Here is a 115384-nt window from a genome sequence, read left to right as displayed (position 1 = left end):
CTCAGCCAGAAAGCCTTTTCAGCACCCTCTCCTCCCAACTCAGTTATTACTCTGGGTTCCACAGTATCCTGCTCTCCCCTGCCCCATTTGTAACCCTTTGTCTTCCCCACTGGACGATGATCCCTGTGAATACACTCTTAGTCACTGGGTTGTCCCCAGTGATGCCTGGCACATAGTAGGAACTCAAAAAGTATCTGTCAAATGATTGAGTAGTGGACATATAGGCAAAGAATCAGAAATGCAGAAAAATGCAGACAGAAATTGGGAACCAGAGGGGAACCCATTTATAAACTTAAAGTTCAGGGGACTTACCTGGTGGTCCAGCGGTTAAGACCCAGCACTTCCACTACATAGTTTGTGGATTTGACCCCTGGACAGGGAACTAGGATCCCCCATGCTGGAAAAAGAAGAAAAAGCAAAAGGTAAACTTGAGGCTCAAGCAACCCAAGGGGTCCCCAGCCCAGACTTTGACACTGATAAGGACCAACTACTGCCACACACTGCCACACACATTTTTTCATGGAGAGGAGCTGAAATGGGTGTGAATGGGAAATAGTGGCTTCAAGAGAGATAGCCTGGTAGAAAAACAGAGGAGATAGGGGTAGACCCAGATCTCTGATAAACTGATAAGAAGAGATCAGAGAACCACATTTCCTCCTGGCCAAGTTTGCTTCCTTTCAATTTCGGGGTTTTTTTTTTCTTCAACTTTTGGCCACCCTCTGAGGCATGTGGAATCTTGGTTCTCCAACAGGGATTGAACTCGAGCCCCCTGCATAGAAGCGGGAAGTCTGAACCACTGGACCACCAGGGAAGTCCCCAGAAGACGACTTTAACACTACCAGTGGACTTCTCTGGTGGTCCAATGGTTAAGACTCCAAAGACTTAATGGTCCCAAGACTCCATACTTCCACTGCTGGGGTGTGCTCAGTCGCTCAGTCACTCAGTCATTTTCCACTCTTTGTGACCCTGTGAACTGTAGGTTGCCAGGCTCCTCTGTCCATGGGATTTTTCAGGCAAGAATATTTGAGTGGGTTGCCATTTCCTCCTCCAGGGGATCTTCCCAACCCAGGGATTGAACCCAGGTTTCCTGAGTCTCCTGCATTGGCAGGCAGATTCTTTACCACTGAGCCACCTGAGAAGCCCCACTGCAGGGGGCATGCGTTCAATCCCTGGTTGCGGGAGTATCCCACATGCCGTGTAGCACTGCCAAACAAATAAATAAAATAAAAAATAAATACAACCCTATTAGCCTAAGCTTTTTATTTGCATTCCTCCTCTCTTTTCTTACCTCAGCACTTCACACCCAATTTACAGATGAGAAAACTGAAGCTCAGACAGAAATTCCTTGCCAGAGGGCAAGCAGCTGACAAGAGGTGGATTCAAGATTCCAACTGAATTCTCTGTGACTTCCAATATCTTTGAGTTAATTATTCACTTTCAGGAGAGGTCTCACCTGTGGGTAAAAGATGGTTGAGTTTTCCCTCTTTTATCAGCCTCCTATGTGGATCAGGAACCCAAGGCATCAACCTGGCAGCCCCTGGACACAGATCCAGCAGGGGGAGGAGGGACTGTTTGGTGGAAGTACCAACACATCTCTCATCTCTGGGTTTTCGGCCTATTGAAGCCAGCTAGTACTTCTTGGGACTTCCCTGGTGGCTCAGACAGTAAAGCGTCTGCCTACAATGAGGGAGACCCGGGTTCAATCCCTGGGTCAGGAAGATCTCCTGGAGAAGGGAATGGCAACCCACTCCAGTGTTCTTGCCTGGAGAATCCCAGGGGTGGCAGAGCCTGGTGGGCTGCCGTCTATGGGGTCACACAGAGTTGGACACAACTGAAGCGACTTAGCAGCAGCAGCAGAAGTACTTCTTGGCCCTGACTCTGGCAAGTGTCTGGCACTTGTGACCGCATGGACTGTAGCCCACCAGGCTCCTCTGTCCATGGGATTCTCCAGGCAAGAATACTGGAGTGGGTTGCCATGCCCTTCTCCAAGGGTTCTTCCCCACCCAGGGATCACACCCGGTTTCCTGCATTGCAAGCAGATTCTTTTCGGTCTGAGCCACCAGGGAAGTTGACTCTGTGGGGATGGCAGGAACAAGACTGATCCTGACACTGGGGGAGCCAGGGAGCTGTCCCAGAGTATTGTCATTCATTCATTCATGAACTCATTACTTAATGAATGAACTCATTCAACTCACTGGATCTGGTCTCAGCCTGAGCGATGCTGGAGCCCCAAAGATTCTGAAGCCCCAATTCTAAGTGAGGGCAGAGCCGCATCCTCCAAACCCCCCATAACCAGTGCTGGGACTGGAAGAATCAGACCAGGAAGGGTGACAGAATGTCAGAGGAGTTGGGACATTACCCTCAGGTCACTGAGCCACAGTAGAGTTTTGAAAAGGTGGGGAGAATCAGATTAAAAAGTCTATGGGGGGACTTCCCTGGTGGTCCAGTGGCTAAGAATCAGCCTGCCAACGCAGGGAACATGGGTTTGATCCCTGGTCTGGGAAGATCCCACATGTTATGGGGCAACTAAGCCAATGTGCCACAACTACTGAGTCCATATGCTCTAGAGCCCAGGAGCCACTGCAATGAGAAGGCCGTGCACAGCAACTAGAAAAAGTTCCCATGCAACAAAGAAGGCCTAGCACAGCCAAAAATAAATTAAAAAAAAAAAAAAAAGCCTGTGGGTGTGGGAATGGAGGTGAAGGTGGTTTATCCCAAATCAGGCCTCAGCTGCTTGGGTGGATACCAGCAGGGGGCATGTAGGCCCCCCTAATAAGGGGGATGGGGTCAGATTTGCTGGGAAGATCAGAGAAGGCCATGCCTAGGGGAAGGGATGTCAGGAAGGACAGATAAATGCTGAACCCTTGGGTAGGACAAAAGGAAGGACAGACAGGCTTGTGTTCAGGAGAGATCCAGACATGCTTTGATGCCCCCAGAGCGTCCACAGCCGCCTCAGACGCCAGACCCGCGGCTCTCCTCCTCCAGCTGCGTATCGGATGACCTGGCAGCCCCCATCCAGCATTGGGAAGGTGCTTGCTTTGATCTTCTCTCTGACCTTTGATCTTCTCAGATCAAAATGGGTGGGGGGTAGGCGGACACTCAGAGGGGGAAGGTTCTAACACTCAAAAAAAATTTCCTTACATCCCAGGGCCCACAGCCAAGATCAAACCAGGCAGTTTTGTGCAAGCTATGGGGTCATAGTTTCCCCTTTGTATAAAATGGAGGTGAGAGTGTGTATGATGCTCAGTTGTGTCCGACTCTTTGAGCCCGCCAGGCTCCTCTGTCCATGGGATTTTCCAGGCAAGAATACTGGAGTGGGTTGCCATGTCCTCCTCCAGGGGATCTTCTCAACCCAGGGATCGACCCCCATTTCCTGCAGCTCCTGCATTGTAGGCAGATTCTTTACCACTGAGCCACCAGGGAAGAGGAGCAACTCGGATTAGAGTTGTTGGAGACCTTAGGGGAATCAGGCAGATAGAGCACTTCCTGGACCCTTGAGAAGGGTTTCCCAATCCTGTTCACAGCTTACACTTGGCACTGGATTATTCTTTGTGGTGGGGGCTGTCCTGGGATGACAGCACTTCTGGCCTTCACCGGGTAGATGCTAGGAGCAGCCCCACTCGCCCTAGACATGACAACCAAAAGTGTCTCTAGACATCAGACCCCTGGGTGGGGGTGGGAGGGGCGCTGAATTACCCCTGGGTGGAAACCACAACACTAGAAAATTCTCTGTACCAGAGGCTTCAGTCTCCGTGGACAGGAACAACCAATGCTTTATGGAGCACTGACTAGCCAGGCCGGGTCGCGAGCACTGTGCTTGAATTAAACTCATTAAGTCCTTCTCACAACCTCATACAGGCAGACATGCTTATTAGCCCACTTTGCGGTGGGGCAAACTGAGGCACAGAGTGTTTGGTAAATTGCCCAAGTCACAGAGGTGGGCCTCAGCGCCACCTCCCTGAGCCCAGGAGGGTCCAGCAGCAGCGGTGTGTGTGTGTGGGGGGGGGGTGTCCCCTGCCCAAAAGAATGAGACCCCGTCCCCACACCCCTTCCTGCGGACAGCGGTTGCCTCTGCGTTTCGCTTTTGCCTTCTTGGCCCTTCATTGCTCACGACGGCAATCCCCTGAATTAAATTCACTCTGTAAAAGAGCCTAAGGAAGGCGGGGATATCACGAGAGCGCCGACCGCATCCTGATCCTTCCTGGGGATGGAGAGAAATGGAACGGCTCGGTGCTGGCAAATAAGTATTAAAAACAAACTTAAACGCGGAGGCGTGGGTTAGGGGGATGACGTCTCTGGTTCTCCAGTGGTTGACTCTGCTCCCAATGCAGGGAATACGGGTTCTATCCCTGGTCGAGGAACTAAGATCCCGCATGCTGCATAGCGCAGCCCTGCAAAACAAAAACAAAACAAAAAGCCCCCCAAACGGTAACCCCGCCCCAACGCCTGCCTTGTCGATCAAGCCAAAGAGGCGGGGCTTGGAGGGCGGCGGTGGGAGGCACCACGCGTAACTTCATGTTTTCCTAGCTACACTGGAAAAGGGGTCCAGACAGCTGGTTCGGAACGTTTGAAACAAAGGCGGCAATACAGTCGTATGAGGAAGAACCAGAAGTTGCCAGAGCTCGTTACACAGGCGGTGATGAGGTCCTGCTGTGGGAAATTACCCAGCCCCAGAGGCAGGGCTCTGGGCTTACATATAAAGCCACTGGGCCAAAGGCTGCGGACTCGAGTTTGCAGAGGATGTTCACGGCGTGATTGATCATATGATCACAGGAAGCAAGCTGTGGGACTCCGCTGGCGGTCCAGTGGGTAAGACTGCAGGCTTCCACTGCAGGGGGGCACAGGCTCACTCCCTGGTCAGGGAACTAAAATCCCACATGCTTCTTGGTGTGGCAAAAAAAAAAAAAAAAAAAAAAAAGCAAGACGTGAGCTTACATTCCTTATGGGAGTGCATTCACACCCGTGTGTGTGTACGTGTTGTGTTTTGCTTTGTGCCCCCCAACCTTCCCAGGTGAAAGTCCTAATCCCCAGGACCTCAAATGTGACCTTATTTGGAGATGGAGTCATTGCAGATGTAATGAGTTAAGATGAGTCACAATTGGAGCAGGGTGGTTCCTAGTACAATACAACCCATGACCTAATAAAAAAGGGGAAATTTGGAAATACACACACGCCTAGGAACGTCATGTAAATGTGAAGGTGGAGATGCCGTGATGCTTGTACAAGTCAAGGAAGGTTGCAGATGGCTAGGAGATGCCACAGAAGCTGGGAGAGCTCAGAGAGCATGGAACAGACTCACAGCCTCAGAAGGAACCAGTGCTGACCAAGCCCTTGATCTTGAACTTCTGGTCCCCCATAACTCTGTTTTGTTTTTTTTTCCCCCACACTGCAAGGGCATGCAGAGCTTCCCTGACCAGGGATCGAACCCATGCCTCCTGCAGTGGAAGCCCAGAATCTTAACCACTGGACTGCCAGGGAAGTCCTTTTTACTTATTATTATTAGTTAATATTTTAACCATTTAAAAATTCTCTATTTCTGGCAGAGCTAGGTCTTCATTGCTGCATGAGCTTTCCTCCCATTTCCTCTATTGGGGGCTGCCCTTTGTTGCTGTGCGGGGGCTTCTCATTGCAGTGGCCTCTCATGGGCTTTAGGGCATTCAGCTTCAGCAGTCGTGGCTCCCAGGCTCTAGAGCACAGGCTCAGGAGTTGTGTTGCACTAGCTTAGTTGTTCTGAGGCATGTGGGATCTTCCTGGACCAGGAATGGAATCCGTGTCTCCTGCATTGGTTGCGGATTCTTTACCACTAAGCCACTGGGGAAGCCCCTATTATTATTTTTTAAAATAAATTTCAGTTGTTCAAGTCACCCAGTTTGTGGTGCCTTATTCCTATAGACCTAGGAGACTCACAGAGTATGTGTGTGTATAGGTAGGTAGGAAAAGTTTTGGTAAGAAATGTGACAAGCTGATAAGGGGGAGTATGGTATGGGTCTGGTAGCCTTCACACACAACTTTAATTTGTACAAATGAAATGAATTTGCATATTGCTTGCATCATAAAATTAATTTCACAAAGACAGTTAAGTCATCCTTAATGGATCTTGTATTTCTCAGGCGACAAATTGGGGCCCTCTTCCTGGTTTCACACGATAAAAATTTCCAGGGACTTCTGTGGTGGTCCAGTGGTTAAGAACTCTTCTTCCAGTGGCAGGGGATGCTGGTTTGATCCCTGGTTGGGAAACTAAGATTCCACAATGTAGAGCAACTGGGCCTGGATGCCACAACTAAGATCCAATGCAGCCAAATAAATAAATAAATATATTTTTTACATTTCCAAATGGAGCATAGAAATGAATGCAAAGAAACTAACATGAAATTATACGAGGTTAGACAGCTAGAGTTCCTGGTTTTATTGAGAGCTAGGACTTGAGAGAAGTTTGTGGCTAAGGAAAAACCTATTTATACTTTGGGGGGCCAAAGTATCTGCTTTTAGGTCAAAGAATGAAAGATGTAAAGTCAAACAGTAGAAATGCTGCTTCTTACATGTTGCTTCTTGGGGATGGGTGGGTGTCTGGATCACATGCATTGGAGTGGATGCAATGCCATTTAGATTCAAGACACTTTTCTTTTTCCCAGAAAATACCCACACAGCAAGGAATTTGTCCTGATGCCAAGGAGCTGCAAACTGCTTTCAAAATCGACATCAATAAGTTGGGAGATTGGGATTGATATATACACTAGTATATATAAAATAGATAACAATTAAGGACCTACTGTACAGCACAGGAAACTCTACTCAATACTCTGTAACAGCCTATATGGGAAAAGAATCTAAAAAAGAGTGGATGTATGTATATGTATAACTGATTCAATTTGCTGTAAGCCTGAAACTAACACAACATTGTAAATCAACTATATGCCAATAAAAATTAAAAAAAAAATCAACCTCAAGACCTTTCATTTCTTTTCCATGCACAGGAAGACCCCTGAATTCCTTGTGTAGTACCTTGGGAGTGGACGGACACGTTTCTTTGGCAACATCAGCTTTGTCAATCAAGCCAAAGAGGCAGGATCTGGAGGGTGGGTCTTTCCTATTCTCCTGGCTGGAATTCTCACCTAGACATTTTCTAACCAAGCAGAGAGGCAAGCAGGTGTGGGAAGTCCCACATCTGATGAAGCAACAGAGCAGTGTGGAATTTGGGTCTGTCAAAATTCCAGGGCACAGCTTATCTTCCTCAGCTCTGGGATGCCTCTTAGAGAAACAGGTTCATTGGGATTTAATTCACATTCCAGATAATGCACCTGTGTAAAGTGTACAATTGTGTGAGCTTTAGTACATTAATGGAGTTATGCAGCCATCAAAGCAGCCTAATTTTAGAAGGTTTTGATCACCCCAAAAGAAGCCCCGTGACCTCCTTTGCTCCTGCCCACTGACTTTCTAGCCCCAGGCAACCACTAATCCACTTCCTATCTCTCTGGAGTTCTGGAAAATTCATATAAATGGAACCATACACTGTGTGGCCTTTTGTGACTGGCATCTTTGACTGAGCCTAATGTTTTCAAGGCATATCCCTGTCCTAGCATGACATAGCAATTTATTCCTTTTTATAGCCAAGAATATTCTATTGGATGGCTGGCCCACAGTATTTACCTATTCATCAACTGATAGACATTTGGGTTTGTTTCCACTTTTGCACTATTTGAATCATGCTGCCGTGAACATTCATGTACAAGTTTCTCTGTGGATGTATGTTTTTAATTCTGGATATGTCCCTAGGAGTGCAGTGGATGCATTGCACGGTAATTCCTGGATGCTGGTGGTTTAGTCTCTCAGTCCTGTCCAACTCTTTGTGACCCCATAGACTGTAGCTTGCCAGGCGCTTTTCTCTACTGGAGTGGGTTGCCATTTCCTTCTCCAGGGAATCTTCCTGACCCAGGGATTGAACTGGTCTCCTGCATTGCAAGCCCATTCTTTAACTCCTGGGTACATCGCATGGTAACTCTGTTTTTTTTTTAGCCTTTTGAAGAACTGCCAGACTGCTTTCCAAAGCTGCTGCACCTGCCTGTTAGAAATTTACATTATACATTTATTTGTTTATTTAATATATATGCATTGACAGCACCTGTGGGCACTGTTCTGGGCGCTGGCAATATAGCAATGAGCAAACAGGCAGCTTATAGGGAGGAAATGAACATATGGAGCAAAGATAAGATGGGGTGTTTGGGGTGGGGTACAAGCCTGGGAATGTCTCACTGGAAATGCCCTGGAGAAAGGGCATTAAGAGCAAGTGCAAGGGCCCAGAGGTGGGAATAAATGAAATGGACATATCTAAGGAACGTTGAGGTCGCCAGAGTAAGTGAGGAGGAAAATGAAGGGAGGCGAGAGCAGGAAGGTGCTGTGGGTAGATTGTTTGGGATCTAACGGGCCATCATGAGCATCCAGTGACCACAATTATTCTGGGGTCAGAGGAAACACAGTCCAGGCTGTAAGAGGACCAGGCTGCTGCCTGGGGGTCCCCAAGACCCCAGAGCAGGGTCTCCTGGCCCTTCATCTTCACGAGATCCTCGCAGCTTTCTTTTCCCCACCACATTCTTCCTAGTTGCTTCCAGCCCAGCTCCTGGTCTCAGCTTCGCTGCATCCGGCCTTCTGGACGTGGACTCTGTGCAAAGCTTCCATTGCATAGGAGAGAAAGCTGAGGCCCTTTCACAGGAGGGAGAGAAGCCCCTGCATGCAGGGCGGGGCACGGCCCTGTTGGGGGCTTTAAGTCCAGTCAGTAAACGGGAAACTTCTCCACCCGGTCTGCTAAGAACAGGTCCCACCTTGCAGTGGGGAAAAGGACTGCTCCAAAAGACCTTAACCCCTTCCCTAGCAACTTACTACCGTCCCCATGACAACTAGGGCGGGGCCGGACTCGGCCTCATAGGTCTCCGGATCCTGCAGGGGCGGGGAGTCTCGCCTTCAGCAGGGGAGGAGTCTGAGCCGCGCCTGCTGGCCCTTTAAGAGGCTCCACCCGGCGAAACCTGAAAACATCCTGATTGGTCCCGAGAGCGGCCGAGCACAGCCGAACTTGACGCGCCCGCCTGCAGCTTTCTCTACTTACCTCCCACGCGGCTCAGTGGCTACCGCAGCCAATCACCCACGGGCGCGCCGACCTGTATCTGCATGGTCACGCCCCAGGGGATGGGTATACCCAATCCGATCGCTCGCCGAGTCGTTATTAGCATGTCGGGGGCGGTGCAGGGCGGAGCGGGCAGCAGGGGCGGGCTCCCGGCGGTTGGTTGGAGCGTCGTAGCAGCCGAGAGGTCCGGGAAAGTTTCTTTGGAGGTGAAAACAGCCGGGGAACTCGGGGCCCTGCGAGGAGGCGGGGGCGCGGGGATCCCAGGGCCGGGGCGGGGACCCTCCTGGGCCGGGAGGGTGCGGACCCAGGCCTCCTGGGGGGCGATCGCCCAACAAAGGATCCCTGGGGCGCCCGCCCCCGAGGGCCTCCCCGCCCCCGGTTCCGGCCCCCCCAGGCGCCCCGGACCTGGCATTACAGGGCTTCCCAGCCCAGCCCCGCCATCGCTGGCTTGGGCGACCCTCACTTGGCCACGCGTCTACGTTCCAGGTGCGGCCGGGAGTGGCCATGTCCCACGGCCCCAAGCAGCCCGGCGCGGCCTCCGCGTGAGTGCGACATCCCCTCCCCCTCAGCCCACTCGGGGCTGCAGCCACCCCGTCCCGTTGGAGCTTCTTGAACCCAGGGCCCAGGGTCTTGACTCCTCCGACTTGGGACAGGAGCCCCCCCCCCCCATTTCGGAGTTCCCACGGGCTTCCCCCAAACCTCCGTGCTCTAGTCCTTTTCAGGAGTGGCCTGCTGACCTCCTCTAGTTCTCCTGCCCTAACCCCGGATCCTGACCTCCTCAGACCCCTGCTCTCAGAACTCAGGCCGCTAGCTGCCAGCGCTTTCGTCGTTGGGGAAGGGGTGGGTGACCCTGGCGTCCCGTAGCTCTAGTCTCTCCGAGGTCCCCTGTGGCTCCCCTAGTGCTCCAGTCTCAACCTCCGTATCCTGACCCTCTTCAGAGCCCTCTTCTGAGGACTCAGGCCTCTTGCTGCCAAATCCGTCGTCGGGGGTGGGGAGTGGGAGTGACCCTGGCTTCCCGTGGCTCCAGGCCGGCGAGCGGCAAGGCTCCAGGACAGCATGGGGGCTTCGTGGTGGCTGTCAAGCAAGAGCGCGGCGAGGGCCCGCGGGCCGGAGAGAAGGGGTCCCACGAAGAGGAGGTGAGAGTCCCTGCACTGCTGCGTCGGTGGGCCTTAGCCTTAAAGCTCCGCCCCGAGCTAAATTTGAATTTGCTGTGGCTCCGCCCACAGCCCAGATTTCCCTTCCCAAACTGAGGCCCGCCCCATGTCAGATACCACGCCCCCAAGAGCTCCACTGCCACTGCCTAGGCCCCGCCCACTACCCGGGGAATCTCTGCTAGTAAGGCACGCCCATACAGGGGACACGCCCACAACACAAGCCAACCCAATCCTTGGATTGATGTTCTGTCCCCAGTACCTCTCTGATCCCTTTACCCATGGCCAGGGGTTCCTTAACCCCACTCTCCCAATTCTGAACCCTGACCAGGCCATACTTCCATACCTCTGGGTCCCACCTCGTGGTTAGGCCCCACCCAAGTCTTCCAGGGCCCCGCCTCTTCCCCTCTGTGCCCAGCCCCAGCCCTCCAGACCCCTCCCAACAGCGCGACTGGGTTCTGCAGCCCGTGAAGAAGCGCGGCTGGCCCAAGGGCAAGAAGCGGAAGAAGATCCTGCCGAATGGGCCCAAGGCACCTGTCACCGGCTACGTGCGTTTCCTGAACGAGCGGCGCGAGCAGATCCGGACGCGCCACCCGGACCTGCCCTTTCCCGAGATCACCAAGATGCTGGGCGCCGAGTGGAGCAAGCTGCAGCCGGCGGAGAAACAGGTGGGGACGGCCCGGGACCACTGACTGACCTGCCCTCACTCACTCAGACATCTATTAGCATCACTTACCCCCAAGGAACAGGTGTGGCAGGCCCTTCGTTCTGCCGGGAGGACTGACGACCCGTTAGCTCTCTCCAGCTTGTTGAAGGGAGGGGAGGGTGGCAGTTGGCTGGAATAAACATAAAAGTTAATAAACACCGTTATAAAAGAAGTCGAGGGTGGATGCTGGATTTTTGTTAGAAACCTTGCGGTTTTAAAGTTCTGGTAATTAATTTAAAATTTGCAAAAACATCAAGGAAATGTAACAAAATCACCAGCAGCTTACACCCTCTACATGGTATTTCAACAGGCAAAATGGATTTAGAAGGGCAGGTCAGCCCAGAGGTGGGAGCCTGCAGACAGTCAGACACCGGGGAGTGGTTTAAAAAGGCTGGAATTGGGGTGAGGTAGTGAGGTCCGGGAGTTGGGAGGTGGCTTGAGCAGCAGAGTGAAGTGCGAAGTTTTGTCTGGAGGGCAGCAGGGAGCTGTGGAAAAGTGTAGCACAGCGGGCTGAGTGATGGAGCCTGCGAGGCCTCCGCTGCCACTGGGCTGAGCCTTCTCTCCCTGCCCCCACCAGCGGTACTTGGACGAGGCTGAACGGGAGAAGCAGCAGTACATGAAGGAGCTGAGGGCCTACCAGCAGTCGGAAGCCTACAAGATGTGTGCGGAGAAGATCCAGGAAAAGAAGATCAAGAAAGGTGCGAAGGGCCTCAGCCCCCAGGCAGCTGAGTGCTTACCCTGAGACAGGTGACCCAGGCCGACGCACCCCCCAATCCCACCCCCTGCCAAAGGGTCTCTCACGGTCACGTGGGAACGAGGCACATGTAACCAGACAGTTGTGAGTGAACGGGGCTGATCTGTACTGAGATAGGACACTCATGGATATGAGGGTGGGGGAAGGGGCCCAGGAGGGGCCTTTGATCCAGGATGAGCAGGTGCGGGGGGGGTGGGGGGAGGCGGGGTGGGGGGCCGGCGGTGTTGGTGGAAATAGTGACGTTCCAGGCAGAGGGGACAGCATGTGCAAAGCAGGGGCTCAGAGGAGACCTGGGAGACTGACCCTGCCCTCCTCCCTCCCCCACCAGAGGATTCCAGCTCTGGGCTCATGAATACCCTTTTGAATGGACACAAGGTAAGCGTCCCTCCTCCACGGAGAACACCGGGGCGAGAAAGGTCTGGCGTGTTTAAACCCCCGGGTGACCAAGGACCGTCGCTCATGGGGTGAAGTGAGCACCCCGTCCAGATGTGCACGAGTGGAGGCGGGGCACTCACACAAATTGAGAGGGGGGCAGTAAAATGGACTCTGACCCAGGTAGCCTCAGGAGACCCTCCCAAGCTTAGGGGATGTCCCATAGGGGGGTTGACTGACCCCCCTCAAAATTGCCACCTTGTCTTGTCGTCCCAGGGTGGGGACTGTGACGGCTTCTCGACTTTCGACGTCCCCATCTTCACTGAAGAGTTCTTGGACCAAAACAAAGGTGAGTGCTGACCAGCGGTTCTTGAAGCAAGCGTTGAATCAAGAGGGCATCGAGGCGGGAGGCAGTGGGTGCCTTCCTCTCTTGCCCTCGCAGCCCAGACTGCTGACATGTGGGGCTGGATACAGAGCAGTGACGGAAGGCTTGGCGTGGGGCACAGCTCGGGGCAAAGCCGGCAGAGGGAAGGCGGCAGGGGGATGGCGGGGAAGCCTCAGGCTCTGACCCGGCTCCCCGCCTGCAGCGCGGGAGGCGGAGCTGCGGCGCCTGCGGAAGATGAACGTGGCCTTCGAGGAGCAGAACGCTGTGCTGCAAAGGCACACGCAGAGCATGAGCAGCGCGCGCGAGCGTCTGGAGCAGGAGCTAGCGCTGGAGGAGCGGCGGACGCTGGCGCTGCAGCAGCAGCTCCAGGCGGTGCGCCAAGCGCTCACCGCCAGCTTCGCTTCGCTGCCAGTGCCTGGTGTGGAGGCCCCGCCCCCAACAACCTAGTCCCGCCCCGCCTACCCCGCGAGTCCCGCCCCCTCTGACCCCGCCCTCGATGACCTCGGGCTCTGCCCGGGCTTCCGCGAGTTCCGCCCCCTCTGACCCCGCCCAGCAAGTCCTCACTCTGGCATCCCTTCACCCCCAGTCGCTTCACAAACCGCTTCTCTGTCCGACCGACGCGCCCCTGCTGACCCTTACTCCCGGGTATCCTAAGCCCCCGCGGCCCCGTCCTCACTGAACGCTGCTCGTGCCAGCCCCGCCCACAGTAGCCCTCGTGCCCCGCCTCTCCCCGGGTCTAACTTCCGTGTTCATTCCTCGGCTGACCTAGGCCAACTTCTCCCCCACCAGTCCCCGAATCCCCCCATCACGACCCCGCCCTCTCCATCTTCCATCTTCTGACCTCTGCCACAGTTGACCTTGATTTCCCCGGGTCCAGACGCCCTGACCGCGCGCACCTGACCCCACTGACGCTCACCCATGGCCCCCTCCTCTTACCCCCACCTTCTGATCTTTGTTTCCGTGGTGATCCCCCACTGGGCTCGTCTGACGGGTCCCTGCCTCCCCAGGCACCGGCGAAACGCCCACGCTCAGCACCCTGGACTTCTACATGGCCCGGCTGCACGGCGCCATCGAGCGCGACCCCGCCCAGCACGAGAAGCTCATCGTCCGCATCAAGGAGATCCTGGCCCAGGTCGCCAGGTGTGTACCAGGGCAGGTCTGCACCCCGCCCGTTCAGCCCAGCTTGGGCTGCCTAGCGTGGGGACCACCTCAGGCTTGACTTGCCTTGGAGAAGCCTGACTACATAAACCGGCTTTAGGTCTCCAGCGGGCTTTCTGGGGTCTGGGGCCGCTGCCGCCAAGTGGGATCTAACTGCCAGATCTTATTCTGAGGCCACAGTGCTTGCAGGATCTACTAGGTGGGGCTGGTTTGATGTAGGTGGCTAATGGCCTAGCTACTGGGGAGCCCTAATTCAGCCTGGTACTGTGTTAAATGCTGCTTGGGGGATGTTGGGGCCAGCACACCCCTGGCTCAGGGGACCCAGAGCTTCACCACAGCTTCTCCATGGGTTTTTCTGGGTGGCTCCTAGCTGCCCAGGATAGGTGGGATCAACTCCAGGCCCCCCACCCTAGCATCCGAAGGAGCAGAGGGTGGTGGCCTCTGGGGTACCCCAGGATGGGGATGGGGGCTGAGACCTGATGTGGGTCCCCCATCAACTAATCTCTTCTTTTGTCACAGTGAACATCTATGAGGGTGTCGGCCGCCCCACAGATCCAGAGAAGACCAAGCTCTGGTCATGGCCCCTCCCCCAGTTGCACCCCCTGGAGGAGGGGTGGGGGGTTCCATCCTCTGGGGCCAGGCCTGATCCTGCACCTTGGGGGCTCTAGCCCCCCTAAAATTAAATTTCTACAGCATCCCTCTAGCTTTGAATCTCCCCAGGTCCCCATCCCAGAAAACCCACCCACCATGCACTGTGCACAGACTCCCAGGGCCCAGCCAGGCCTGTTGGCCTCACAGGTCACATCACACTACACAGACGTGGGAACACATGAGGGGCAATGTAACCCGGGACAGGAGGAAACCCACAGCCGCTCACAGCTGGTGTGGGGAGAGTTACACACCCTACACCCACTCCCCGGGACCAGCTCCCAGACCCAGGGCAGAGAAAACCCACATCCAATACACGGGGACTCCTGCCTGGCAGGTGTCACCCTAAATACCCACACGGGCAGGCACCTTGCAGGGACACACTCTCACACTCCTGGCGGAGCCATCTATCTGTCACCCTCGCATTCCTGCACCCCTGAATGGGGGGGCTGGCACCACCCCATGCTCGTTCAGCTGAGGAACCACCGTGGAGGCAGTTGTTTTGCCACCACTCGATCTGGACTTCTTAAATAATAATAAAAAAAAAGGTGGAATTGAATTTCAAACTTAAATGAGTATGTGTGTTTTTTTTAAAGGGGAATGGGCCAGGATCCTCTGTTGGGGTCCCAGGCCTACCCTCTCCAGCCCCTGGCAACCACTAGTCCACTTTCTGTCTCTGGATTTACCTGTCCTAGACGTTCCATACAAATGGAATCACACACTGGGTCTTTTGTGTCTGGCTTCTCTCACTGAGCGTCATGTCCTCAAAGTCCATGTTGTAGCATTTCTCGGTGCTTCATTCCTTTTTCTGGCAGAGTGATATTCCATAGTGTGGATGGCCCATGTTTTGTGTACCCATTATCGGTTGATAGACACTTGGGTTGTTGCCACCTTCTGGCTATTGCAAATCATGCTGCTGAGAACACACACGTACAGATTTTTGTTTGAACACCTGCTCTTATTTCTGGGTAGATCCCAAGAAGCAGACTTGCTGGGTCAGATGATAATTCTGTACTTAACTTACTGGGGAGTGCTTTCAGAGACTTAAGCCTTTTATGGAATATTTGAGACACCCTAAAAATTCCAGAGATTTAATTTGACAAACGCTGGTGTTATCAGTTGAATTTAGCCCCACCCAAAGAAAATCTTGAAGCCCTAACCCCCAGAACCTCAGAATGTGACCTTATTTGGCAATAGGGTCACCGAGGATATAATTAGTTAAGATGAGGTCATCTTGGAGTGTGTGTGTGTGTGTGGGGGTGCCTCTAATCCAATGGGACTGGTGATCCTTATAAGAAGATAAAGTGGAGAAGGAAATGGCAACCCACTCCAGTGTTCTTGCCTGGAGGATCCCAGGGACGGGGGAGCCTGGTGGGCTGCTGTCTATGGGGTCGCACAGTTGGACACAGCTGAAGCGACTTAGCAGCAGCAGCAGCAGCAGACTACTTCAAATTAAGTTCTGAGGGATCAAAAATTATACATGGATTTTCTACAGCAAGGGGCAGGGTGGTCAGCGCTGCTAGCCTCTGCACTGCTCTAGAACCAACTGCAATTTCACAGTCAATGTTAAACTTTTGGGCTAAATTTATACTTTGAATTATGTAACTTGTCTCATATTCAACAAAATGAGATTCTACTTTTTTTTTTTTACTGTGTGAACTGAATAAAATAAACAAATTGTTATTAACATTAAAAAAAAAAAAAGAAGATAAAGATTTGGACATGGAGAAAGGAGACAGCCATGTGACAACAGGCAGACACTGGAGCAGAGCACACCCCAAAGAAGGCCAAGGATGGTTAGCCACCAACAGAGGCTGGGAGTGGTGGTGGGGGGAGAGGATGCCACCCAAGGAGTCAGAGGAGCTTGGACTTGCTGACAAATTGATTTCTAGCCTTCAGAATTTTGAGAGAATAAATTTCTATTGTTTTTAAGCCATCCAACTGGCGGTACTGTGTTATGGCTGCCCCAGGAGACTGGAAAAGATGGATATTGTCACATACACACACACACGTGTGTGCTTCCTCACCTCACCCCCTCTCTGGCATCGTACCCTCATCGCAGGTTTGGAGTTTACCATTCCTGGTCAGGTCTTTACATAACCTTTAGCACAAAAGGATGTCTTTCCACAAGAATACCATTTTGATGGATTTTTTGTTTGTTTGTTTTAGTTTGTTTTCTAAAGATTTGAAAATGTACAATTCTGTGGTTTCTAGTATAGTCACAAAGTTGTGCAACCGCCAGCACCACTTAATTCCAGAATATTTCATCACCCCCCAAACAACAGCCCCTTCCATGTTAGCTATCATTCCCCATCTTCCCTTCCCCCAGCCCCTGGCAACCACAAATCCACTTTCTGTCTCCATGCATTGGCTGTTTTGGACACTTCATCTAAATGGTATCCCAGGCTATGTGGCCTTTGCAATCTGGCTTCCTTCAATGAGCATCAGGTTTTCAAGGCTCATCTGTGTTATGGTGTGTATGCCGTTCTGCACGTTTTCAAGCTTTACGTAAATTTTCTTACCTCGTCCAAAGCCTTATGTAACTTGCCTTTTCCAGCAATGCTTGGTTTCTGAGATTCTTCAGAGGCATAAGGCCTCCCTTTTGAGCTGCTATATGGCATTCCAGTGCTGTTTATTGAGCCAAAATCAACATTCCTTTTGGTGACAGTGGGTTCCCAGGGGATTCTAAGAGAAACCTCCTAGTACCCAGAGCCTCCTCATCTGTAACCCAATGGGCTCAGAGAACTCTTGCCTTCCTCTCCTCCAGTTGAGGAGACTGAGGAAACACAGGATGAATAAATAAAATATCTGCCCTGCCAGGTCATGATCAGTGCTAGGGAGGAAAAAAAGCAGGGAAGAGAAACTGGGACCTGGTGAGGAGGTGACGTCTGAGCCAAGAGCTGAGGAGGCGAAGGAGTGAACCACTTGGAGATGTGAGAGACGTTCCAGGTGTTGGAGGGGGCACAGCTTGTGCAAAGGCCCTGTGTGCTGAATGAGCAGGGAGGACGCCCATGTGTCTGGAGCAGAGTGAGCCAGAAGAAAAGAGGGAGGAGAAGGGGCCAGGGATGGGGATATGGCAGCTTGTGCAGGGCCTTGTGGGCAGAATAGAGGACTAGGGTTTACCCCAGGGGAGGTGGGAGCCCTGAAGGGCTGTAGGCAGGGGATGGACACCATGTAGCTCAGTTATGCCTGAGGGTAAGGGTAGGGTAAGGGTTCTCCCCACCTCCGACGGTTGTTGCAAGGATTAAATGAGTGCGCCCAGCAGAGACTGAGCACTCTGGCACTGGCAATTGCCCTATCCTTATTTGTGATCCTTATTTTTCCCCCTGCTCCCCGGGGAGAGCACAGCTGGCCCTGGCAGGGCCGGGACACCTGGGGCCCACCCTCGCATACACACTCCGCGGTGTCGCCTTCCCGGGAGGCTCGGGTTCCCGGATCCCCTTACCCCGGGCGGCTCGGCTGTCGCGCCCTGGGCCGGGGGAGGGGAGGCTGCAGGAAGCGGCGGATCCGGCGGCTGTGGCGGTGGCCCCGGTGACCGAGCTCTTCCTGCCATGGAGACCACAGAGGCCCGCGAGGCCCGGGGGGCCGAGGCTCAGCGCCTGCCCGCGCCCCCGCCCTCGCCCGCCGAGGCCCCGGCGGCGTCCCCGACCCCAGCCGAGCCCCGTGCCCGCCCGCGCCTCGTCTTCCGCACGCAGCTGGCGCACGGCAGCCCCACGGGCAAGATCGAGGGCTTCACCAACGTGCGCGAGCTCTACGCCAAGATCGCCGAGGCCTTCGGAATTGCGCCCACCGAGGTGAGGCCCGCGGACCCCAGCACCCGAGGCCCACTAGTCGACCGGGGACAGGGGTGAACCCTGGACTCTGGGACGGGGTCCCCAGATCCTCCATCTCCGGATGGAGGGGACCCTATCTCCAGATCTCAGAGACTCACCTCTCGGATCCTGCGGTGCCCATACCCCGTGGACCCCCTTTGCACTCCGTGTGCAAAAGGTGAGCAAGTCTTAAGGTTCGTGGATCCTTAGATCGTCCGGAAAACACTGGGCTACCCAGCTAGGAGTGGACCCCAGCCCTCAGGGAAGCGCCTCCGGTTCCTGGGCGCGGCTGGGGACTGGGGTTCCCGGCAGCCCCCTGCCAGGTGAGATGTCCGAGGTCATGGGAGTCAGGGGCTGGGCCGCAGGTGCGTCCCTCAGCCCCCAGGGGGCGCCAGGAGATTTGGAACTAACTGCCTTTAAAAGATGGTCTGGAGTTGTCAGGTCATCAAAGGGTTAAAAGTGGAAGTCTGAGGGAGGATGGAAGAAGGGCGTCCATCTGTCTGCAGCCTCCTTCTCATCCTACTCCTCAGTCTGGGGGTCCCAGTCTCCTCGCCTCCTACTCCATTCTGAGGATCCCATATTCTGCCCTTAAGCATGACTACGATCCTGGGGAAGGCGGGGGTTTCATGCTCTTGTGCTGCAGTATCCCTATCGGGCCCCTGAGCCCATCTCCTGGTTGTGCTGTGCAGATGGTGGGGGATGAGGGCTGTCGTTAATTTGGGGCTCCCTCTCCTCTTGGGGCAGATCTTATTCTGCACCCTAAACAGCCACAAGGTGGACATGCAGAAACTCCTGGGCGGCCAGATAGGGTTGGAGGACTTTATCTTTGCCCATGTGCGCGGCGAGACCAAGGAGGTGGAGGTCACTAAGACGGAGGACGCCCTGGGACTGACCATCACGGACAACGGGGCCGGCTATGCCTTCATCAAGGTGCCCACTTTGGGGTGGGGGGGAGGTGGCTTCCAGGGTGTCCAGCGATCTGGGGTGAGCCCCTGCTCCTCTGTGGTGTTAATGGGCTCTGGGGACCCGAGTGGGGTGGCTGGATGGTGGGGTCCTGTGAATGACTCTGGGTCCCCCGCAGAGGATCAAGGAAGGCAGCATCATCAACCGAATCGAGGCAGTGTGTGTGGGAGACAGCATTGAGGCCATAAACGACCACTCGATTGTCGGCTGCCGCCACTACGAGGTGGCCAAGATGCTGCGTGAGCTGCCGAAGTCTCAGCCCTTCACCCTGCGGCTGGTGCAGCCCAAGAGAGCCTTCGGTGAGGGCCACCTGGGGCCCTGGGGGACAGGCTGGGTGGGGTGAAGCTCTTTCAGAAATGGGTTCTCTGGATGTACGGAGCGGCAAAGGGTCAGGGGATGGGACAAGATGGAAGGGTCTAGATGCCCCTGGTAACAGGACAGAGACCTTCTGGCACTGTATGAGAAACAGGTGGGTTATTTCTACATTGTCATAGAGTCAGCCCAGACATGGGGCCGGGGGAGGCTTGGGAAGACGGAGAAAGGATAAGGAGCTGTCTGGATCTATTCTGTAACCTGACTGGCAGCTTTTAAAGTCCTGCTCTGAGTCTCTGGTGAGTTCTAGAGAGTGGCTTTCATAGGGAATTCTAGAATGGAGCTTTTCAAAGAGAAGTCTGTGACTGGTCCGTGGATGAGATAAGGAGGTCACCGTGCATGTGTGAGTGCTCTGTGGTTCAGTCAGGTCCTACTCTTTGTGACCCCATGGACTGCAGTCTGCCAGGCTCCTCTGTCCATGGGATTCCCTAGGCAAGAACACTGGAGTGGGTTGCCACTTCCTACTTCAGGGCAAATTCCTGACCCAGGGATCGAACCCGTATCTCTTACGTCTCCTGCATTGGCTGGCAGATGCTTTATCATTGAGCCACCTGGGAAGCCCTCACGACTAGGTTGTGAAAGTGTTAGTCTCTCGGTCGTGTTCCACTCTTTGTGACCCTATGGTCTGTAGCCTGCCAGGCTACTCTGTCCATGGATTCTCCAGGCAAGAATACTGGAGTGGGTAGCGGGGAAGCAATGACTAGATTAGGGAGAGCAAATGCTAGAGCAAGATACTTTCTAGACTGTCCCTAAGGAGAATCTGAAGTAGTTTCTTCTAGGGAGAGTCATTTTGAGAGGAGGAAGGAAATTTAAGGGAAGGAAGGATTTCAAACAGGGTCTCTGAGGATTCATCCATGGAAATAAGGAGGACTTTGGAGGGTAGGAATGTTCAAGGGCTCAGCTGGTGGCTTCTGAGTCTTTACGAAGATGTAGCTTCACCCAGAACACACGCACCTCCTCTACTCTGTCCCCTCCAGATATGATCGGCCAGAGGAGCCGGAGCAGCAAATACCCGATGGAAGCGAAAGTCAGCAGTGGGAGGGAGACCCTGCGGCTTCGGTCTGGGGGGGCTGCCACTGTGGAGGAAGTGGTGAGTGGAGGGGATGGGGGGCCTTCAGGGGCTCTTGCACACAGAGTTCTACCGCTGACGCTGACTCAGCATGACCTTGGGGAAGACCCTCTCCTTTACTCAGCCTCAGTTTCCCCATCTGCAGAATGGGTTCTTGTCAGGCAGGGCAGTAATGGCGGGACCAGAAGCATTGACTCATGGAAGATCCCAATCTGCTGTCACCAAAGGGGTAGTGGCTTGGGGAGGGGTCTGGGCCGGAGGATCCCAGGCTTCTGACTCTCTGCTTTGCCCCCCATGCCTCCAGCCCAGTGAATTCGAGGAGGAGGCATCTCGGAGGGTGGACGATCTGCTGGAAAGTTACATGGGCATCCGGGACCCAGAGCTGGGTAAGGGGCCAGGGTAAGCTGGGTGGACCCTGGGGGGAGGACAGCCCATGGGGAGGAGGCAGGGATCCCCCCCACCCCAGGGAGAACCCTCACCCACTTCCCCTCTGCTTGGTCTGCAGCATCCACCATGGTGGAGACGTCCAAGAAGACTGTGAGCGTCCAGGAGTTTGCACGCCATTTAGACTCCGTCTTGGGCGAGTTCGCTTTCCCGGACGAGTTTGTGGTGGAGGTGTGGGCCGCCATCGGCGAGGCCAGGGAAGCCTGTGGCTAGTCTGCTCCGGTGCCAAGCGCAGCCCCAGCTCGGAGCCCAGCCCCCCACCCCAGCCCTCCCGGTCAGTTTCCAAAGCCCAGCCCTGCTCCAGAGTCCAGAAGCCCAGACCTGAGATCCAGCTCTGCTCTAGAACACAGCCCAGTTCAGAGACCAAGCCTAGATCTGAGCCCGAGTCCTGCTCTAGAGTCCAGTCCAGTTCAGGGACCAAGCTCAGATCTGTGACACAATGCAGATCGGAGGCCCAGCCCTGCTTTAGAGCCCAGCCTAGCTCAGAGACCAAGCCCAGATCAGAGCCCCAGCCCTACTCTAGAGCCCAGCCCAGCTCAGAGACCAAACCCAGAACTGAGACTCAGCCCTGTTCAGAGACCAAGTCCCCCTTTAGAACCCAGGTCAGTTCTGAGACCCAGTTCATCACTAGAACCCCATCCGGTTCTGAGATGCAATCAAGCTTCAGAACCCAGCTCAGTTCTAGAGCCCAGGATGGCTCTAGAGCCCAGGACAGCTCTGAGGCTAAGTGGAGCTTTGATGTGAAGTCAAGCTTTGGAACCCAAATAAATTTGAAGACCCAGCCCAGTTCTGAAATCCAACCTGGTTCTGGAAGCCAGGCCAGCTTTATGACCAAGCCCTGCCATAAAACTCGATCCAACTCTGCAGTTCAAGATAGCTCCATGACTCAGCCGAACCTGGATACTCAATGTAGCTCAGGAACACCAGGTAGTTCTGGAGCCCACGTGAGACTCAAGAGGAAGTCCAGCCCTGGAAGCCCCTCCAGCTTAGCAGTCAAAGACGGTTCTGAAATGCAACCCTGTTCCCGAACCCAGGCCAGCTCAGGAACCCAGATACACACTTCAGTCCAGCCCAGGTCCAGACCCTATCTGCGTCCTAGGGCCCAGTCCAGCTCCAGTGATGAATCCAGCTCAGAGAACGAGCCCAGCTCTAGCCCCCAGCCTTGTGCAACAAGCAAACCCATCTCCAGGATTCAGACAAGCTCTGGACCCCCACCCATTGCTGGGGCAAGACCTGCCTCCAGAGCTCAGCCTGATGCTGAGCCCCATGCTCATTGCAGAGCACAGAGCAACTCTAGAATGCCATCCAGCTCTGGGACAAGGACTAATCTCCGGGCTTGGCCTCTTTCCAGAGTTCAGTCCACCTCCAGCACTCCACCCAGCTCCAGAACTCAGCTTGGTTCTAGAGCCCAGGCTGGCTCTGGAATCCCACCTGGCTTCAAAACACAGTCAACTGCTGAGACCCAGGTGCATTCCAGAATACAGCTAATATCTGGAACCCGGTCAAGTCCTGGGACCCAGAAGGATGCAGACACAGACTTCAGCTCCACAGCTGTGTCAAACTCCGAGAGTAGGCCCAGTTCAAGGACCCAGCCCTGCCCAGGAGCTCAAAACACCTCTGAGGCTCAGCTCAGCTCAGAAAGCCTGACAAGTTCTAGAAACCAAATCCAGGCCACAACCCAGGGCAGCTCTGGGACTGAGCCAGACTTTGGGAAACAGACCAGCTCTGGAACGCAGGTCATCTCTAGAACCCCTCCCAGCTCAGAGATGCAGATAAGTGCAGGAACTAAGCCCCGCTCTGGAGTCAAGCTCAACTCCAAAACCCAACTCAGCTCCACAGTTCAGTTCAGGTCTGAGATGCAAGCCAGCTCTGAAACCTGGAGCAATTCAAGAGTACAGTCCAGCTCTGGATCCGAAACCGGCTCCAGAACCCAGACCAGTTCTGGAACCCAGCTGAACCCTGAGATTCAGCCCAGCTCTAGGACCCAGACCAGTGAAAGAACTCAGTCCAGCTCTGGAGTCCAGCTCAGCTCCAGAACACAGCCTGCTTCTGGATGCCAACCTGGCTCTAGAACCCAGACAAGTTCTGGAACCCAGCTCAGTCCTGAGACCCAGCCCAGCTCTGGGACCCAGACCAGTGCAAGAACTCAACTCAGCTCTGGAGTGCAGTTCAGCTCCAGAACCCAGTGCAGCTCTAGAATTCAGCCCAGCTCTGAAACCCAGACCACTTCAAACACTCAGCCCAGCTCTGGAGTCCACCTTAGTTCCAGAACTGAATCTGATTCTAAAACTAGAAGCCAGACCAGTCCAAGAATCCAGCTCAGCTCTAGAAAGGGGCCCTGCCCACAGACCCCAGGCCTTGACCCCAGAACCCAGCCTGATCCCACCCCTTATGCCCGACCTCAACACCTAGGCCCACCACCCAGAGCCCCAACTCCAGATCCTAGCCAAATCTCTTGCGCCCAGCCCCAGCCCCATGATCTGGCACGAGGAACCCCGCCCAACCCTAGCCCTGGCCAAAGCCCCTCAACTTCTCCCCTGGCCCCACACCCACAGTCCCCCTTCATCCCCCAGAAACCAGCCCTTTCCCCCAAGCCCCAGCTGGGACCCCAGAAGTCTACCCTACCCACCAAATCCATCATCCCTAGTTTTGCCCCCAGGGTGGCCCTCCTTCGTTCTCAGCCCCTTGAACCCTCATTTGAGGGGCCTGACCCCTCCTCCATGCTCAGGGAGTCTGGGTTACCTCCACGGGAGTCAGAGCTCCTACCCCACCATGGAGGGCAGTAGCTTGGGCGTGACATAGTTGGGGCCCCCATCCTGCTCCTCCTGCTCCTCCCTGCCTGGGTTGCCCAGAAGTAGCAGGTGACCTCATTCCACACCCACCCCGCACATGGGGTGGGGCAGGTGAGGAAGGGAGGATGGAAACAGCTGATCCTAGGTCTATGGGAGGGCAGTGGGGTAGGGGCGGGCAGGGGAGGCAGGAGGCAGTTTCCTTTTCATGTACCTTGAGGGCTTGAGGGCTCGTGGGGAATAAAGGCATAAAGGCACCTCCCACCCCTGCAGCCTGATGTGTTATTTTGGTGGGTATTTGGGGGAGAGCAGAGGAAGGGGGCTGACACGAAAACACTAGATGCTTCTTAAGTGCCTACTATGTGCCAGGCACCTTATAAGTGCTAATTGTGCAGGTGTTGAGGGCCCTGCAGACACACATCAGTCTGTATAAGATCAGTCTACTTTTATTGAGCAGCTACTGTGGGCCAGGAGCTGCTTGCTCAAGGTGCAGAGTCTGAGGGGCTGAGTGGATAGATGGTGAAACCACAAGCTGATGAAGGCATGCGCTTCATCTGCAGTGGAGGAAGCAGGTGTGTACCCCATGGTCTCTGGGTATCTATTTCGTCCTCTCTTTTCCTCATCTGCAAAATGGGTTTAACCCAGAACCCTCTCCTGGGGTTTCAGGCAGGATTCCAGGAGATCTCAACCGTGAAATGTTCAGGGAAGACTCAATAAAGCGGGTGGGGAGAGGAGTGAGGACCCAGCCCCACCTCTAGGGGCTTCCCCCACTCCCGCCCTAGTCCTGCTCAGCTAGGGCTTCCCCAACCCCCACCCCAGTCCTGTTCAGCAGCTGTGGGCTGGATAGGAATCTTGACACCAGAAACTTCAATGATGGATGATTTCAGAGCCAAAGGAAAATAAAGCTGAGGTGGAGATTATATTTTGGCAAGAGAGGGGGTCTGTTGGCATTCAACCTTTCTAGACAGAGCCTTCTTGAATTGGGATGTCAAAGGGAATCAACCATACCCCAGTAAGCAGGTCAGATTCAGGGGTTGGAGCCCCTTATTTTTGGAGGATTTCTGCAAGGGGAAGCTTACAAGTCTGATTTCCTCCAGATACCTGCCTAGCACCGTCACATCCTTCCTAGGGTTGGGAGAGGACTCAAAGAAGGGGCTGAGAGAGGGGAAGGGCTTTGGAAAGGGGAGTCAGGGAAGACTTGGGGGCATCCCTGGGGCTGATGGAAGATAGCACACAATTTTGTTGTTGAAACCCTCTGTCTATGCTGCACTCTTGGCTCCTGGGCATCAGGACAGACAGAAGCGACCGACAGGGAGGATAAAGGTCTGGTGGGGGGCATTCTGGCAGGGTGCCCTGTCCTTCCGGAGCGTCCAGCTTAGTGTATCGTTGACCTGCGGGTGAGCTGGGGCTGCAGGGACAGTGACCGGGACCGGGTGCTCAGGCGAGGGTAGAAGCGCTGGATCACTGCCCGGCGAAACAGGATGTACACCCAAGGGTCGAGGATCTGGTTCCAGGTGGCCACTCGCAGGTAGATGAGCAGCTGCCGCTCTGTGAGGCGGGACAGCTGCCCCGTCGGGCTCATGGCGGGTGGGCTCTGCAGCACCGTCTGGGCGATGAAGACCTGCCGGGGGCCAGAGCAGTCAGCCAGGGGCCAGGCTGGCAGCCAGCCCTGCCCTCCACCAGCACCTGCCTGTGCCACCTGCTGTCCCCTGAGATCCAGTGCTGATTCTGTTCCTGCTGTGTGACCTTCAGGATATCTGTCTGACTTCTCTGAGCTTCAGCTGATGTGGCTGCAAAATAGCACACTTTTCCTGCTCCTTCCCTGGACATGATTAAACACGGTGGACAAAGAGGACTTGCAGGTGCGAACAGGTGGAATCACTGTGACTGCCAGTGTTATTATTCTATTAAACACATATTTTATATAAACTTTACATATATCAAATATACATACTATATATAATAATATATCAAATTATGGTATAAGATTTATATTAAATAATTAAATTTTATGTTATTTTGTCACTTTATATTACATTGAAATTTATAGTTTATAAAATTCTATGACAAAAATTTTATATTAAATAATTTTTATGTTAAACATAGTAATTTTAATATAGATTATTAAATATTGGATTTATGTTTAATATTACACAATATGTAATATAAGATACAAATTATTATATACACTAATTTACAAATAACTATAGATATAATAATATAGTTACCTAATAATATATTGTTAATTATAACCATATTATTATATGGTATTTAAAATTATATATGTAATTAATTATATAATATATAATTGTAATGTGACTATGTATTACATGAGTGATCTAATTACTAAGTATTCATTAATAACATAGTTATATGTTATATAGTATTCAACAATTATATAATATATATTATATACTATATAATGATCGATATATTAAATATTAATTAAAAATATGTATTATATGCTATATAGTATTTAACAGTTATATACTATATAATGATCGATATATTAAATATTAATTAATAATATGTAATTATAATAGTTTTGCTCAGTCATGTCCAACTGTTTGTGACCCCATGGACTATGGCCTACCAGGCTCCTCTGTCCATGGGCTTTTTTTCAGGCAAGAATATTAGTGTGGGTTGCCATTCCCTTCTTCAGAAGATCTTCCTGACCCAGGAACTGAACCAGCACCTCCTGCATTGTAGACAGATTCCTTACCTGCTCAGCCACTGGGGAAACCCCCTAATTATAGCTATATGTTATATAGTATTTAACAGTTATATAATATATAATCATTTATTATATAATAATTGATATAATTAATTATCAGATCAGATCAGTCGCTCAGTCGTGTCCGACTCTTTGCGACCCCATGAATCGCAGCACGCAAGGCCTCCCTGTCCATCACCAACTCCCAGAGTTCACTCAGACTCACATCCATCGAGTCAGTGATGCCATCCAGCCATCTCATCCTCTGTCGTCCCCTTCTCCTCCTGCCCCCAATCCCTCCCAGCATCAGTCTTTTCCAATGAGTCAACTCTTCCCATGAGGTGGCCAAAGTACTGGAGTTTCAGCTTTAGCATCATTCCTTCCAAAGAAATCCCAGGGCTGATCTCCTTCAGAATGGACTGGTTGGATCTCCTTGCAGTCCAAGGGACTCTCAACAGTCTTCTCCAATACCACAGTTCAAAAGCATCAATTCTTCGGTGCTCAGCCTTCTTCACAGTCCAACTCTCATATCCATACATGACCACAGGAAAAACCATAGCCTTGACTAGACGAAACTTTGTTGGCAAAGTAATGTCTCTGCTTTTGAATATGCTATCTAGGTTGGTCATCATTTTCCTTCCAAGGAGTAAGCGTCTTTTAATTTCATAGCTGCAGTCACCATCTGCAGTGATTTTGGAGCCCCCCAAAATAAAGTCTGACACTGTTTCCACTGTTTCCCCATCTATTTCCCATGAAGTGATGGGACCGGATGCCATGATCTTCGTTTTCTGAATGTTGAGCTTTAAGCCAACTTTTTCACTCTCCACTTTCACTTTCATCAAGAGGCTTTTGAGTTCCTCTTCACTTTCTGCCATAAGGGTGGTGTCATCTGCATATCTGAGGTTATTGATATTTCTCCCGGCAATCTTGATTCCAGCTTGTGCTTCTTCCAGTCCAGCATTTCTCATGATGTACTCTGCATATAAATTAAATAAACAGGGTGACAATATACAGCCTTGACATACTCCTTTTCCTATTTGGAACCAGTCTGTTGTTCCATGTCCAGTTCTAACTGTTGTTTCCTGACCTGCATACAAATTTCTCAAGAGGCAGATCAGGTGGTCTGGTATTCCCATCTCTTTCAGAATTTTCCACAGTTTATTGTGATCCACACAGTCAAAGGCTTTGGCATAGTCAATAAAGCAGAAATAGATGTTTTTCTGGAACTCTCTTGCTTTTTCCATGATCCAGCAGATGTTGGCAATTTGATCTCTGGTTCCTCTGCCTTTTCTAAAACCAGCTGAACATCAGGAAGTTCATGGTTCACATAGTGCTGAAGCCTGGCTTGGAGAATTTTGAGCATTACTTTACTAGCATGTGAGATGAGTGCAATTGTGCGGTAGTTTGAGCATTCTTTGGCATTGCCTTTCTTTGGGATTGGAATGAAAACCGACCTTTTCCAGTCCTGTGGCCACTGCTGAGTCTTCCAAATTTACTGGCATATTGAGTGCAGCACTTTCACAGCATCATCTTTCAGGATTTGAAAGAGCTCAACTGGAATTCCATCACCTCCACTAGCTTTGTTCGTAGTGATGCTTTCTAAGGCCCACTTGACTTCACATTCCAGGATGTCTGGCTCTAGGTCAGTGATCACACCATCGTGATTATCTGGGTCGTGAAGATCCTTTTTGTACAGTTCTTCTGTGTATTCTTGCCATCTCTTCTTAGTATCTTCTGCTTCTGTTAGGTCCATACCATTTCTGTCCTTTATCAAGCTCATCTTTGCATGAAATGTTCCTTTGATAGCTCTGATTTTCTTGAAGAGATCCCTAGTCTTTCCCATTTTATGAATATATATAATTATAGTTATATGTTGGGGCTTCCCTTGTGGCTCAGATGGTAAAACGTCTGCCTGTAATGTGGGAGACCCAGGTTCGATTCCTGGGTCAGGAAGATCCCCTGGAGAAGGAAATGGCAATCCACTCCAGCACTCTTGCCTGGAAAATCCCATGGACTGAGGAGACTGATGGTATTTAACAATTATATACTATATAAATATATATTATATGATTGATATAATTATTAAGTGTTAACTGGGGCTTCCTTATATATTATATGATTGATATAATTATTAAATATTAATTAATACTATATAATTATAGTTTTGGGCTTCCCTGGTGGCTCAGAGGTTAAAGCGTCTGCCTCCAATGCGGAAGACCCGGGTTCAATCCCTGGGTCAGGAAGATCCCCTGGAGAAGGAAATGGTAACCCACTCTAGTATTCTTGCCTGGAGAATCCCATGGACTGAGAAGCCTGGTAGGCTACAGTCCACGGGGTCGCAAAGAGTTGGACACGACTGAGTGACTTCACCCACTCACTCACTCAATTATAGTATATATTATATAGTATTTAACAATTATATCACAGTTGTTATAATATATATTAATTCTAATACAAATAATTATTATAGTGGGTATTATATTTCATAATTATAATTAAAATAATACTATGATTAATATTAATATTATATTGAATCACTATAGTACAGTTGTTTCCTGAGCACCTACTGTGTGCTGGGCAATTCTGGGGACAGTGCTGTGGCCACAATGGACCCAGGCTCTACTTACATGCCCAGGTGGTTTCAGCTCTGTGGTGGGGGTTGGTGTGACCAAGCAGACAAGGAGGCACTGTTGTAGCCTAGAGGAGGCGTTGGGCCAGGCTTGAGAGGTAATCAGATGGAGAACAGGAGTTTCCCCAGTGAGATGGAGGGAAGTGTCTATGGGCCTTTCCTCTGGGACAACAGGGAGCCATGGGAGGTTTCAGAGCATGAGTTGGCTCATGGGCCAACTGTGGCCTGCCACCTGTTTTTGTTGTGCTTTGTTTGCTTTATTTGTGCCGTTTTGGTTTGTTGTTTTGCTAAGAATGTTTTTACACGTGTCAATGGTGAGAAAAAAAATAGAAAGCATATTTTGTGACATGCGACAATTACATGAAATTCACATTTCCGAGTCCATAAATGAACTACTTTTGGCACTCAGGCGTGCCCAGTCATTTCCAGGTAGCTTTCACACCCCAATAGAAGAGCTGTGTGGTTGTCCCAGAGACAGTGTTTAAAAGGGATACTATATGGCCTTTTAGGAAAAACTTGGCTCCCAAAGGGGACTTGGGAATCATTTAATGACTCAGTGATTCTACCTAGAACGCCTTCCTGGTTTTTATCTGGCAGCTTATCTCCTATTAAGGAGATCAAACCAGTCAATCCTAAGGAAATCCACCCTGAACATTCATTGGAAGGACTGATGCTGAAGCTGAAGCTCCAATACTTTGGCCACCTGATGGGAAGAACTGGCTCATTGGAAAAGATGCTGATGCTGGGAAAGATTGAGGGCAGGAGGAGAAGGGGATGACAGAGGATGAGATGGTTGGCTGGCATCATCGACTCAATGGACATGAGTGAGCAAACTCTGGGAGATAGGACAGGGAAGCCTGGCATGCATGGGGTCACAAAGAGGTGGACACAACTGAGCGACTGAACAACAACAAATATCCTATTCAGGCTTCCCTGGTGGCTCAGATGGTAAAGAATTCAACTGCAATGCAGGAGACCCAGGTTCAATCCCTGAGAAGGAAATGGCAACACACTCCAGTATTCCTGCCTGGAAAATTCCATGGATGGGGACCCTGGTGAGCTACAATCCATGGGGTCACAAAGAATCGGACACAACTAAGTGACTAACACACACATCTCTCTAATCTCCTATCCATCCTTCAGAGTCTCAGCTCCAATGGTTCAGGGCAGGGCAGGGGTCATCTGGGGGTATTCTAAGACAGTCAAGCCTGGAAGGCAGGGATCAGGAAGATGCTGAGGAAGACCTTTGTCAGGGAACTCTTGCTGAAGGTGACATTTGAGCAAGGACATGGAGGAGTGAAGGAGTGATTCACATGGAGATCTGGGGTTGGGGGAGCATTCCAGGCAGATGGTACAGCACATACAAAGGCCCTGGGGCAGCATCATCCCTGGCATGTTGGAGGGACAGCAAGGAGGCTAGTGTGGCTGGAGCAGAGTGAGCAAGGGGGAGAGAGGGCGGACAGAAGGGCAGGGAGGGGATGGAGAAGGTCTCGCAGGGTCTTGTGGGCTGCAGGAGGACTTGGGGTTTTATCCTGAGGGAGATGGGAGCCCTGAGGTGCTGTAGGCAGAGAGGGGGAAACCCGAATCAGGTGCTCCTCTGGATGCTGCTCAATAAATAATAATGATAATAATTATAATAAACAAAAATAGAAATGGTCTCAGCTGTATGAAAACAGACCTGGGAGGGACACCCCAGGGACTGGGTTTCAGAAGCACATTGCTCAGCCAGAAGCATCATACTGTAACTTTTGCTCCCCCGGGGCCCATCATGCCTGCAGCTTCACGTATCACACACAAAAACTTATGGTCCCTTCTATTTCTTTTCCCACCACTGACACATGTAAAAACATTTAGCAAAACAGAGCACAACCAAATTTGCAATCTTCCTATCCCACAGATTTAGTTTTTGTTTTAGCCCTTATTACTTCCTAATATCTACCATGTCATTTATTTATGCACTGTTTATTTGCTGTCTTCCCCATGATCATGGGGTTGCAAGAGTCTGACACGACTTAGCGACTAAACCACCACCACCATGATCAAAGAGCTCCAGGAAGTCAAGCATTTCGTACTTTTTGTTCCCTGCTCAGTATCTAGACCAGAGCCTGCAACACGCTGGTTGTTCAGTCAACGTTTGTTGAAGAAACAAATGGATAAATGAGTTCATTTCCTCCTGAATCACTCTGAGAGGCAGGCACCTTTTAAATCATCCCCCATGGCTCAGACGGTAAAGAATCTGCCTGCAGTGCAGGAGACCCGGGTTGGATACCTGGGTCGAGAAGATCCCCTGGACATTCCGGTCTTCTTGCCTGGAGAATTCCATGGACAGAGGAACCTGGTAGGCTATACAGTCCATGGGGTCACAAAGGGTTGGAGATGACTGAGCAATGAACACTTTCTTCTTTCTTTTAAAATCTAAGGAACTGATTGAGGCTGGAAGAAGGAAGCCCATAGCCAGAGTCACATGGTAAGTCCTTGTTGGATATGGGCTGGAAACCAAGTATCTGATTCTGGTCTTCAGACTTGTCCAGATTGAATCAGAAATGGAAAAATAACAACTCCAAAAGGCCAATTATATTAATCAGTGGAAGGACTTCAGTAAACTCACCTGACTCAGGGAACATCTGTGCAAAGCTGGGGTCCAGCCCAGAACTAGGCACAAGGTAGAAATGATTCAGTGATTCCACCTGGAATATCCTCCCTGGTTTCATCTAGCAGGTAAACTCCTCTTCCTCCTTCAAAACCCCAGCTCCAACAACCCTCTTACGGAAAGTCTTCTCTGATACCCTCCCTGGGGTGGGGAGAGCCTGGGAGCCCCTCCCTGGGCATCTCAGTCCCAGGACACTGCTTCTGCCCCAGTCCTGCCCCCAGTTTGGGGTTATCTGTGTCTCACTCAAGGGAGTACCCCTGGACCCTGGGGTCACATTTTCTTGGGCTAATGAGAACCTGAGGGTTATGAATCTATTCAGGATGAACCCAGGCCCCAGGCAGTCCCCGCCCCCACCCCCGCCACTCACCAGCAGTGGCATCCAGCAAATGCTGGCCACCACCATAATGCCCATGAGCTGTACCATCATCTCCACCTCGCAGTCCCTCGGGCGCTGCTGGGCGGTCGCCTGCCCATGGTAGACGTGGCACAGGGTGGCCACACTGATGGTGTTGAGCAGGAAGGACATCCCCACCGAGACGCTGCCGAGGAGTGCGAAGAGCAGGCCGAAGGCCACGTCCCCCGGATCGGTGCCGAGTGTGAGGAAGCACCAGGAGCCGGGGTACTGCACGGTATAGTGGCCCACACCCAGAAGGGGCAGCAGGCCCAGTGCCAGCGCAGAGGCCCACACCAGCCCCACTGTGGTCCAGGCTCGGCGCTGCGAGGCAGTTGCGGGCCTTGAGAAGGGCCGGGTGATGCCCAGGAAGCGCTCTGAGGCCATGGCGGCCCCCAGCAGCAGCGGACACAGGCCGAAAAAGACCATGATGACGCCCATGAAGTGGCAGAGGCTGCAGCCAGGGTCCACGGCCTGCCATTCAAAGAGGACGAAGTGCTGGGTCACCACGATGGCGCCGGTGACCAGCAGCCCCATGAAGTCAGTGAGGACCAGGCCACAGAGGAAGGTCAGGAAGGAAGATCTAGACTGGGAGCTGCCCTGCCGTGCGCCCATCAGCACACTCAGCGCCAGCAGGTTGGAGGCCAGGCCCACCAGGCAGAAGGAGGCTGCAAACCACGGGGAGGCAATTAGGCGCCGCTCCTCCAGTGTGATGTTCATAGGCCGGAAACAGGGCCCCAGAGAACTGGCATTGGGCCACATGGTTCTGGAGCATAGCAGGGAGGGTCACCACTTCATCAGGCCAAGGCTGGTGGTGGTTCAGAGACACCTGTGGGGAGGCAGGCGGCAGAGAAGATTTTGGTGATTCATTCTGCATATTAGTCTGAGTGGCCCCAGTGAACTCCTACACAAACTTCAATGCCCAGCTCAAATATACCCTCCTTGAAGATGCCTTTCCTCACTTATCTCACTCCCAGCTCAGTAAGCATTACTATTACTACTCCTAGTAGTAGTCCTGCTATTACAGTTACTAGTATGACTAGCTCCAACTTTGTCCTGCCCCAGGCTCAGTGACCCTCAAGGGCAAGGATCAGTTTTCCGTCTTCTGGGAACCCTGGAAGACACCAGTTAGTGTCTGCCAGGCTGCAGAGAAGGGTTGAGAAGCTCTGGGTTTGAACTCTAGCCCTGACACCAACTATGCGACCTCAGGCAAATGATTTTTTCTTCTCTAAACTTCTGGTTCCCTGGGGGTCATCCATCTGAGTCCTTCATGGAAGGAAGGATCCAGGACAGATTTCAACTGCTGTAAAACAGGACACGTGCAGTGTGGGGAGGGCCACTGGCTGGCGGCCAGAGGTCGCTGACTCTCAGGCCAGCTCTGTGGTCAGCCTTGAGGTCACAATTCCTCATGAAGGCCTCGGGGAAGATCCGACCCCGTTGGTCTTTTAGGGACATTCTTCCTCCTGTGTTAGAATCATGTAGATTCCTCCCCCCTCCCCTTTTTGTTTAATAAAAAAGAAACCCTGAAATCCAGTTCCATTCTCGGGGGAAAAAAAACCCAGTTCACTGGAAGCAACTGGGTCCCCAGTGACGGGCTATAAACAGTAGCAGGAGGAAATGGGCTATAAACTCCTCAGTATGGGGCTGGGGGAGAAAACTGGAGAGATGTGTGGGTCTGACTGGGGTGTGGATGAATTGACCAGTGTTTGAGGAGAAAGAAAATGACACCATTTAAAAGTCAGCTCTCTAAAGTAATTATACTTGAATAATAATTTTTTTAAAAGTCTTCTCTCATGGGGAGGGAGGAGGGAGGAGGGAGGAGGGTTCAGGATGGGGAACACATGTATACCTGTGGCGGATTCATTTTGATATTTGGCAAAACTAATACAATTATGTAAAGTTTAAAAAAAAAAAGTCTTCTCTCAGTTCCCCAAAAGGATCCAGCTGGGAGGGCACAGGGCCACCGTGGGGCCAGCCTCCCATGTGGTGTGCGTGCCTATCACAAACCATGCTTGTGCCAGCAGTGAGGGGCCATTGGCTGCAGGATCAGAGTGGACAAAGGTGGGGAGGCAGGATGGTGGGAGGCATGGAGGTTCCAGGCAGCTGAAGCCCAGAAAGGTCCACTTTTTTTTTTAATTAAAAAAAAATTTAGTTATTATTATTTTATTGGGCTTCCTAGGTGGTTCAGTGGTAAAGAATCTGCCTGTAATGCAGGAGATTCAGGTTCGATCCCTAGGTTGGGAAGATCCCCTGGAGGAGGAAATGGTAACCCACTCCAGTATTCTTGCCTGGAGAATACCATGGACAGACTAGCCGGGTGGACTACATGTGGTCGCGAAAGAGTCGGACACAACAGAGCAACTAAACCACCACAACATTATTTTATTATTAATTAATTAATTAAACTGTACCAGGTCTTAGTTGCAGCATATGGGATCAAGTTACCGGACCAGGGATCAAACCTTTCAGGGTCCCTTGAAATGAGAGCTCAGAGTCTTATGATCCCCATTTTGCGGAGGCAGGGAATCTAAAGTACAGAGAGGTTAAGTAACTAATCCAAAGTCACACAGCCTAGCCAGAGTTGACTGGAGATCAAATGTGTGCAACTGTGTCAAAAGCCTTGCAGTTAGGCGGAGGCTGGTGAGAGGTGGGTGTGGAGGGTCATCATTTCTAGGGAATTCCCTGGCAGTCCAGTGAGTAAGACTACATACATGCTTTCGCTGCCAAGGTCCCATGAGGCACAGCCAAAAAGGGATAGAATTTTTCTAAAATGACTGCCATGAATTCCCTCACAAACCTTGGAGGAGTCTTTTCCCTACTCTGAGCCTCAGTCTCCCTTCTGATAAAATGGGGCCAATGATGAGCCCTGGGGCTGTGTCCCGTGACCAGCCTCAGCAGCGAGTGTGCTTAGCTGCACCCCACCTCACTCCCCATCTCTTTAATTCATCTCAGCAACTCCTTATCTAGCCTCATAAATTATCCAGCTCCTCTGAGCCTCCCTCCCAGGCTGACAGCCAAGGTCAGCACCACTTTGGTGGGGGTGGGGCCTCGAGTGAGAAACTAAATCCTGAGCAAGGGTGGGATGCGGCCTTTCCACGGCGCGTGCCCATCTGAGCGCTCCACTCCAGGGAAGGGGTGTGCTTGTTGTCAGCTCAGATTCGACCTGCACTTGAGTTCCCCCTGGCACAGGGCGCTCCCTCCCTCCCTCCCTCGGAGCTGGTATGTGTTGTTTCTAAACATTCTCGGGACTCAGGCTGTGTTTGTGGTCACTGCCCCTGCCTCACCCTGGAGTGACTGCCAGCCCCTCCCGCATCTCATGGCCCCAGGGTCCCCTACTCTTGTGCAGGAGCTCATGCACCCAGGGACATAGACCCCAAGTCTGTTTCACGCTTCCCATATTTGGAAACAAAAACTGCGACCCCAGGGCCCCTGGCCTGGGGGAGACTGGAAACTGGCACCACTTCCTCTGGCCCCAGCATGTGGTTTCCAGTCCCCCAACCAGGGGTTCAGGTGATAGCAGTCTGCTCAAGTTCCCCAGGAAAGCGGGCCAGGAGGGGCACCTGGCGGGGCCTCCCTTTCCCTCCCACATTGACCAGGAGGGCTCCAAGGTCCAGAAGCACCGCTGTGTGGCCCTTGGGAGAACTGTTCTCCTTCTCTGTGCCTCATGAGAAACATGGACCCCAGATTTCCTGGACAAACCCAAGGATCCTATAACCCGAGAGTGGGAGAGGTTTGGACTTGGAAAATCCAGGGTTCTGGAATTCTAACGAGTCCCCGGTTCTAGAATTCTAACAAGGTCCCACTTCAGGAACCCAGAGGCCTGAAGCACCTAGACTTTAAGGGGGCTGAGGTTCCAGAGCTCTCACTGGCTGGTCCTGAGTTCCAGAAATCTCTCTGTCTTGGGTCCTGGCTCCTTTCTGCAGGACTGCAGGACAGACATTCAGTGCTCCCTCAGCTCACCTCGGGGAGGCTGGGAGGGCTCCAGCCACCACTGTCCCAGAGGCCTGGGTGCTGGGCCAGGCATGGGCACCAGGCTGCCCCCCCACTACCATGGTGTCCCTCGCAGACTGTAGTCTTTGGATTCCAAGGGCTGGGCCCCTCCTCTGCCTGATGGTCCATCACTGCCTGCCCACTCTCCTCCTGCTGCTTCCACAAGCCATCCATTTTTTAACAAGTCCCTCTCCCTCTCAATACCCCACCCCCTGGCCTGTCTGCCTGTCACCTCGCCAGGGGCCTACCCACCCTCCCCCCAGAGGGGCGACAGTGACCTCAGACAAGCTTGGACTGGAGCCCCCGATCTGCCACTGTCAAGCGGGGGCTTGACCTTGCCAAGTCTCAGTTTCCCCCTTTCTGAAATGGGGACAACAAGGCCACTGACTTGCCTGCCAGCATTTGGGCTAGTCTTCCCAGGCCCGACCTGCTCTTGCCATTGAGACTTTGAGTCTTCACTTACACACACATACACCCACCCCAGCCTGGTGCCCGCACTCTTCCTGCTTCCTGGCTGTGCTCACAGCTTGTCTCCTGGCTGCACACACTGAGCAGCCAGGTGGGAGCCCTGATGCACTGTATGACCTCAGTCCATTTCCACATTTCCTAAGTCCTCTAATGCTGCCCAGTTGACCAAGGATTGTGCCCTCTGGCATGAACATGCAGGGAGCAGGCCCGTTACTGCATTGGTTCCAACTCATGCCCGGTATGCACCTGCACGCCCTAGGGTAGGGACCCTCTGCACGCCCTTGTGAAGCCACAGATGCCCACACAGACACAAATACTTACACGCAAGGCAGCTCCCAGACCCGCCCCTGCCTCCCCTCACCACAAGGCTCTATTTCCGGGAACTTTTCCTGTTTGTGACACCAACCAGGTCCCCACCCCAGTCAGCCTGACTGGGTTAGAGCTGAGCCTTGGCCCTGACTCATGCGGTCCCCCGAGCCTCAGTTTCCTCATCTGTCCAGCGGGCATCCTCTCAGCGCTCACCACTGGCGAGGGGAACAGATGGGTGACAGAGGGACAGGACCGATCCAGGCCAGGCAGCCAGTGATGGACACAACTCTGAGTGTGCGTGCAGACACGCAACCAACGAGGCGTGTGCTTTCACTTGCAGCCATACCCAGCGTCTCAGCACTGTCTCTGGCTGCAGCGCTACAGGACGCGGAGTGGCCGGGCCCAGACTCAGGGAATCCACACACAAGCACATTCTTGCTCACACCAGCCAGCAGGTGCCCAGGGCAGGCAGCACTCCAGACTGGGACCCAGGCTTAAGAGTGCCCCTGGATACCCAGCACCTAGTAGCTGTCACCGCCCACGGGAACACATCCACGGCAGCGCGGATCGGCCGGTAGGATGCACTCAAGCCACACCTGCCACTCTCATGCCCCGCCCCTTACCTCAGGGCCAACTGTCCTCAGCTGGAGGTGGTCGAGGGGGTGTGCAGGGGTAGGCGCGCCGTCCTGGGCCCTGGAGCACGCGTAAATGCCTGGCGGGAGGAAGGGCGTGCGGAGGCGGAAGCAGGGCAGCTCGGCCTCCCGGGCCCCTGGGGAAACCGAGTCACAGCGGGAGGACTCCCGCGCTGCCACGTCGCGCAGGGGCACCGACGGAGGGCCTGGCGGCTCGGGGTCCCTGGCCGAAGGAGGGGTGACTAGGTCCCCTCCCGGCCTGGAGAGGGGCCCAAGGGGTCTAAAAATAGCCCGGGGCGGGGGCTCTGCTCTACAGCTGGATCTAGTCTCTCTGCCCGAGTCTCTCAGTCTTTCCGTCTGTCTCGCATCAGTCCCTCCCGCCCCGCGCTGGCCACGCCCCTCCCGCCCAGGCCTGGCTGCTGAGGGTCAAGGGGCGCCCCCAACCCCCGGGGAGACAGCGCGGCCTCCTGGGGGAGGGGGAGTCCGTGGGATCCCGGGCCGCAGGGGCAGGGGCACGGCGGCCGGGGTGGCCGGCGTCCCCTCAGGAGCCTCCGCCCGCCCCCTCCCCCAAGCCGGCCCCAGCTAGGCCCCCTTCCGGCGCCGCTCCAGCCGCCAGGCCCCGCATTATTTACCGTCTGGGTAGCACCCCAGACCGAGAGGGGGCGGGGGCGGGGTCAGCTCCCCAGGGTGCCCAGACCCCGGTCCAGAGGCCCAGAGCTCAAAGCTGGTGAACGCGGGGTGCGTGGTGGTTGAGGAGTGGCTGGCCCCTCAGTAGAGGCTTCATCAGTGTAGGGTTTGTTTGAGGCCCCTGTCAGGGCTGGGGGTGGAGGTGCAGAGGTGTTCATAGGGGAGAAAGGACCGCACTCTGAAGCCGGAAGCCTCGTGGGCAGCCTGCTCAGACAGGTTTTCCCGGGAGCAGGTGAGCGGGAGGGCTGTGGGCGGCTGCATTCTAGGGGGAGCATCTGGGAGCACCTAGGCTGGCATTGGGCCCCTGAGGTGGATGTGGGGAGGTACGCTTTCTGCTCTGCTCCCCAGAGCCCGTCACTGCAGGAATGATCGCGCTTGAGGCAGGGAGCTGGAAGCTGGGAATGACTCTCCAGACAGGATGGACTTCCTTGAAAGCCCCATGACTCACTCAGGGCTGTGGGCCAGGGTCTCATGGGCCCAAAGCTGTGAAAGTAAAGGGTGAGCAGTCGGGGGCTGCTACAGCAAAGGCGTGGAGGCTGAACCCAGACCGTGGTGCAGGAAAGTGAGAAGCTTCTTAAAAGTCCTTCCTGACCACAGTCCTTGGGCCTTGGGTGAGTGAAGGAGGTCCACGGGTTTGGGACTGGCCATCGAGGATGCATGGAAGGCAGGGTTGGGGCATAGAGGGGTGAGTTTGGGCCTTATTGGCCCTGAGTTACAGCTTGGAGTGGGCTGGAACCCATTTGCCTTGGCCTTGATCTCACACCACCAAGTCCTCAGGGGCCTGGGAGGGGCACACCAGTACAGGCTCTGAGTGGGAAAGATGGACTCCTGCCCTGGCCCTGATCTCCCTTCCACTGGGTCCACCTATTATCCTTCTGGCCTCTCCATCCCTCCAGACGGCCTCTCCTCTCTTCCATACTATTGTCTGAGTCCCCAGCAGGTTAACCCTAACTCCTCTTCCTTGACAAGGAGTCTCCCTGACTCCTATGCATCTGGCAGAACCCTGGATCCGAGGCTCTCTCCTCTGTAAAGCCTTGATGTCCCTCACATCAAAGGAGGCAGTCTTGTTCCTCCCAGCCTTTCCTTTAGGGAAACTCTTTGCCCCAGCCCATATGGTAGGACAATTGTGAGCCCCAGGTAGACTGTAAACCACATCTGCCCTCAAAGATCCCCCAGGCTGGAGAAAAATAAAGCTGGATACAGACATTCCCAGCCTCCTGTGTTCAGGGCAGGGCCAAAGGAAGAGACGGGGTTAAGGGGGCCCAGGAGGTGAGTCTGAAAGGCATCCTGGAGTGGGGATGGGGCAGAAGTTGTGAGAACGGGGGCTTTGTGGAATGCATAGGAGTTCCATGTGTCCAAGAGACAGGGCAGAAATTATATGTGCAAAACTTTGGAAGCACGAGAGAGCATGAGGCTTCAGGGGACTGTAAGGAGGGCAGAGAATGTGGGGCTGGGACTCCAGATTGGGGGGGAGGGTGGGCTGAGATGGAGGAGGATTGTTCCGTTCCCACTTCCTCTGCCCTGAGATAAAAGGACAGTGCTCCTTCTGGTAAACAGCCAGGGCAGGGGTCAGATAAACACACTTGACTTGAGATTAGCAAGTGCCTGGGTCACAGCAGGACTCTGCAAGGCAGGGGGCGAAAATGCTCATTTTATAGACTGGGAAACTGAGGCCTGGAGGGCAGGAAGACTGGGTCCAAGGCCACATGCAGGTGGGATCTGACCGTGAGTTCTGCGCTTCCCCCACCTCCCAGGCTGTCCGCTGGAGGTCTCTTGGTCTCTGCCCCGGCCCTGGTCAAGGGCACATGGGAGTCGTGAGAAGCGTTGAGATGGTCTGTGGGGTGGGGGTGGGGGGCCGCAGATGGTGGGAACAGAGGTCAGGCTCAGGACTGGCTTCCTGGGGCTATGGTTTCCGCTGGGAGTCGGGGAGCATCTATTCTTAGTCTCACACTCAGCCAAGGGCAGGAAGAGGCTGAGGTGGGGGTTGGGGGCAATTGAAGGATGCTGGGTGGACACTGGGCAGGGGCTGGGTCCTGGGGCAGCTGGGTGCTGTGGTGCCTCCAGTCTGCCTAATGGGTCTTCCTGACACCCAGCTTGTGTCCCACCCAGCTCACTTACCCTCTATGCCTCCCCAGTGCCCTAGAGCCCAGCACCTGGACTTGCTTTCAGCCCTGCCCAGGAAGCCCTGCAGAAGGAAATGGCAACCCACTCCAGTATCCTGGCCTGGAGAATACCCACAGACAGAGGAGCCTGGTGGGCTCCTTTCCACGGGGTCACAAAGAGTAGGACACGACTGAGTGAATTTCACTTCACTTCACTGCCCTGGAAGCACTTGTTGCCTTTTCCTCTGCAAGGCAGGCCCAACTTCCTTCTCTGTCCGGCAGCCCTGTCCTCCCAGGCCTGGCAGGGCCCTCCCCAAGGGAACCTTCAGAGCCCCTTCTGGGACCCCTAGACCTTGTGCCTCTCCTGCCCCAGCCTGAACCCTTGCCTGGAGCAGCTCTCCTCCCTTTGGACTGGGGACTCCTGCTAAACATGTGCCCAGCTATTCGGGGACATGGCCGCCTTGTTCCCCTCCCCCAGAGCCACTGTCTCCCTTGGGGTCTACAGGCCACCTGGATTGCAGAAGTGAAGTGAGGAGGAACCGAGACACTGGGACTGGGAGGACTCCTCTTGGGGCAGGTAGGGAACCTGAGGCTGGAAATGGGAGGTTGGAGAAGGCTGGGTTCTAACTCTGACAACTGGTTTCTAGGCTTGAAAACGTGGGCCTCTGTGAGTCTGTTCCCCAAATGGATGTAAATGCTGTCAGGTACGGCTGGTGTGAGGTCTGCTTAACGCCTGCTAAAGGCCAGGTCATTGCAGCCACACACAGCCTGCATGCTGAGACCAGAACAGGGCCTCACCCATCTGGTGAGCAAGCTCTGCCCCAGACTTGACCTTGCTCCAGGGCCTGTCCTGCTCCCACGACGGTGGAGCAGGCCAGGGATCAACTGGAAGCGGCTGCCCAGAGGATGCTGATTGCTCTGGCAATCAGCCATTGATTAGTGGTGGCCACGGAGGGTCCCAAAGGGGATGGATGGTGTCTTCATGCTGCTGTAACAGATATTCTTCTTCCAGGGCCAGGCTGGCTGGGTGGGCCAGGGTCTGCAGTGGGGAGTGGGCGCCCCTTGACTACATGCACTTCGTCCCCGAGTCCCCAGGCCCTGCTATCTAGAACGGGTCGCTGACGTATGAGAACATGTGGGGCAGGGCACATCAGTGGAGACCAGAGCTGAACCAGAGGCTCCTGGACAGTTAAGTCAGGGTTGGGAGATGACTGGGGGACCTGGGGGTGTCAGTCTCAGTGCTGGGGACCTAGGAGCAGATCACTCCCTGAGGGTGGCCATCCTGGGCACGGTGGGGTGTGGAGCCCCCACCCCTGATGCCAGGAGTCCCCCAGGTCCTGACAACCACAGTTGTCCCTAGACACCGCTGAGCATCGAACCCTGGGTTAGGTGAACAGCTAAGCACCCCCTGGGGTGTTTAGGAATGCACCCTCCTTCTGGGGGGTGAGGGTAGAGGGCAAAGATGGAGGAAACCCTCAGATGACAAGGAGCTCCCTCGGGAACGGTTATCGACTATTTTTAGGGGTTGTACTTGTTTTCTAAAAGGTCTTGGTTGTTTGGTGTCTTAGTTCTGACAGATGTACTGTGGTTACACAAGATGTTAGCAATGTGGACAGCTGGGTGTGGATATGGGCATTGAGGGCGGGAACGCGAGATGACCTCTGCGGCATTTCTGACAATCTAAAATTATTCTAAAATAAAATGTTTATTAAAAAAAACATGCACTCTCACAAGTAGACCAATTAAAGGAAAATAAACAAGATTTTTCTCCCCCCACCTAAAAAAATCTTTGTAGAGAAACAACCTGAAATGTACATATTTCCAGATGAAATAAGGTGTCTGGACCACGCTGTCTGAGGAGTGGAGGCAGCCCTTCAGGCTTCTTCTCACTTGAGGCTGGAAATGTCTCCATAAGAAATTGTTAAAAAGCAGCCTGTTTCTGGGGCAGGGCAGGAGCGGGGGCCGGCCTGGGGCCCCACTGGCACTCTGTGACCTGGTGAGAGATCGTACCTGTCAGACTCTCCACTGTCCCCATCCAAGACTTGGGGACAAGGAGGGCGGCTCTGGGTGGCATCCTTAAGGGACAGGAGAATGCCCAGGCCAGATGGGGCCCCCGGAGCGGCAGCTATGGAAGGATATTGCTCCCAGACTTGATAGTGGGCAGTAACGGGACCTCCATGCCCATGGGGAGGAGACTGACCCCCAGCCAGCACAGGGGGTGAGCTGGGGGACCTGAGAGCTCAGACATCCCCAGATGGCCTCTTGGGGAGCATGCACTCAAGGCCCTGGAGCCTGGGTCCCACTGGTCCCACACCCACCCATCAGCGACCTGGGCCAGTGAGTTCCCTGCCGGCCCTGAGGCCCTGACTTGAGATGGCTGATGTGGGGCCTGTCTCGCTTGGGGCTCAGCGTCAGCCCAGGGACCGAGGTCTGGCGACACCTGCCGGGTCCCTGGGCTCTGAAAACCCCCAGCAGCCCCTCCAGTGCCACAGGCCCACCTGTCTGTGCGTCCCCTCAGCTTTCCCAGGTAGGCTCCGCAGGGAAGTGGGACCTGTTCATGCAGGGAAGGGGGGGGCGCCCTGCGAGGACCAGGCCCCGCCAGGGGAGGCTGCGGGCTCTGCACAAGCCCTCTCTGGGTCGTGGGGCTCCAGGAGGGGTCCCGGCCATCACCGCCGGTAGCGGTAGCGTTTGAAGTGGAACCAGAGCTGGAAGATGCCATTGGCAAACTGGCAGCGGAAGCCGTGGCGGTGCGAATACTCCCACTCGCGGTTGACGATCTTGAAGGCGATGTCCTCGTAGGGCGGCCCGGCATGGAAGCGGAGCGTGGCGAAGTCCTTGTTGTCGGCGCAGGCCTCCAGGAAGTACTCAGGCGTGGAGCGCTTGTCGATGAGATCGGGGTAGAAGATGTTGAACTTGTAGCCCTGCACAATCTTGGGTGGTGGGTTGTCGAAGTCGTAGTGCGTCTGGTTGTACTTGTTCCACTCGAAGCCGGTGTGCACGCGGTTGAAGAAGCGCGGCTTGCGCGGCCGGTACTTGTCCGCCCACAGGTAGGCCTTGCCGGTCAGCGGCATCTCCACGCTGAACTGGGCCTCGTCCTGGCCCATGCCCTCCTTGGCTCGCCGGAAGAAGATGTCCTCTGCACTCTCGCTGGCGTCGCCTGCAGGGAGTGAGGTGGGGGGCGCGTTACCTGGGACCCCGGACACCCCCGTCCGGCCTCCCTGCCTGTCACACTCCCCGCTCCCAGCCTGCCTGCCCTGCGCCCCCTGTCCTCCCAGGTGGGCACCAAACACCACGTGTGCCCTTGCTGAGTTGCCCGAAGGGCCTGGTAGTTAGAGGCCCACCTGGGGACCTTGGATCCGGTCTCCCTGAGGCGGTTTCTCCTCTGTACCAGGAATGATGGCTGCCCCGGGAGGCCCAGGCCCGGGCCCATGGGCCATGTAAGGAGCTCAGAGCGGAGCCGGGCACTGGAGATAACCACCACCATCCCCGTGTCCTTTAGACAAACAAGCAAGTGAACCAAGGGACACTCAGGAGAGCTGGAGGAGGATCCAAGTGGGTTCAAGGACAATGCCCCCTTCTCCGCTGGGAAGCCCCGCCCTTGCCCACCCCATAAACAGGGAAGCCCCACCTCTTGCCGCACCCCCACCGCGCACCTGTGACCTGAAGCTGCTGCCGCGACAGCTGCAGGCGCTGCAGGTCCTCGTCCGGCTCCAGCACGTGGGCATCCAGCGGCAGCTCATGAGCTGTGAGCAGCCGCGGGCTGTACTTGCCGGCGTCATAGTCGTCCAGGCTCTGCTGGATCAGGTCCTCCTCCATGAGCACCGCCTCCCCGTCTGCCTCGCCCTCCGCTGGTGTGGCCCCTTCGGCCTCCGGCTCTGCAGGGCCGCCCTCCGAGGGCCCAGGCGGGGTGGGGGCTGGGTCCTCAGGCTCCAGGCTGCAGAGAGGGCTGGGCTGAGCAGGGCCGGCAGCGGAAGAGGGTCCTGGGGAGCAGGGACAGACAGGCCAGGACTTACCTGTGGCCGGGAGATGGCGGCTCCTGCTTGAGGATGGGGAATAGCGGCTCGCTCTCCACACCCTGCTCCTGCTTCAGCTTGTACAGCTTCTGCCGCAGCACATCCTGGTGCCGCTCCCGGAGCCTGGGGGGCAGGCCAGGCGGTCATCCGGAAGCCCCATGGGGAAGGCCCCTACCCAAGATTTCTCATGACCCCCAATTTGCAGCAAGGACCAGGTTGAGGGCAGCAAGGGGCTGCAGCACAGACAGACACCAGGAGAGGGCAGGTCCCTGCCCTGGGCCGGAAAAGGACCGTGGACTGGTGATGCTATGCTAAGTCACTTCAGTCGTGTCCGACTCTGTGCGACCCCACAGACGGCAGCCCAACAGGCTCCCCCATCCCTAGGATTCTCCAGGCAAGAACACAGGAGTGGGTTGCCATTTCCTTCTCTGATGCATGAAAGTGAAAAGTGAAAGTGAAGTCACTCAGTCGTGTCCAACCCTCAGCAACCTCATTGACTGCAGCCCTCCAGGCTCCTCCATCCATGGGATTTTCCAGGCAAGAGTACTGGAGTGGGGTGCCATTGCCTTCTCCGAGGAAGAGGATAAATTTAGAAGTGACTGCATTCTGTGGCAGACAGGAACTGTGTTTACACGATGGTCCCAAGCACACAGAGAATTCAAACACTGGGAGAGTGGCGCCTGTGGATGGGACAGGCAGTGGCCTCTGGGGCTTCCTGTGATGTCTACTGACCCAGGAAAACAAAGGCTAAGTGCTCAGTGGAGGCTGGAAGGAAGGCGGCTGGGAGCTGGTGGGGGTGCCCCCAGTGAGGCCCCGCCTGCTTACCTGGCACGTGCCATGTGGGCCCGCAGCTGCTGGAGCAGGCTCTCCCAGTAGCCCATGTCCAGGTTGGGGCCCCCAGCCCGGATCTTGCCCTCGATGCCCTGGAAGATGACCTGCAGCTGGCTGTATGTCTTCCCCTTGAAGACTGACTGCACGTCGGAACTGACTGAGGCGTTGACCCCCTCTCGCCGCTCACCTGAAGTGGGGCAGGGGTGGCTCAGGTAAGGGCTGGGCCCAGGCCCTAACCCCTCACATTTGAGAGGCCCCAGATATCGAGGCACAGGCTGACTGACCCCTGTCCCTCACACTGGTTGGCTTCCTTGTTTGTGGCTCATCAGACAGCAAGCTGTGTACACTCCCACCCAGCCCCAGAGCCTCTGCACATGCCATGCGAGCTTTCCACCAGCAGTAAGTTCTTCCCCATGAAGCCGGCCTCCTAGATCCCAGCCATCCTCAGTCCTGAGACAATGTCCCGTCCACTGAGAGGCCTTCCACAGTCACCAGCCTACTCCCTTGGCCTAAGGGCCTAACTCTCAGTCTCCCAAGGGCGGGAACCTCCAGCTGCTGTTTGCTTAGCACTGTGCTGGGCTGGGTGAATGTAGGGCAGGCAACCAGCTCATGTTCCCTGCTCAAAAGCTGGCTTCTCCAACCCCTGCCAGTGGACAGAAGGTCAGTTAATCAGACAGGGTCAAGAAGAACCCGAGTCCCTTCAGCCAACCAGCGTGGGACCCTGCAACCAGCAGTTGGGCTCCCAAGCAGCACTGGCTTCAGCGGGACCTGTAGGACCAGCAGCTTGGCTGTGGTCTCTCGCAGGTGCAAATATATCATGGGACCAAAACCGAATCTGGCAGCAGCCTTCACACCCAGCCAGGCAGGACCGTGTCCTGCACTGACTCAAATATAAGCCAGGCCTCTGCTTGTTGACACAGATGGAGCCATCAGTGAAAACTTAACAATCCACAGAAGCCACAGACGCTAAGCCACTGTCTAAAGGACCTAAGGGGGCTTTAACAGGGTGGGGAACTGGGGAGGCCACACGGGTGTCTGAGGACCCACTTTCTCCTGCAACCCTACTGTATAGTGAGGATTCCCCATCTACAAAGGTGAGAAGGGGAGGTGATGGGAGGGGAAAAGAAAAAAAAAAGGAGGACTTTCCTGAAGGTCCAGTGATTAAGACTGCGCTTCCACTACAGTGGGTACAAGTTCAATCCCCAGGTGGGGAAGTTCCACATGCAGTGCGCCTGGGGGTGGGGCAACAGGAAAGAAAAAAGAAAAGAGAAGGAAGAGAAGGAAGGAAAGGAAAGGGCCAGTTTAACTGGAAAGGGGGAAGGCTGCCATCCTCAGGGCTCTGGGAACAGTGGGGCACACCTCTCAGCTCCCCTCCTCTCTCAGAAATCAGGCCCAAAGCAAACACACTTGCTCTTTGAGGACACCTGGAGCCACCTGGGGCCCCAACCACAACATGCAGGGGGAAAGGGGACAGAGGGGTCACTGATGCAGTGGGGATGGGGAGGGGCCAGGAGGGGCCATGGGCCAGGCACTCAGGGAGCTCTGGAAACAGGGCAGGGGTACGGGACCGGGTACAGACACTTGGCACAATGCCCCTTCACTTTCCTGCAGCCTTGGGGCGGGGCTGTGCTTCAGAAAGAAAACAGCCAGAGCCAAGCTCCAGCCCCAGCTCTGCAAACACCAGTGAGGGGAGAGGAAATGCTTCCTGACATTTGGGACACCAACAATTTCCTGCCTCACTCTAGAAGTTACTGGAGGGTGCGGGGCCAAGCTGCAGAAAAGAGCTGTGGGGTCCCAGAAAGCAGGGTTCCACTGCTGGTGTGAAGGCAGGAAGCCCCAGAAGGGTGGTGGCGGACAACCCCACCCTCAGGGGAACAGGGAGGAAGGGCCCAGGGAGGGGGGCAGGGGGCCGGATGGGAGCCTCCCAGGTGTCTGGCCCCCTGAGGAGTGAAGCGGAAGGTGGGGTCATTGGTGAAAAATCCCCCATGCCTTCCATGGTCCTGAGCTGAGGCGTCAACTCCATAAAGGTGGATGCTGTTTTGAATGTTTGATGACCGTGTGCTCACTTCTCTTCTGGAAACCCTCCGGGAGGTTGTCCCCTGTGCACAGGAAGAACACCCAGGCTCTGGGGACGCTGCTGACCACCCCTGGTGGCCAAGCTACTCACTCACTGGCCTGGGTGTGCCCCCAGAGTCATGCCCCAGGCTGTCATCCAGTCCAAGGGCCTTGCGGCACCTCTCAACCAGCACCTCTGCCAACCAAGCAGCTGTTTCTGGACATTTCTCTGTTGTTGTTTCGGGGTTTTTTTGGTCGTACTGTGAGGGTTGTGGGAGCTTAGTTTCCTGATCAGGGACAGAACCCGGGGCCTGCAGCAGTGGGAACGCTGGGCCCTAACTGCTGTGCAGCCGTGGAAGTCCTCTGGACGTGCACTGCTGATGGCAGAGCCCCTTCCTTTCTCTGGGACTCACTACAGGATGCGCCCCGAGAGGAGGGCTGACAGAAACACAACTCCACTTTTGAAGATAAAGGATGCTCCTCCTCTAAGAGGAAGGAAACAGCCCCGACCACCCCGTCTGAGCAGCATGTACACAGGCTCAGGGGACAGAGGGCGCCTGTCCCTCAGCTGCCGTGGGTGGGCAGTGAGAGTGGGCTTAGAGCTTAGCAACACAGGCTCAAGGCCCCCAGGAGCTGGATGCCGTTAAAGCCAGTGGCTTCAAGGGGCAGGGGCAGTGGGGCTCCTGTGGTTGCTGACAGGCTTTTATAACGGTGGCTCTCAACCAGAGTTGAACCTGCTTCCTCTCAGGGGCCACTGGGCCATATAGGGAACATCTGTGATTGTCACGACTGGGAGCTCTTGGCACTGAGTGGGTGGGGGCAGGGAGGCTGTCCACACCCCACAGGGCCCAGGACAGGCCCACAGAAAATGGTCTGGGCCCAGATGTCAGCAGTGCTGTGGGGGGAGACACTGCTTTAGAGCTTGTCCTCTTTGCAATTATATGCATGTAATCATTTTGAAGAAAAGAAAAGCAATTAAAAAGGAACACAGATTTCCTTAGTGGTCCAGTGGTTAAGACTTGGAGCTTCCACTGCAGGGGGCATGAGTTTGATCCCTGGTCAGGGAACTAAGACCCCACAAAACACATGGTGTGGCCAGAAAAACCCCCCAAACAAGAAAAAAGCCCTCCATACAGCACAGGTTCCTACCAAGTGGAGTTGGGTCCTGTTCTCACTGAAACAGACTGAGCCTCCAGTGAAAACTTAACACCCAAACGGAAGAGTCCTACTGGTGCTGATACCACAGAACCCAAGTGCTAGGCAATTGTTTAAAGGAAGCCCTTGACACTGCTGGGTGAGACTCCCCCACCAGCAGAAGAGCCCCTCGCTTAGCACCAGCTGTTCCTGATGGCTTGCAGAGGCCTGATGAGGCTGTGGCTACCCCAGGGGGGAGGCAGAGACTTGCAGAGAATCGGGTCTTCTGTGGAGCCACCTGACCTGCTCCTACCAGACCCAGAGGTGCGACACTGCTGGCCTGGCCCACATTACCTGGCCCCTTGCCCGAGGCCTCCAGCTTTCGGAGCTTGGAGATCTCGTCCTCTGTAATGATTGTCATGTCCCTCCAGAAGTCTGCGTTCTTGCCCTGCTCGAGTTCCATGTAGACCTGGAGGAGGGGGCATGGCTGGCGTGAGGGCATGCCTGGGGCCTGGAGGTGGTGGTGGGGGGGCACACCGCAGGGCGCACCTGGATGTCCTCTAGCAAGTCCTCCATGTCAGCCACCGTGAGGCCGTTGAGGAAGGTATAGGGCTCATGCATCTCCACGGCCAGGTCGTCGTCCTCGGCACTGATGTACTTGGCCAGCAGGTCGATGGGCTTGGCCCGTCCGTCCCGGATGCGGATCTTGGACCTGCCAGGGAGCAGAGGGCAGAGTCAGAGCCAGGGCTGCGTCCTCACTCCCAGACTGGGAGCCAGGAGAGGAGCCCAGCCTGCTGTGGGCGGCAGTCAGGGAAGGCTTTGTGCAAAACGAGGCATCAGGCCGAGAAGCAAGAAAAGTTGGAAGGCACAGGCCCTGAAAGAGGCAGAGACAGGACAAGGTGGGGTCTGAAGAACAGTGGGTGGGCCACAAGAGAGGAGCAGAGAGGACAGCCTGGGCGAAAGATCTAAAGCCTCAGTGCTGTGCATGGGGAAGGGCATCAGAGGCTAACCCTGTTCCAACCCCAGAGAGCCCTGTGACCAGGCGGGTCTGAGCCCCTGGGGACTGTGGGTAGCCAGGTGAGTAGGGGCCAGGCCTGAGGCTCGCACAGCCCACATGACCTCAGACAACTCTTGACACCTCAGGAGCCTCGCTTTCCTTGTTTGTAGATGAAGCTGATGAGCAAAACGCCTCAAAGGCTGGGGACAGCCAGGGCCTAGCCAGTCAGGGCTGGTTGGTACCCTCTACTCAGCTGTATGTTTGTACCACCCACAGCACCTGGCATCACGGGGTGAGAGTGCAATGATGAGGGAAGCAGACAGAAAGTGAGTCAGGAGGGGCCCTGAGGAGGCGCGAGGTGCAAGCTTGAGGGCCAAGGGGGCAGGGTGGGGAGCAAGGGTGGGTCCCACCCGCTCAGGTCCAGGAGGAGGGGGCATCTAGGAGGAGGAGGGGCATGTCCAGGAGCAGGAGGAGGGGCGAGCCCAGGAGCAGAAGGAGGAAGAGGAAGGGCAGGTTTAGTAGGAGGAGGGGCAGGCCCAGGAGCAGGAGGAGGAAGAAGAGGAAGGACAGGTTTAGTAGGACGAGGGGCGGGCCCAGGAGGAGGAGGGGTTGGGGAGCCCAAGCACCGAAGCTTGGCCTGCTGCAGGTGAAAGTTGTCTTCCTGCTCCTCCCAGGTCTTGAAGTGCTCCGCCTCCTTCTCTCGCTGCAGCATCTCCAGCTCCTGCTCCCGCATGGCCTTCTCTCGCTCCCGCTCCAGCCGCAGCTGCTTCACCTGAGGGTGCATGCAGAGAATGACGGGGGACAGCAGACGACAGGGTCTCGTGAGGTCTGCCCTTATCCTCTGAGCCTGTGGGGTTCCCCAAGGTTTGGGGGGGGGGTACTGTTCCCGGCGCCTGGCCCCAGTGGGCTGGCCCTGGACACAGGAATCCATCCAGGGATGCCTGAAGCTCTGGACAGACCCTGGGGGAGAAGGGAACCCTCTTTCTACTAGAGACACAGTAGCTTTAGTGGCCAGGGCTGCTCTGGCCACCCAGCAGGGAGGGCCTTAGAATAAATCCTGGAGGCCAGCAAAGCTGAGGTACTGTCACTGCCTGAGCCTCTGGATCCAGCCATGCCTGAGGCCAATCTCCCCTGAACTTTCCACGAAAGCCAATCAGGTCCCTCTGGACTTAAGCCAGGGTGAGCCAGACTCATTTTCTGTCTGCTTCCCTTGAATCCCTCAGGAGGGAAGCAGGGAACCCCAGGGCACCCCCACCTTTTGCAGCTCCAGACGGTTGTCTTCCTGGATCCTCTTGTTCCGCTCCTTCAGCTCCTTCTCCTCCAGGTGGCTGATCCCCTTCTTCTCCAGGGCCTGGAAGGGCCAACCACACTCCCGCTGAGACAGATGCCTCCTCCCACCACCCTCCCTGGGAACACCCAGCACAGCCTCCCACACTTCATAACTGCTCTACCAGGTGGGGACCCACCAGGCTGAAGCACCTGCTCTGCTGATGTGGGGTGTGAGGCTGAGGGATTCGGCTGCCTGCAGAACTGTGGCCTGCAGAATCGGCTCAGTCCACTCCAGCATCATGGAGCTCTGCCCAGACCATGGAATCCCACCCTGCAGGTGATGCTGAGACCCTGTTCTCCCATTCTGCCTGAGGTTAGGCTGGTTCTGTGGGTGGAGGGCCTGAAATTTTACACCACAGGAGAGTGTCATCAGAGGAGAAGCTGGCGGAAGCTGGTGTGTGTGCTCGTGCCGGCACACAATGTCAGTGGCAGGTACAATCTGGGCACATGCACTGGGAATGCTAAACAATGTCTTTGGAAATAAGCTGTAACCAGTGTATGAAGCAAAAGGCAGAAAGGACTGGCAAGCAACATGAGCAGGACTAAGGGCCCAGCCTGGCTGCCCGAGGCTCACCTTGTTCCAGATGAAGGTGCCCAGCAGGTTGTTGTCACCAAAGGGGTTGTCAGTGTTGGTATAACCCATGTACTCCTCGCCCCAGCCCATCTTCTCCCGTTTCTTCCGCTCCTTGGCCTCCTTCTTGGCCAGCCGGCGTGCCCGCTTCTCCTCAGGAGTCTCGAAGGCCTTCATCAGCTCCTCCTGCTGCTTCCGTTCTTCGCGCAGCCTCAGGCGTTCCTGCAGGCTCTGTTGCTGGCTCAGGGCTGCTGCCGCTGCCTCCCGGGGGCTCTGTGAGTGGTCCCTGGATGCGGAGCTGGACACTGAGGAGCCTGGGGACCAGGAACGTGTCCGTTGCCGCCGCTGCCGGTGAGCCCACTGGCCCCGCTGCTGCTGCTGCTGCTCATCGCTCGAGTCAGACTGAGAGGAGTGGTCCTGGGCGTGCCGGTGGGCAGGAGGGGGGCTCCGGGTCTGCCTTCCTCGCCGTGGTTGCTCCTCTTCTGAATCCGACCTGTGGCGGGAACCCGCGAAGCTCTGCTTGCCACCAGCTGGCCAGTCACCTGTCCCACTGCCACTGACTGGGCAGGCACCTGCTGGGGGCCAGGAGCTGGTCTAGGTTCTGGGAACATAGCAGTGACCCAAACACTGATGGTCCCTGCTTCTGTGGGGCTCACATCAACAAGTGTGACACTAGATGGGACCATGAGCCACTAGGATAGTGACAGTGCATTAGGGCATGTAGAGGTCAGAGAGGAGCTCGCTACGAAGGTGACACTGGAGGAAGTGTGGGCGAGCTACGGGGAGATCTGGAGAGAGTGATGGGGCAAAGGGCACAGAAGGAGCAAAGGCCCTTGGGCAGGAATTCATTTGGCATATTTAAACAACAGCAGGCAGGCCTGTGTAACTGGAGCAGAGTGAGTGAGGGGGAGAATGGGAGGGAGGACAGGAGGGCAGGTGGCCTGGGCCAGATGGTGAGGGAACTATAAGCTCTGTCCAAGGTGTCCAGGGGGGCTTCCCTGGCAGCTCAGTCGTAAAGAATTTGCCTGCAATGCAGGAGACATGGGTTTGATCCCTGGGTTGGGAAGATCCCCTGGAGAAGGAAATGACAACCTACTCCAGTATTCTTGCCTAGAGAATTCAATGGACAGAGGAGCGTGGTGGGCGACAGTCCATGGGATTGCAAAAAGAGTCAGACGCAAATTAGCAACTAAACAACAACAAGGTGTCCAGGGAGGGCTTACAGAAAGAAGGTGGTGTTTGCCGGCTCTATAGGACAGGCAGGAGCAAGACTGGCGGCGATACAGAGCCTTGACAGGGCAGGTGAGGCGGGCAGGCAAAGTACGAACCCTGGGGATAGATTCTTTAATGTTGGGGGCCTTTGAGCAACTAAATCTGTCTTTATTTTGTCCAGTGCTCCACCCATTAAGCTCACGAGAAAAAACTTACGCCTTGAAAACCAATTATTTGGCATTACTTAAACAAAAACTACAAACTTGGTCAAATCTTCATAAATGACATTGATTTTCATGACCTATCTAGAGTGGCTGATTCTTGTGAATAGCTAAAATCTTAGAAACCAATAGGTGACAATAACAATTTATAGCTACCCACAAACCACTGCTAAAACATCAACATTAAATGTTAAACCAGAGTCAGCAAACTTTTTCTGTGAAGAGTCAGATGGTGGATGGCACAGTAAGTCAACTCTGCTATCACAGGGCAGAAGTGGCCCATGAACAGCACATGAACTAACTGGCCTAAGTTTGTTCAATAAAATTTTATTTCTAGATGCCAAAACTTGAATATCATGTAATTTTAATGTGTCATGAAGTACTACTCTTTTGTCTTTCCCATCCCACCCCCTCCCCTCGACATTTAAACATGTAAAAGCTATTCTTGGTCCATAGGCTGTAGTTTACCAAATCCTGGTTTAAACCATCTCTTTACTATTTTCACTCCTTTTGTCTTCCTGGAATTCCTGGGTGACAGTGATCTTATGAGACTCAAAAGGAAAAGCCACCTTCTCAAACCTAGAGGGTGATCAGTGGATGACAGCCACCCTGGCTATCGTGTGGAGAACAGGCTGGAGGGATGGGAGACAGTGCATGCTTCCAGAGCCCCCGTGGAGATCCTGAGGGCACAGATGACAGAACTTGGATGAAAGTGGGGCAGGGACTGCCATTTACAGGCTGAGCCAGCAGTAGAACCTAGCTCTGAGAGTCAGTCCCTATCTCCATGCTGATTCCCTTGTGTTGGAACAGACTCAAGCAGACTCAAGCCAAGTCTGGTCAGGTCCCCCATCTCCAGAAGAAAAGGGCTGTGGGCAGATGGAAAGCCGAGCAACAAGTCCGAGGACTCAATCGAGTCCTGCCACCTGTCATCAACGGTTCTCTCTCACACCCCAGGAACAGGTGTTGTCACTTTTACTTCGGAAATCCCTTTCAAATCTACCCACTTTCTCACTGTACCTTCCCAAGGCCTCCCCTCGAGAAAGCCATCATCATCTGTTGCCTGGACAACTGTTACTACGTTCCTGCTCCTTGGTGTCACTCCTGCAGTCCCGCTGAGTCCCTTCTTCAGGCGAAAACCAGTGGGAATTGTGCAAGGTAATCCAGACATCACTTCTTGGTTCGAAATCCTCCATAGCTCCCTGCTCCCCTCTAAATAACCCTCAAATGCTTCAACGGTACACAAGCCTGCACGATCTGGTCTCCCGCTTCCTCTCCGACCTCATCGATTCCCCAACTCCTCGCTTCTGGAGCCTCTCGCTTTCCTATCGCTGCCTGGTCAATTCCGACGTCCTCAGACGTCCCCCTTTTGAGGAAGCTCTCCCTGACTAGCTCGAGGGGATCTCAGCTCCCCAAAGCCTGGAGCTGGACCTCCAGCGCGGCTCACACAACTACCCTACCTGCGATCCCGACTCCTCCGCCTCCGTCTGCGTCGTTCCTCGTCGTCTCGGCGACGCCGGTTTCGCCGCCCATGGCTTCCGCTCCGACTTCGGCTCCGATTCCCGCTCCGGCTCCGTTGCCTTCGACCCCTGCGACCAGCCGACCGCGAGCGCGAGCGTGTATCCCGACCCATCGGCTGGGACCGTGGCGACGGGGCTGACACAAATACCCGGGGCCTGTGCCGGGGGCCTTCCTCTCTTGTGGCGCGTGCCTGGTTGCCCCGCCCACGCCTGAGCAGGGAGATTGGAACCCATCCTGTCGCCCCATGCCGCGGGGACTTCGATCCTCCTTAACCTCTCCACTGTCCTCAATGTGGCCTAAGTGATGGACTCCGGCCGGACTGTCGCCGCCAGAATTTGGGATTCGCTCTTCAGGCAAAACTAGGGGCAGGCCCAGGTGGGTCCTAGCGCCTTAGCGAATCAGAGGGGTAGTGGGCGGAGCAAATGCGAAAGAGGACCTGTAAAGGGCGGGGCATGGGGAGGCGGGACCAAGAAACCGGCCTAGAGAGGAAGAGGAGCCGGCATGGGAGGGGCCTAGGAGGCGCGGTCAAGAGAAGGCGGGGTCTCTGGGGCGTGGCCTAGGAGACGTCTTGGGGGCGAACTCTCGCTGGTCTTGAGGCGGGGAAGCCTCCAGACTGTAGGTTTAAATCCAGGCTGCTCCAGGAGACCAGGGGTGGGTGCTGGTATGGAGACCGAAAAGTCTTAGATGATGGGCTGACCCTCTGTGAGAGTCCTCATCATGCTACACCACTGCCAATACCTGTGTTTCTTGGATTAAGCTTTGAAAAAACACTTCCATAACGTCTTAAGTTCCTCATTAACTCATTTTATAGATTGGGAAATTGAGGCCAAGAGAGAGTCACGCCAAAATCCCGCCCCCAAAGAGCCAGTGTGGAGCTCATTGGTGGCCCATCCGGCTTTGTCCTGTGGGTGCTGGCAAACCGTGGGAGGGCTTTGAGCGGGGAGGGATATAAGGGGCCTTTAGGTGGAGTCCCTGCAGGGCCGTTAGGCAGGGGCAAGAGCACAAAGGGGTGAGAGTGGAAGCCCGAGATCTGGAGGAGCCCAAAGTCCTGCTCTGGGTTCCCCAAACCCCACCCCCAGGGGATGGTGCTTAATTCTTTAAGCCAACTCTTTAAATGTGTAGAACACAACTTCCAGACACCATCCTAGATGCTAGCTTTGCATATTCTGCTTGGTGCTGCACCGCGGGTTGGAGGGTGGTGGCATGGAGGCAACCCTTGTTAACTGCCTGTCTTGGGATATGGGTTGTCCTGGTGACAGGCTGGCCCAAAACGTTATTTTCCCCATCCGGAGGCATCCTTGAGCATGGTCACATAAGGGGAACATAGTCGTGATCGCCTAGTCTTGTGTACCAACGAGCTGTGCCATCTGTGTCTGGGATCAAAACTGGGTTGTCAAGGGCTTGCTCAGAGACAGAATCTTGTTTTCAATGCAGTGTTTCTCAAATTGGGAGTCAGGGAGAAATATTTTCCCCTTAAAAGGGGTCCATGCATTACTCAGTTTGACGGACTGGCAGAACAATCTCTGGGGAGTGTTTGTTCCTGAGGTCAGCTTTTATTTATTTAAAAAGATCTTTTTGGCCAGGCAGCATGTGGGATCTTAGTTTTCTGCTGCTGCTACTGCTGCTGCTAAGTCGCTTCAGTCGTGTCCGACTCTGCGCGACCCCATAGAGGGCAGCCCACCAGGCTCCCGTCCCTGGGATTCTCCAGGCAAGAACACTGGAGTGGGTTGCCATTTCCTTCTCCAATAGATGAAAATGAAAAGTGAAAGTGAAGTCACTCAGTCGTGTCTGACCCTCAGCGACCCCATGGACTGCAGCCCACCAAGTTCCTCCATCCATGGGATTTTCCAGGCAAGAGTACTGGAGTGGGGTGCCATTGCCTTCTCCCTTAGTTTTCTGACCAGTAATCAAATCTGCGTCTCCTGGGGTGGAGTCTTAACCACTGGCTTGTCAGGGGAGTCCCCTGTGGTCAGCTTTTAAAAAAAATTTTTGAGCTGAAGTGTAAGCCAATGGTACTAAAGCATTTGGGTCCGTTGTTGATTTTATTTATCGTCATTCTTACTAAGGTTTCTTTGTGTTCTCCTTCAAAGTCAGTCTTTAAACTCACACCCAGACCACCAGAGAGAGAGAGAGAGGCGGCTGATGCTTATTACCCGATTTATTAGAGAACTCTTCAAAGTAAAAAGGGGGGGTGGGGTGGCGGGGCTGGGGTGGGGAGGATCTGGGGCTGCATACGAGTGTTATGGGGCCAGCAGTGGCTGCGGTCACAGAGGCGCCCACGGCTCTGGGTTTGAGCGGGCTGGCGTCCTGCGCCCGAGGAGGCTGAGCCCCGGATTGTCACACACCAGACCACGGGGGCTGAGCACACGGGACCCCCAGTGAGATTAAGACACACAAGGTTTGCAGTTCTGTTGTGTTTGGAAATCAGTTGGGCCATAAAAATGGGGTTGGGGTGGGGACAGGCGATGCAACTGAATTACCAGAGAAGGCGACCGAGGGTGCTTGCTCTGGGGTGGGAACTGAGGGGCTGCGGCGACAGTACCATGGCAGGGGACCCCATGGGGATGGGAGTATTGCACTGAGCCAGGTGATGGGAGGAAGGGGGTGAGAGGAGGCAGAGGATGGAGGCTGGGAGGGGACACGTGGGAGGTCCCACCTTGTCAGTCTCAGGACACACCTTTCCCGTGTCCAGTATGGCACGGCAGACAGTGCCCATGTTCTCAGTGACAGCAGCTGTCAAGGACAAGCTGGGATGGAACTAGGGCATCACCACCAAGGAGTTGGCAGATTGCTATCCTGGGGGTGGGATGACAGCTGGGTGGGTCCAGGGCCCTTCCTGTTGGGGGTCTGGGGAAGGCCATGAGTTCGCTGCATGTTACAAATAAGGTCTTGCCTTCCCACCCTCTCACCCTGACCATAAGCACACGCTTCCCGGCAGCCTAATCCGAGGCCCACCTTGCATCCATGTGACAGTTCTCTGAAAAAGGGACAAAAAAAATACAACCAACACAAAGGGGACTCTGAAGGGGTATTCATGACTTAGCACAGGAATGCAAACATCATGATGTCCAGGAGGTTTGCAAACTTCTCCAAGTGAGCATCTGTCTGTGATTCACTCAGGAAAGCCCCAGGGCCCCACTCCCCGGCTCCAGGTGGCTGAGGGCGCCCTGGACATGGGGCCTGCTGCTCTGGTCGTCCCCAAGGGATGCACCACATCTCTGCAGCTGGCCTTGGGGGCCTGGGCAGGGGCTCTGATGTCAGCCTTGGGGCAACGTAACAGTGGAGGTTAAGTCATCTTCAGACCTCTGCCCATTCAGCCCACCTCCTCCAGGCGGGACAGGGCAGGCACCAACTGGGGACTTGTGCGCATGGGGCACTGTGGACAGTGCCTTGGTGGAAGTCCAGGTGAGGATGCTCCAGGGTCTGGACACCCCCTTGCGGGTAGGAAGGGAGCAGAACACCTGTAGGATTTTTCTGATGGATCCTCTTCCCCAAGCCTCGTGCTGCGGCATTCTTGGTGGCCCTGTGAGCGGAGAGCCCCCAGAGCACAGCCTGAGGAGGGGAGCAGCCAGCCAAGAGGCTCCGTCCAGGTGCACAAAGCAGGCTGTGCCAGGGGAGGTGACGAGGGGCCCTTGTAGGAAAAGACAGCAGTGTACACAGCTTGCAACGAACTTGAAAATCAGGTCCTGGCTTGGCGGGTTCTCCAGCCATCTCAGGCTCCACCAGGGAGGCAAAGGTGGGAGTTCTTCCACAAAGTGCAACTTCCACTCCACACTGGCTCCCAGCTCCTCCCACGCAGGGCCGGGTGGGCCAGGTGAACAATCCCTGATGCGTCCCTCTCCGGAGGCAGGCAGGAGAGACCCTGCAAAGCTGTCAGCTCCAGCAGCTGCCTATGGACGCAGCGGGGCCCCTGGCAGTCGCCCTGTGGGGCTCGGGACCCAGAACTGGGACCATCCAAAAAAAATTGTTTTTTCACCCAGAATTTCTTCTCCTATCCTTCAATCAGCACAGGGGTCTCCATCATTTAAAAGAGAGAGGATGCCTACCTCCATCTTTTTACAGGAGGGGGGTCTGGTCTTCTAGCCCTGGCGGCCTGCCCGTGGGGGCTCCCCTTCAGGACACAGACCTTGGGAAGTCCCAGGGCCTCAGTGCCTGGCTGCCTCCTCCTGCCTTGGCCCGTCTTCCAGAGAAGAGAGAAGCCCACAGCCCTGAGCTCCACTGAGTCAGGGCAGCTATGTGTCCACATGGAGGTTCTCATTACGCCTGGGGATTCCTGCTCACGGTCACAGGGGAGGCAAGTGGTGGGAGACAGATGCTGAGAGATAGCAGGGCCACTGGTGAAAAGCCATCCCCAGCCACCACTGTGCTGCCCTCAAGGATGGTGTCCAGCTCTCTCGGCCCAAAAACCTGAGCCAACAGTGCTTGGCAGGTGCAGTGTGCAGCCTCCAGAGGCACCCTGGGGAACGCGGTGGCCCTTCTGTCCTAGGGGCCTGTCCACCCTGGCCCAGACCTAGAGTGGATTCCGCTGGGGCGCAGGTTCCCTCAGCAAAACATGCAAGCACAGCAATGAACCAAAAGTGCAGTGAAATAGTTTCTTCTTTTCCATTGTGGGTTTTTTTTTGCCTTTTCCTTTTTCTAAAAAAACACACCCATGTGTGCTACCATGTCTGTGCAAAGAATAAGGACCCAAAATAAATACATGATCGGAAATGCAGGAGGGTTCACAGTATCAGGCGTAGGTAGTTGTCGGGGAGCCAGGGCGGGGCAGGCCGTCCGGATGGGGGTCGCTCAGCAGCCAGGAGTGTCGGTGTCGTCAGGGGAGGACGAGGGCGAGGGCTGGCTGCCAGGCGGGCATCTCCCGAGCTCTGGGCTGAGCGAGGCGGGCAGTGCCTCCAGGAAGCGGCCGGGGCAGCAGCGGGCACTCGGCTCCGGGTCAGTGTCTGCATAGGAATTACTGCCGAGGCAAGGGGGCGGGTGAGCTCATGGTGGGCTAGGGCCATTCCCCACCCACCCGGCCTCCCGTGGCTAATGACACAAGCCAGGGACCCCGGGAGCCTTGAGGGCTGGACACAGGCCATGGCACGGCAGAGCCTGGCTGCCCCTCCCACTGGAGACCTCAGTTTCCCCATCGGTCCCAGGGGTGTCTGGGGGTCAGGCCCTCAGGCCCTCCTGGGCCGAGGCCATGGTCTGAGCCCCGAGTGGGCCCGGCTGGCCAGCCATGGGCTCACTTACTGTGTCGCTCTCGCCGTCGGAGGCAGGCTGGGCCTGCGTGCTATAGTGAAGCGGGGAGTACACCCAGCTCCTCTCATCGGTGGGCTGCAGGGCGGGTGGGCGGGCGGGCGGCACGTGCAGGAGGGGCGCAGAAGAAGAGCAGGGTGCGAGGAGGCGCGAGAGGTGACAGGGAGGAAGGAAGGAAGAAACAGAAATAAAAGAGGGGGACCCCCAACGTGGGACGAGTGGGCGGCTCAGCCCCCGTGCCCTCTCCCTGACAGGACCTGCCCCAACCTGGATGGCCCTTGGGCCTGGTGGGGTGGGGGCCGGGCCTCCGGGGCTGAGTGGCCAGAGCGTGGCAGGGGGCGGGGTGGGCAGCGGGAAGCGGCACGTGGGTCAAGGCAGAGCCGGCACAGCGGGAGGGGGTGGCGGGCGGGGCTCCGTTTGCTCTGCTGTCCGCCCACCCTGGCCCCCTAACCTCTGCCCTAGCCTGGCAGCACCCCAGCTTCAGGCCTGCCTACCACTGGGGACTGCCAGCTGGAGCACCGCCCTGGGGACCCACGGCAGGGGGTCCTGGGTGGTAGGGGCACAAGGTGGAGCCCACTTCCTGCCCCAGTACACACAGACCTGCTCTGGGACCGAGGCAGGTGCCCCCCAGAGAGCAAGCAGCAGAGGCCTCTCTGCCCCATGCCTGGAGCACAGGGATGCCTTCCTGGGGAGGGGCACAGGCAGAGTGGGGACTGGCCACCAAGGGGCTCCTGGGCCTGGCAGGGGCAGGCTGATCTTTCTCCAGCCATGTCTGGGCAGGGGTCCCAGGCGGAGCTCAACTAGGGGAGGACGTATACTTCCCCAGCCCCCCTTGCTCTTCCTGGGTCTGCTCTTAGCACCAGAACCCTCTTGGGCCTGGCAGCTCCCTTGGGGCTCCCCCAGCCACCTTCTTGTCTTTCCTCTTTCCCCCCACTGCATGCCGGCCTTCAACACCCCACAGCCTGTTACTTCCACCCCAGCCAGAGCACACACCTGTCCTAGCCACGCCCCCCTGGCTGTCCTATGGCCCCTGAACCCACCATGGCCCCCCAGACCCAACCCTCCTTGGGCTGCTTGGTAGGATCATCAGCAACCAGCCTCTGCCCTCCTGCCCCTCGGAGTCCACCTGTTCCAGGTACCCACACAGCCCCTGCCTCTACACCTGCTGCACCCGACTTTCTCCACAGCTCACAGGCCACGATGGTACCCACGTGGACCCAGAGGCCCAAGAAGCCTGTGTCCTCATGTGGGCGGGTTCCCACAAAGGTACCCAGAGCCACGGCAGCAGGGTGAGGCCCCAGTGCAGGCCTTGCTCGTGCTTCAGGGGGTTACAGAGCCATAAAACCCATGTCTGGCCACTTGGGAGCCCAAGGCGCAGGTCCAGGCCTGTCTGTGGCCACAGCAGGTGCTGATGCTGGCGTGGTGGCCGTGCTGGGCTCAGAATGTGGGTGACACAGGGGTTCCCAGGAACCCTGTGATGAGCTGGCCCTGGGTGACCCACAGAAGTTGAGTCCAGGGCATGCCTGCGCCGCACAGCAGGCCCTGGGGTCCAGCCTTCCTCCTGCTGCTCCTTTGCCTCCCTCTCCACCCATCGGCCCCAAGTATCTGATTCTGTGGTGCCCCCAGTGAAGACAGCCCTTCCTCTTCCACCTCCCCACACCCCAGGCACATCTCAGAGCCCGCTTGACCCCTTCCAGATGGCCTTTGCCACTGGCTCCTATCCCCATGGCCCTTGGGCACCACGTGTCCCCAGCTCTGGGACCATCTCTGGGACCATCTCTGGGGCGCAGTGTCCCCGGTTGGACCGAGCGTGGAGGGGATCTCCCCTTTCAAGGCTTGCTCGGCAGTGCATGACAGCCAGCGACACTCAGAAGGGACCACTGACAGGGCTGGAGTGTGGCCTCTGAGGAGCCTCACCTTGAGAACACAAAGTCTCGCTTGAGATCTTTGCCCTGTTCTGCCCGTTGAGTGCTGTGTGCCTCTGGGAGGTCAGCTGGCCTCTCTGGGACTCCATTTACTGCTCACGATGACAATAACGAGCACTAACAATGCCACTGCCACACAACATCCCCACAGCATCCCAGATACGCCGGGTGGATAAGTGTTTATTAGACATACGCCTGAAGTTTGGGACCTAGATTTCGTCTACACTATGTGCTCGTGGGCTACCTGGGGAGCCAAGGTCTGTTTCTCCATCTGTGAAATAGGTACAGAGACACCAACTCCTCTCTCCTGTAATTAAGAGCTTGGCTTTGTGGTCCTTCCGCTGACCTGGGAGAAGGTCACCCCCTTCAGGGGACAGACGCTCTGGGAGTGCTGTTGGCAGCAAAATCTGAACAAGTGGGAGCTGTCCACGTGACACGTCCCTGACCCAGGAGTGCTGGGACGAGGGGCAGGGGCGTCTGGGGGCTGGGGGTCAGATGCCGACCCTGCCATGGCCAGGCTGTCCCTGGGAGCCCCAGCGGTGTGCCCGCAGGTGCCATGACGCTCAATTCAGTGGGGAGTACACGTCCCGACAGGACGCCCACAGCCCAGCGTCCCAGGCGGGCCAGTGTGGCTGACCTCAGCCACAGCGATGTTTTCCCCACGTCCCTTCTTGAAGGAAGAGGGACCAGGACTTGTGGCTCCCTGCTGCCCAGGGCGCGGGGTGGGGCCTGGCTCCCTGGAGGCCTGCCGTGGTCACTTACAGTCCCTGAGGAGCTCAGCGTCACGGCCCGCAGTCGGCGATGCCGGGGAGAGTAAATCCAGTACCTCCCATCGGTGAACTGGGCGGGCCGGGCGGGCGGGGGAGGAAGCAAACAGAGGACAGGATGAAGTGACAGGACGAGGCCACGGGAGTCTGGCGGGCGGGCAGGCAGGGAGGGCAGCGGGTGGGACAGGTGGGCTGATGGCCAAGCGGGAACAGGGGGTGGGCGTCCCACTGGCTGTCTTCTCCGCTGCGTGCTGGGCCTGGCTGCAAATCTGGGTTTCACGCCCCTGACTCCTGACAGGACATGGCCCCTGGGGCCGCCTCACACACAGATCCAGAGAACGGGAAAGATCAGCCCGGTGGGGTGGGTCGGGGGACACAGGGGGCGCTCGCTCGGTGCCCTGCAGGCCAGGCAGCGTTGGCGTGGGGACTGAGAGCAGGGGTCTGTTACAAAGCAGCGATGTCAGCAGGGCGGCCAGGCTCACCCAAACAGCCCCGAGGCCCAGCACCGGGCAAGGGCAGGGTTGCGGGTCAGAGGTGAGAGTGAAAGTCTGAGAAGAGGACAGCAGGCAGGGCTGGGGTTTGGCCCTCTCTGCTGTAATTAGGACCATCTGATCTCAGAGCGGGGCATCCTGGGGAGACAGCTCAGGACCCGCCGTTAGGGGTTGGGCGGTCACTGGACTGGGCTTTGCGGGCTCCCAGGCCCCCCAGGACCCACTTCATCCAGGTTCCTGCCTGCCTGTGGGAGGTGTGAGGGGGAGGAGATGGCCAGCTCTGGAGGGAGGTCCCAGGTACCCAGGGGAGGGCACCCTCCTGCTCTGACAGATCCCACCTTGTCCAGGAGCAGCTGTGTGTCCTCGTCCCATGAGGTTGGCATCGTGGAGCCCACCTGCCCCTCGCCTCGGTGCCCTGGCCTCCCTAAGCATGGAGTCTGCCCGCCGTACCCACCACCCGGTCAGAGAGAAGGTGTGTGTCATGCAGCCCCACGGTCAGCCTGGGCCTCCCCTCGGGCCAGGGGGCTGAGCACTCCGGGACTCCAGACACCTCCCCAGGCCCCGCTGGGCTCAGGGCCAGATGTGGTCACGAGGCTGGGGAGGATGGGGGGGGGGCGCGGGGTGCTGCCACATCACCTGAGAGTGAGCGAGCCAGGAACATGGATCTGCGTGTGAAAAGGTGAGCACACACTCGTGCCTGTGCCTGAGTGAGTGCACCTGCAGGTGTGCACGAGCGCCTTGAGTGTGCGACGAGTCAGTGGGAGCGTGTGAGGGAGTGGTGTGCCCGTGTGTGAATGCAGGTGGACATGAGCATACGTGGGTTTGTACGGGCACGTCTACACACATGTAAGCACAGATGAGCGCGGATGCTCGAGGGTCCGGCGACGGGAGGGAGCCCTGGGGCACTTACAAAGTAGATGTCCGTGGCAGGCGCGTCCTCCTCGTCCGAGGCCTGGCTGGCGGGCTCGGAGGCCTGGCTGGCGGTTTCCGCTTCGACAGCGGCAGAGGCACAGGCTGGGGACGCCCCCTCCCTGGGGACACGGGCAGGACATGGGAGTCCTGGGGGAGCTCTGGAAAGCATGCATCTCCCCCGCCCCGCAGCCTGGCCCTCCCCACTCCCTCCATCCCTCATCATGGAGACCACAGATGCAGGAAGTTCAATGGCAGGGATGGGTTCTGCCTGACACATTCTGGTTCCCCCACATAACAAAACACCCCCAAGCACTGTTGCTGCCAAGGGAACCAAGAACCCGGCTCCAAGCAGGTGGCCTGGCCCCTCCACTCAGGGGCATGCCTGTGGGCAAATCCCTGCCTCACCACTCACTCGCTGGGCAACCATTAGGACTACATTCTTTCTCAGGGCCTCAGTTTCCTCACCTGTAAAGTGGGGACACACACCCACCCCTGAGGGGCCAGAACCTTTTGCTCCTCTTTCCGGAGCACTTCCTAGGTGCCAGGCCTGTTTGAGGGCCTGCTGTCCTGTGTTGCTGCTGTTTATTTGCTCAGTTGTGTCTGACTCTCTTGGGACCCCATGGACTGTAGCCCACAGGCTCCTCTGTACATGGGATTTCCCAGGCAAGAATACTGGAGTGGGGTCCATTTCCTTCTCCAGGGCATCTTTCAGACCCAAGTATCGAACTCATGTCTCCTACATTGGCAGATGGGTTCTTTACCACTGAGCCACCAGAGAAGCCCCTGTCCCGTGTTACAGATGAGGAAACTAAGGCACAGAGTGAAGGTGGGGAATGTGCCGGAGGCCATGGCTGGCGGCCACGCAATTAGTGAGAAATTTCACTTCTCAGATGAGGAGCTCAAAACCTAATAAAGTTAGAAATAAGTACCAAAAAGGTAAACAGAAAGTCTTAAACACGAGAGACACCCCTGAAATGCCTCAGTCCAGGGTCTCGCCCTCAGCGCTGCTGACAGTGGGCAGGTCATTCTCTGTGGGGGGCAGTCCTGGGCACAGTGGGTTGTAGAGCAGCCTCCCTGGCCCCCACTATGATGCCAGCAAACCCCCGAGTCATGACCACCGGAGATGTCCCCAGACATCGCCCACTGTCCCCTGAGGGCAGAATCACCCTCAGGTTGTTGAAAGCCACTATCTTAATTCAAAGAGGAAATTTAAAAAAAAAGAAAATTACTACCCATTTGTACCTGAGCCAATATAAAAGAACTGGTTCGTATCAAACCCATGGCACATGGCAATAGCAGCACTCAGAGGAAAACACACAGCCTTAAGGGCCTCATTGTTAAAGACAAGAAGGGACTTACTCAACCTACACTGGAAAAAAGAAACAAGTGAAAAACAAGCCAGAAGCAGCTAGAAAGAACACATTACTGGTGAGTTACAGTGAATGAGATAAAAACAGAACACAACAGGGGACCAAACGTGGCTTTGGTCCCCCATGAAAACCCATGAAAACCTCGTAGGTTACTGTCGTGCAAGCCCCGGCAAAACTAAGAGGAAGCAGAGAGGAAATGTGGCAGGAAAAGTCACCTCAGATGTCAGGGCAGCTCTGAGTCCTGGAGGAGGAAACCCTTCCCAGAGTGAAGGACCTACACTATTCCCGGCTTTCCTCGCTCCCTTCCCAAGCTGGAAGCCCCAGCCCTACCCCTAGCTTGTGTACTACTTTTCCCAGTCCGCCTTCGGCCAGCAGGCTACCTGGCCACGCTTGGCCAATGGGACCAGAGCAGAACCTGAGACCAAGAACTAGTCAGTTGACCGTGGGGCCCACTCACCCTGCATCCTCCTCCTTGGGGACCACAATCTCCACGCTGCACGCGGGCTCCACCTGCACTGTGATCTGTTGCAGGTCCTCCTCCGCGTGCGTCTCCTCCTGGGGCCTGGAAGCAAAGGGAAGCCACGCCTCAGTTTCCTTCCTCACCCCCTTCCGCCCTGGAAGTGCTTGCTGAGCTCCAAGCCGGTGTCAGTTTCCAGTCCCAGTAAGAAGCTTGGAGCTCCAGGAGGTGCTATCTCTAGGCGCCATCTGACCAGGGCCCTGAGCTGGCCCAGCTCACATCTGATCCCTGGCCGTTCTGCCCACCTGGGGCTGCAAGGGGCCAGTGACTGACCATCCACCTGGGGCTAGCCTGTGACTCTGGCACCAGCTGGGGCATAATGAGTGCATGGGATCTGGATCCTTCCCACCCCCTGGGGCAGCTAAGCACCTGCCTGGGGCCTGCACTAGGGGGCTGGGGTGGTTCTGGAGTTCCAGGCTTAGATCCCTGATGTAGGTGGGTCAGAACATGCCAGCAACCGGGTGTGCAGATGGCACACCTCCCTGGATGGCAATACCGGAGAGCAAACGGGTGGCTGACGTCAGAGCAGGTAGCTGGACGGAGGGTGACGCACATGATTTTTTTTCCAACTGGCAGAAATTACTGCCCCCCAAAAACCAATTACAGAGAACAACCCCTCTCCACTCCAGTCCTGTTACAAGATCAGACACCTGGGAACAACCCACATGCGCAGGAGGGCAAGCCACAGCCTGTCAGAGGAAGGGGACCAGCACCTACTCCACCTGCTCACAGAGGTGACCTGCCGCCAGCAGGTGACAGAGCAAAGGGCAGGGCGGCGCCCAGAGGCACGCTGGTTGAAAGGAGAGGGCGAGACAGGCCCAAATGTGTGTCTCTTTGTATATTCATAAATGTCTCTGGCATGAGACAAAAAAATCCGTCCGCGGGTTACTCCCAGAGAGGGGAGCAGGCATGGGGCAGGCATTTCTGTTTTTCCTTTTGTATTTCTACAAATATTACTAAGAAAGGGAGAAAGAAGAACCAACAGGCAAGTGCGGGAGATGAGTCCTCTGGGTACCGAGGTGGAAGACAGATTCCAAGTGACCCGAAATTCTCTCTGCTTCTAGAGCCTAACTTGAATCTGCTCAGAATGGTGTGGTCAGAGAGAAAGGGCTCTCTCTGGTGGGGAAGGCAGAGGAGGGATGGGGGCAGGGAGTGTGGGGGAGAGGGGAGAAGAGACAAGACAGAAGGGAGAGGGCTGGGGTTTCATCTCACCGGCCATCCTGTCCCGAGGACTGTGTGCGCCGCCTGCAGAGAGACCGCAAACACGTGGAAAAAGCGGGGTAAGGGCCCTCCCAATCAACGTCCTGCCCACCCCACGACCCCACCCATCCCGCGGCCCAGGGACATGGTCAGGTCCACTTACCGGTACCGCGGCTGCTCCGATGACTCGGAGGGGGACCGCTCTGGGATGGAGAGGGACGTGGAGGACAGGGTCGTGGCGATGGAGGCGGTGGTGGCCTCCTCAAAAGACGGCGGTGTGCAGGGCAAGAGGTCCGGCCGGCCTAGGGGGAGGAACAAGTGGCCACCTGTGCAAGCCAGGCACCCAGGGCTGCTCCTGGCAGGCCTCTGAGCTCTACCTGCAACTTGGCTGACCCCCAGCTACCCATGTCTTCTCTCTCACCCACCATCTCACACTGTTGTCCCCGCCAGCTTCAGGAGGAGAAATATGCTCCAATTTCCCCCTGGCCTCGGCCTTCCAGTACCTATCCCCTGCTCTCAATTAAAAACTCCCCTCAGGGTGCTGCTCCACTGGCCTCTGCCCCGCTCTGCTCCAGCCACACACACTTCTTGCTGTTCCCCAGACACCCACAGGCTAGGCCCCGTCCTGCCCCCTGGGCCTTTGCACAGGCAGTGTCTCCCTTCCTTGATGCTCCCCCCACCATGCCCGCCCCTCCCTGCCTGGAATCTCTGACTCAGGAGATGGAAGGGACCTTGCTGAACACCAGGCTGACTCCATTAAGCACTTCATCCCCCCAGGTCTCCATGTGTCTCTGACATAATGGGAGCCTGTCACCTGAGGGTAGGGAGTGGGGGGTGAATTCTGTGCTCAGCTCTCATTGTGGCTCTTCCAGGGGCCCAGTCCCAGCTGCTCCCCACTTCTCAGCTGCAGATCCTGGGCTGAGGGGGGTGACTGTGACCCAGCCCCTCCCATCCAGGCTGGGGCCAGCACAGGGCCCTCCCCTTCTCAGCACAGAGGGCCCTCCCTTCTCAGGCCCCTCGTCTCCCAGCCGCCTGCTCACCCTCGTCCTCCAGTGTGGGGTAGCTGCGGGCCCCCCGCAGGTCGTACTGTGCATCCTCCCGCTCGCTGGGGATCTGGCTGGCCGAGAAGGCGGCCGTGGGCCCCAGGGGTTTGACGGCCAGCAAGGCACCACGGCCCTTCTTGGATGGTGAGGACTTCAGGGCTGTGGAGGGAGGGCGGCTGGTGCTGGGGAGCCGAGCACCGCAGCAGCACCCAGACAGGGCCCCACAGACCCCAGAGCTTCCTCTGTACCAAAGCCTGGCTGCCCCACTGCCCCACCTCCAGCCTGTCCGCCAACACCCTTCGCTCTTGCTCTCGGTAGGGGAAGCCTGCCCTACATTCCAGCTGGCTTGCCTGCAGGGGCAGGGTCGGAGTGCAGGAGCCCAGGTGCCCTGTCCTTCCCACTAGCAGAGATGGGATCCCAGGGACCCAGAACTCCCACTCTAGCCCCCTGGAAACAGCAGTAGGATCAGCAGCTGCCAATGTTTACTTAGCATTTTGGGGCCTCAGCCCACCCGACTCTCAGACACAGAAGTCAAGGGCCTGGTTCCCATCCAGGCTGCATGGCTTTGGGGCCCCCGCGTCCTGATTTGCACCAATGGGTCAAAGGAGGCAGGAAAACCCTGACACACCTTCCACACCACCCTGGCTCCACCAAGGCCTGTCACCAGCCTCTCCCGCGCCTCCGGTGACCACTGCCTCACATACGGTGGCGGCTCAGTTTGCGTCACACAGCCATCCAGTCCCAGAGGCCGGGGGCTCCCTGGGTTCCCTGCCCTATGCCACGTCCCTGAGGGGCCACCCAGCTGCCCTGTTCCCTGGACCAAGTCCCTGACTGCGTCCTAGGGCTGGTGAGCGGAGGACCAGGACCCTGGGTTTACCCTGCTATTGACCTCCCACCCTTCTCCCCCTGCACCCCCACCCAGAGGGCCCGGACACTCACAGGAGTTCTTCCGGAAAACCGTGTTGCTCATGAACTTGAAGAAGCGCTCGGCATAGAAGCTGGGCCGGTGGACGGAGACTGTGTCCTGGGAAGGGAAGGGGGGCCTGAGGGCAGGCAGGGGATGAGGCCTGGGGGGGCCCGTGGGAGTCCCTGTGTCAGGGCTGCTGTGTCACCTTGGTGGGGATGGGACCCCAGGAAATGGTAGTGGTGGCAGAGACAGGGAGGCAGAGAGATGGTTTTGTGGTAATGGTGTCCATATTTTTAGTTGTTGACCTTCATAAATAAAATGGCTATTCAAAGAGGTAACTGAATGAACATCAAAATCAAGAAACTGGAAAGAACCTCTAGAGCTGGGGGGTAGAAGGTGCAGCTGACCCTGCTACAAAGGAAGGCTTTGTCCTGGGGGCAGGCAGACCCGGCTCCTGCACTCATGGTGGGGCGGCCCTGGCCACGCACTGCTCATCAGTGCCCCGGGGTGGACCCGAGGCTGCTGGGCAGGCCAGGATGCAGGGCTGGGATGCCCGTGAGGCAGGGAGCCCGGCACACAGTTGGGGCACCATCCTGCAGGGCCCCTGGGCGCACACCCTGGCTGTCCCTAGATCCAGTCTGCTCACTTGCTACGGCACTGTCTCCCAGCACTGCTGATCGAAGGCCGGTCGTTCTCTGGGGGTCCCTCCTATGCCCTAGGGTGGGGCCAACATCCCTGGTCCCCGCCCACTAGATCCAGTGTGACCACCAGAGACGTCCTCAGACACTGCCTCGCGGCCTCCCCGGCTATAACGTAACAGAACGCATCTGGACACAGGGCCTCCCGTCCCGGCCTGCCCTGAGGCAGTCACATGGCCTCGGGGACTCGTGCTGGTTGATGGTGAGTGAGCAAAGACAGCAGAAGAGTCTCTCTGCCCCGGGAGGAAGAGCCCCTCTCTCTGGTTGGAGCCAAAATGGGGGCTGCCATCTGGGCCAGGTGCCAAGGGCAACGCCTGGGGTGTACAGGGACATGCAGGAAGAAGCTGGCCCCCAGTACTGTGGCGCCACCATACCAGTCTCAGGGTTCACACACCTGGATGGTTACTTTTTCTGGCCATGGTGCATGCATGGCAAGTGGGATCTTAGTTCCCCAACCAGGGACCAAACTTGCACCCCCCATGATGGGAGCTCGGAGTCTTAACCACTGGACTGCTGGGGAAGCCCCTGGATGGTTACTTTGATGTTTGGGCCCCTCTGGAGCTGACCTCGATCTTCTGACAGGGTCGCGACCCCTCCATCTGCTTTGCCCTCTGCTGTGGGTTCACCGCACAGAAGGGTTTCCCGCCGGCCCCACCCAGGGGGGAACATTCTCAAAGCTCCCCCGGACGTTCGAAACACTCTGAGGCATAGTGGGGGAGGTTGTTGGGACCTTGGGTTTTGCAGACTGCTCACACACAGACAGCCCTTAGCACTCAAGTAAGAACTGGCCTGTGGGGGCACTGGGGGAGAGGCCTCTGCCTGAGGGTCCACAGCCGGACTAGGGCCACAGGTGGACAGTTTAACCCCAGCAATTGGTCCTCACAGTATTTTACACTTTGAAGTAATTCACTGCAAGGGTTTACGGGTGAGCTGTGCTCACAGGAAGACACAAATTTCCAACTTTTTTTGAACAACTGAGCCCATTTGTGTAAGCAGGCCAATCTGCAGGGTCAGCGGGCTCAGAGCTGTGCAGTGCTGCCCCTGGGGTGCAGCTGGGGCCCAAGACCCCCTCCATATCACACACTTCCAGAATGTTCTCTGCCTGACTGGCCCCTGACTTTCCCAGCCTGTCCTCACTTCTAACTCACTTGGGGCCCCTAGTCCCCTCCCTCGGGAAGCCTGTATGCTAAGCCTGTACCCTCACAGATGGCTCAGGCCCCTGGTTGGGGGGTCCCATGGCTGCCTCACTGCCTTGTCTTGGCCCTGATCCCCTGGCCTGTGACCGTGGCTCCAAAAAAGTGGACGTGTCCCTCGGCTCTTTAGCACCCAGGTCTGGCCCAGGATGATAGTCAGGATGTTTGTGGATGGACAGACAGAATGAACAAGTGGAGGATGCTCACCCCATCATGGACGAGAGCCTTCCAGGTGTGTTCCAGCTTCTTGATGAACCTGCAGAGGAGAAAACGCCCAGGACATCAGCCACACCTCCACGTCCGGGGGAGGTCTCTTCTAGGTGAGCTCATCCCAGGGGACACAGGTGGTCTCCAGGGACCTTTGTGATCATCATGACTGGGAATGTTCTTGGCATCAAGAGGGCATAGGAGCCCTGGTCGAGAGGAACCAGGCCACCTGCTGTATCAGTCAGAGACCACCCCGCTCTTTCCAGCCCCCTTGACCCCTCCCCACTGGCTGGCTGCTCCTATCGCTGGTGCTCTGCAGGAGGAAGTGGAAAGGCTGCGGTGCGTGGCCCTCCATGGGGGACGGAGCCCGCCCTTCCTCTCTCCCATGGCCCAGGCTGAGCCAGTCTCCTCCCTGCTGGAGGGAGCACCCAGTACCCCAGCCAGGCCCCCATACCACACCTGGGCTGGGGAGCACGTTGCTGCCTCCAGGCAGCTCCCCCAGACGCCTCTGGGCTGCAGGGGGAAGGATATCCTCCTCGACACACACTCCTGCCCTAGGATGGGCTCTGGCCGCACCCCCTGGGCTGTGCCCACCTTACCCTACCCGGGTCTCCACAGAAACCCACTGCTCGGAAAGCTGCCTGCTCTGCTCCACACTGGGAGGGAGACCCCAGCAGGAGATGGGGCAGCCTAGTCTTGGCACACAGCAGGGCCCACAGTCAGCCAGTGACACTCCACCCTCTACCCTGCCCTGTGCCAGCCCTGACCTGTCCCTGACCAGGCTCTCACTGGGGAGTGGGGAAGTCGGGCCAGGGGCATGCACCCACCCTGGCAGGATAGGGGGCGAGGACCCACCTGTAGGACTGCAGGATGTCGATGATTCCAATGTGCAGAAGCAAACGCTCTCCTCGACCATTCACAGCAGGGATCCCCCCCATCCTGAGGAGACGGGTCAAGACTGTCAGCACCCATGGAGCCAGCCCAGGGATGAGCCCTGTCTGTCAGGAGCACAGGCTGGAGGTAGCCTAGAGCCCCAAGCCAGGGGCACCTGCTCTGGGACTTAGGGGCACTGAGATAGAGGGATGAGTGGGCAGGAGTGATGGAACCCAGGGCTTGAGGATCCACACGCTCCCTGTAGGTGGCCACCTGGCTGGACCCTCAGAGAGGGACCTGACACCTGGGAAGCCCACCACAAAGAAGGATCGAGTGGCCTTCTTGGCCCACTCACTGAGTCAACGCTGCAGGCCAGAGGCTGCCAAAGGGTCCAGGTTATGAGACTCAAGTGCACGCATACCCACACATGCACACGCGGAGCTTGCACACACACACAGGTGCATGCACACCCACACGTGCACACGCGGAGCTTGCACACTCACACACACACATAGGTGCATGCATGAGCACATCCACACCCAGGCAAGGCTGGGCTTTGGGCGCAGGCTGGGGAGTTAAAGCTGCTGCAGCCCCAGGCCAAGCCCGCCCATGCAGTTAGTGGGGCCCACGAGGCAGCAGCTTCCTGCACGCCCAGGCCCCCCACAGGCTCTGCCAGCTGCACTCCACACTGCGCTCACCTTCACACCTGCCGTCTCGCCTGGCCTGGCACCAACCCTACAAATGCCAGATGGCTGAGCTCTGGGCCCACTCAGGTCCCCCCCACTCATCCCAGGCAGGCCCTTCAGCTGATGGCCCAGTTTGGTGGCCAAGCTTTAGCCTGTCCCCCAGCTGCCTGTGCACCCTGATGGCTACCACCCCCTGTAAGGACTGGACAAGGTCTGGACATGGTGGGTCGAGCCAGCTCCCACATGGTTTGTGCATGGTGATACAGGGTCAATTGTGACACCTGTCTACAGCAGTGGTTCCCGTGGCGGGTGACTGTCCCCGGGGACACTGGTGCTCTGGGGGGACAGCTGTGGTTGTCATAACCAGGGTCAGGAATGTCGATCCACCCCTCACAGTGCCCAGGACACCCAAAGAGTGACCGGGGCCTGCATGGGGTGGGAGTAGGGATGCCCCGTGAGTCTGTGCCTGAGCCCCAAGGGCAGGACCAGGTCGGCTGTTTGGCGGGCGGGGGGGCGGGGGGTCAGGGGCACACTGTCCTCTGGACCCTCTGACCTGGCTGCTCCCACAGCCACCTGGCATCACTAGGCAAGGAACGTTCTCAGCCCCTGCACCCCCCTCCCCAGGGTCCCGGGCAGGGATCTTGCTGTGTAAAGGGTCCCTCGTCGCCAGCCCTTTCCACCTTCTCTTGGCTGCCTTCCAACACCTTTCCAGCTTTGCTGCCTGTGGTGAGGCTTTAACTCTCCTAGGTCCAGGGCGGGGGTACCTGTGTTTCCCACAGGGTTGGCCAGTGACCTCCGACTACTGACTGACTGAGTCAGATGTCAGGGTCAGAACACCCGGCCATAGCTGTGCGCTCAATATCTAACTCTCAGGGCCCAGGGATGGGGACGGGTGGGCACTGCTGGCTTACAAACCAGAAACCAGGAACCCGCCAGGTTCTGGACCTGGCCTTGTCCCTGTCACCTTCCTCAAGGCTCCCCCTCTTCCTGCCCCCTGCCTGCTTCTCGCCTGGCAAGGGGGCTGAGGCAGAGATGAGAGCTGAAAGCTCCCCCGGCCCCGCCAGCCCCGGCACCTACGTGTCATCCGTCTCGATGGCCTCCCCGCGTGCGGCGCCACCCTGGATGGACTCCATGGCTGTGGAGTACAGCGCCTTCTGGCCCAGGGGCCGCTTCTCATCGGCTGTGCTCTGGGCGCCCTCAGCCTGCCGCTCACGCTCCTGCTGGTCGATGTTGTGGACGCCCAGGAGCAGGCTATAGTCCATGATCTTGAAGCTCTCCAGCACCTGCGGGAATAGGGGTCAGGGGTCGGCTGGCTGTGACCCCACCCCTGCCCTGGTTCAGAGGCCCGGTTCACTGGCTTCCCACCCTGCTCCAGACCACGAGGTGCAGCTCACGATGTGGACACACGGGCAATGGGGATGGGGCCTGGAAGCCCTGGGGCATGGAGACGGCTGGTGGTTTCTGGGGTGTTTGGGAGCTAGGGTGAAGGGAGCACCCTGGAGGACCCAGGCCTGGCTTGAACCCCCTCCAGACCTCCGTATCCTCGCCTCCGAGGCCAATAGGGGACGGGGTGGACCGCAATAGCAAGACCTGGGATGAGCCTGGCAAACCTTCCTTCTCCCTAAGAAATACTTGCCTGTGGAGGAGGGCAGCTGCACAGACCTAGGTCTGAGGAGAGCCTTAAGTTTTTTTGATTTTGCTTTTGTTTTGGCTATGCCACAGGCATGCAGGATATTAGTTCCCTGACCAGGAATCGAAACTGTGCCTCCTGCAGTAGAAGCTCAGAGTCTTAAACACTTAAACACTCAGGCCAGGCAAGCCCTGAGGTGCACCGAGTTGAGCCCTGAAAACCTCAGGCTGCCCCAAGGCTCTGTTTGGCAGCAGGAACACAGCCTGTGAGGGCGGCGGGGGTGGGGTGTGGGGGGCGGGGCATCTCTCCGGCTCACTGCGCTAACTTCTCCCAGCATCCCCACGTCACAGCTGGGAAGACGGGGCTCAGACATGGGACCCTGTCAGACCAGCCGGCCGCTCCTCACCAGGCAGTCGCGTTGCAGCGTCTTGACGAGTGCAGAGAAGGTGTCGGCGTCAAGCATTAGCCCCTCAGGCATGTCCTGAATGAAGTCCAGGTCCTTGTAGGTGGGGATGCTCTTCTCCTTCTCCTTCTTGCTGGCCCGCCGCTTGTATGTGGAGCCTTTGAGGTCGAACTTGAGGTGCATCTTGACCACGCGTGGCAGCACGTTGTTCATCACCACCACGCGGATGTTCTTGCCTCCCGACTGCACGCAGTATAGCCCATAGAACTTGGGCAGCAGTGTCCGGGGATTCTGGTTGAGGTTCTGGTGGAGGGGAGAGGGTGGGTGGAGAGGACGCCAGGAGCCTTGCTGGGACCCCACACAGCACCCTGCGGCCTGCTCCTCAGAGCTCAGGTCAGAGGCCACCTCCTCAGGAAGCCCGCCCTGACCACCTCCCTGAGGCCTGCCCTCCCTCCTTGCCCCTAGCACCCAGCCAACTGAATTCCCCATCGCCCCACCTGACCGAAAGCATCAGGAGGGTCTGTTTCTATGCGGCCAGGCCCAGGGAGAGGTGGCCTTTCCATAAAGGCCCCCAGGGGACTTCCCAAGGTATTGGGCCTGATTTCCTGGGAGGTCAGACCCAGGTCTCTCACCACCCCAGTCTGCCCTGAGGGGATGGGGGCTGGTCGGCCTCTAGGCATCAGGCCATTTGTCTTTTTTAAAAAAAATTTTTTTGGCTGTGCCTCGCAGCATATAGGATCCTAGTTCCCTGACCAGGGATTGAACCTGTGCCCCCTGCATTAGAAGCATGGAGTCTTAACCACTGTACCATCAGGGAAGTCCCAGGCCACTTGTCTTTGTACAGCTGGGAACTAACAATGGTTTTACATTGTCAGGAAGTTGATAAAACTAAACAAAAAATAGTGTCCTGTGGCATGTGAAGATTACGTGAAATGCACATGGCAGCCTCGGCAAATAGTTCTATTGGCGCTCAGCCGGGGTCACTTGCTCTCACCCTGTCTGTGGCAGCTTTCTCACTAGAGCGGAGCCGTGGAGACAGAGGCTGTGCTCACAAAGCTGAAGACGTTTGTTTTCTCATGTTTTACAAAAAACGTTTGCTGACCCCTGACCTAGGGGAGCTGAGGATCCCACCCAGGATCATACATAGGGGAGGCGGGTTACAGGGTCGGGGACAGGTCACAATCTGCACAAAGTTGCCCAGGGCCTGACCACACCTGCCAGGCAGCAGGGAGGGCTGGCCCTCAGGCAAGGATCCTCACTTCCCATCTGGGTGTGTATCAGGACCCTCACCCCTGGGGGCCAGGAAGTCTGAGGCGCCTGCTTCCACACCTCTAGGGGCCTGAGTGCCAACTGATAGCCCAGTTCCTCCCCAGTGCCTGTCTGAGTCACTGGTTGTTGAGACTTGAGGCCCAAAGCCATGACTTCTGGGAGGTGGGTGGTAGGGGATGGCCACCAAGACCCAGATGGCTATTCCTGCTCACCACGTGGGTGGTAGGGGATGGCCACCAGGGCCCAGATGGCTATTCCTGCTCGCCACGTTGAGGGGGTCCTGCGGGTGAGGCTCGGTGACCCAGGACGGCCTGTCAAGGTCTGCCCAGAGGGGACAGTTCCTGGAGGGGGTGGTTCCCAGGAGGGGTAGTTCCCAAGGTGGGGCTGCCCGGAGCTCCTCAGCAGAGGGAGGAAGGTCTAAGTACAGGGGCGGCCGGGCTCCTCACCATGTAGTAGCCGGGCAGCAGCTTCTGCAGGAACTCGGCCTCCTTGTGCATCACGGTCTTGATGATGAACTCGTCGTCGCTGGTGACGTAGAACAGGGAGCCACTGGCACCAGGGTTAGACAGCTCAATGAGCGGCTCGTTGCACAGCGAGTACTGAAAAGGGGATGGTGAATGGGTGGGGGTGGTCACCGACACCTCACAGGCCCAGGGGCTGGTGGGTGGTCCCGGAAGTGGTCACGGTCGGCTCCATGTGATAATCACACAGGAGACCGCAGTGTCTGGAAGGAATGGAAGTCCTGGCCAGCAAGGACGGAGCCTGGCTGATGACGCCAGGGGTCTGGAAGGGACCCGATGCAGTAGAGTCCACTTGAGGCCACAGCCCAGCCCCAGACGACAACCTGAGCAAGGAGCCCAGCAACACTGCAGCCACGTCCCTGCCCCATGGAGGCCGAGGACGACAAGCAGGTGGCAATCTAAGCCCCCGAGCGAGGGCTCGAGCGGGTGACCTGTGTGACACAGCGGCCGCCGAGGACACACTCACCAAGTAGTCATCTGGCCGAATCCCAAAGAGCTCCCGGAAGTAGCGGAAGGCAACAGGCGCATAGGTCTTGAATCTGAAGTCCTGGAAGTGATGGGCGGGAGTGAGGTTGCTGCCTTCACTGCAGAGGAAGCAGGGCGGAGACTGTGAGGGACCCAGGCCCGTGTATGTTCCCTTCCCCCACCAACAGCCTGCCTGCCCACCCAGGCCCAGCCCCAAGACACCCGAATAGCCAACCCAAAAAGTGACATGGGGCTCCCATGCTGGACACGGGACAAAGGGCTGTGGCCAGCCTCGGGTTGTCCTCCAATGAGCACCCTCCCCTTTCTTCATTAGCCCACAGTGTGGGGTGTACATGTGGCCACCCAGAATAAGACCACTGCCAGCCTCTCCCACAGCCAGGCACGATCAGGGTGCTGCGCTTGGCCAATCCCATGAGAGGAGGAGAATGACTTGGGTCTTTTCCTAATCACGCCCTTAAAGGGCAGGGGCATGTGCTCTCTTCTTTACTGTGGTTGGAATGCAGCTGTGATGGCAGGAGCCTGGGCAGCTCTTGCAGCCACTGGTTTGTAAAGCAGCATAGAAGATGGTGGAGAAACCAGAAGGAATCTGGGCCCAGCAACATCATGGAGCCACCTTACCGATCTTCCAGTCTTGGACTCTGTGTGTGTGTGTGTGTGTGTGTAGGTATACACGTGCACACACATATTAGAAAGAGAGAAACAACAAACTTTTGTCTTCCTCTCTTTCTAAGAGTCCCCATTCTATTGCATCTCTCTGATTCAGCAGCAAACATCCTGACTAACACAGGGCTGGACCTCAAAGGCAAGGGGAGCCCAGGAGGGGCCCGAGCCATTTCCAGCAGAGAAAAAGGCAGAAAGAAGAGCAGGGGTGTGTGTGCATGCAGGGAGAGTACAGAGGGCTTGGGGCGGCCCGGGCAGGGTACCTGGGGAAGAAGATGCTCTCCACCACGTAGAAGTCCTGCATGAGCACATCGCGCTCCGGCTTGGAGCTCAGGTTGCCCACAGTGTAGCCGATGCCCAGCTGGATGGCCCCCTTCAGGGTAGAGGACGTGGTCTGCGGGAAACCCAGCTGCATCAAGACCCCTGGGGCCCACCCCTTGGCTGCCAGGGTCCGAGACAGGATGGGAAGCCCCCTTAGGATGGAGGGGGCAGCATCCAGCCTGCGGCTCAGCCCTCAACAACCATTACCTCCAAGGGGCCCCCAGGCAGCACCCGCCGAGCCCGTCACAGACGTGCTGGCCTCAGGCCCGCCACTCAGCCTGCATAACCATACGGCCAGGAAGTGGCCTGGCTGAGGCTCCAACGCCACCATGCGGCCCCGTGGCCTGTTTCTATCCACATTCTAGAAGGTTCCTACAGCTCAGAACTGCCCCGCCTTGGCGGGGGGTCTACCACTGCCAGGGTTCTCTTTTGGGAAGCAGGAGTACAGTATCCAGCAATGCCCAGGCTTCCCTTCTGAATGCCCAGGCTCCTTCCGTCTACTCTCAAAGGGATCTGCCTCTCTGCATCCCAGTCCTCCACCCTGGCACTGGCCCTCGGGGCCTCATGCCGCCCTCCCTAGAGAAGTGCCAGCTGCCCATCCATCTGCCAGCACTGCCATTCACGCTACCGTCGCCATGAGCCCTGAGCAACACGCCCACCGTCGAGGAAAGACACCTCGGTCCTCAAGTTACCGATCGGGTCGCCAGCACCCTTGTCGCAGGGACAAGCCCTTCCCAAGTGCCCACCCCTCCTCCTGAAGCCCCACCTCGATCCATTCCCTCAAGATGACATCGACTGAACACAGTCTTCCAGAGGAGATACGCAGACGACCAGTGAGCACAGAAGGTGCTGGGTACCACCAGGCGCTGGGAAGGTGCCCATCTAGACAGTGAGACCTGCTGCCCACGCACCAGGAGAGACAGATCACACAGACAAGCACCACACAGGATGGGGAGTGGAGTCCCCATGCTCAGCTGGCAAGAATGGAGAACGGGACGGCCACTGTGGACAGCGTGGCAGCTCCTCCAAGGGTTACCTGTGACCCCCTCGGGGGGCCCCAGCGGTTCCACTGCTAGGACTGCGGCCCAGGGAGGGCAGTGCAGTCCCGAAAATCACCTGGACACAAGCCCTCACAACAGCACTGCTCACAACAGCCAGAGAGGGTCCATCAGCGGAGGGAGGATACACAGAACACGGTCCCCCCGTCCATGGGAGCATCGCTCAGCCACAAAAAGGGGAGAAGCCCCGACACTTGTACCACGTGGATGGACCCTGAGAACACGACACACAGTGAAAGAAGCAGACACAGAAGGACACACAGGGTGTGACTCCACTGATGGGAAACGTGCAGAGCAGGCCGATCCACAGACACAGAGAGTGGGTTCCTGGCTGTCAGGGGCTGGGGGAGGCAAATGGGGACAGGGCCTTTGAGGTGAGGGAAACGCTTTAAAATTGACTCTGGCGATGGCTGCACAGCTCTGAATACTCTAGAAACTGTCTAATTGAACACTTCAGAAGGGTGACTCACTCACACACTCGCTCTTAGCGAGGTGGGTGTTTTTAGGAGGTGCGACCAGGCGGAGAGGACCAGCAGCAGCAGGGCCAGCTCACCACGCACAGCCCTGGCCCAACCTCGCCTCCGCCCCGCTCCCAAGGGATGGGAGGAAGCTGCAATTTCCTCTCGCCCAAGGTCACAGTCAAGGCCACAGTGACTTGAGGAGCCAGGCAGGTGGTGCAGCCTCCAGCCACAAACGGCCCACACCTGACCTTCCGTGGGCCCCATGCACATGTGGGGGCCCCCCTTGTCCCACCCCCGTTGACTGAGGGCAGAGCAGGAACCTTCTTGTAGGTGGTTTCGCCAGATGCGTCCACGCCCCGATGACCCAGCTTCTTCCCATGGCCAGGGCCAGGCTGTCCAGTCATCAGTGGGACCTGGGGAAGAGGAAGCAGGAAGTTCAGAAATGGCAAGAAACCAGAATGCTCTGGAAATCTGGCCAGAAAAGGCCTCTGTCACTGGACCCAGCTGGAGTCTGGGGCGGGGGCTGGGTGGGTAGGCTGCGGGCACAGGGGCTCCTCTCTCTGGGGGCCCACATCCCACATATGGGGGCCAGACCAGGACCACCAGCTCCTCCAGAAAAGCAGGAGGTCAGCAGCCTGGGCCCTCTGCAGGGAGAAGAGCCCCAACTTCAGGGTCACCGCCACCCCCAGCACTGCTGACTTGGGGCTAGTCACTCTCTGTGGGGGAATCCTGGGTGCTGTGGGGTGCACAGCAACATCACTGCCCCACCTCTTCACTGCCAGAAGCCCCCCAGTTGTGACAACCACAGATGTTCCCAGACGTGGCTGGGTGAAACCCTTTGAACTGAAATGAGATTATCTCCTCCTGGATGAGGGAGAGGTCCCACTGGTCTGGGAGCAGGCTAGTTCCTGCCAGCTCCATGGCACAGGTGTGACATCCTGGCAAAGTTATGTGGAAGCCACTGGTCCCCATGTGTGACATGACAGGGGAAAGATGGTGCATAGGGCCATGGGGCCTGAAGGACACACACCAGCTCTAGAGCCGGGCCGAGGCTGGCCGGCAGATGGTACGTACTTGCCATCATTCACAGCGCTCAGACCAGCCTGTTCTGCACACTGGCCACCAGGGGGCGGGCTTCCCTCAGACAACATTAGTTGCCAGCCCTGCTCTGCACCCCTCGCCGGCTCCCCACTGCCTGTCAGCTGGACACCCCCCAGAGCCCCAGCAGATGGGCAAAGCCCTCCTAAGAAGGACCCTGGGTGCCCAGCAGTGTCCTGGGAGAGGAGCCTGGCTGGGAGGGAATATGGATGTCAGGCTGGCTCCTGCTGTACCTGGGGTCCTCTAACCTGCTGTCCATGGCTCCTCAGACAACAGGGCTCACAGAGGCCCCTCGCAGGTGGCTTCCAGGAGTAACCGGAAACTAACAAACTAGAGACAGGGTGCCAAGGGCTCACGCAAGTGGCCACCACCAGGAAAAGTTGCCTGAGGACAGGACCGGTGGGACCCTGGGTGGGCAGGTATGGGACAGCAGGGGGTAGGGGGGAAGGCTGGCTTGAAGGCACTGCTGACAGGTGGGAGGCCATCCTCTCCAGGCCCCTCGGGGCTCTCCCCACCCACCCCATCCCTCCCAGAAACTCAAGATGCTGGTGGGACAGACGGTTTCCACTGTCTGACGACACGTGCTTATTTGCTATGGCAGCATCTGAGGCCCAGAGAAGTGCAGTGAGATGCCCAAGGCCTCAGAGCAGGATGCGGGCAGGGCAGGGTGCTGCCCCATCCACCTTCAGGAAGCAGGGAGGGTGGGCCCCCGAGGATACTCACCTCTGCTGGGGTTGTCTTTTTCTGGGCCGAACCTGAGGAACAGAAGGGACACTTTAGTCTGGACCCCTGGCCTCTGCCATCAGCACTGCCCCACACACGCACCCTGCGCCCCTGGGGAGGTGGTAGGGACCCTGCGTGGTAAATAGGCCTGGAGACGCAATGTGGGGGTGGACGCAGAGCGACCATGCTGACGCGGCTCTGCAGGCAGGAGTAGTGGGAGGGTGGGTGGAGACAAGACACAGCCCATCGCTGAGAGGGCCCCAAGTACGGGGGGCGGCAGTGATCAGCAGCTGCAGCCCAGGCTAGAGTGGGCACCAGCCCCCGAGGCAGCCGGGTGATGGAGAGCCAGCCAGCCAGGACACCCCTGGTTCCCATCCACAGGGCCCGTCTGCACAGCCCTCATCCACACGGACCCTGTGGAAGGCCAGCGACGTTCACCTCTTGGGACCACTACCACCCCCTCCAGCCCAGCTCCTCAGGGGCCTCAGGCCAAGCACGGGCTCCGCTGCGCTGGTGTCCTCACCCAGAAAGCTGGCTTCTGCTGAGGGTTATCTGTTCAGTGTGAGTGCTCAGCACATATCTGCCCCAACCCCTGGGATGTTCATATTCTGGTCCCAGAATGGGCTGTGCTGGTGGGGTTAAAATTCTTGAGATGGGGATGATCCTGGATTCCCGGGGGCCCAGTGCCATTGCAGGGTCATCATAAGAGGGAGGGGGTCAGAGGCAGAGAGACGGGAGATGCTGCTCTGCTGGCTGTGAGGATGGAGGGAGGGGCTGTGAGCCAGGGACGCAGTGCCTCTAGAAGCTGGAAAATGCCGGAAAACGGGGGAGCCAGTGCTTCCCTGGAGCCTCCGGAGGGACGGGCCCTGCCCACGCCTGGATTTAGCTCCATGAGGACTGAGCTGGACTCCTGACCTCCAGGACTGTGAGATAATCAATCTGTGTAGTTAGCAGGTCAAGTCTGTCGTGATCTGTTACAGCTGCAAGGGGGAACTCACACACTGGTGTCTGCCAGGTGTCAGCGTGGAGGGAACGCAAGTGGTGACTAGGACAGTCCTGGTCCCCCCTTCCAGGGCACACAGTCAAGGGGGGGCAGAGAAGGGTCTGGACAGCACAGCAAGTGCCAGGAGGACCACATGAAGAGACAGGTGGGGGGTCAAATCAGCAAGGGAAGGCTTGGGCTCTTACCTCAGGTAGATGGGAGCCCTGGAGGGCTGGGGTAAGGTGGGGACACCTGACTCAGGTGCTCACAGGCGCCCCCTGGTGGCCGTAGGGGGACAGATGGGGGGCAGCGCACGCGGGTCCAGGTGGGAGATAATGGGGAGATAATGGGGTGGACCATGGGTGGCCACCACAAAGCAGGTGAGAGAGAAGTGGGCAGATCGGGGAAGATCTAGAGTCAGGACGGACAGGCCGTGCTCACTGGAGGCAGACTGAAGAAAAGCGAGGCGTCAGGAATGACTAAGGATTTTGGAGCAACTCACAGAAGGATGGAGCTGCCTCAGCCAGGATGGGGGCTGGGCAGGAGAGGTGTGGGGCATGGTCGGGGGCAGGGTGGCCATATTGAGTGTGAGACCCCTGCGTGAAGATGAGAGGGACAGCTGGACCCCACGTCAGGAGCTCAGGGAGGCCCCGGCTGGAGGCAGTTGTCTGGGGCATAGATGGGGTTGGAGCCCCAAGAGTGGACAAGACCACCCAGGAGATGTGGGGGTGGGGGAGGGGAGAGGCCTGAGGACCCAGCTCTGGGCCCATGAGCTGGGGGGCGGGCAAGGGCCACCAGAGAGCAGCAGGCCCAGGTGACGGGTCAGGGGTCAGAACGTGCTCTCTGTCCACTGGGCTTGGGGCAGGGCTGGGTTGGGGATGGCTAATGGGGACTCGGCCTCCTCCAGGAGGATGAGAATGGTCTGCAATCGGTGGTCATGGCCGCACAACATTGTAAAGATACAGGAAAAACTGAATTACACACTTACAAATGAGTTTTTTGGTACTTATGAATTATCTGTCAATAAAGAACACAAAACCAAGATGGCACGGCCGTGGTGCAGCCAGGCTGGCTGGGGTGGGGCCTCTCCTGAGCACCCTTCTGCCTGCAGTGCACCCCCCACCCACCCGCCATCAGGAGACAGGAAAACCGAGGCCAGGGAGCAGCCAGCTCGGCGCTTCATGATACCAGGGCCCACAGAAGGGACTCTCCTGGAGGACACAGCCCACGGATCCTCGGAAGGCCGTAACAGCGCCAGGACGGGACACAGCAGCCCACATGCCCACCTGCGACGTGGGGCTCCCGGGCCACAGGACGAACCTGGGCTCAGCCCACCCTGAGGTCTGGGGGTGGGGGGGTGGCGGAAGGTGCTGGAAAGCTGACATAATATTTTCGTTGGCTGCGCAACAGCAGAACAATTCACGGTTTTGCATCTGGGGTGTGGGGGAAGGAAGGGGGGATGAGGCAGGAAGTGCCAGTGGACTGAATGGAACATTCCAGACCTCGTCTGGGGGCCCCAGGCATCTCCTTCTCAGTCTGCCTGGAGCACCTGAGCCTGGAGCCCAACCCCTGGGCCCACCCACGTCCTCTGCAGCTCCTGACCCCTCATCCCGGGGTTGAGATTGTCCGACACCATGGTCCCTGCCCTCTCCACCACCAAGGCCTCCGCAGTCTCAGGCCTGTGAGGGAGGGGCCCAGCCAACACCAGTGCCGGACGTGAGGTCCAGCCAGGTCTGCCCTGCTCAGGGACACTGACTGGCTGATAAAGGGGCAGCCCTACCCCACCTGGAATCCCCCCAGGCATGAGGCAGGAGGGCAGCAGGCAGGCTCTGAGCCAGCCCAGGTCACAGGCAGGGGTGCCCAGAGCAGGAGCAGAGTGGGGGGAGAAGCAAGGGCAAGAAGTAGCCAGCACACCTGAGACAGGGTTCTGCCTAGACATGCACCGGACATCCCCTCTAGGGGCCTCCTTTCCCCCTCCCCCAGAGTCCCGCCATCCTCACGTCCACCCGCTCTCTGAAATACCCTTCTGGAGCCTTGCCCATCAGCTCTGGGGTCAGGCAGCCAGGTGGCTCCTGCACCCACTCCTGCCATCCAGGCTGGGGGTGGCAGGGACCAAGATCTTGCGCTCCTCCTAGCCCAAGACGTGACCAATTATCTTTTGAATGAGCCACCCCGTTTTCGAGGAAATTAGGTTTTAAAAATAGCCAGGGGAGGGGGAGAACGTGAGGCGCTGCAGGCGGGAGGCAGGGCTGAGACCTGTGGGGGAACTGGGGACACAGCTGTGCCTGGGGCTGGCCCCCCCACAGATGCCCACGAAGGCTGCTGGTGAGGGACCCCTCCCCCAGCATACACAGGACCACTTCTCTTACGTTGGATGAGGAAACTGAGGCAGAGAAAACACACCCCAAAGACCGGGGACAGGGGGGACTTACCATCTATCCCTCAGCAGAAACACTAGGTTATTTTTACTTCGAAGTCCATTCATAGTGCACCTCTGCCTGGCTCCTCTCAGCCCCCATCCTGTACCACGTGGAAAACTGACCCCCCCCCCCCACCGCCCCCCGCCAAGTCTGTCCTCCCCAGAGCAGCCACCAGAGGGTACCTGTGAGTACCAGAGTCAGGCCCCGCCCCGGCCTGGCCCTCTCCTCTGCCCACAGCCCTCCTGGGTCCCACCTCCCTGGAGATATGAGCCCAGGTCATCTACAGGGCCCACAGGGCCCTGCACAACCTTCCCTGTGCTCCCTCCCTCTCTCTCTCCCCCTCATTCACTCTGCTCCACACGGGCTTCCTTGCTGCTTGCTTCCAGCAGGCCAGGTACAGTCCTGCCCCAGGGCCTTTGCATGGGCTGTTCTCCCCACATGAAATGACCTTCCCAAGACCTCTGCAGGGTTTGCTCCCTTGCTTCAGCCAATACCTGGCTCAGACATCAACCCTTCGGATAAGCTGCTCCCCTGATCACCTCACCCCAGACTGCCCCCCTAACTCCAGGCCACTCTCCCCACCTTCTGGCTTTGTCTTCCAGCACTGGGCCCTACCTGGTACCTGTGTATCATCTCTCCATATCCCCAGTCACGGGGCATCAGGTCTGCCCTGTCACCTGCAGAGCTGTCTGGAGTGCACAGGGGAGCATTCCTCAGAGAGGGGCGGGGGGGCCTGAGGCGGTCATTGTGGGATCACTGCCCGCCTGGTGCCCAGGGGAGGGCTGCTCCCCATGACTCAAGAGCAAATGAGACAGTATGAGGCAGTTGAGCCAGGAAGCAGCACTGGGGCCAGGGCTCTCATTTCCCATCAACTGGAATGGTCTGGCTGCAGGAGCAAAGTCCCCCTAGGCCAGCCCCCCCCCTCCTCTGCCGAGTCTTGGTCCACCATGACCAGAGTGGACAGGCCACCCACAAGCCACCAAGGGAAATCTGCTTGTAACCCACAAGGAGGGCTCTGTGGCTGATGCCAGGAGGCTGCAGCCCCTGCAGCCAGGTAACCCACCCTGAGCCACCGAACCCAGCAGAAGGGACCCTGCAGCGTGAGGAAGGTGGGTGGCTTTGAGCCACAAGGTCCCTGCTGAGGCCCTGCAGGAGACCCCATGGGGGCAGGACCAGGCAGCCCCCACCCCCCAGGCCTGTGAGTGCAGGAGCCTCCTCGACGGTGTGCCGCCTGCTGAACCCAACCCAGATGACAAAATTGCAGGTGTGTGCAGTTTGCAGCCCTGCGGCTCTAGGTGGCTGCTACACAGCAGCAGCTAACTGATCCAGGGACCACTCCTCCAGGCCGAGAGCATCTCCAAGAGGAATATAAGGACCCAGTCTCAGCCTTTGGGAGATGAAGACAGAAGTGAGCACTTCACGCCCTCCATCCAACTTGCGTTCCTCACATTCACAAAAGCATTAAAGGTACCCACACGACAGATCACTCAGCCACGAAGAGAAGCCCCGACACTCGCAACCACATGGATGGACCCTGAGAACACGATGCTCAGTGAGAGCAGCAGACACAGAAGGACGCACAACATGTGATTCCACTGACGGGAAACGTCCAGAACAGGCTGATCCACAGACACAGAGTGGGTGAGTGGTTGTCAGGGGCTGAGTGGGAGGAGGTGGGGGGTGACTGCTAAGGGCTTTCTGGGACTGATGGAGTATTCTGGAATTAGATTTTGGTGGTGGTGGCACAACAAAGCAAATATAATAATGACTGAATTGCACATTTTAAAAGAGTTAATTTTATACTATGTGAACTATGGCTCAAAAAAAATTTTTTTAAAGGAAGAAGCTTGTTAGTTGCAAAACCACCACCCAGTGACATGTGGCTCCAGGACCTCCTCCAGACCCCGCTCCTCCAGCAGTGATACTGCGAAGCAGGAGGACGCAGGACCTTCGTCCCCTGCCCCACCCTGAGATGAGGTCGTGCAGCCAGATGGAGGTGTCTGAGCTCCTCTGAGGGCAGCCAAGCCTCCAGGCTGGCGCTCCCTCACCTCCTGTGGGGAAGGGCCAACTTGTCCTATTTCTGACCCATCTTGGATGGAGATGTCCACATAACACGGTAAACAACAGCCACTGGAGAGGGGAAGACACACAAGATCAAGCTCAAGGTTTTGCTGCTGCTCTTGCAGCCTCTGTACACTGCAATCAGTCCCGACAGAAGCACGGGGACCCCACCGCAGCTCTCAGGCTGTCAGCTGAGCTGCGACACTCTGCGAGCCCAGCCTCTCCTCAGCGTGCTGCACAGGGCGCGAACAGTGCGGGGCTCCGGGCGCCCCAAAGGCCCATTCGCTGACCCAGGCCCCCAGCACTGCAGACATGAGGGGAGGGCCTCTCTGTGGGGCATCTGGGGTGTTGTGGATGTGGAGCCACATTGGCTGCCCAACTGGATGCTAGGGGCTCCCTCCCAGTATACATAATCCCAGTCGTGATGACTACAGACGTCCCAGGAGACAGGCAGTGAGACTGTCTACACACGGTGGAAACCCCCACACAAGGCGTTTATGATGGCAGCGACAGGGTAACAGCCAGCACCACACTCCCCACTGTGCGGGCCCTGTCCAACAGCGCCCCCAACTCGTCCCCTCACTCCACGCCAACTGGGTGACACAGGGACTGGCCTCCCCGGTCTGCATGGGGACCTGGAAGCTGGTGGTCCCCATAGGAAAGCGACAGGCAGAGGTGTGAACTCAGGCCCCCCACCCGCCCACTCCACAGCCCCAAGCTCGGTGACTATATCCTCCAGTTATGCCACCGGGAACCCCTCCCTGGGCTTTCTTTCTGGCGGTAAAGGGTCAGTGCGAGTTGAGTCAACTTTCAAAGTCACAATGTTTTGGAGATAAACCTGGGTTTCTTGGAAAATGAGCAAATCTACACAGACAAGGCCAGCATGCTCACTCGCCTGGATCCATATTCTTGCCCTTCACGGTCTGCTCCTCCCACAGCAGCCAGAGGGCGCCCGTGAGCACCTGAGCCAGACACCATCTGACTTAAGTGATCTCATTTCTTTACCACCATTTTACAGAAGGAAGCAAGGGTTTGGAGAAATTTAGGAAGTGATCCCAAGTCAGAGGTAAAAACTTTATGATCATATCTCAGAATCCAGAACAGCATTCCATAAAATTCAACAGAAAAGTCATGTTGAAAAAGCTATTAAGAAACTAGAGGAAACTGGGGGTGGGGGAAGTAGGGGTGGGGGTTTCCACCGTGTGTAGACAGTCTCACTGCCTGTCTCCTGGGATGTCTGTAGTCGTCACGACTGGGATTATATATACTGGGAGGCAGCCTGTAGCATCCAGCTGGGGGACAGGAACAACCTTTATTTAAAAACAAGCAGGTGATTTCCCTGGTGGTCCCGTGGTTAGGATTCCACACTTCCACTGCAGGGGCATGGGTGCAATCCCCGGCCAAGGAACTAAGATCCCACAAGCCATGTAATGTAGCCAAAAAAGAAGAAAAAAGTACAAACAGTAAGCACATTAACATCAACCACAAGACAGAGTGCAGCTGTGAGGGCTACCACTTCAGTGGGAGAACCTGCCAATGCAATAAAATAAGAAAAAAGAAAAGGAATGAAACTTGAAAAGATAAAAAATTTTTTTTTTTACAAAATCTAAATCTAACAGAACCATCATAATGAAGCACTGAATTAAGTGGAGCAGAGCAATGTGGCCAGACAGATACCAGTAACTCACCTGCGGTCATATTGCAAGCAGATGCGGAGTTTCTGCCCTTTGGACCACCACCTGCTCTTATTCTTATACGCATGCCTGTCCCTGGTTTCACACTTGAGTTAATTTTTATCTGTTGGCTCCGACCTCTCTGATTAACAGACATTATCAGGGAGCTGCTAATCTTTCCTTCCCCAGGGTCACACCTGGTGTGACACTGAATAGGTATGAATCTGGGGTAAATATCACACAGTGACGGAATAAAGAACGTTCATATTTTTGTTGTTATCTCATACTTTTACCACCAGAACTAACGACAGGGAAGGCTAAAGTTAATGGGTGATCAGAGTAGTTAACATCACCAAGAACATGAACACCCAGAACATGCTGGAAAATATCAAAGTCTAGTTAATGAAACACATGTTGAAGTGTTTCCAGGGGAGTGTGCTGATGTCTGCAGCTCTGAAATGCATTCAAAAGGTTAGATGGAGAGAGTAATGGATGAGTGATGGCAGGTGCTCGACAGATAAACACAGCAAAACGTCCATTGTAGGATCTGAGTGGTAATGAGTGACTGTCCACTCTCCAATTCTTTCAACTTCTCCATACAACTGAAAATGTTCTTAATAAAATATTTTTCCTCCACATTAAAGGTGAATTTTGACCTTTCATGTCAGGTGTTTTCAAACTCTGGAAAGAAATATTTTTTGAGGTTCTGCCCACAAATGTGAGTGATCCCAGTGAGCAGTGAGCAGCAGCGGACATACATGAGCACACCTAACAAACTCAGTGGGCATCCCCTATGTCCAGGGTCCTGCTTTAGGGATAAAATACTCCAGAGGGAACTGGCTCCTTGCCTGATGTTTAGTAAGAAAAGAGTTTAAGTGCCCAGGAAAATTCAGAATAATATAAAAGACACCAATGTGTTACTATACAGGTTAAACAAATCTTTGTTTCTCCCTTAAGTCAGGAGTCAGCAAACATTTTCTGTGACAGGTTAGAGGAGACCCAGCAAAGGCCACCCAGGGGTCTGGGTGAGGGGAGTGCCCTAAAGGCGGTTCTCACCCTGGTGATCCTGCCCCCAGGGGACACTGCGCAATGTCTGGGGACGTCTGTGATCGTCATGACTGGGGGCTCCTGGCATCCAGTGGATGGGGCCGAGGTGTGCCCAGCATCCTGCAGCGCCCAGGATGGCACCCAGGGGATGACCTACTTGACACAGGCAGTGCTGGGGGGAGACTGGAGCACATATAAAGATGTGTGGGACAGGAGGCAGAACCTGGATGTGGCTGCTTATGATATTACTCTCTGGTATTTAAAATATTTCGTGATAAAAATGCACTTACTTGTACTATCCAGTCTGTTTTGTCTTCTGTTTGAAGTGCATTGTAATGAAAGGCTACAGCATGTGCGCGCACACACACACACACACACACACACACACAGCCTCCCCAGGTTAGGGTCTATCCAGCCAAGTCTCCAACCCTCTCACCACCTCCAGGAGATAACTGCCATTCAACCCACTTTACAGCTGGAGAGGCTGAGGCCCATTGGCGCGGTGACTTCAAAGGCTGCAAAGTCACTACAGGCTGCATTGAGAGCTACCCCGAGGCTGGAGCAGGGGAGAGAGGGGGTGCGGCGGGTGGAGGAGGTTCTGGTGTCCAGTTTCCAGATAACGGGGTCAGAGCCACATAGCCCGACTGAGGTTGCGCAGCCAGCAAGCCCCAGGGCCTGGGGGGTTTGATGAGCGACTTGCTCTGCGCTGGGCAGATGTGCCTGGTTGTGCGAGGTCTTCCACTGGGCCCACACCATCACTAGGTAGGGCACGGCTCCACCCCTGTGATGCAGCGCTAAGAAGAGGGAAGCTGTGTCTGGTTCACACCTGGGCAGAGCTAACCTTCCCCACGCCTGTCCTGGGGCCGCAGCAGCCCCAGCTCTATCCTCCCCTGGTGGCCTGGATCACTCCCTCTGCATAACACACCACAATCCTGCCCCCACTGTCCTCCCAACTCCACCAAAAGCTCCACTTCCTGTCCTGGATGCCTCGGCACCCGCCCAGGGCTGGGCATGGTGTGGACCTCAGTGAGTATCGGCTGAGTGAGAAACCCAGAAGGGCTGCATGGAGGAGGCTGAGAGTACGCCCTGTCAGGAGCCTCGGGGAAGAGCGGTGGGAATGCAGCCCCCAAGTGTCTCCAACATGTTCCCTCAAGCTGGACATCAGATGAAGGGCTGGAAGCCAGTACGGCCACGGACTGTGGTGCTTCCAGCCCAGCCTGTCCAAGCAACATCCTGGTAGTTTCTCCTATTAGAGGAAGAAACTGGGCTCAGAGAAGGGGTATTCGGATGTGAGTCGAGACAGAAACACGATGGATGCTCCTTGAAGAAACAAGGTGAGTGTGGGGGGAAGAATATTTGTTGATGTAAATCAAGAGCCAGCAACCTGCCCCATGGACCAAACTCATCGCAGTTGTTACAAGGTTTTACTGGCGCATGGCCCCTCCCGCTCATTCACAATCACAGCTGCGTCGGCTCCCACACAGACCACCCAGCTCCTCACAAAAAAGGTCTGCAACCCAGCAAGACCAAAGAGGTCGTGGTGATGGGCTTCAAGCCTCCCTGGGCTCTGTCTCCCCAGTGCAGCACTGCTGTCCTTGGTGCTGACCCCCCAACAGACGCCTGGGCCCAGGGGTGGGCCAGCTGCCCCTTCCTCTTGTCCCCTGCAAAGTTCCAGGGCAGGGAGGCTCTGACCCAGTGGGGCCTGGTCCTGCTCACCTAGGGCTGCAGCACCCTGCCTGGGGTGGTGGGCAGGGGCTCCCCAGGGGAAACCAAGGCACAGGGCCCAGTGCTCAGGAGGCGGACAGCAGACAGGGGCCAGACTGGAGGACAGTTGCCAGAGTGCCCAGGGATAGCGCTCCACTCACCCTGCAGGCGCCCAGTGGAGGGCCACGTGCTGTCTCAGGGCTGGTGTACAAGGCTTCCTGGCCCAGTTTTCCTCCCAGATGTATTTTTACTTTCCGGCAGCCCGCGCTGGGCGACACACACTGCACCAGACGACACATGCCATACTGGTTTCCAGCAGACAAGGCCTTCAGGGTGAGGTGGGGGCCACGGCTGGAAACCCCTGGTCACTGGCGGGGTGGTGCTGCCAGCCAGGTGGGGCTGTTTTCACATTCAGTCCCAGGCTCCACTTCCCAGGGGGCTTCCAGAATCCAAGGGCCTCAACCCGCCCAAAGTCCTTGGCAAGTCGGCAGCTGAGCCAGGTCCCCAATGCCTGGCTGGGCTCCAGGGGTGTCAAAGGGACTCCTGCACTTTGAGGTCCCTTGAGCCAAGGTGACCACACAGCCCCATTTGATGAGACAGGGGTTCAGTTCAGTTCATTTGCTCAGTCGTGTCCGACTCTTTGCGACCCCATGAATCACAGCACGCCAGGCCTCCCTGTCCATCACCAATTCCCGGAGTTCACTCACACTCACATCCATCAGTTGGTATGCCATCCAGCCATCTCATCCTCTGTCGTCCCCTTCTCCTCCTGCCCTCAATCCCTCCCAGCATCAGAGTCTTTTCCAATGAGTCAACTCTTCGCATGAGGTGGCCAAAGTACTGGAGTTTCAGCTTTAGCATCATTCCTTCCAAAGAAATCCCAGGGCTGATCTCCTTTAGAATGGACTGGTTGGATCTCCTTGCAGTCCAAGGGACTCTCAAGAGTCTTCTCCAACACCACAGTTCAAAAGCATCAATTCTTCGGCACTCAGCTTTCTTCACAGTCCAACTCTCACATCCATACATGACCACTGGAAAAACCATAGCCTTGATTGCCTTTTTTGGCAAAGTAATGTCTCTGCTTTTGAATATGCTATCTAGGTTGGTTATAACTTTTCTTCTAAGGAGTAAGCGTCTTTTAATTTCATGGCTGCAGTCACCATCTGCAGTGATTTTGGAGCCCAAAAAAATAAAGTCTGACACTGTTTCCACTGTTTCCCCATCTATTTCCCATGAAGTGATGGGACCGGATGCCATGATCTTCGTTTTCTGAATGCTGAGCTTTAAGCCAATTTTTTCACTCTCCTCTTTCACTTTCATCAAGAGGCTTTTTAGTTCCTCTTCATTTTTTGCCATAAAGGTGGTGTCATCTGTATATCTGAGGTTATTGATATTTCTCCTCCCAACCTTGATTCCAGCTTGTGCTTCTTTCAGCCCAGCGTTTCTCATGATATACTTTGCATAGAAGTTAAATAAGCGGGGTGACAATATACAGCCTTGTCGTACTCCTTTTCCTATTTGGAACCAGTCTGTTGTTCCATGTCCAGTTCTAACTCTTGCTTCCTGACCTGCATACAGGTTTCTCAAGAGGCAGGTCAGGTGGTCTGGTATTCCCATCTCTTTCAGAATTTTCCACAGTTTATTGTGATCCACACAGTCAAAGGCTTTGGCATAGTCAATAAAGCAGAAATAGATGTTTTTCTGGGACTCTCTTGCTTTTTCCATGATCCAGCAGATGTTGGCAATTTGATCTCTGGTTCCTCTGCCTTTTCTAAAATCAGCATGAACATCAGGAAGTTCACGGTTCACGTATTGCTGAAGCCTGGCTTGGAGAATTTTGAGCATTACTTTACTAGCGTGTGAGATGAGTGCAATTGTGCGGTAGTTTGAGCATTCTTTGGCATTGCCTTTCTTTGGGATTGGAATGAAAACCAACCTTTTCCAGTCCTGTGGCCACTGCTGAGTTTTCCAACTTTGCTGGCATATTGAGTGCAGCACTTTCACAGCATCATCTTTTAGGATTTGGAATAGCTCAACTGGAATTCCATCACCTCTACTAGCTTTGTTCGTAGTGATGCTTTCTAAGGCCCACTTGACTTCACATTCCAGGATGTCTGGCTCTAGGTGAGTGATCACACCATCGAGGTTATCTTGGTCGTGAAGATCTTTTTTGTACAGTTCTTCTGTGTATTCTTGCCACCTCTTAATATCTTCTGCTTCTGTTAGGTCCATACCATTTCTGTCCTTTATCGAGCCCATCTTTGCACAAAATGTTCCCTTGGTATCTCTAATTTTCTTGAAGAGATCTCTAGTCTTTCCCATTCTGTTTTCCTCTATTTCTTTGCATTGATCGCTGAGGAAAGCTTTCTTATCTCTCCTTGCTATTCTTTGGAACTCTGCATTCAGATGCTTATATCTTTCCCTTTCTCCTTTGCTTTTCCCTTCTCTTCTTTTCACAGCTATTTGTAAGGCCTCCACAGACAGCTATTTTGCTTTTTTGCATTTCTTTTCCATGGGGATGGTCTTGATCCCTGTCTCCTGTACAATATCACGAACCTCTGTCCATACTTCATCAGGCACTCTACCAGATCTAGTCCCTTAAATCTATTTCTCACTTCCACTGTATAATCATAAAGGATTTGATTTACGTCATACCTGAATGGTCTAGTGGTTTTCCCTACTTTCTTCAATTTAAGTCTGAATTTGGCAATAAGGAGTTCATGATCTGAGCCACAGTCAGCTCCCGGCCTTGTTTTTGCTGACTGTATAGAACAGAACTTCTCCATCTTTGGCTGCAAAGAATATAATCAATCTGATTTCAGTGTTGACCATCTGGTGTTAGGAGCGTCCCATTTTACACATGAGGGAATGGAGGCTCCATCCTGGGGGCAGCTCCTCCCGCCTGGCCCACAGCCTCACTGCGACCTCATAAGAGATGGAGCCACGAGGTGTGGTGCTAAGCCACCCTCGGATTCCCGACCCACAGAAAGCATGAGATGACAGGTGTTTCTCGCTGTTTTAAGCCATGACGCTCTGGGATAATGTTACACGGCAGTAACTAATGGGTGCTGCCTGGTCTCCACATGGCCCCTGGAGGACAAAGGGGAAGAGCAGACGGAGAGCAGTCCACATGGTGGGTCCTCCGGCCCTCACCCCCCTCCTCCTCCTGCCCTTATTCCCTGTGTTCCCACCACACAGCCCCCTCACTGTTCCCCACACGTGCCAGGCACAGTCCTGCCCCAGGGTCTTTGCACATGCTTCTCCTCTGTGTGGAACACTCTGCCCCAGCTCACGGATCAGGCCTGGATCAAATGGCACCTCCTCAGAGAGGCCTTCCCTGACCACTGGCTGGAGTTGGCCCCTGACACCACTCCCTGCCGCTGATCATAAGTCACACCCTGCCTGGTTTAGACCTTCTCCTGTACCACTGCTCCTCCAGCAGCTGCTCCCTTAGTGGGTAGCAGTCACATCTCCTGCAGCCCACGAGCAGGTACCTGGCACCACCATAGACACCAGCACCCACCCTCTCTCCCTGGTGGTGACCCCAGGAATCATGTCAAGGTCTTGGGCCAGGGCAGGCAGGCTTGGCGCAGAGAGGGGCAGGAGCCTCGGGGTACAGCCTGCCGTGTGGGCCTCCAGCTCTGGCCTGCTGGTCACCGCGGGGAGCAGCCGGAGCAACAGGACGAGGGCCCAGGAACAGTTACTGCTGAGCGTGGCCGTGCGATGAAGCCAGCGCTGCTGATTCACTGAAACTGCCCATCAGCCCACAGGACTGGCGCTATCATCACGTCCACGCAGCAGATGTGGAGGTCGAGGCCCGGAGAGGCCAGGTCACTCACCAGAGGCCACTCAGGACCAAGAGAGGAGGACGCATTTGACATCAGACAGCAGACTCCAGCCTGAGCCACAACTGCATCCACAGAAGAACTGGGAAGGAACCAGCCATCTGAGAGCAGCACAGCCTCCCAGCAGCAGGAGAAGCCAGCACCAAGGTCCTGAGGCAGGACTGGGACTGCGGAGCCGGGGGTCAGCCAGAGGCTGTTGAGGCCGGAACAGAGTGAGCGACAAGAGGTGAGGGCAGGGAGGGGGCAGGCCCTGCCACATCTGTCACTGCCGGACCCATGAGTGGTTGGTGATTAGCGTCCACTTGCAGCTCTTCCCAGACTGGGATCTGTCCTGGCCCCCCAGTGACCGGAGACCAGGAGATAAGGGCACCAAGACAACTGGACAAGAGGAGACACTGGGGTCCCGCTCACAGCAACACAAAATTAACTCAAACGCATCACAAGCCTAAATGAATGCGAGGGCTAAGGCCATAAAACCCTCAGAGGAAAACAAGGTCAATCCTCATGACCCCAGGTCAGGCAGAGATTTCTCGGCTACACCACCAGCAGCCAAGGAAAAGAGAGAAATGGGGCCTGGTCACAATGAAATACATCTGTGCTTCCATAGGCACCACTGCGGAGGTGAGAGGACCACCTACAGAACAGGAGGGAGCACTGTGGATCATCTGCCCAAGGAGGCGCTCCTGTCGAGACCATAGAAAGAAGGTCTAAATTCAGCGATGAAATGAAAACCAACCCAACTGGAAGACAAGCAGGGACTTTCCTGGTGGCGCCTGGTGGTTAAGACTTCGCCTTCCAATGCAGGGGGTGTGGGTTTGATCCCTGGCCGGGGAACTAAGATTCTACATACCATATGGCCAAGGCACCAAACCATAAAACAGAAACCACGTTGCAACAAATTCAAGGAAGACTTTAAAATAGTCCACATCAAAAAAAAAAAAAAAAAAAAAAACACTTAAAAGAAAAAAAGAAGGAAAGAAAAAAGAAAAGAAGCAAAGGATTTGAACAGACATTTCTCCAAAAAGGAAACATAAATGGCCAACAGGCAAGAGATGTTCACCGACCGTCAGGGAAACACACTTGGAGACCATGGTGCGCGCCAGCCCCACCCCACGATGAGGATGGGGTGGGGACAGGTGCAGCTGAGTGGGGACAGGGCGCTGTCTCCTCAGAAGGGTAACCGGAGTTTCCATCGGACCCAGCAGCCCCAAGGCTGGGTGTCCGCCCAAGAGACACGAGGACCCGTGTCCACATAAGGGCTGTACATGGAGCCACACGGGCCGAGAGGTGCAAACAGCCCGAATGCCCACGGACGGGTGGATGAACACAGGTTGTCCCTCCACACCTGGGAGCGTCACTTGGCCTCGAGAAGGAGAGAAGCCCTGACACTTGCTACCACATGGGCAGATCCTGAGAACACGGTGCTCAGTGAGAGAAGCAGACACGGAAGGACACACAGGGTGTGACTCCACTGACGGGAAAAGTGCAGAGCAGGCCGATCCGCAGACACAGAGAGTGGGTTCCTGGTGGTCAGGGGCTGGGGAGGGGATGGAGGGTGACTGCTCATGGGGATGGGTTTCCTTTTGGGGTGATGAAAGTGCTCTAAAATCGACTGTGGTGATGGCCGCACAACTCTGTGAATATAGTGAAACCACTGAATTACACACTTTGAATAGGTAAACCCAGTGGCATGTGAATTCTATCTCAACAAAGCTGTTACCCAAAAAAAAGTGTTTAGGAAAACGCCTAGGTGCAGACAGGTCTGCAGCCCAATCTTGCCTCACTGCGCGGGGCAAACACCGCGTGCTTCTCACACTGCACGTCTGCGGGCGCCCTGCATTGGGCAGGTGTGCCAACGTCGTTCACCCAACAGCATTTGCTCCCTTCAAGTCTCTGAGTCACATTCTGTTAATTCTCACGTGTCAAACCTCATCACTACTATGCTTGGTACAGTGATCTGTCGTAAGTGATCTTTGACAGTACCACTGCAAAATGATTACTACTTTCTAAAGGCTCAAGTAGCCAGTAGAGTTTTTAAGCAATGAAGTATTTTTACAATATTTATTTATTCAGTTGTGCCAGATCTTAGCTGCGGCATGTGGGATCTAGTTCCCTGACCAGGGATTGAACCCAGGGTCCCTGCATTGTGGGCGGGGGCGGAGGGCATGGGAGATGGGGGTTGCTGGTGAGAGAGGTGCCTGGGGTGGGCCTGAGGGTGGAGCCAGATCTGTGTTTTGTGCCAGAAACACACGGTAGCTTCACAGAAGAGAAAAATCATGAGTGCTGACTTCTAAGGGAGGCTGGGGAGGATGCAGTGGGCAGCACATGCAAAGGCCCTGTGGCGAGGGGATGGGACGCTCTCCAGGAACAGCAGACAGGGTTTGGTGGCTGGAGGGGAGCATGCAGGTGGGGGCCAAGTCCTGACCAGCAGCCCACACTGCAACCCCCCCGTCTCAGTGCACGGAGCGAGCATCTCCAGAGTGGTAAACAGGAAGCCTTGCACAGGACAGGGCCGGGGATGGCAAAGGGGGCAGGGGCAGGGGTGTTCGTCCAGGACTCTGCGGGCCCTGAGAGAAAGAAGGTTCCAGAACCTTCACTCCTGGTGCCACAGACAGCAGAACAGCCATCGGGACCAAGCACAGGTCTGCTGCCAGAGTTCAGGGCCTGCAGCTCAGGCAGAGATGACCCACAGGGTAGTGGATGGTCACCACATGGCCAGCACGTGAAAGGCCTAAGGGCAGTGGGAGCGGCCTTGGCCAGGGAAATCAAGTGGGCCTCCTGGAGGAGCAGGCGGAGGACAGGTTCCCTTCCCTGAAGGAGGGCAGGGTCACCAGGCACATGCCCGGTGGCTCCACAGGTGGCAGGGTATGGGCGGTCATCTGAGGTTAGGGTCACAGAGGGGCCCTCAGAGGGTCCCACTGACCCCAAATGCTGAGTGTGACCCTGGATGGAGTCCCAGGGAGGAAGCAGATGTTACCACGCAGGACGGCCTGAGTTAATTCATGGAACTGAATCCTGTCCCATGTTCCATTTCCTCCACGTGACCCTGCGCTGGGCTCAGGGAGCCTTTGTTCATGGGACACACAGCCCGGCCTCCTCCGTCCTCCTTACTCACAGATTCCCCATGTGCAGGTCTACCTAGTGGTTGGAATGTACCTGTAACTCACACGTTCACTCCCAGGTACATGCGGATCAGCGAGCTCCTAGGATGCTCCCCACGTGCCCAGTGAGGTGATGCCCTGCCTGCTGGGCTCAGCCCTCAGACCACAGACAAGGGTAAGGCGTGGGGTCTCTTTAGCGCCGGGCTTTCTGCATTTCTGACTGAATCAACAGCTGGCGTCAGACCAGGCCGCGTGGGGATCAGTCGTGACCCTGGGTGACAGAGCCCTAGGGAGCCCAGCCCTGCGTGTCCTCCTTCCCCTGGACTTCATGGCAGAGGGAATGTGGGTGTCGCCAGAATGTCCCCAGAACCCTGTGAAGGTTTCAAAGTTTTCAAAGTAAAATGCTGAAAGGATAATAATATACCCAGAAAGACAGTCATTGCCTCTGCAGAGATGCAGGGTTGAGACAGAAACAAATGCTCACTTTCCACCAACTGCAGGTCTCACTGCAGCTTTTCTCCTGGTAAACGTGTTATTACTTGTAGCTGAAGGCATGACTTCTGCATGAAGGCAGAGGCAGATGAGGGGAATCGAATAAAAGTCCAGAAATAGACCAGCCACTCGCCGGAGTCTGGCCTGTGATCGAGGTGACATTTGCCAGCGTGAGGAAAGCAGATTATCCAGAAGAGGGGCTGGGATGACCCAGAACTGCCCGGGAGCACTCTGCTCAATTAAACCCTTGCACATCTCATGCCGGGATAAACTCCAAATCTAACAGGAATTTAAACATCAAGGGGAAAAAGTAAAATTATAGAAGCACTAGAGGAATTTAACGGTAACCTCAGCACAAATGACACACTCACCAACCTGAGAAACCATAGAAAGAGAGACAATGATAAATGTGACCACATGAAAACAAAATATCTGCCCGGCATCAATAATCACTGTAAGAGAAGATGGGGAGACGCTTCTTGCACTTACTTGTATCATTGATTTAAAAAATAAATAAACCTTCCATAATATATAAAAAGCTCCTACAGATCAATAAATAAAAGACTGATATGTACTTTGAAAATGGGAAACACATGATGCAATTGATACGCAGTTCCCAGAAAGTGAGTTAAGAGTCCTGAGATGTGCAGGATGGAATGCAGGAGTGGAGTGAGTGGGGAAAAAGGGTCTGTGAGTATGGAATCAAGACAGGATGCAGAGAGGCCCGAGAACTCTCTTTATGGTCAGAGGTATCAAGAACTCTCTTATCTTTGACCTCGGTGGGTAGGCCCCTTTATCTCAGGTTTTTTTGCTCCTTTTGCAGGGAAACATTTTTTTTTTTTCCTATTTTATGGCCATGCCACTTGGCATATGGGATCTTAGTTCCCTGACCAAGGATCGAACCTGCACTCCTTGCAATGGAAGTGCAGCATCGTAACCATTGGACCACAAGAGAAGTCCCAGGATACATTTTCAACAAAATGAAGATGAAACATTAAGATGAAACAATACGTGAAAACCTTTCTCTCTGATTCATGTTTTCTCTGACTCAATTTTGATATGTATTAGTATGAGAGAGATATATATACAAGTTGCAACTACATCAAAACATCCCCTTGTGTGTAAGTTCAGCACAGACGGAAGAAATGGACGAGGTGCAGCGCTCTCACCCTTGCTGGAGGGAGCTCAGAACAGTTCACCTGGGGTTAACCACATGCATCTTAACGATGCTCCAACATCTTGGGGGTCCTGCAGACCTGGGGACCGTCCCTCCTTGAGTCAGCCAACTCCCAGATCACAAACAACTTGCCCATGAGCACATGTGTGCTGTGCAAACCAAGCCACCATGGTTCACACCCTCCCCCTCCTCATCCTGCTCACACACAAGCCCAGGGGCCCCACCCTAACCACCCCCGGCCAGGCCAGGCCTGGCCCAGTCAGGGCCCACCCCACATCCCAGAGCCACCGCCATCAAACCAGTCAACCCTAAGTTGGCTCAGGGTGCTGACCCTGATCGTCCCTCCTATCCTGAGGACACCCCGATAAAGGCCCCTGCTCTTTCCACATCCATCCCAGCCCCTGGCTGGTGGCAGAAGGACCCAAGAGACAGCCCACTCAGATTTCTGCCCTGGTAGGTGCCCCCTGGGCCACCAACCTCCAGGGCTGGGCCCTGTCCTGGACAGTTCCTGTGGGCTGGCTCATCTAATCCTCACGGGACCCCGAGAGGAAGGCAAGCCTGAATCCTGCTTCCCCCATGAGCCTCCCGGGGCTGCTGGGACCCCAAATCCTCTGCGCCCACTCCCTGGTCACCTTCCCTCCAGTGGTCAGAGGTTGGAAAGGCCATGTCCTACCAGAGGCGCTAAGACGTGTCTCCAAACAGGGACTTCAGCTGCCTGGTCATCACTCTACACAGGGAGGCCCTGGCCCTGTCTCGCCCCCACCTCCCCACCCCAAAGCCACCTGCCCACCACCCCCGGGCTCCAGACTGGGTCTTCTGCCCTCAAGCACTTCTCTGTGTCTCACACTAACACTGTACCCGACCATCCCCCACACCTGCTCTCACCCCGTCTGCCACCTTAGACGAGGCAGCTTGTCTTTCTGGGGTGCAGGTCACAACATGGGAGTCACCCCCTACTCCCCTCTGTCTCTTGCTCCTCCATGCTCAACCCTTCAATCAGTCCTGTCAACCTGGCTTCTAAAATCTACTCTGAATCACTCCTGCCTCCACCTGAGCCCCAGCCCCACACACCATGACCTGCACAGTCCCCTCTGCCCTGGTACCCCACCCCCTCCTCCCTCCCCACATTCTGTCTCCCACTGTGGCTTAGTCTGTGAGCAAAGTCAGGGCCCGCCCCTCCTCTGCCCACAGCCCTCCAGGGCTCCCAACTCCCTGGGGTAAAAGCCCATGTCCTCCCCCAGGTCCTGCACAACCTGCCCCATCCCCTCCCTGACCTCCCCTCCCCATTCTGCTCCAGACACACAAGCCTCCTCTATGTTCCTCCAACATGGTCTGCCCCAGGGCCTTTGCACGTGCTGGAAGCCCCTCTCCACACTCCATAGTACACACCCCTGTCCTTTCTCTCCCCTTCTCTGCTCTTCTCTTCCCCTTGGCAGCATTATACCTCTTTTCCTCCTTTACTTACTGTCTGCATGCACCCCACTGGCAACCCCCCACCCCCACCCCCCCACACAGGGACCACACTGTCTCATTTGGGCTGGCTCCAGTGCCTGGCCCAGCCACTCTTCAGCACCCACGTGTACACGAACACCTGCCCTGCATCCCACAGCCTCAAACTTTCAAGGACATCCCTGGCCCCCAGGATCAAGGCCCACATATGGACACGATGAGTGTGTGATTGAGTGAGGCGCGACTATGACTAATGCTGGGATCCCTTTCCTGGGTCAGAGCCAGACGCCAGGTCCCCAGATGCCCTCCTGCTGGCTCTGGCATCTGGTTCCTCAGGTTGGACCCTAACCTGTCCAGGCGGCCTGGTGGTGCCTAATTAGTGCAGGGGCCCCTCAACTAATCCCCAAGTCAGTAATCCCCAATGTGGGCGGTCCCACCTCAAGCCCCGCAGCCAACTGGCAGCAGCCTGGAAATTCCCAGCAGGGTTCTGACCTGGACTGTTATGAGTGGTGACATGGCTGGGGCTGGGCCGGGGCGGCAGGCTGGGGAAACACGGGGGCCTGGAGTCCAGAAGCTCTTGATCCTCAGCCCCCAGGCTGGTAAATGCTGTCACTTAATGAGTGCTGCCAGGGGAGGTGGGTCCCACCTCTTCCTGCCCTACCAAATCTTTGGGACCCCACTGTCCTCACCTTGCGAGGTAGAGAGAGGTACACAGTCCTCGGCCCAGGCAAGAGTAAGTCAGGCCAAGCCACAGGCCGCCCCACCCAAGGTCCCATGGGCTTCCACTTGCGTCGGGAATCCCGGGAAGCCCACCAGACCCTTCCTTCCCCCATCAGCACAAGCCTGCCAGAGCCTGGACCCCCAGACCTGCTCCTTCTTGGGCCCTTCCCTATCTGTCCTCATCAACTCCAGGGTGCAGACTCCCTCATCTTTCTCCACCCCCACAAGACCCCCGTCCAGGCCCCTGGCCCCATCGCCCTCTCCCTACCAAGCAGCCCAAGTGTGATCACTCTGGAGTGTGACTTACCACCCTGCTTACACCTGCCAGCACCATTAACTGGACTCAGACCAGAACCCGAGTGAGGCCGGGTCCCCACCACGCTCATTCCTGCCTCAGGGCCTTTGCACAGCTGATCTCCTGCCTACATGCTTGACATGGCTCCTATTTCTCCCTCGGGTCACCTGTTCCCTGACAGCTCTAAGGCAGCAGGTCTTGGTCACCCCTTGGGGCCATAAGGCCCCTTTCACTACCCTCACAGCTCCCTTGGAGCTGGCGTGGCCTGACTCAGGGGTTGGCAGGCATCTTCCATAGAGCACCAGTCAGCAAGTGTCCCCGACTTCACAGGCCACGAGCCCATCTCAACCCTCAGCTCTGTCGCTGTAGCTGGATTCCCTGTGGACGACAGGCAAGTGACAGGGCATGGCCAAGCACCAACGAGACGCGACAGACAAAAACCGGCAGGTGGGATGGACTCAGGCCTCAGTCTACGACCCCTGGTCTCACCTGCTTGCCATGGCATCCTAACCCCCACCAACCTGAGGGTGAGGGAGCCCTGGTACCTGACCCCCACCCCCAGCCAGCCTCCACGAATGTCCAACAGGCCACAACCAGGCACAGGGCGAGAGATAACCACATGACCCCATGAGCCCAGTTGGACATGGGCCCCACCCATCCAGGTTCTGAGGGAAGTGGTCCCTTGAGCAGGTCCCCATCCATCCTACCAGGGCTCTACAGGCCAATCCGCCTGGCCCAGCCCTCCAAGAAAGGCACAGTCATCTGCCCATTTCACAGATGGAGAAACCAAGGAAGAGGGTCCCCAGCTGGCAAAGATGGTCTAGCTCCCGAGGCTGCTTTACAGAAGGGACTGAGTGTGCCAACCAAGTGCCAGACATCACGTCACTAGAAAGGGGCCAGGGTGGGATTAGAACTGGGACCCTTCTGCCTCCAAAGGCTGTAGCTGAGTCAGTGAGGGGACAAGGGCGGCCACAGCCCCAGGTTACCATCCACCCGCAGCTGCAGAGGAAGCCTCATGAGGAGGCCCCATCTGCCCAGCCATGATGGCCCCCACTGCTCTTCAAGCCACTCAGGCCTTTGCCTGGGCCGTTGCTGGCTTCCTGCCCCTCCTTCAGGCCCCTCAACCATCAGGGGAAGCCCAAGGGGAGATGTCATAGCAAAAACTTGGAAGAGCTCCAGAAGCAAAGACAGGGATATGGAGGACAAGCATCCCAGGCAGAAGGCACAGCAGGTGCAAAGGCCCTGGGGCAGGACTGGGTCTGGTGTGCTGGAGGAGCAGGGTGGAGGCCTGGGGATCTTTTACAGAGTGAGAGAAGGGGAAAGAGGAAAGAGGGGAGGGCAGGACATGCATGGCCTTGGGGAAGATCTGTGCTTTTTCCCCAGAGATGTGGGACCCTGGAGGGCTGTGGCAGAGGAGGGGCAGAGCCTTCTGGAGTTGAGTGGCAGGGAACACAGGAAGAGACAGATCAGGCCAGCCATGAGGATGGGGCTAAACCAGGCGGAGGCAGAGGGGTGGGGGGAAGTGGGTTGATTTTCAGTCCATTTGGAGGCAAAGCCAACAAAATCTGCCACCAAGTTAGACGTGGGAAGGGGTTGGGGGTCTGTGGGACGAAGCTGACTGTTCTGAAATATCATGGAAGCAAGAAGGGCAGGAGGGAAATAGCTCAGAAGCACCAGACCACAGCACAGCTGAAGCCCACAGGTAGCTCATGGGCCCCCACAGGGCCCAGCCCTCCCTGAGATCCTTGCTGGAGCCAGACATCCCACACAGCCCCCAAGAGCCAGTAGAGAACCCTATCAGGCCTTCCCTGGACCAGGCCTTGGGAACCCAGGTGTTTAAAGTAACCAGATTCTAAACACCACCAACATTTAACTCCCATCAGATTGGCCCCAGAGACCAAGACCGATAACATCCGGAGCGGAGCTAGCAAGGCTGTGGGCACACAGACAGCCAGGCTCTCTCAGCCCTGCCGGGACTCTTCACAAAGCCCCCAAGCGTCAACCTGCTTGCCCCTGACCCAGCCACTCAGAGGCAGGGACTCCAACCTCTAGAGCTGAAAGCACCACAGCGCCAGGCCACGTCCAAGGGTGCTTACTGCAGTATGGCTGTGACAACAAAGCCCGCTCCAGACACCACCCAACCGTCCCCCACCAGGAGGCCCTGAGTCAGTAAGGCCTGACCAGCGTGGGCTGTTGCTAAAGTTCCCCAAGCACCCTCCACTTGCTGATGCGCTAATTCAGGTACTGCTGGCGGCGTGGACCCATTTTACAGATGGGGACACTGAGGCTCAGAGAGATCAAGGCATTTGACCTTGGAGGTCACAGAGCACCTGAGTGGAACTCAGGCAAGCTAGTTTCCGCCCTCTCAATCACAGCACTGTATTCTCTTTCTCTGAAAAGAACTGACACCAACGTGGGGACGGAGAGTCGGGGGGGTGATCATATTGTGGATAAAAAAGCCAGCAAGGCACAGAATGATAAGGGAAGTACAGCAGGCCTCACCTTTGGTGGCTGCGTCTCCAGGGAATACGGGTGATATTGGGGGAGGAGGTCTGTGGTCATCACGACTGGGGGGCTCCTGGCATCAAGTGAGTGCTCCTCCCCCGACAGTGTCCAGGATGGTGTCCCCACAACAAAGAATTTTCCAGCCCCAACTGTCACTGGCGCCAAGGTGTGAGGGTACCCTCCAAACGCCCTGGTGAATGAGCAGCCCCAGCTGTGTGTTTACGCATCTGTGTGAGCTGCAGGAAAGGCGTGGACAGTTGTTCCCCAAACTTAACAGAAATGGGTTCAGCAGAGGAGAGGGAGCTATTGACCCTACAGTGAGTGAAATAAGCCATCAGCTGTGGGAGTGGGGTTTCTGCGGGTTTGGGGACAGGCGGGGGTCGGGGGGAGGGGTCTCACTGGTCAAGTCCCTGGGTTCAGACCCAACCACAGCCAGGGCCTGAACTTTATCTGACCCCATCACCTAGCCCCTGATAAGACAGACGTTTGCTGTGTGGCTTTCCTGTGGTCACTGCGTCCTAGGCTGTTTTGTCTCTGCCCATATAGGGCAGAGGACTGCTGGTGGAGGTCAGGGGGCTGAGAAGGGACTTCAGCCAGGCCCCTCCACTGTCTGGTGCTGGCGAGCCACAGCATCGCTGCCAGCAAAGAAGCAGGGCGTGGGGGCCGGATGGTGGAGCTGAACGGGGTCATCCACCATGCAGCTCCAGATGGTAGCAGGAAGGGGAGCGGTGGGAGTGCTCCGGAGACCGGGCTGGGTTGGAGCGGGATGGAGATTGCTCCCTGCTCCTGCTATTCCTCCAGACATTTCTCCCAACTCCCGGGCAGCGCAGTATCTCCCGCCTGCCACGGAAGCTACGGGAGGCCCGGGGGAGGAGGAGGATGGGTGCCCCAGGTGGGCGTCCACAGGGACTCGCCAGCGAGGGCTGCCTCGGGGGGAGGGAGGGGGAAATGGAGAATTCTGCTGATCCGGAAACTTCGTACTTGGGAGCCTGAAATTTGGACCAAGAAGGAACCGGCCCCTCCAGGCAGGGACTGGGCTCGGCCTGGAGCCCGCAGGGCTGGGTGAGGCCGCCTCCCTCCCCAAACCTGCTCTAGGGAAGGGCGAGGGATACAGGCCCAGGAGAGGGGCAGGGGAAAGCAGTACCCCCTACAGAGCACGGCAGCCCCCTCTCAACATCCAGGGAAAAGGCTGGGGGCTCTCCTGTTCCCCACCTGCTTGCAGAGCCCTGGCACTGAAGGTGTCTGGAGATGTCAACCCCTAGCCCCCTCCTGTTAGAGCAAGTAAACCGAGGCCCAGGAAGGGAAAGAACGGCCAGTGAACTAAAAACCTGGTCTGGTGAATTCCACAAAGAATGATAAGGTAGTCAGGAGGCTGACCCGGCTGGCCTTCGAGACCCCCCATTTCCACCACAGCAGCCCCTGCCCTTCACGACCAGTAAGATGGGCCCAGAGGGTGACCGCTTGCAGGGCAAGAGGTGAGGCCCGGGAGCTGACACTAGCAAGGTGGGCGGCCGGGAGCAGAGGGTCCGCATCACCCTTTGGAGGCAGGGCTCCTCACCGGAACGGGGCCACTCCACAATCCCACGCGTAGAGCAGCCCCCTCACAAGACCGGGTGGGATGTCGTCCCCCAGCGCCCTCAGCAGGAGGCAGGCGGGGCACCCACTCACCCATGGCGCGTCCTAAACGGGGGTCGCCTCCCCCCGCCCAGAGGTGAGGACCCATCTTCCCCGCGCGCCTCCAACCGGGGCTGCTCCACCCACAGCCTCCCAGAATGGGGCCCTGCACCCACCCCCGCCCCCAGACCCACAGCCTCCCCAAGGACCCCAGAAATGGGCGGCGCCACGCCTGAGCAACCGAGGCGGGGTGTTCCGTCCTCCCTCGGGCCCCAGACGACACGTCCCCTGGCCCCGGAGTGGGGCGTTCCATCCCCCCCGCGAGCGCCCCCGAGTGGAACGTTCCGGCCCTCCTGCAGCGGGTCCCGACGCCCCTCCAGCGCTCGGACGGGTCCACTGGGCCCCGGCAGGGGGGTCAGGCGGGTCCATTCGGAGAGCGGGGAGGGGAGGAAGGTCCGGAACCGTTACCTGCTGTCGCGCCGCTCTCCGCCGCCCAGGCCGCCTCTGAGGTCACGGCCCCGGCTTCGGCGCTCTCCGCCTCGTCCGGCACCTCCAGCTCCATGGCCGCGCGCGGACCCGCCGGCGGGCTGGCGGGCGGCCGGGCGGCCGGAGGCTGCGACCCGAGCTGCGGCCGCCGCCGCTGAACAACAACCGCCGCCGGCTGGAGAGCGGAGGGAGGGGGCCGGGCCAGGAAGCGAGGGGCGGGCCCTGGGCGGGGCCAGGCGCTGCGCCATCGCGCACTTCGCGCATCGCCAATAGGGACTCGGGGGCGGGGCCTGCATGCGTCAGAGTCCCCGGGAGCTCCACGAGCGCCCTCACGCGCCCAGAGAATGGAAGAGCAGCGCCATTTCTGCCAATACTGCCGTAGTGCTCAGTCTCTCAGTCGTGTGCGATTCTATGACAGCATGGACTGTAGCCCGCTAGGCTCCTCCGTCCGTGAAATTATCCCAGGCAAGAATACTGGAGTGGGTTGCTTGATATATTAACATTATTAAATAGTGATATAGTATGACAAGTAATATTAATAAGTACAATAAGATATTTATGATACATAACGTGTATTTGTAATGTGGTAAAAATTAGTTATACAGAATAATAACAACATTCTTAGGTGTCGAGCTCAGTGCTATGCAATATCCCCCAAAGTCAGAGACCTGATTTTTATTTTTTTAATTAAAAAAAATTTATTTATTTATGTATTTGGCTGTATTGTGTCTTAGTTGAGGCGTGTGGGATCTAGTTCCCTGACCACGGATCAAACCGGGCCCCCTGCATTGGGACCATGGGGTCTTAGCCACTGGACCACCAGAGAAGTCCCTGTTTCCTTTTTTTAAAACTACTATTATATCCCCATTCAATTTAGTTCAGTTGCTCAGTTGTGTCCAACTCTTTGCAACCCCATGGACTGCAGCACTCCAGGCTTCCCTGTCCATCACCAACTCCTGGAGCTTACTCAAACTCATGTCCATCGAGTCGGTGATGCCATCCAACCGTCTCATCCTCTGTCATCCCCTTCTCCTCCCTCCTTCAATCTTTCCCAGCATCAGGGTCTTCTCCAACGAGTCAGTTCTTTGCATCAGGTGGCCCAATTGGAGCTTCAGCTTCAGCATCAGTCCTTCCAGTGAATATTCAGGGTTGATTTCCTTTGGGATTGACTAGTTGGATCTCCTTACTGTCCAAGGGACTCTCAAGAGTCTTCTCCAACACCACAGTTCAAAAGCATCGATTCTTCGGTGCTCAGCTTTCTTTATAGCCCAACTCTCATGTCCATACATGACTACTGGAAAAACCATAGCTTTGACTAGATGGACTTTTGTTGGCAAAGTAATGTCTCTGCTTTTTAATATGCTGTCTAGGTTAGTCATAGCTTTCCTTCCAAAGAGTAAGCATCTTTTAATTGCATGGCTGCAGTCACCATCTGCAGTGATTTTGGAGCCCCCCAAAAATAGTCTCTCACTTTTTGCAATGTTTCCTCATCTATTTGCCATGAAGCAATGGGAGCAGATGCCATGATCTTAGTTTTCTGAAGGTTGAGTTTTATCCCCATTACCTAACACAAAACATTACACCTAAAAGACGATAAATACTTGATAATATTGATCAACCAGATGGAAACTATTATCATCCCCATTTCACACATGAGGAAACAGGAGCCCAGAGGGCTGAAGCCACATGTGTGGAATCACACAAAATACCTCGTCGTGAAGCAGCCTCTTTTCTTATTGTGTTAAGAATGATAATATTATTAAAGGGCAGTGGTGAGCTCACCAGTGCCATGGTCAGGCAGTTATGCATTCTGAAGTCATGGTTTGGGGAATAATAAGTGTTGCTATTAGTAGTTTTATTCATTATTAATGATTTCTGCTCAGAGGCAGGTGGGGGATCTGAGCACCCAGTTGGTGTAGGTCGGAGCTGGGATGTTTCCACCCAGGCCTGTCCAACTCCAGACACGTGACCCCTCTCTTCACTGTCAGGTCGCTGGCGAGGTCAGCGGGAGGCTGAGACTGGGCTTTGGGGTGCTGGGCGATGGGATGAAGGGGAAACAGCGAGGCAGAGCAGGGCTCAGAAAGATGCTTCTAAAATATTCTCTATCAAAAGTGGAAGTGAAGTTGCTCAGTCATGTCCGACTCTTTGTGACCCCATGGACTGTAGCCTACCAGGCTTCTCAGTCCATGGGATTTTCCAGGCAAGAGTACTGGAGTAGGTTGCCATTTCCTCCTCCAGGGGATCTTCCCGACCCAGGAATCAAGCCCGAGTCTCCCACATTGTAGGCAGATGCTTTACCCTCTGAGCCTAGAAGTCCTCTCTATCAAAACAAGGAGACAAATGAAGAAAAGGGAAGACGTAGAGAACAGGACCCAGGATCAGGTGGAGGGATCCCCCAGCTTAGCTGTTAGAAATGAGCCAACTCAGAGGGGAGGGGATCAACAGATGATGGATACACGTATGTGGTCTACCCATAAGATGGAATATGATTCCGTCTTAAAAAGAAGGAGATTCTGACACACACTGCAACATGGATGAACCTTGAGGACACGATGCTCAGTGAAAGAAGCCAGAAAACAGGACAAATAGTGTCTGATTCCACTCACCTGAGGTCCCTGGAGGAGTCAGATCCATAGAGAAAGGAAGTAGATGGTGGGGGAGGGGTGAGGAGTCAGTGTTTCATCGACACAGAGCTTCCGTTTGGGAAGCTGAGAAAGTTCTGGAGGTGATGGTGGGGATGGTCGCACAACAGTGTGAAGGTCCTGAATGCAGCCAAGCTATGCAAGTGAATACTTTGTGAATATATGCTTTGTGTATTTTGCCACCATTTTTCTAAAAGGCTCCAAGAGGAGTTCTTTGGTCCTGATTCATTTTGAATCTCCCTTTAGAAAAGATTTATATCCATGGTTCTCAAAGCAAGGTGCCCGGACCTGCTCCCATCAGCATCCACCAGGAGCTTGTTAGAAATGCTGGTTCTCCGGCCTGCCCCACCCCACCTAGGGCTCCTGGATCAAAACCTCGGGGTGTGGGGACTCATAATCTTTCGCTGAGCCTCTAGGCGTTTCGGATGCCTGGTAGAGTTTGAGAACCACTGACTCAGACAACTGGAAGTGCAAAGGAAGGGCCAGGGTCGGGATAGGGCAGCGTCTTTTGCTCCTCCGGCTTCATCCTCCCGTGTCCCTGCTCAAAATTCCCATTTTGCAGGATGGAAACTAAAGCTGCCGCGACTGGAATTGGTAGCCTGGTTTCGGGCGCTCCCTTGTGGCCATAGAGGCTATTACCTTCAGTACTGAGTCCTGCAGGTTGTTCAGTCGCTCCAAAGCTCAATGGCATCGGACTCTTGGCAATCCCATGGACTGCATACAGACTGCCCATCACCAACTCCCGGAGTTTGCTCAAACTCACGTCTGTTGAGTCGGTGATGCCATCCAACCATCTCATCCTGTCGTCCCCTTCTCCTCCTGCCTTCAGTCTTTCCAATGAGTCTTTTCCAATGAGTTGGCTCTTCGCATCAGATGCCCAAAGTATTGGAGCTTCAGCTTCAGCATCATTTTCAGATCAGATCAGTCGCTCAGTCATGTCCGACTCTTTGCGACCCCATGAATCGCAGCACGCCAGGCCTCCCTGTCCATCACCAACTCCTGGAGTTCACTCAGACTCACGTCCATCGAGTCAGTGATGCCATCCAGCCATCTCATCCTCTGTCGTCCCCTTCTCCTCCTGCCCCCAATCCCTCCCAGCATCAGAGTCTTTTCCAATGAGTCAACTCTTCGCATGAGGCGGCCAAAGTACTGGAGTTTCAGCTTTAGCATCATTCCTTCCAAAGAAATCCCAGGGCTGATCTCCTTCAGAATGGACCGGTTGGATCTCCTTGCAGTCCAAGGGACTCTCAAGAGTCTTCTCCAACACCACAGTTCAAAAGCATCAATTCTTCGGTGCTCAGCCTTCTTCACAGTCCAACTCTCACATCCATACATGACCACAGGAAAAACCATAGCCTTGGCTAGACGAACCTTTGTTGGCAAAGTAATGTCTCTGCTTTTGAATATGCTATCTAGGTTGGTCATCACTTTCCTTCCAAGGAGTAAGCGTCTTTTAATTTCATGGCTGCAGTCACCATCTGTAGTGATTTTGGAACCCAGAAAAATAAAGTCTGACACTGTTTCCACTGTTTCCCCATCTATTTCCCATGAAGTGGTGGGACCAGATGCCATGATCTTCGTTTTCTGAATGTTGAGCTTTAAGCCAACTTTTTCACCCTCCACTTTCCCTTTCATCAGGAGGCTTTTTAGTTCCTCTTCACTTTCTGCCATAAGGGTGGTGTCATCTGCATATCTGAGGTTATTGATATTTCTCCCGGCAATCTTGATTCCAGCTTGTGTTTCTTCCAGTCCAGCGTTTCTCATGATGTACTCTGCATATAAGTTAAATAAACAGGGTGACAATATACAGCCTTGACATACTCCTTTTCCTATTTGGAACCAGTCTGTTGTTCCATGTCCAGTTCTAACTGTTGCTTCCTGACCTGCATACAGATTTCTCAAGAGGCAGGTCAGGTGGTCTGGTATTCCCATCTCTTTCAGAATTTTCCACAGTTTATTGTGATCCACACAGTCAAGGGCTTTGGCATAGTCAATAAAGCAGAAATAGATGTTTTTCTGGAACTCTCTTGCTTTTTCTATGATCCAGTGGATGCTGGCAATTTGGTCTCTGGTTCCTCTGCCTTTTTTAAAACCAGCTTGAACATCAGGAAGTTCACGGTTCACATATTGCTGAAGCCTGGCTTGGAAAATTTTGAGCATTACTTTACTAGCGTGTGAGATGAGTGCAATTGTGCGGTAGTTTGAGCATTCTTTGGCATTGCCTTTCTTTGGGATTGGAATGAAAACTGACCTTTTCCAGTCCTGTGGCCACTGCTGAGTTTTCCAACTTTGCTGGCATATTGAGTGCAGCACCTTCACAGCATCATCTTTCAGGATTTGGAATAGCTCAACTGGAATTCCATCACCTCCACTAGCTTTGTTCGTAGTGATGCTTTCTAAGGCCCACTTGACTTCACATTCCAGGATGTCTGGCTCTAGGTCAGTGATCACACCGTCGTGATTATCTTGGTCGTGAAGATCTTTTTTGTACAGTTCTTCTGTGTATTCTTGCCATCTCTTCTTAATATCTTCTGCTTCTGTTAGGTCCATACCATTTCTGTCCTTTATCGAGCTCATCTTTGCATGAAATGTTCCCTTGGTATCTCTGATTTTCTTGAAGAGATCTCTAGTCTTTCCCATTCTGTTGTTTTCCTCTACTTCTTTGCATTGATCGCTGAAGAAGGCTTTCTTATCTCTTCTTGCTATTCTTTGGAACTCTGCATTCAGATACTTATATTTTTCCTTTTCTCCTTTGCTTTTCGCTTCTCTTTTTTTCACAACTATTTGTAAGGCCTCCCCAGACAGCCATTTTGTTTTTTGGCATTTCTTTTCCATGGGGATGATCTTGATCCCTGTCTCCTGTACAATGTCACGAACCTCATTCCATAGTTCATCAGGCACTCTATCAGATCTAAGCCCTTAAATCTATTTCTCACTTCCACTGTATAATCATAAGGGATTTGATTTAGGTCATACCAGAATGGTCTAGTGGTTTTCCCTACTTTCTTCAATTTAAGTCTGAATTTGGCAATAAGGAGTTCATGGTCTGAGCCACAGTCAGCTCCTGGTCTTGTTTTTGCTGACTGTATAGAGCTTCTTCATCTTTGGCTGCAAAGAATATAATCAATCTGATTTTGGTGTTGACCATCTGGTGATGTCCATGTGTAGAGTCTTCTCTTGTGTTGTTGGAAGAGGGTGTTTGCTATGACCAGTGCATTTTCTTGGCAAAACGCTATTAGTCTTTGCCCTGCTTCATTCCATATTCCAAGGCCAAATTTGCCTGTTACTCCAGGTGTTTCTTGACTTCCTACTTTTGCATTCCAGTCCCCTATAATGAAAAGGACATCTATTTTGGGTAGTGGTTCTAAAAGGTCTTGTAGGTCTTCATAGAACCGTTCAACTTCAGCTTCTTCAGCGTTACTGGTTGGGGCATAGACTTGGATTACTGTGATATTGAATGGTTTGCCTTGGAAACGAATAGAGATCATTCTGTCGTTTTTGAGATTGCATCCAAGTACTGCATTTTGGACTCTTTTGTTGACCATGATGGCCACTCCATTTCTTCTGAGGGATTCCTGCCCGCAGTAGTAGATATAATGGTCATCTGAGTTAAATTCACCCATTCCAGTCCATTTCAGTTCGCTGATTCCTAGAATGTGGACATTCACTCTTGCCATCTCTTGTTTTACCTACAGGTAAAAGGGACTTAAGAGTCTTTCACTCCCTCCCCAAATTTCCCCATATTCCTTCCATTCATTCATTCATTCACTTCACAAATATTTATTGAACACCTGCTATGTACCAAGCACTGTTCTATGCCACAGGGACACACGAATAAGCAAGACCAAATTCCTACTTCAGAGAGGAGCAATCTAAGGGAACTCCCTGGTGGTTCCGTGGTTAGGACACAGTGCTCTCACTGCCAAGGGCCATGGTTTGATTCCTGGTCTGGGAACTAAAATCTCACAAGCTACGTGTGTGGCCAAAAGAAAAAAAAGAGAGAGAGAGAGACATCTAGGAGAAACAGATAAACAAGCAGACAATACACAAGGCATTTCAGCTGCTAATAAATGCTTTGAAAATAATAGAGATATTGTACAGCAGCAAGAGAATGTGATCAAAAAAGGCTCCACAGTTGATATGTGCTTTCAGTTGTTCTTTAGTCACTGAGAACCTATCCCAGTGTTTTCCAGTAGAACTACAGGGCGATGTAAAATTTTAAATGTCATTTAAAGTTTTCTAAGAATGCTCAAACTCCCGCACAATTGCACTCATCTCACACACAAGTAAAGTAATGCTCAAAATTCTCCAAGCCAGGCTTCAGCAATATGTGAACCGTGAACTTCCTGATGTTCAAGCTGGTTTTAAAAAAGGCAGAGGAACCAGAGACCAAATTGCCAGCATCCACTGGATCATGGAAAAAGCAAGAGAGTTCCAGAAAAACATCTATTTCTGCTTTATTGACTATGCCAAAGCCTTTGACTGTGTGGATCACAATAAACTGTGGAAAATTCTGAAAGAGATGGGAATACCAGACCACCTGACCTGCCTCTTGAGAAATCTGTATGCAGGTCAGGAAGCAACAGTTAGAACTGGACATGGAACAACAGACTGGTTCCAAATAGGAAAAGGAGTATGTCAAGGCTGTATATTGTCACCCTGTTTATTTAACTTATATGCAGAGTACATCATGAGAAACGCTGGACTGGAAGAAACACAAGCTGGAATCAAGATTGCCGGGAGAAATATCAATAACCTCAGATATGCAGATGACACCACCCTTATGGCAGAAAGTGAAGAGGAACTAAAAAGCCTCCTGATGAAAGGGAAAGTGGAGGGTGAAAAAGTTGGCTTAAAGCTCAACATTCAGAAAACGAAGATCATGGCATCTGGTCCCACCACTTCATGGGAAATAGATGGGGAAACAGTGGAAACAGTGTCAGCCTTTATTTTGGGGGGCTCCAAAATCACTACAGATGGTGACTGCAGCCATGAAATTAAAAGACGCTTACTCCTTGGAAGGAAAGTGATGACCAACCTAGATAGCATATTCAAAAGCAGAGACATTACTTTGCCAACAAAGGTCCGTCTAGTCAAGGCTATGGTTTTTCCTGTGGTCATGTATGGATGTGAGAGTTGGACTGTGAAGAAGGCTGAGCACCGAAGAATTGATGCTTTTGAACTGTGGTGTTGGAGAAGACTCTTGAGAGTCCCTTGGACTGCAAGGAGATCCAACCGGTCCATTCTGAAGGAGATCAGCCCTGGGATTTCTTTGGAAGGAATGATGCTAAAGCTGAAACTCCAGTACTTTGGCCACCTCATGAGAAGAGTTGACTCATTGGAAAAGACTCTGATGCTGGGAGGGATTGGGGGCAGGAGGAGAAGGGGACGACAGAGGATGAGATGGCTGGATGGCATCACTGACTCGATGGACGTGAGTCTGAGTGAACTCCAGGAGTTGGTGATGGACAGGGAGGCCTGGCGTGCTGCAATTCATGGGGTCACAAAGAGTTGGACACGACTGAGCGACTGAACTGAACTGAGCAACCACATTCTTAAGAAATTTTAAAAACCTGGGACTTCCCTGGTGGTCCAGAGGTTAAGACTCTACACTTCCAATGTAGGGGGTGTGGGTTTCATCCCATGGTCAGGGAACTAAGATCCAGCATACCATGGGGCATGTCCAAAAATAAATAAATAAAAATAAAACAAGCAGGTGACATTACTTTTAACAATATATTTCATTTAACCCAGTACATTCACAACCATTGTCATCTCTACAAGGAATCGATGTGTAAAACTAATGAACTATTTTAGGTTCTTTTCTGCAGAGCAGCTCTTCCAAATCCTGTGTGTATCTCACCCAGCTCTCATTCATTCAGACCAGCCACCTGTGGGTGGAGATTAGAAAGTGCTGCCCTACTGTGTGCCCAGCAAAGCTCTGAGCACTTTATGGACCAACATTCATTCAGTTACTCAAGGAAACAGCCCTAGGAGCAGAGGCCAGTGTTGTTTCCATTTTTAAACATTTTGTGCTTGCTGGTTTTTATTGTAGGATAGTTGCTATCCAGTGTTTCACGTTGTTTCTTTTTTTTTGGGGGGGTGATTTTTTTGTTTTGGCTGCAAGGCATGGCACCTGGGATTCTAGTTCCCTGACCAGAGATCAAACCCATCACCCCCTGTATTGGGAGCACAGTCTTAACCAGCGGACTGCCAGGGAAGTCTCTGTTCCCATTTTTTGAGAAGAGGAAACTGAGGGGGCCCCAGTAACTTGCCCAAAGCTGCCCAGCTGGGAAGTGATAGAAAATTCTGAGAGTAGGGATC

General features: G+C 55.5%; 5 protein-coding genes across 12 annotated transcripts; 2 read left to right on the top strand and 3 right to left on the bottom strand.

Moving 5' to 3' along the window:
• Positions 1–9177: 9177 nt before the first annotated feature.
• HMG20B (high mobility group 20B) lies at positions 9178–14888 on the top strand. Of its 4 annotated transcripts, none has more exons than XM_055547230.1 (10): positions 9187–9321; positions 9602–9657; positions 10143–10251; positions 10731–10934; positions 11550–11670; positions 12055–12101; positions 12375–12447; positions 12686–12901; positions 13491–13623; positions 14161–14875. In XM_055547230.1, the coding sequence occupies exons 1-10, from the start codon at positions 9220–9222 to the stop codon at positions 14171–14173; spliced, it is 1074 nt and encodes a 357-aa protein (XP_055403205.1). In that variant the 5' UTR covers positions 9187–9219; the 3' UTR covers positions 14174–14875. The 4 variants fall into 4 exon arrangements, with proteins under 4 accessions (XP_055403231.1, XP_055403205.1, XP_055403212.1 ...); XM_055547237.1 differs by having other exon boundaries at positions 9241–9321; positions 10685–10934; XM_055547256.1 differs by lacking the exon at positions 12686–12901 and having other exon boundaries at positions 9178–9321.
• A 2697-nt stretch (positions 14889–17585) lies between these two features.
• Positions 17586–23873, top strand: GIPC3 (GIPC PDZ domain containing family member 3). Of its 2 annotated transcripts, none has more exons than XM_055566657.1 (6): positions 17586–18083; positions 18846–19031; positions 19183–19363; positions 20414–20526; positions 20810–20904; positions 21011–23873. In XM_055566657.1, exons 1-6 carry the CDS (start codon positions 17841–17843, stop codon positions 23733–23735), a joined length of 3543 nt encoding a protein of 1180 aa, XP_055422632.1. In that variant the 5' UTR covers positions 17586–17840; the 3' UTR covers positions 23736–23873. The 2 variants fall into 2 exon arrangements, with proteins under 2 accessions (XP_055422632.1, XP_055422631.1); XM_055566656.1 differs by having other exon boundaries at positions 20810–20891; positions 21011–21262.
• Positions 23874–24108: 235 nt separating this feature from the next.
• On the bottom strand, positions 24109–37852 carry TBXA2R (thromboxane A2 receptor). Its single transcript, XM_055547219.1, has 3 exons — positions 37512–37852; positions 32098–32950; positions 24109–25359 (listed from the first exon to the last, which is right to left on the bottom strand). Exons 2-3 carry the CDS (start codon positions 32881–32883, stop codon positions 25114–25116), a joined length of 1032 nt encoding a protein of 343 aa, XP_055403194.1. The 5' UTR covers positions 32884–32950; positions 37512–37852; the 3' UTR covers positions 24109–25113.
• Positions 37853–41995: 4143 nt separating this feature from the next.
• CACTIN (cactin, spliceosome C complex subunit) lies at positions 41996–56017 on the bottom strand. Its single transcript, XM_055547165.1, has 11 exons — positions 54130–56017; positions 51243–51732; positions 50595–50690; positions 49966–50111; positions 48892–49054; positions 48697–48811; positions 45148–45340; positions 44323–44445; positions 43963–44243; positions 42808–43466; positions 41996–42302 (listed from the first exon to the last, which is right to left on the bottom strand). Exons 1-10 carry the CDS (start codon positions 54300–54302, stop codon positions 42976–42978), a joined length of 2271 nt encoding a protein of 756 aa, XP_055403140.1. The 5' UTR covers positions 54303–56017; the 3' UTR covers positions 41996–42302; positions 42808–42975.
• Positions 56018–58768: 2751 nt separating this feature from the next.
• On the bottom strand, positions 58769–106587 carry PIP5K1C (phosphatidylinositol-4-phosphate 5-kinase type 1 gamma). 4 transcript variants are annotated; one of them, XM_055547178.1, is made up of 19 exons: positions 106401–106587; positions 80848–80879; positions 79347–79439; positions 77450–77580; positions 76507–76624; positions 75966–76118; positions 74254–74553; positions 73295–73500; positions 71514–71597; positions 70659–70707; positions 68593–68677; positions 67651–67812; positions 66774–66912; positions 66623–66655; positions 65351–65455; positions 63522–63642; positions 62116–62193; positions 59423–59506; positions 59003–59144 (listed from the first exon to the last, which is right to left on the bottom strand). In XM_055547178.1, the coding sequence occupies exons 1-19, from the start codon at positions 106492–106494 to the stop codon at positions 59142–59144; spliced, it is 2070 nt and encodes a 689-aa protein (XP_055403153.1). In that variant the 5' UTR covers positions 106495–106587; the 3' UTR covers positions 59003–59141. The 4 variants fall into 4 exon arrangements, with proteins under 4 accessions (XP_055403171.1, XP_055403153.1, XP_055403163.1 ...); XM_055547188.1 differs by lacking the exon at positions 62116–62193; XM_055547207.1 differs by lacking the exons at positions 59423–59506; positions 62116–62193 and having other exon boundaries at positions 59007–59144.
• Positions 106588–115384: the final 8797 nt, after the last annotated feature.

Source organism: Bubalus kerabau, chromosome 1 (assembly GCF_029407905.1).
Source record: "Bubalus kerabau isolate K-KA32 ecotype Philippines breed swamp buffalo chromosome 1, PCC_UOA_SB_1v2, whole genome shotgun sequence".
Lineage (NCBI taxonomy): Eukaryota > Metazoa > Chordata > Mammalia > Artiodactyla > Bovidae > Bubalus > Bubalus kerabau.
Note: the sequence above shows the minus strand (reverse complement) of the source record. Positions and strands in the feature narration are given on the sequence as shown.

Bases quoted from the DNA above. Each gene is read 5' to 3' on its own strand.
- HMG20B (XM_055547230.1), top strand. From the start codon at position 9,220: ATGTCGGGGGCGGTGCAGGGCGGAGCGGGCAGCAGGGGCGGGCTCCCG. The intron at 9,322-9,601 runs GTGAAAACAGCC...TCTACGTTCCAG, and splicing joins CCGGGAAAGTTTCTTTGGAG to GTGCGGCCGGGAGTGGCCAT. The intron at 9,658-10,142 runs GTGAGTGCGACA...CCGTGGCTCCAG, and splicing joins CAGCCCGGCGCGGCCTCCGC to GCCGGCGAGCGGCAAGGCTC.
- GIPC3 (XM_055566657.1), top strand. From the start codon at position 17,841: ATGGAGACCACAGAGGCCCGCGAGGCCCGGGGGGCCGAGGCTCAGCGC. The intron at 19,364-20,413 runs GTGAGGGCCACC...TGTCCCCTCCAG, and splicing joins GCAGCCCAAGAGAGCCTTCG to ATATGATCGGCCAGAGGAGC. The intron at 20,905-21,010 runs GTAAGCTGGGTG...CTTGGTCTGCAG, and splicing joins GAGCTGGGTAAGGGGCCAGG to CATCCACCATGGTGGAGACG.
- TBXA2R (XM_055547219.1), bottom strand. From the start codon at position 32,883: ATGTGGCCCAATGCCAGTTCTCTGGGGCCCTGTTTCCGGCCTATGAAC. The intron at 25,360-32,097 runs GTGAGTGGCGGG...GGCCCCCGGCAG, and splicing joins TTTGCTGGATGCCACTGCTG to GTCTTCATCGCCCAGACGGT.
- CACTIN (XM_055547165.1), bottom strand. From the start codon at position 54,302: ATGGGTCGGGATACACGCTCGCGCTCGCGGTCGGCTGGTCGCAGGGGT. The intron at 50,691-51,242 runs GTGAGCCTCGGG...TGGCCCTTCCAG, and splicing joins GCACCTTCATCTGGAACAAG to GCCCTGGAGAAGAAGGGGAT. The intron at 43,467-43,962 runs GTGCGCGGTGGG...CACTCCCTGCAG, and splicing joins GCAGCAGCTTCAGGTCACAG to GCGACGCCAGCGAGAGTGCA.
- PIP5K1C (XM_055547178.1), bottom strand. From the start codon at position 106,494: ATGGAGCTGGAGGTGCCGGACGAGGCGGAGAGCGCCGAAGCCGGGGCC. The intron at 76,625-77,449 runs GTACCCTGCCCG...CTTCCTCTGCAG, and splicing joins GAGAGCATCTTCTTCCCCAG to TGAAGGCAGCAACCTCACTC. The intron at 65,456-66,622 runs GTGAGATGAAAC...CTTTGCTTCCAG, and splicing joins TCCTCGGGACAGGATGGCCG to GCCCCAGGAGGAGACGCACG.